Genomic DNA, 144179 nt, shown 5'->3' with positions numbered 1-144179 from the left:
TCACGCCTATGAACACAGATTTACAAGATTTTGTAATAATGAAAATTATGTAAATGAAAATACAAGGGACTCTTTGTCACGTCACGTTGTATTTAAAGTATTGTCTGATTTAGCTCACTCAGTTGCTGGTTGTGAACACGTTTTGCTTAATATGTTGAAAACATAATGAACAGTTTTAATTTTTTATTAACTTTTTGATGTGTTTACTTACAATGTGTCCAGTAAGAATGCTTAATCTTTCAATAACTAATTAATGAAGAGCACAAGTAGCTAAACTTGAAAAAACGAGATACGTGAAGTGTTTGCCATCACCAAATACTAAAGCAAAAAATGAAAATACAAGTTATATACAATAGCCTCGAAACCTGCCGCACTCCACATTCTGAACAGCAATTTATTGCAATACATATGGCATTGTGATATCTAGAAATTGCATACTTATTGATAGTCTCCATTATTTTTATCCTCCTCTCAGTTCTTCCTCCACAAAAATGAATATGCTGACTAATCAAATTAAATATTGTTTAGTTGAAGAGCCACTGTTGAATGGAATGAAATGATCGTCATATCTCTAACTCACTCCTTCACAACTGGTAAAAACAAATAGAGCTCAAATTCAAATCTCTAAGCAAGGGATGAGCCAAACTGCTCATCTGTAGAGTGTATGTTATTTACTCCCTATTCACATTTAAAACTACTAGGACTATTTGGTATTTTGAACACACTATATTCTTCAGAAATTGACTACACAGCTTTGGACTTATTAATCATTATTTTAAAAAAGATATCCTCGTGAGAAAATACACTTTAACTCATAGGTACTGTCTTGTGCAATATACTTATTAAAAACAGCACATCCCTGTAGCCCAGAGGGCTGACAGCTTCCTCCAAAGCTGTACTGCTGCTCTAAGCTAACCTCCAGGGGCTACTCCACAGTGATGCAGCCTTCATCCCCTCCTACAGAGCCTGAACATATCATACCTACAACAGTCTCAACCTCAGCTATACTAAGAAATGCTATTCCTAAGGTGGCTACTGAACTTCACTTCTGGTAGAGAGGCAGTTCGTCTGAGCAGAGAAGGAAAAAAAAAAAATCACCTATCATTTTCAAAAAAAATTCAAACAATTTTATGAAAGAACAAGAGCATGGATTCAGTGCAACTGAAGGCTTTTTTCCTCCTGCTCAGACACAGGTAACATTTGTTTCCATTATATCACTCATCCATGACTTTTTATCTCACATGATGAAAATATAACAAAGAAATAAAACTGCCAAACTCTGAGCCTTATGACTGAGACAGGGAATGCTTGCAGACAGCACTGAAGAACAAAAAAGCACTGAACAAATTCAGTTCAAAAAGACTGATCATATCCTGAGGTACAGCTAGGGCTTTTTTGTTGTTGTCTGTTAAAAGTGGCATAAAATCTTTAGAGATTTTTTTCTCCATAGATGATATTTCTCTAGTTTACTAGATACACTGTTTTACTTTGCATGAACACCCTCTTTGACATTAAGTTCAGCCTTCAGGCTAGCATCGCTTATCTCTGTTTCCAAAAATCCTCATATTTGATTGTCACGTTTATTAAGTCAGACTCTGAATCAACTTCCATCATTCTATAGCCCTTTCCTCTTTCTCTTCTTCCTCCAAAACTGAAGCAATCAAATAGTTTAAATGCTTGTAGGAAACTGGTGAAATTATAGACACCGTTTAACCATAAAGTATTGTACTCAATTCATTTTTCAAATAGTTGTCTGAATTTCAAATCTATAAATATTTGTAATTTCTAAAGGCCAAAAGACATGGACAAATGCTCCATTATTTAATAATTTACAACATACATCCCCCTGCCCTGATTTACTATTTGCTTAGTTTACCTTCAAAAACTTTAATTTCTTGCATTATAGATCCCTTAATACTGAGTAGAGGGAGAAAACAATACAGACCGAATCAAATTTCTGTCAACTTCATCTTACTTGTAGTTACCTATGCCTAAAGCTGAATTAACATGGAAACATTTTTAAACTGAAAAACAAATTTTAGTGAAAATCATACCATATCAAAAGACTTGGCAGCAAGGGAAACAATCTCGTAATTGCATATAAAATGTTGAATGAGATAATATATCACATGGTTGATATCAGCCAGTGGAAACAAGCATTTCAGTTACAGAATGTGGTCATCTTCGGACACTAATTACCAGAGGTTCTAGGACTCAAAAATGCATATGCTGGAACATTTTACCTTGAAGTAGCTTTAAAACAGTAATTATACAGTGCATTATTTGGAAAATACACCAAGGCAAGACTGACTTGCCCTTGGAGAAGCAGAGAAGTTTCATAAAATGAAATAAAAGAACAAGAAAGTAGGAAATAACTTCCACCCCAAATTTTTACTTGCAAGCTACTCTTAATCCTAACACTACTACCTGTAAGCTGTTCTCAATGCATTTTAAACAAGATCTGTGCAGCACTCTTCAGAATGATTTGCACTGGAGGCCCTCCCTGACATATGTCCCAGCTATACAGTGATGCCATATTCAGGTTTTCATAAATAACTCCTACACAAGGGTTAGAAGCGCCAGTATTCCTCACAACACTAGGACTGAGCACAAAGGTGTCTTAGAAAGCATTCAGTATTTGCACCTCTCTTTCTTATACGGTGGAAGTTTTTCAGCATTTGCAGAAAAAAACATGTTCACCAATGTATTCACACATACATGCAAGTACCTATAGCTCCCATTTCATTTACAATCAAACCATTCATGTGAAAAAACCCTGAGGAATATACTGAATTGCTGCTAGACACTCTAGCCTCCCACCCTTTCTAGCCAAAGCTGCCAACGTTAGCCCTTAGGTGCTATGCAGAAAAGATGTTGAAGGCACTATGTGCTGCTGCTCCCTTCAGATGAGCTTGTCAGTTTTGGGGTACACAGCCCAGGGAACAGCAAAAGGGGAGGTCACGAATTTAGAATATGTATGTTCTCTTCACTTGAGTATTTGCATCTGAAAATGTCTGTACCTGAGGATAAAAACCACACAAAGCCACAAAAAAACTACAGCATAGTCAGCACGTTCATGAAAGTGCCATTAATAGCAATTTAATATGAGGTTATGTGCATGGCTTAAGCCCCAAGAGATAGTGCTCTGGAAGGAAACACTGGCCAAAAGCTGAAAATGCAAAAGATTGCATTTACTACAAAAAGTGTTTCTACAAATACATTAACAACAAAAAGACAACCAAGGAGAATCTCCATCCTGTATTGGATGTGGAGGGGAACATTCTCACCAAGGGCGAGTAAAAGGCTGAGGTACTTCTTTGCCTCGGTCTTTAACAGTCAGAAAAGCAATCTGCAACCCTGAGCTGGAAGATGGGGACTGAGAGCAGAATAAATCCCCTGTAATTCAGGAGGAAGCAGCTAAAGAGCTGCTTTGCCACCTGGACATCCACAAGTCTACGGGGCTGGATGGGATCCACCTGAGAGTACTGAGGGAGCTGGCAGAGGAGCTGGCCAAACCACTCTCCATCATTTATCAGGAGTCCTGGTCAACATGGGAGGTCCCAGATGACTGGAGGCTTACCAACATGACGCCCATCTAGAAGAAGGGCCAGAAGGAGGATCCAGGGAACTACAGGACTGTCAGCCTGACCTTGGAGCCAGGGAAGGTTACGGAATCCTGAGGGCGCTCACATGGCATGTGCAGGACAACCAGGGACTCCAGCCCAGCCAGCATGGGTTCATGAAGGGCAGGTCCTGCTTGACCAACCTGATCTCCTTCTATAACAAGGTGACCTGCCTAGTTGATGAGGGGAAGGCTGTGGATATCATCTACCTGGACTTTACTAAAGCCTTTGACACAGTCTCCCATAGCATTCTCCTAAGAAAGCTGTTGGCTCATGGCCCAGACAGGTGCACACTAAGCTGGGTTAAAAACTGGCTGGATGGCCGAGCCCAGAGAGTGGTGGTGAATGGAGCTCAATCCAGCTGGTGGCTGGTCACAAGCGGTGTCCCCCAGACTCAGTATTGGGGCTGGTCTTGTTTAATATTTCTTATCAATGATCTGGATGAGGGGATTGAGTGCTCCTTCAGTAAGTTTGCAGATGATGCTAAATTGGGTGGGAGCGTTGATCTGCTTGAGGGTAGGAAGGCTCTGCAGAGGGACCTGGACAGGCTGGATCTATGGGCTGAGGCCAAAGCTATGAGGTTTAACAAGGCCAAGTGCTGGGTCCTGCACTTGGGTCACAACCACCCCATGCAGCGCTACAGGCTGGGGGATGAGGGGCTGGAAAGCTGCCCGGCAGAAAAGGACCTGGGGGTGCTGGCTGACAGCCGGCTGAACATGAGCCAGCAGTGTGCCCAGGTGGCCAAGAAGGCCAATGGCATCCTGGCCTGTATCAGCAATAGTGTGGCCAGCAGGAGCAGGGAGGTGATCGTGCCCCTGTACTCGGCATTGGTGAGGCTGCACCTTGAGTACGGTGTGCAGTTTTGGGCCCCTCACTGCAAGAAAGACATTGAGGTGCTGGAGCGTGTCCAGAGAAGGGCAACGAAGCTGGTGAAGGGTCTGGAGAACAGGTCTTACGAGGAGCGGCTGAGGCAGCTGGGGTTGTTTATAGTCTGGAGAAGAGGCTGGGGGGAGACCTTATTGCTCTCTACAGCTACCTGAAAGGAGGTTGTAGTGAGGTGAGGGTTGGTCTCTTCTCCCAAGTAACAAGCGATAGGACAAGAGGTAATGGCCTCAAGCTGCTCCAGGCGAGGTTTAGATTGGACGTTAGGAAAAATTTCTTTACTGAAAGAGTGGTCAAACATTGGAACAGGCTGCCCAGGGAAGTGGTGGAGTCACCGTCCCTGAAGGTATTTAAAAGATGTGTAGATGTGGCACTTTGGGACATGGTTTAGTGGCATGGTGGTATTAGGTCAATGATTGGACTTGATGATCTCGGAGGTCTATTCCAGCCTAATGATTCTATGATTCTAAATTTCTACTATTTGTAGTCCTGGCAGCCCAGAGCCTGATAATGGGAAGGCTGGAAAGTGTACAAGGGACACATGGTAATGCCTGTTCAAGCAGGATGAAAAGGCTGGTTTGTTATTCTAGCCAGGGAGAAGACAAATGGGCCATGGAAGGAGGGAAGAGTATAAATTGCAGCTGTGAACTTTGCTCCCAAGAGGCAAAAGTGGATTTGACTCTCATAGCCTTGCCTCACATTAAACCTGAATACAAAGCTGGTTCCAGGCTTTTCAACAACAGGCAAAAGTGAATATTGTTGCCCTAAGAATCTGTGGGATGATAAAATGCAGTATTTTAGCAGCCTTGAAATGGTTTCTGCAGAGGAGAAAAACAGGGATAAGAAGATAAGAAAGAACTGTAGAGCTTCCAGGGAGGAAAGGATGAGGTGGTGAACTGAAATAGGCAAGGAATATCTCTCTCTTCCTATCCTTAAGTCAAGAAGTACTTTGGAAAGCTATTTTATAAAAAATATCAACATCTTAAAGCTGATTTCACAGATGGGCAAACTGAGGCACAAAGAAATGAAACTATTTACCAGATGAGTGTTTATTTTCAAATAAAACAAATTTCTTTACTGACAGAAAATAATTTCTTTTTCTCTCTGCTAGGCCACAAGATCCTGTCACTGGCATTTCACAGCCTTATCTCCAGAATTACAGCACGTTGAGAAAGCTGCTGACTGTATTCTTTGACATGAACGAACAAATATATATAAAACCCACCCTCATCATAACGGCATTGAAACATGTGGCTACAATAGACATCACACAGTCCATTCCTCGAACTGTTATAAAGTTTTTCCCAGTGGCTAATAGAAGCATCCTTACAGTAATTACATTTTTCCGGCCCACTACTTTTAGTTCAATCTGTCACGGACAAAGAGAAAAGATAATTATTTCCCCCCTCCATCTTCAAATTCTACGTTCAAATCTGCTACTGTGTCTTCCCTGGGTCTCTTCTGTAGACACAGAAGCTCAAAATCTACCATTAAATTAATCTTTTCTTTTGGTCATGATTTTTAGCTCCTTTTCAACATTTCTGAACTTTCTCCAGCTTGTCTGTATACTTCATAAAGCATGATATCCAGAACCGCTATGATACTAAGTTGAGAGTTTATCAGTGTTGAGTAGAGCAGAAAGATTACTTCATGAGTCATCATTTTTCAACACTCTAGTAAAATGTTTGCAGTTTTTACAACAGCTTAACACTGTTGATTCAGGTTCAGATTGCGATCTACTACAAGTCTCGATTTTTATTTTCCTCTCTACAGAAATGGTACTTGCTCCCTGTTTGTAACTATGCACTTAATTATTCTTGATTATATATACTCTCACACACACATACGCACACACTAATGCTGAGAACATTACAACATGTGTTCCTCAATTTGTCAAGATCCTTTTGAATTGCAATACCATGAACCAGAATGTGTATGTTCCTTCCCTAGTTTGTGTAATCTGCAAATGTAATAAGCATACTCTCTATTCCAGTCTCCAGGTAAGGAAATATAATACAAGATACTACAGACTCAGATCCCTGTAGAAGCACACACTAAACAGCTTTCCATTTCTACCAATAGCCACTAATAGTTTTTGCTAGTCAGGGTTTTTTTTATAATCATTATTCACCCACCTGATAGTAAGTTCATGCAGTCTGTGCTTATAAATGTTGTGTAAAATACTACGTCAAAAGCTCCAGACAGAGTATATCATATATATTCTCCTTCTTTTAACATCTTTACCTGGAATTCCTGTTGCCTTGTTAATTATTTTGGCTTGACACAATTCGTTTTGGCAAATCCATTTTGGCTGTTGCACATTTCCTTGTTTTGTCCTAGGTATCTATTACACATCTGATTGTATGTTCTGGTATTTTTCCAAGACAGGATCTTAAGTTGATCTACCTGAAATTCTTTGGCAGCTCCTCCTTTTTTCCATTTCTAAAAACAGGCATCAGGTTTGTCTTTTTCCACTACTCTGGAACCTGACTTGACCTCCATGAGTTTTCAATGTTTCAGTTTGCTAATGACCTCAGGATTGTTCCAGCCAGGTTTTTTTTAAGTGTTGTAGGATGAAGTTTCTGAGGCCGATCTGATTTGAAGATCTAACTCCTCTAAGTACTCTCTAGCCTACTTTCTCCTGTTCTAGCATTGGATCTTGCTTTTTTGTGGCAGATATAAACTCCGTTTGCCACATGATCCCAGCTGACCTTTTCAGTGAAGATTAAAGCAAAAAAAGCATTAAAGCACATTGGCCTCCCCTAGGTCATCTATTAAGAGTTTCTCCCCTCCGTTGTATAGCAGACTAATACTCCCCTTGATCTTCCTCTGGCTAATAACGTACTAATAGTTTGTTATCCTTGATGTCCCTTGCTAACTGTACCTCTACCACAGTTACCCTTATTTTATACTTTATCAGAACATGAATCTTTTCTCCTCTGCTACATGTTCTACTTTCTACATCACACTTCATTCTGCGTGATTAAAAAAAATCAAATGCTGGTGTATTGGTACATAAAAGGAGATGTTCTTTTTGTCTGCACCAACATATGCACTTCTGCCTGAAAAATGTCATAAATGACATGAATTTTTCAGTATTAGCAGCAATAGAAGTGCTATATAAACAATGCTTTAACCATTTATTGATCGGTGCTTTAACAACATCTGACTCTGCTAAAATCACAACCAGATGACCAGAAATTCGTTGTTTTATTTAAACTTGATGCACCACTGCAAAAATCGGAGACTTGAGTTTGGGGATAAAAATTGGTGCTGACAAAGAAATTAAATGGAAAGAAAATAATATCAAAATTAGACATATATCAGTACTGGACTTTTGGCATATTTCTCAGTAAAGCTACTGAGAGGTGGGTATAACCGAAACAGTTCCCTCCAGGGCCTGGCAACAGTAAGGCCACCATCTGGGTTCTGTGGTCTCAGAAAGTGCAAGGAGAAGGGGAGGGAAAACTCAGGGAGGGGGATGAGAGGGAAATGCTATGAAGGAAGATGACTGCCATGGCAAGTGAGAATGAGAGAAAGGGAGAGGACAAATATTTTGCTACCTTCAGGGCCTGAAAGAGCTTCTGGCATCTCTGTCCTTCAAATGTGAAATTTATTACTTAAAGCCCAGAAATAATTTTTTTTCTTCTCCAAAATACATCTGAAATAAAACAGTAAGAGGAATGAAGCAAAAATAAAAGCTTGGCCTTTTGAAGCTTGTTTAAACCTTTCAACTGATTTCTAGAATAAGGGTCCGCTCCTGACTCTTACTGCAGTGAAACTATTCCTATGGGCAGGGACTACTCACATGAGTAAGAATCAGAAACGTATTTCCTAATACATTTAACCCAAAAAAACTGGATCCATTTTTCTGCATGTTTCATGGATGCAATATGAAACAATGAAAAAAAGGCTTCAAAAGTGATCTTATTTCTGTTTATCTCAAGTTGGAAAGAAAACAAATTAATAATTTGCAAACCAACAAGAATTCAACCTTGAAATGCCTCTGGTCATCAATTGTTGCAAGAAAGGAAAAACAAAATGCAAAAGAAAACTGAGGAATACATTTTAAAATTAAGAAAAGAACAGCTTCTATACAGAAGAAATGTTTGCTTTATACTCTGCACAGATGCTGTACAAGCAAAATTCTCAATATATTAATATAAACTGTCTGAAAAAATTCGACCCGATTTCATAAGACCAGCAAAAACAAAACAAAGGGAAGCATGACGTTTATGGGCTTTTTCTTCTAGCACAACCATGCAAGCTGAGCTGTGAAACTGTGATGGAAATATTAGAGCTGTTGTGCCTGAAAAAACGCAGTGATCATTTCATTCTTCCTGTCTTTTAATGCTCCAGGGTTTTGGAGACGAATAGGAGCAATAAGTTCACTTTGCAGAATTAATGCTGTAATTCTTTATCATAAGAGCGGAGCATTACCTCAATCTGATTTTTCTACAAAATGGTTCAAAGTCTATTTTTAATGATGGCCCTAATTTGTTAACACCTTTTAAATTATTAATCCCCTTTATATTCAAGTAGTTATTGCATGTCATAACAATGTATCTATGCAGTGAAATTTAATAGTATTTTCTGCATGTCAAGAAAAGGCTTGTTCTGCAAAATGCTATTAAAACTGATAATGAGCTAAATATTTGCCATAGCAAACACTGAAATTACTATATCAATCAACTTTGGGTTCTCTTATTCAATAAACAAAATTTAACCTATTAACTTTGCCTAATTTTAGGCAGGAAAATGCTTGTTTTCAGGCATATCTTGCCCTTCATATCTTTATCATCTGATAACTACATTTTCCTGGCCAATTAAGCCATTGTTTTGAATCAGATGTAGTAATACAAGCCTTTTATTCTGTCTTGAATGCAACTATATTCCTAGATCCTGAATGCGATTTTCTCTGAGCAAATTTAGACTACATTTTAAAGCACACACATATATCACAGGAAAATGATAAGCTATGATCCCGAAGACACCTTTCACATTAAAGAAAAAAAAAAAGGATTTATAAGGAAGTCAAAAGGTAAAATAAAACCTTATATTGCAAATCTTTTAACTCTTCAGATTTCAGTATCTCCACAGATTTGTCTATGTGGCAGGTTGTTTGTGTTAATATTTTAAGAAAATAACTCAAAAAATATAAAAACTGCATGCAAGCATCATCACTGACAGGCACATGAAGGAAAGCATCCTCTTTCATGAGCATCTAAAGCATAAATCTGAATGCTGACTGAATACCTAACACCCAATTCAGTGAAAAAAAGAGGCAGGTTCCATCTCTGAAGAGGGTACAGAAGCTGAAATGGTTTATTGCATAAGATGAGAGCCTTGCCTCAACAGTGTCTGCTGGTGTGTGATGTTGCTGTTGATGCAGAAGTGGCTCTATTCCCCCACTCACCTGCTTTTGTCACAGCAAATGGTTGTGTATTCAAGAGGGATCAAAGCGCACCCTCTAGAGGCTAAAAGCAATTCCTGGCACGCCAGCAAGCTACCCACTCGCCCCGGCCCCTTACCCCAGGGTTGTCTTTGGCCCTAGACCACCTCTTGCAAATCAAAAAACCTTAGATGGTCACAAGAGGGGCATTAAAAAAGTCAGTTTTGCATGGGTGACTTGAGGTAAAATGCGAGAAAGAAGCGTTCTTTTGCAAGTGCATCCTGCATAGCATTACTGTGCAGGATAGTATGGGTGCACAAAAAAATGAAGAATAAGATTTTCTTACCCCTGCTTGCAGTTAGGGCCACATTTTGCTCATGCTGGATTCCATCACAAAGCTCATAATAAGTCCAAAGCAACATAAGGGAAGCAAAGTGGAGTCAAAAGTCATGTTCCCCCAGTTTCAAGGAAAAGAGGTGTATATATTAGTTCAATAACCTATGGTTCTTACTCAAAGACAACTTCTTAATATAAAATATTTCCAATGAAATGATGCAGAGCCACTCCTGAATGGAAATTAACTGTGCTGTAAGTGCCATTTAGGTAAGACAAGGCTACCTGTAAAGGTCATGATAGTGGACCTTGTTCCTCATCTTGCCCTGAAATTATTTCTTCTTTTCTCATATTTCACATCCTGCTACACCTCACTACTGCTAAATAAAGCACCTGTGCAAAAGAATACCAATTTCATTTAATTAGGGGCAAGAACAGTACCAAGCTTTTTTTTTTTTTCTATTTAAATTACACGAGGAGTTGACATGAAAGTACCAAAATTCCTTTCAGAACAATACTGTCATGTGTTACATCCCTTACACTTTGCTCTCCAAGACAGTACTTAACAGTACTCTGTTCCTTAAGAAATAATTTCCTAATAAAGATCTTATTTTTCATAATGATTAATAAAAATGGTGATTTTCAAAAGGATACTGTGGATTTGTCATAAATACATGTAATGACTTAAACTGTTTCATAGTTTTCTCCGGTTATCAAGATAGACCGAATTTTCAGGTACAAGTTTGCAATCATTCATGTATAAAACTGCACTTGATATAATCAAGGCTGAGTTCATATCAGGAATTTGTGTGTAAAAACAGTTAAATGGTAACAGCAATTACCCCCCAGCAAGCACAATAAAGCCAGGAAATTCTGAATTACCTTAAGTTTAAATTTAAAAGAATCTCAAATTTACAGAAAGATTGCTGTTGAAGCTTCAGAAACATTCTCAGTTTCCTTGTAGTGACATGCAATACATAAAAAATTACCATTAGTGGCTGCAGTTTCAGTTAAAACTGATTTAAAAACACCCTTTGTAGTTTCAAGTATTTCTGCTTACAATACCGCTAATATGACAGGAAAGCGAGGAAGAAAGAGTGACTTTGCAACAGGGGAGTGTTGCTCACTTCTGTCTCATACTGTGCCAATACAGATAAGTACACCATTGGAGGTACACCATGCAGAGACATGTACCATCAGTCAGCTAAACCCAACCCTTCAAGGCAGCTGCTGAGACTGAGCCACTGTGGCTTAATCTGAGATTGTTCTAAGGGCCAATGTTTTTAGGTGATTGTATTTGCTAATAATGATTTGTTAATCTTACTTTTAGCTTACAGAAAGTTGGCTAAAATCTCAAACTAGAGAAATGAAATTGTGTATAACAAAACAAACATGAAAGAACCTGATGGGTCTTATGTAGGTACGAAAACCACAAAGATTGCCACATAGGCAATCGCCAGAAATGCTTATATTTTCATGTGTATATTTTGTACAGTCTGGAGGTACAGCCTTGAGAACTGCATCAAAATCAGCCAATGGAGACAACTTTGGAATAAGGCAAGAACTATGAAGAGTTAGGATTAATTCAAAAACCGAATTGAATTTCTTGGGGGGGGGGGGATATGAATAATGCAATTTTTAATCAAAACTGTCATATTAAACCAAACTCCAAAGTTTCAGCTAACTCTTGCAACAACCAAACACATACCAACTGCTAACACCTCAGGATCATAACTGAAACAACACTGATGGAGTTTGTTTTCATTTGTTTCCAGGAAGCTGTAGAGCACAATCCTTCAGTCTTCTAAGTAATTCTAAGTCTTCTAAGTTAATTCAGAAGCTCTTAAGCCCTTGTTTTATCCATGGAGACTGAGATTCTCAGGCACATAGGAAACCTCATTCTAGTCTAAATAAAATGCAACAGCCTCCTTAATATCTCTGCCACAAAGTTCTGTGTACATAGAAATTACAAGGCCAGGAAAAATCATTTTCCCCTTAACTAAACGTGACCGTTTATGTTGGACATTAGCAGGTCCCACACATGCATCCTTAGAGAGAAATACATGAAAATGTTTACAGCTAGAGAGGCACCGAAGACTTAATTATTATGAGAACTTGAACACAAAGCTCTAGTTTATGAAAATCAGTAATGGATAACTGACAATAGGCGATGTTCATAGAAAATGCCCTTCTTTCTTTCCATTCGGAACACCCTTCTCTCAAACACCCCCAAACACAGTGGCATCTCACAATATAAAAACCAAAACAGTATGTGTCTCTGCAGTGCTTGGTGTACATGTAAATAGGGGAAAGAGACATCCTTTTTCTCCAGAGGGGCTCCATCTATCAATCTGGAGCATTCACAGCAAAGTGAGATGACTGAAATTGGCAGAAGAAATTCAAACAGACCTCTATTTCACATGAAGTGAAAGAATGTATGGAAGACCAACCAACTGCCTGGCCATAACTGCTTCTACATGATATTCTTTCTGTTCAACTATGATGAAGTCGTTTTCCTGAAGCACCATCTCCTTGAGCAGAATGCTTGCTGGATGCAATTTGAGTGGGTTTTATTGATCATTTAGTTAGTACAGAATTTGACTTGAGAACCCAGAGCTAGGGAACTATTGCAGATAAGACTATAAGAAGGAGCTCCAAGATCAGAAAAAAAAGCACCTCAATTAAGTTGCCGCAGGAGGAAAAAACAGAATTGACAAAAAGGGAATAAAAGCATTTGATAAAGGCTCAAAAGATGAGCCATTTAGCTTGTAAATATTTTGATTTCTCTTCACAAGAGACTGGCAAAACAGGACTCAGTACAGCTTTATGAGAATTGAGTTGTGAAGGTACACAGCACTACTGTAATTTTATTTATTTGAGGATATGGATTCAATTACTGAACTCTGAACCTGGAGAGAAATCAGTCTGGTTTTTGAAGTATCAAAACATACAGTCTAGAATGGATAAACAGACTGTTCAGGTCTCACACTTGGGTTTCTAGAAGAAACATCCTTAATCATAAATAAGGATCTAAAGCGTTTCATTTGAGTTCAGTTGCATCTCTAGTAAGAGTTGAAGTATGAGCAGATTAACTCAATAAGATGAATTCCGAAATCGAGCTGCTTTCCTGCTTTAGAAACCTATGTAAGAAGAAGAGTCCTGAATTATGTAAGAGACTTTGAATAACATTTCCCAGCACTCAGAGAGACCATTTAAGAATAAGCAGCAACCCTTCCCTCTGCATTGCTCTATTTCTTGCTGGTGAAGCCCTTGTTCTTCCGGCTCTTTTGGAGTGGATACAAATCTACTGTGCTCGGCGGAGTGATGTGGACTAGTCCTACTGGACAATGTAACTGAAAAATAAATAAAAACAGGACCCTTGCATCTTCTTTCTACCTCCTTCCATCAGTCGTGCTCATAAAAAGGAACTACATTCTGTCATACCAAATTAATATTTAGACTAAGTAATCTTTATAACCATCCCTTTCAGAAATCACTATAAAATTTTCTTCTAAACCCCAGCATGTGTCAGATAATTCCTTTCTCTAAGGTTACTGCAAAGATGGAAGGAATGAATTTGAAGTCCTCACTGGATAGAATAGAAACAGAGTTTGAATTACAGACAACTTTAGACATAAAGGAAAAACTTTATAGATTTTTCCTTTTTCTGCATCATTTTACCCTTTAGTACAGATTGTTCATGGATGCCATGGAAGGTCCATTGCTGGATATTTTTAAGAACAGGCAAGACAAACTTTTCTTGGAAATGACATAAATACAGTTGTTCCTCCATTTGGGCTGGAGAAGATGACTTCTTAAAGTCCCTTCCGTTACTATTTTTCTATGATCCCATGTTTATTGTTCTGGCTCATTAAATTCCACAGTTCTGGAAAAGACTAGAAATGATGCTGCCAAGGTGATTTGGGTATCTTCAAATTAACCCCACAGGCTTTGGCACTGAGAAAGAGAAACACTGCCAACTGCTTCTCACATTTTCCCTAGCTTGCCTCTGATCCTTGTAACTGGCATCTAGTCAAAGTAAGACTGCACTAGTACACACCTCTGTGCTTAAACGAACAAAAGTCAAATAGTTTAAAGAAACAAATGTTAGAACCACATTTTTTTAAAAAGTAGATTGTACATATGTGGAATCTGAATGTAGTTTTTGTTGTCCTATCCAAGTAGCTCTAAGTAAATAAAATCTCTGTCTCCATGCCTTATCATATTCAACTTGTATGACCTGGGTACTTGCATCTTCACAAGTTGTGAAGATTGCAACTATCTCCATCAGAAGACGATTCTTTGCTCTTTACAGACTGTACTGAGGACAAATCTATTTCTAAGATTCTCATTGACATGTATCCAAAGAAACCGAGGGAGCATACACCAAGACAGTGGCTGAAAGGTGCTTTACAGTACTGGGAAACAAATTAAGTGAGTGAAAATTAATGATAATTATACTAATAAGCTTAAAATAGTATAATACAAGTGGAAAGAGGCAACAAAGTAGCAGTTTGTTGTTATTTGGCTTACAATTTCAAAAGATGCAAAACATTGCTACTGTGTCAGCCTTATCGACTATAGTCAACTTTAACTGTTCTTTCTCAGATACAGATAAGCTGTTAAATGGTGAGAGCACCCAGTAGCAGGTTCAGTTATTGCTCATACATGTCTAACTCAAGGGTTCAAGACTCAGCTAGGGAACTTAACAGCATGTTATACAGTTGCATATGTAAGAAGTACTTTAGCAAACAGCATCTGAAGAAACGCCATGCTGCAAATGCCACAATATTATTATGACAATGAATAGCACAAATGACAGTAGTCTTTTTCTGCAAGTATCAGATAGAATCATAGAATCATAGAATCATAGAATCACTAGGTTGGAATAGACCTCTGAGATCATCAAATCCAACTGTTGACCTAATACCACCATGCCCACTAAACCATGTCCTGAAAGTGCGACATCTACATGTTTTTTGAACATCTCCAGGGACAGTAACTCCACCACTTCCCTGGGCAGCCCGTTCCAATGTTTGACCATTCTTTCAGTAAAGAAATTTTTCCTCATGTCCAATCTCAACATCCCCTGGCACAACTTGAGGCATGTCACAGTACGCAATTTATCTGCACCAAAAAGATGGTTTCAAACTTGTACTGTAAGGAATCTAAGTTCCTGAATTGATCCTCAATTCATTTTGGAATTGAAAGGGATGGAGAGACATCATGTGCTGCATTGGAACCTCCCTTCAGCACTTCCAAAAGACTTACACTGAGATAATCTTCAGTCTAACCAAGGATGGCAAGTAATCATGTCCTGCTGTTTTGATTCTGTGGTGACAAAACTGGCATGAAGAAGGAATTATACTACAGTCTGCACAGTATTACTTTATGCTTCAGATTGTGCATAGTATTACCAACTCCAGATGGCTCAGAGAACAAGGGAATTAATTTGAAAAAAAAATGTTGCAAGAATCTAAATGTAGAACTTAAATGTGAGATCCTAATGATCAAAACGTAAGATCCTGGATCTGCTGCACAATGTACTATTGTGGACCAAATTGTACATTTTAAGGTAACCCCTGAAAATCATAGTAGGACTTTAAATGAAATTTAAAAATAGCCTGAGTATATGTAGCTTACAAAACTGTGGTGAAAAAAAAAACAACCAAGCATCTGTAAATGCTTTTAAAAGGTTAGGCCTACCTCAAAACCTTCCAGAAAACAGGGAAGCCTGTGAGATGTATTGATACAGAGATGTATTGTTGCATGTACATAATGATGTGCATATATATATTCTGCAGGTATAACTAAGAATCAGAATTCAAAATCCCTGGAAAATCTAAACATTTGGGTGCAAAAACCATAGATATCTTACTCAAATGGGAAAAAAAATCCTCTGAAAATAACACTTATTGTCTCTTCAATCAAAGGTTAAAAAGCATTCATTGCTGACTGTGTCCATTTACCAGTGGTTGACAGCTGTCAATATAGGGATTTGATTTCTTTATCCAAGCATCACAAACACTACATTAGTATCTTCAGAGAAAGATCTTGACTGTGAGCTGCAGTTTCACTGCCCCAACTCAATTACTGCATTCTTGAACTGCAATGTATTCATTTGTGGGCAGTGGGGCAGCCAGTGGGAGGGTATTGATTGGAGTATAATGTCATGTGTAGCAGCGAGAGTAAGATGAAAAGTGTTTTCTGCTTAATGGGTTGGTATTAAGTAGGTGGGAACGGCTTCTAATTAGCCAACAATTGCTGTTTCTCAGTTTCCCTCCTTTCCCTCCTCCTGTCGGTCACCAGCTGCCAATCTCTCTCTCCTTTTCCCTTTTTGTGTGGAGTTCATTGCTCACTGCAGTGAAAGCCTTTGTTTAAAAAAGAGGGCTCCCAGGGTCTCATCTGCCAGGGTACAGCTTGCTGCCTGCGATGAGTAGCAACTGTCAGTTTATTTTATCTCAACCTTTTCATCATTCTGCTGAAACTGGTCGAGTGAAACCACCTGAGAGACCTGAGGATTCAGTACCTACAAGTCATTAGCCAGGACTGCTCAGTCTCTCCCCACACAGCAAGTCAACTGAACACTGCTTAAAATATAGTCCACTTTAACCCCATATTTTCCTACGGATGTATTAGAAGTCTTCCTGCATCTTCCAGATTTTAGTTTCCTGATCATTCCTTAAACATACCACAACTATGATTAGTGAGTAATTTTTCCAGTGCTTCTCAACACAGATACTCAAGCAACACTCTTTAGAAATATGAAATATAATATACTAAAATCCATTTATTAGAATACCTTCAATTGCAGCCTCCCTCTTATGTAGGTTATGTTGCTCAGCGTGAGTATCATACCTAGAAATTCCCCCAGTTATTTTAACCTCTGCTTACCTAGAAGTTTTTGATAGTGCATCTCAGATAAAAAGGACAAATTCTGCTCATAGCTACATTTGTGCATTCCTTCCCCCCCCCCGCCCCAAATCAGCAGGATTTTATGGACATACCAAAAAGCAGTATTTGGTCCACAATTTTAAGCATATTTGCAACATGTTCCTTTCTTTGCCATACAGTTTCTCTCTCTGTATGTAAGTATATATACTATACATCCACATCCACCTTCCAAACAGCTAATATAATTGCAGTACAATCATCAAACACCTATCAAAGTATGTGAGAGAAAGAAATATTTAATTTTGAACTAAAACAAAATTAAATTTATCTAAATAAAGTTTCAAAGTGATTAGCTGGAACAATCTTTTTCTGGTAATCACAGCTAACTTGTTGCAGTCATTACTAACAGTTTTAATACAGCAACTGAAGTATTGCTTTCCCCTATATAAACAGTGAGGTATTTCAAGTTATTTATGAGATGACAAGAACACAAACCCAGCTATCCTCCAATATAATAGTTGATTTTCTAATGTTTAAAATTGTCAATATTTCATCTCAATTATTTTCTTACTGCAGCATAAGTGTGCATATTTGTATAAATATTGACAAAATAAAATATGATTTGCTTTAATATTATTCTCAAAACTGAGCTAAAGGTAGCAGTCACAATAAGCTCACTCTCAGGGAATTACACATCTCAAGATGATGTTCAGCAGATTGAAAGGTTCTGGAGTCAAAGGACTGGGCTCCACAGCACCCTGAAGTTACATTTTCCACCAGGAAAACAAAAGTGTAAGTAAATAGAGGGCTGCAAGTGCTGCACCCACGCTAAGAAGTCAATGGATAGCCCAGAACTACCAACACTGCGCAGCACGCATCCCCCTCCTCTCCTGGTTCTTACTAACTACAAGATTCTGATTTTCCTTGACATCAGCTACTGGGACATGATCTGGAGTTCCTATTCCTCATATTCCTTGGGTGCACAACATGATCTGAGCAAGACTACTTTATGGCATACTTATCCTCCTTTTTCAGGTTCAATTTTACATCATCAACAAGTTGAATGCACAGTACTATCACTTAGATGCCCAATCGAGATGCTTAGACACAGACACCTTGATGTCTATGTTCACATGATCTGTAAATATTAGACAGTATGAGATATACCTTTCACAAAAAAGACACAGTGTGAGTATTGGTTTCCACAGACATTATTAGCATATGAATAAGCATAAGGTTTAGATGCTGGGCACTTGCAGTTCCCATTTCAAAAACCGCTGCAGAATAATTCCCCACAGGAGCCGACACCAGCTACATTGTGTTTGACTAACATTTGTAGCAGCTTCGTCTCAAAGCAAAAAAAATATGCCAGAATTGTTAGGAAAAGGAATTGTATTAAAACACTGTAGTAACCATGGGAAAAATATGAAAAAAACTTTGATCCAGAACAATTTTGAATTGGCCTCCCTGATCAATTACTCTATCTGACACTTATTAACGTCAGTATTACAGGATGTAATACTACATATTCAAAATTATGTACTTGTATGACACACTATGGAAAATACTGTATAATTACTTGGCTCTGTGGCAAGACTTGTATGAGCCCTTAAATGGGAATACTCTGTATTACAGATAATACCGAATGCTTAACTGAGTGAGAGAAACAAGTGGATGAGCCTGGGGGCATGGTCATCTCCTTAAGCATGCATTTGGATCTTCAAGATAATTAATCACCTAGTTGTAAACTTAAACTTGGTCAATCCATTCACACAGGTGATTAAGATCTCTTTAAAGGCTATTTTCATACTTCACAATTTTCTATTAACCAGCTTACCAAGATACCCATTAGAATGTGTGATTCTTTCCAGTATATTCTCTGATCACAATGTAATAAAAACACAGAGCATGAAGAACAGTACCAAAACGGTAAGTATGAAAAAACTCAAACACCACTCTTAAAGAAAACCTATTGATTCTCCTACCAGCAAAAAAGATATACCTAAGAAGGAATAGATTGAGATGCTAGCTACTGGGTACAGAGATAACTGACTTACGCTCCTTAAACATTGACTGGAAACATACATAAAATTGGGATTTGGAACGAAGGTGTAGGGCCAAAAAGAGAGAGAATAATTTGCAATATAAAAGTGAAGAACAGGAGAGAAAACAAAAGAGAAGTAGGGCACAATACAGAAAGGGAAGGAGAAGAAACAAACCCAAAATAACTGTTTCAGAAACAGTTCAAAAGATCACAAAATATTCCTGATGACTACAGAAAAGAATAAAAAGAGAGGTGGATTTTTGAGGAAAAGAAATATGGTTTCATAAATACATTAACCTTGGAAGTATGACATTTAATTTTTTAAAATGGATTGGCTCATTCTAAATGTAAATCATTTAGATCTTGACTATCTTCAGACTGCAGAGTCTTAATAAAAACAGCAATTCGTTACTTTAATGTAAGAGGAACGTAAAAGGATATGTCTAGGCAAGGGAAGGCATCTCGGGAAAAAAACCCTCAAAGATGCAGAAAAGAAAGCTGGCTTGGGACACCAAGGAGAAGGAAGGTGTTTGATACACTGACTGTGACTCCTGAGATGACCTAAGGGTTTTCTTATGGAAAATATGCACTGAATACAGTTTCTTTGTCTTGGCTTTGATTTTCTGTGTCCAAAGATTGTTGGAGAGCTTTTGGTAAGGAAGGGTTTGCAGCAGAGAACTGTTTTCATGTTGGCCTGAGGTCAATCCCTCTCAATTGGCATGTTTGCAGACAGCACCAATAAAAGGTTCTTTATGAAGACTAAATGACAACAACCTACTCAATATTAAACAAAAACATAAAAGTCTGCTTTTCGGTTCTTTCTGAGGATCAATTTTCCCTTTTGAGAACAAGAACGTAAAGCCACCAGAGACATCTTTGCTCGTGTATGCAGCAAAAGAAAGGGCCTATAACGGGCACATGCGGAGAAGCCCTAGGGCCACTTCAAAGTATGCCAACTGGTTATTTCTCCTTTGGCCCTGCAATCATCAGGGGACTGCCAGAGCACAGCAGCTGCCAGCTGTTCTGCTTTATGACTCTTTATCAATGCATTTCTTCTGCTCTGGACTGCAGGCAAACCTAAAATTTCTGGGTGCCTCCAAATAAAAGATTTTTCCAGAAGTCACCTAATGTGGTTGGGCAAGAGCTTCAATTTTGTTTGCACCATTCAAATGTCCTACAGAATCAGAGCAGGACTGAGCTACTACCCCAAGAATTTTCACTTTTTAAACCAGTACGGAACTCCGCTTTTGGTAGAAGTACTGACAGTGCAGTGCAGTGCACAAAGTTATGCTAGTTCACTGCATAAAGCTACATTAAAGGGTCTGACAATATACTGTCATTTGAACACCACTTCCAACATTTTTTTTTCCACAAGAAAGAACAATTCACCTTATTTAGGGAACCATTTTCTGCTGATCTAGAAAGCTTGTCTGAGAAAACACAGCTGGATGCCAACAATGTTTAGCACAGGATGTGTCTAAAGCAAATGCATGGTGAGATTTAGACATTTCCATAGAAAATATCAGATGGAAGAAAAATCTAGATGAGATCCAAATTCTCCCCTGATTAAGCTGTTTTTATAGAACTGTAGATGACAAGAACACTCACGATCGCATTAGACAGGATGATAGTGAACTTTTTGAAGTTATAACACCACTTAGACATATATGAACTGCCAACTCTTGTCAAAGACTATGAAGAAACTTCTCCTAACACATTCCACGGTTAAACATTAAAATGTCTTATGAGCCCAGTACTGCCAACCCACAGGCTTGGCCTAGATCTGTTCCTGTCTAGCAATTCCCAACTATTTAAGGAAGTATTTAAAAAAAAGTCATAGGAAAAAAACCTGGACAGTGCATTTGTACAAAGCATGAGAACATTGAATATCAGCACTCCCCTGTCCTGGTTTTTTCAGACAAACTTCATCCATCAGCACAAAACAGAACAAGCCACTGCACTCATGGCAAAACTGACACAGATGTTTAAATGGTGTTCTCAGACTCTTCACTGAGAATCTGGTGCATCCAGCCACTGATCAGTGTGCCAAAAAACTGCCCTGTACCCTCAGTTATTCTCTTCACACTTGATTCTTTCTGTAGACCAAGCAATAATCACTCTCACTTTCTAAAAATATCAGAGTATATTGCTAAGCAGACTTAATCAAATACTTAAAAAACAAACCCCAATTTATAATAACTAACATAAGATATATGACCCGCATAAGCAATTTTCTGAAACACACCTGTTCCACGTCATCAACATCTATGTGTAAGCACATGTTTTTCAACATTTACTTAAGGTACTTTGCATTAATATCGAAGCTACAGCAGTACAAAAAATGACTGAGATTTTTTAAAATTAAAAGTGAGGTAAGCTAAGATTCAGCAACTGATGAGCCCAGGTGATGGGATAAGAAGAGCCATAAAAAATTAGAAAATTTTAAGGAAAAAGAAATAATGACAGAACCACCTCTAAACTTTTTTGTTTTGGTAATCACTTTCCTCAATGTACATATTTTGGCATTTCTAACTCCAGTACTTTTCCAGAAGTGAGCAAATTATTCTATTTGATAAACCTCACAAAAATGTGCAGAAGCTATCCTGTGAATTTTAGTAGGGGACACTAAAGCACTTGAGCTGCTTTTGAAACATGCTTATTAAGAAGTGAGCCTTTGTGCCTCTGGCACAGGGACAGTCTTGGAGTCTGTACTTGGTCACACACTACCTGTCCATAATTTAAAATCATATTTCTTATTAAACAGTGTGAACAAGTGTATAATTGCCTTATTTCATGTGCAGTTATATTTTCTGAGAAAAACACCAAAATCTGTCTCAAATCCTTTCTATTTCTCATTATTTTTGGCCATATTAACAATATATTCTGAAAAAATTAAATGAACACTCAGTTTGTATAACTCGCTATTGACATAAATCATAAGCATATAGACCTTGAAGCAGGGTCCATTTCAGGTCCTATCTCCAGACTCTTGCACAGTGAACAGACTGCTGAGAGGGAGGAGGGGCCCAGGAGGTCATTGGGAGGCATGGGCATGCTCTCCACCTCCAAAAACGAGGGTCTGAATCTTTCCCATCTTCTTTACAGCAATGACTGTGAAGAAAATCAGTTTGGCCTGTTCAAATTCAGTCTAGCTACTTTGTCACTGACAGCATTTACATTTAATTGTCTTTACTCAACAAGTTAGTTACAAAACCCACTAATATACTATCAAGAAGAAACATGTTAAAGTAAGTATTAAGACAGCATGCTAATTTCAGTCACCATACAAGCCTACATATTTGCCTTCTGCACGTGCTACTTGCAGAATAGAGCTTAATAAATAATAAATGAGCCAAACAATACAACAGACACGCAAACAGTGGCTTTGAGGGAGCACATGCACGTAAACAATTCGTGTAGTCCCACATCAGTATCATGATATGCCAAAATCTATGACAGAGCTTTAGATACGAAATATGCAGCTAACACAAGCCTCTACCTTTCCACTGACATCATATACAAACTATTTTATGGATGTATATCTGTGTAAGTTACAAAGACTTGCTATTTTTGTAGTTTTGATCAATGCATCATACCTTTTCTTTCTCTTAAGTGTTCTCAGATCAAAAAATCTGCTAACACTGATAACCACTTACTGGGCAAATACGAAGTATAATTTATGATCCACATTCCCGATGAAGATTGGTTTTGATTTGCTAAAGTACAGTCAAGCATTTTGTGTACAGTGCCATGGCATAACAGTTTTATTTAGCATGCGTGTGAGGTAACTAACATAATTTATTAATGGAGGAAAGACAAGATTTGTAATGTTAGAAGTTTCCTGGAACTAGTGTCCTTCAGAAAGAAAAGACAGTAAAAAAAGCATTTCATCACATTATGAAACAGACTGTTCTACTGTTGGACAGTAATACCAAAATGGCCCATAAATTACATAGCTGTGATAAATTACAGTAGAGAAATGTTAACAGAATTTGTTTAGTGTAATCTTTGATCTTGTATCTCACTTCTGACTTGGTCATTCACTAAGAAAAGGATTATTGCTAAAGAATGGTAGTCACGCATGAGCTCAATCTAAAATGCACCTGGTAAGATCTCTATTCTTCAAGACATTAACAATTTTGTGCTAGCCGCATCTTTTACAGAAAAATTACTATAAAACACCTCAAAGAGCTTTTAAAAATGTGAATTGGTAGGATGACAATTTAACTTTTTACACAACAAAAAGAACATGTTCACATTATGGAATGTACCATTCCATAGAGCTATGAGAGGGAGCTGGAGACAGAATATTGAGGGACTACATATTTCAGAGTAAGAGCAAAAGCTCGTTGAATTGTATTTTCCAAGCTAGTTTTAGCTGGTGCATGCATTTTAAATCAAACTGAAGACTGCTCAGGTGTGGAATGCCAGAAATAGTCCTGATCATGCTGAAGTTGATGGTACAAGACAATTCCATTGATCATAAGACTTCACAATTGATGATGTGGGTAAGACAATAATTTATGCAGTATTTGTAGCTATTATAAAAAAACCCAAACAACAAACAAAACAACAAAACAAACATAGAAAATCTATGGTAAAATGTGTCGATTTTGAGAAGTTCTCCAAAGTCAAGAAACGTGAACCTAAATTGTGGTCAAGACCACCTAACATTTCTCAAGAAAGTAACTGAAGACTTTTAGTATGAGGAAAACAATACATTTTAACTGTACTCTTAAAAGTGTTTAGATTTCAAGCATCTAAGGTGTCTTGCTGAGGCACAGCCCTGCCAGATGCAATGACCTCGACCGAGAGTTGCCAGACTCACAGAAAACACAATTCCTGGTCAGCATTTCATGTAATCAATATCCAAAATCTGATACAAAAATTTTCCTGCTTTCAGCATCTTTAATTATACTTCTCCCTCCTAGAAGGTGGCAAGTCAAGAGTTTATTTATTGAAAGATCTGTGAAATATTTTCTATCAGACAGTATTAGTCATGCTGTGGGTTCCTTTTTAAGCTTTAACATGGAGTCACAAGCCTTTTTGCCTACTGATTCTGCTGGTAATTTTTTTATATGTTTGACTAAACATAAAAAGATCAATAAAAACATATTTGTTCTTGCAGTAGCATCTCACAATGCCATAAATAACTCTTGTAAGTGAAGTCAGGTGACTGAATCAAATGCAGCAGACAGAAACACATCCTCTTTTGCATTTATAAACACTGCTTTCTGACAATCCCATCCCTTTTGTCCATGACAAATTTGGCCAAAACATCCATTTTATTAATAAATGTTGAGTTAAATTGAGTAATTAATGGTTCTTCCTGCCTGGTTATTGAAATGATTGATCTAGAAAATAAGCCTTGGTTGAAAGACATAAGGTATATGGCAGTACTTGAATTTAAATGTCATTGTTCCTCCACTAGCCTAAGTATTTCTTTTGCCTAAGAATACAGAAACTACTCATTATTTTTTTGTCACAGAAAAATTATTCAGTTAGAACAGTTAGAAATAAAAACTTACTACCTTCCTTCTTCCTGTCATTAAATTCCCCCGCGGATTAAAAACTACCATTTTATCTTGTCTTTAGCTGTTTTACTCTCAAAAAGACTGAGAAAAATCTAGTAGATTACCGATGTTGAGCTGTTTGAAAGAGCTAGAAATACTGTTCTATTATCACAGCAGGAATTTCCAAAGTGATGAGTTCATCATAGGATGCACAGGCATTCTCCTGGAAGGTAGGATAAAGGCTGTACCTGAAACTCAAAGCTGCTGAATCCCAATATTGAGTTGGTTCCAGGTCATGTTCTGCCAGACAAAGATATTAAAAATGTAATGCCAGCACTAACGAGAGATTTGGCACACAAAACACAAAGAATGCTACAGATTGTGCTGACAGCGTGACACTATGTTTCCCTGGATGTAGTCCGGGTATTATGAGAGTAAACTTGGAGCACTAATGAGAAGAATGATATTGAACTGGAAGAGCTGCTAACTATGTGGTAGCCACAGGGTTCCTGGAGTTAACTGGAACTAAAATTAAAACTATACTACTGAAAGTAACAGAGGGTAAACTAGGCAGAAATACAGAAAGAAGGGACTCTCAGCAGGAAAAACTTGTTTCTGGTACTATGCTTGCAGGATATAAAGGGCTTTCCTAATCATACTCTTTTTATCCCTGAACTACTGTTAAAGATGAGCATGAAGCTCGGGCTTAAAAGGGCACATATCATTTCAGGATATAAACGAGTTTCACAACTGGCTGGAGAAAGTGATGTATAAAAGTTGAACAGAAAACCCCTTTAGGTGCAAGAAGTAAAATATATGTTGAAGATACAAAGATCATCCTATTTCTTCGAGGGTCCTGGTTTTTTTGCTGTTGCCATTGTTGATTTTTGTTGGCCTCCTATTTACATCAGCTAATGATCCTCATATGAAATGCATATAAAATGCTTTGACATGGATTCTTCTTTGACCATCTCTGTTGGTATTCTTGGCAATCTGCACTACAGTTCTAGAAACTTACTGTCCCTTGCAGGAGATGTGCACCCACTTAACTCTGCCAGCCAACAAAGTCTGTGTGCTGGATATTCCCTTATTAAGGGAAAAATCATAAGTTTATCTAGTAATTGAAAAAGAAACACATTATTATCGAGAAAGAACTACCGTTACCATCACCAGAACTCTAAACAGAGTGCTATCTAATTTGTTGTCTCTTCAGCATGCCAATAAATGTCCTTGTTCCACAATTCTCAGTTGCTTCCAGTGTTGTCTCTGGTATTCTGGCTCCTGTTAAATCACTAACATCTTCAATTACCAGGTTATTAACCACTTATTTTTATATATAAAATTCACAACTGAAGTTATACTTAATTATTTCAACTCTATGAAAGTAAAAGATACACAAGAAAACATCAGACAAACATTCTTTGTCTTTGAGAGTACGACAACTGAGGGAATTTGGACACTGTAACTCTGATCCATATTGCGACCGTGCCCTAGCTGTCATTTATTTCTTCTGTACTCCAGATTCACAAACACAGAGAGGAAAGTTTTAAGGTGGAGTAGGCTTATCCCTTCTCCTTCTCCAGTACAATACAGTTTAATATTATCAATACTTGGAGATAATGCATAACTCAATGTGTCCTGTGTTAATATATAGTACAGGGAAAAAAAATACAGAAAATTTAACCCGTGAAGAAAGAGGTCTACTCTACACAAAGTCCTCCTCTACTCTTTATGTGAGACAAGGAAACACAGTGAAGAAATCATAGTTACTTTTTTTTTTTCTTCCCCCCTAATGTCAAGTGTAAGGATGCCAAAAATAAAGCAGCCTGTTCTCCTGAATTCAGAACTACGTCTACTATGTCAAGTAGAAATTACTTCGTACTTTTAGTAACAGGGAACTTATTTTTGGATGCACTTGAAAACTGACCGCAAATGAAGATTATTATTTCTTTTTCTTTAAAGACTGAAATAATGGTATTTGACTAGACTAATACCTCACTGTTTGCCCATAACTGTGATGTTTTCGATAACAGCATTGAAAAGTCACCATCAATAGCAACTACTACTATCTGTTTCTTCCTGCTATATTTTGTTTAAACCTATTTAATTCAGCCTTTGAAATAAGCACACAAAGGAGTAAATCCAACCTCCATTCGGTACACAGATTAAACCCAGGAAATAATTTAATAAAACTCTACAAGAAAAATGACTTAACTGTTGAGGACAATACAGCACTAATGTGTTTCATAACCAATGTCTTACCGACTGTAAGAGGGTCAGTGCACATGTCACTTCTGTTCTCCTTCCATGCTAGCAGGTACTTGAGGCTGACGGCATCTTCTGCTTCTATGTGGCTGTTAAATGCCACCATCAGCTTATGAGCCATTGCAATGCCACAATAAGTCTTTGTTTCATCCACTAAAGGCAAATTATTTAAAGTTTTTGCTGCCTCTAAAGCGTGACTGAAATATTCAAAAGCTTCATTATAGTTGCCCTAGTAAAGAAGAGAAAAAAAGAAAAGAACGTAAGAACTAATTGTAGTCACACATATTTTACCTTGACATTACAACCTGCTCCACTGGCACCTCAGAGATGTTGCAGCTGAGAGGCCAGCCCACAGAATGACTCATGGCATGGAATTAAGCAAATCACTTTCCCTTGCTGTTTCCTAACCTCTAAAATCCAGATAACACTGCTCATATCTTTCTCGGGAACAGAATTGTTTTTTTGTTGTCTGTGTAGTATTTTGAACATACAAATCTAAGCATACCAATGCTAAGTACTAATACTGATTCCAGCCAGGCCATTTAGAAATTATCACTATTGTTTCATTAAGTTTAACATCTCTCTGGGAGGAAAGGTCCTAATTTACTACTGTGATACTAAATGTTAGAAATCTTAAAGCTGGAAAGAAAAAAGGATAATGAAATGATGGACCTAAAGAACAGAAAAGGAATGAAATTAAAACCTACAGATTTATGGGGGAAGAAGGCACATACCAAAACCCAGGGATATTCCTAATCACAAAAAAAGAAACAGTAGGAGAAATATAAGCCAACTGTTGCTAGATAGAAAACCCAAACAATTTATTGCTTTGTCCTGCAGAATACAGAAATCCAACATTCAAGAATCCAGTAAAAGTGTATAAACTACAGCAGATAACACATTAAGAAGAATTTTAAAAAGTATAACAAGAACTATTTTTTATGTGAGATATAGAAAGAAAAGTCCTCAACTTCTTGACCAAAGAGGAATAAAGAGAAAATCAGGGAAAATCATGATAGGCTGAAGGATACTGCTGAAAACCTAAAACATTTCTTGGTATATTTCTTCATCTTTTGCATATTTCTTTTTTGCCATGAAGCTACTTTGAGTTACCATCAGAGATGGAGTCAAAAGAAGAGTTGCAGGAGCAAGCTTCTAATTTAAAGAGTGGTATACCACCAGACCTAAAGAAAGCATAAATAAAAGATTTGAAGAAATCTAAAGACAAAAACATTGAATTGCTGGGAAATAAATGACATCTCATTAAAACCAGGTAGTATAATCCAGGCTTGAAAGGTAGTATATTTTGTGTTGGTGTTATATGTGGCAGTGTGCAACAACTTTATGCTCTAGTATCAGTATTGTCTAGTGTTTAATTATTATAGAAAAAGAATCAGATGATAATTTTGCCAAGATTGTAGAAAAAAGGTAAAAAAGGAAGGTTTTTGCAAGGCTTTGAGGAATTTCAAAGGGACCTAATAATATTTCCTGAGTGGTTATGTGATAGCAAATGAAATTAATTCTTTAGAAAATGAGAGGTAATTCATACTGCCTGAACTATTTGCAACTTTTAGTGGGTTCTAATTAACTGAGGCTTGGGAAGGTGGCCTTGAAATAACAATGGCAGCTTTGCCATGGTTTCTCCTAAATGCAAAACAGCTCTACTATCTAGTAAGGTCAAGCAAAATATTACAATGCATCAAGAATGCAGTGGAGAAAGCTAGAGCAGATACAAACTATGTAAATAAACAGTAGATTAATAAAACTGGACAAAGTAAATATATGCCAAAGAGCAAACACAAACCAGGAATAGACTGAAAATTGCTACCAAATACAACGGAAGAATTAAGATGAATTGAATATAAATGAAGAGCAAGAGATTTAAAAATAATTACAGCAGCGCTCTCCTCTTAATGTATCATTTATGGTAACAATCTTGATCACAAGTCTGTGAAGAAGAAGAAAGATGGATAACCCTGTGTAAAAAAAAATATCAACAAACAAGACATGGCAAAAAAGGGTCTTCCTGGGAGCAAATCATTATGGAACTGTTCATCCTTTACGTTGTTCTGAAGGAATCAGTTCCTGCTCGCTGGAAGATACCTTCCATTTCTCCCATTGGTGTGGAATTCTGCTGCCCTGATGGCATAAACTTCCTGACTGAAAACGTTTTCAGAGCTGTCTTATCCTTTTGCTCTCAGCTTGATTTGTCAAGACTGAAATTCCTCTCCAGGAGGAGAGACTCTAGGTGACACCTGTTGAACTTGATACCACTTTTTGGGACCAAAATTTTTATAACTGTTAAAATGTGCCTGTAATTAAAAAAGGAGAGAAGTGTAATAGAAATTCAGGTAGTCTTTAGCCTTTGTATAATACAGCAGGGGAGCAAAATTAGGCCTGTGAGGACACAGCAACGAATAAAGAATGATAAGCATTGGCATAATAGGTAAAAAGCAGAAACATCTACCTACCACACTCATGAGAACTGTAACAGGTTAAGTGATGCAATTAGTGACAAGAATGCAGCAAATCAGACTAAGAAACTTGAGAAAAGTGGAATGAGAAATGACAGCATGTGTCATGCTAACTTCATCAGTTTGCATAATAAGTAAGCAACTTGCTTAACAAACTGGGAGAAATTAGACCTAATAGTTGTGCATTACACAAACTCAGGCATTTTAGGAAACAAGAAACATATGAGTAAAACAATCATGACTAGAAAGCAGGAACTGAGCATACAGCATCAAAGAAAGATGGCAATGGTGATGGAATAGCGACATGACAGAACTGTAAAGATACAGCAACAGCATGGACAGCAAAATTAATTTGGTCAAAGTCACTTTGGGAAGAATAGTAAAAGTTATACCCCCAGTTTACAAAAGGTCCCCAAGGATAGATCTGGATATAAATAGAGATATCTTTAATTCGATGAGAAGGACAGTACTGTTGCAAATTCTATCACTGGGGGAAGTACACAGTTGAATAAAAATATCCTAATAATGACTTAGAGAATACTGGTGATGACAGCTGACACCAAGCAGGCAGTGATCCAAGACAGGAAATGTTAATTTAGATTCAGTTTTGGTAAACATTGCTGACCTTGCAGAAAAAATGGTATCGAAAATAGGGAACTGTAAAACTTTGAGAAGGTTTTTTTTGTATGTTAAAATTACATATTTTATGTAAATTAATCAGATTAAGTCACTATATTTCTTCCCTTCTACACCACTACCCCAATTCAAGGCAGCAAATTCTGAACTGAGAAAGGTAATTAAGAGAATACTCAAGAAGAGGTTGATTCTTAAAATATCAGTTCTCATAGAACTGATTATTAGCAATGGCGGCAGAAGCAGTGAAATATAAATGTAGTTAAAGAGAATTAAGTTAATTATTTTTCCAATTAGGAGTAGAATAATTAAGGACAGTATTACTTCACCCTAACTTCTTCTAAGTTTCAGATCCATTTTAAAGTTACTTTAGCAAGTTCTCAAAGACTTTAAAACTTAGTTTTCAATGGGAAAATCAGCATTTATGCTAAGGACATATGTAAATAGAAAACTTTCAGGGTAATTTAGAGACTACAGAGTAATAAATTTTTCTGCTGTTTATGAAAGAAAAACAGGCTAGCAACTTTGGTAGTGGGAGTTCCCTGTAAGAGGAATCCAGAAAAAAAAAAACCTGTATTTTGGGTGTAGTGTAAGCGAAAAGAGGAAATAGCCTATTCAATATATTAATGTAGAAAAGAAATTATAGCAAAAAAACCCAGGCAACAGAAGTTAGAAAAGGTGATTTTGAAAGGGTATTTCTATTTTTATTTTGTTCATAGTGAAAGTGTTTTCTAATGTCCACATTTTCTAGTCTGTAGAATGCATTTTTTTATTAGTTACTGTATCTAACTAATTTCATGTAGCATTTCAGCTCTAAAATATGTGTTAAAAAGCTCAACACGAATCTTTCTCTTCTGCAGTAATGTTCTTAACCCTTCTGATTTCAAAAACCAAGTGCTACTGCCGTGCAAGTGCCACATCTCTAGATGCAGTAAGGGGCAGAGTAAGCATGGAAACTGCTACTCAGACAGGCAGCCAACAGAACTGCTGCCTTTGCAGGGAATACCCCAGAGGAACAATTCACAGACTGGCACATGGGTCAGAAAGAAGCACTTCAAAAGACCTTAGAAGCTACGATAAAGGGACTGAGTTACCTTTAGCTTAATATCGTCTGCCACTGCCTATCTATGATTTAAACAGGCCAAATCAAAGCCACCAGGCTGGATGAAGGCATACAGAAGAGAAAGGCCTTCTGCTGCCAACACAGGCCTTTGACAAACTATTCACTTCCAGTACTCATTTCATAAATTTGGCTGAGAGAATGTAGAGAAGAAACCAAGCTAACATTAAAAACTGCTTATTAGTATGCAATATAGTATACATTCATTTTAAAAAAGCAAGAATTTCAATGCATACTACAATAAAATTTCATTTGCTTTTACTGATGACTCTTTATGGGCATATGAGGCCCCAATGGTGATTTGGACGCAGATTTTTCACAACACTGAAAGTTTGTCATAATCTATATTTGGAGTTTTTATTCACCTATCCTAGAACAAAAACCAAATGTGTTAAATATGGTGTGAAATTTTCACCTTTCCCAAACACTTAAGGCACATTTTACTTAGTCACATCGTGTCTTCTCCTTTGGTAACACTTGCCAGGTACAATACCTGGATCAAATTCTTCTGGGTCATCTTGTATGCAAAACCAGATTTTTACCATGAATTAAACCCAACTGTTTGTTTGACATCATTACTACAACCAGTACTTACTCTTTCATTGTAAATATTCCCAAGTAATACACATGCGTCCACCAGGCTTTGGCTTAGATGAGCGTTCTCAGCAGCCTTCATAAAGTCTCCCAAGTACTTAATAGTTTCAGCCACTTTTCCCTGACTGCAGCAAAAGACAGGGACAAAATTAAACATTCACTCAGATGGCTTCTCCAAATGCTGAAGATCTATCCCCCGTTCTGAAGTAACTACGTTGTGATGACCCATCCATGACTGGACCTTGTTTCCAAAACGGTTGTCTAGGCACTACCATTACTGTGAGCAATGAGACTAGTCCACACAGAATCTTTGAGGGCAGAACCGGATCCTTTCAGTGAAATAAAACAAAATTCTTCTTCAGAATATTGTGCCATATTTTAAGGCCAAGAATGAAAATGCAGGTGATGATTTTACAGGGGTTTTGGAGTTTCCATTATTTTAATATTTTTTGTACTGAACAGCTGATAACATTTTCAATACAGCTGGACCTCACATCCTGACAAAATATGGGAAGGAGGTAAGAAGGTAGTTTTTCAGCAAGACTTTTTGTGATGCTATCATTCAGAGCTGCCATTTCTTGCTCTAGAACCCTGGTGGTGCTGCAGCAGCTCCATAACGGTGCTGTCTCTTAGTTCTGGGGATGATAGCCTTTCCCAAAGTGTAATACTGTGCTTTGGCTGAGTGGATCAAAGGTTGCTGGAGTCACACAGGCAAACCTATAAACTGTGGATTGCAGGTATGACCCCCAAATCCCCGTGAGATCAGAGCAACTTGAGGTCACAGCTGAATCTAAGTTGAAAATTGGCTGATGTACTTTGACAATAACATTTGCAGATTTCCTTTTTTTTAATAAAGCCAGTCGTATTAACAATGTAAGATCTCTGCAGTATGATTACAAGATATAAGATAGACATCTGGGTTTGCTTGTGAGTAAGGCACTGCATTCTTTTTTCCCTTTAAGGCTGAAGTGTTACTGCAGCTGACCTCAATATTAGCCATGAACTTGAGTCACTAATGTAGCAGTGTAGCATGTTAAATGTCAGGCCACCAAGCAAGACAGCAAATCCAGTCTTAATTAAGAAACTCTCAGAAACAGAAATTCCTGTAAGTGATAAAGAATTGTGATATATTTTCTCACCATTTAAAACACTTTCAAGTTACATTCCTGCAGCAAATGACTGACTGGGGTTTATTTACATGATGGGGTTTATTATGAACTATATTAGGGATATGTGCTTTCAAAATCTGGCAGACGTCTGCAATTCCCTGTCTTAGGCTATCAGAGTAATTATAACAGGGTAGAGCCTGCCACAGAACAGGAAACAGCAAAGCATGGCTGCAAATCTACAATATTGCACTGATTATCCGTATGTGCCTGAGATGAGCTAGATTGCTACGAAAGGATGCTAAAAGACTGCGAACTAACATGCTTGAAATGTTCAAGTATATGCTACTGTAAAGATCAGTTGTCAATAAGCAGAGTTGGATTTACTAAAGTTTTCTAATTTAAGTATTTTAATATAATGAGGATACTAAATACACTGTACTGTAAACATTCGTCAAATGTCAAAAGGCTTCTAAATTTTAGAATTAGAAACCTATTTTTTTAAACCTATTTTTTTTTCCTAAGAAGAGAAAATCAAATGTTTCCCCACAGAAATACAGCGTATGATTTATATAAGTTAAAGGACAAGGTTAAAGTGTTAGACAAATATTAATTCCAGTTTTTCTAGTTTTCTATATGCAGTGCACAGGTGCAACTTGAAGAGCATATTATATGGTATAATCATTAAATCCATTCAACCAGACCTTTGAGAGTTAAAAACATATATTCTGAGGAAAAGGACTCTTCGGTCCAAGGAATGAGAATGAAACAGTGCAGAATATTTGTGTATCAAGGTGATTCCAGTTTCCAATTGGGAAAACAGGACTGTTAACACCCACATCCCCTGACAACTGTCCAATTATGTATATCACACTTGGCCTACTGTTTGCAGTAGAAGTAATCAATAAAGGATGTGGTTGAGTGAACATAGATTTTGGTTGAACCAATGCATGAAAACTTAATCATTTACTCAGAGTGGAGAAATCAAATAGAGCAGAGATGAAACAGCCACTAAGGGGTTTGTTGATTGTGCCACCAAGTTTGTGGGCTAGAGGCTGAAAGTAATAAAGCAAATGGAATCAGTGACAGGAGAAAATGTAAAAAGGTTTTCTTAATTTCATGAATTAATAGAAATGTTTTGATGTATTTTTGGCCATTTTTTATATTTCATATAAAACCCTATGCTCCACATATAGAAAATATGAAAATTGCTAGGGCATATAACCTCTTTCAAGCAAACAGAAATCATTTGATACATATCAGAAAGATATTTCTCACTGTTAGAACTTCACTTCTGCCAACTAGCAATTGGGTGGTACAGTTTAACAATTTTTCAAAGGAAGTACTTTTAAAAGCATTATAGGTTGAGATATTTAAAGTATGCTGGAAGGATTACTGAAACACTTTATCCTGCACAAGATCCAATAACACGATAAACAGGTCTTTCCTACTCAAAGGGCTAATATTTTATAGTTCCTTCAAAAATCTACATGTTATTTTATACAGCCATATACTTTCTATCTGCTTAGACATCACCTTCCTAAATGCATAAAATGTAATTTCCTAAAGATATAGTCATTCATGATCCCACAGAACAGTTGTGATGACTTCAGCAGAAGAGATTACATATCTATAGCAACTCATTTTCCAGTTTCATGCTAAAATGCCCTATGAGATTTTTACCCCTATTAGACTTTTATGAAAATATGCACCTTTTATAGGATTGCTCATGTGATTGAATTGGATGTATAAATCATGTGTCCACAAGAAGTCATTACCATGGTGGACACTGGCAGAATAAGTCATGAACATGATGCTATTATGTCAGATTTTTCGCTGGAAAATGACATGCCTAAATGCACATGATAGAGATTTTCAGTTTCCTGTGGTCTGTGGGAACATCTGCAGCACAGATTTCACAAAATATTCCGAAGCTATAGACTAGTTCTGAGCGATTCAGGAGGGCTCAGCCACTTTTTCCAACTTGTCACAGGGCAATCAGTGCAAATTCTCACACACCTTACAGTTATAATGCATTATTTTAGGGAAAGAGTAAACTTTTCTTTGTAAAGACATTATCCATCAAATTTTAAATGATTTGAACAAGTCTAGTCTAGATCAGGTAAAAAAACAAGTAAAGAAAAAGTGATCAAGATGAGTATGGAGATTCTGTCACCAACATTAACTATTCATGCATTTATCTTAATATTTTCTGAACAGGCTGATAGAGTAAACATAGTTTATCAGCTTCTGTATGAAGACGTTATGAGAGACGGTGTCAGAAGCCTCGCTAAAATTGAGAGAAACAACATCCACTGCTTGCTTTTCATCCACCAAGCCAGTCATCTTATCCCAGAAGGCTATCAGGTTGGTGAAGCACAATTTCCTTGCCTTAAATCTAATCACCCTTGTCCTTAACATGTTTGGAAATTGCTTCCAGCATTATTTGCTCCATCACATTCTCGGGGACTGAGGCAAGGCTGACCAGCCTGAAGTTTCCTGGATCCTCTCTCTTGAAGACAGAAGCGACGTTTGCAACTTTTCAGTCCTCAGGAACCTCCCCTAGTTGCCACAAACTTCCAAAAATAATCAGAAACATCCTTGCTTTGGCCAGCTCCCTCACAATCCAATTCAAATGTTGCTTATGCTATTCTCTCATGTCAGAGACACTTTATGGTCTACTCAGCTATTTTTGCTGCTTATGATATAGTAAAACAAATAAAGGAATTTATCCATTTCTACATAAAACAATGAATAAATTGGTTTTATGGAATGGCATCTCCCCATCTGTGAGATCTCATTATAAAATTTCCCCCTGAAGACAATGGATGAAAACTTTACTAGTCTCTGACCCTCAGTCATAGAGTTCAAGCATTCGAGAAGACATAAGGCCCACATACACAGATTTATGTATCTTACCTGAGATTGCTTTAAAGTTTTGGAGCATAAATCCAGAACTGTGATCCTTTTGAATTTTTCATCAACTGAATGTCAGAATTCAGTTCTGACTCAACTCTAGTTGTCATCACTGAAACTTGGTGATCTCAATCCTGTGACTGGAGTGTGGCTATCGATGGCTACAGGCTGTTCAGAAGGGACAGGCAAGGGAGGAGGCGTGGAGGGGTTGCCCTCTACATCAAGAAATGGACAGAATGCGAAGGGTTGTCTCTGAAGAACAGCCACGAGCAGGCTGAAAGCTTATGGGTAAGAATTAGAGGCTGAGGCAAAAAAGGGAACCTTGTGGCTGGGGTCTGACTGCAGGCCACTCAATCAAGTGGAGCCTTTTGACAAAGGCTTCTTGCTCCAGCTACAGAAGGCTTCAGGCTTGCAGGCTCTCGTCCTGCTGTGGGTTTTCAACCACTCCAACATCTGCTGGAAAATTGTCACAGTGAGCTGTAGGCAACCCAGGAGACTCCTGGAACGCATTGAGGGTAACTTCTTAAGCCAGGTAATACACAACCCTACCAGAGGGGATGAGATACTGGACCTGTTGGTCACCAACGCAAGCAAGCTAATTAGGGATGTCAAGACTGGAGGCAACCTGGGCTGCAGTGATCATGCACTGGTGCAGTTCACAGTCTTGAGGGATATGGGTCAGGCAAAGAACAAAGTCAGGACCCTGAATTTTAGGAAAGTAAAATTCCAGCTCTTCAAGGAGTTAGTCAGTAAGACCCCCTGAGAAACTGCCCTCAGGGACAAGGGCACAGAACAGAGATGGCAGATCTTTAGGGACGCTTTCTATAGAGCACAAGAGCTCTCGATCCCCAAGTGTAAGAAATCAGGAAAGGAAGGCAAGAGACGGGCATGGCTGAGTTGAGACCTGCTGGTCAAACTAAAGGGCAAGAAGGAAATGCACAGGCAGTGGAAACAGGGACAGGTATCCTGGGAAGAGTATAGAGACGCTGCCCAGTTGTATGGGGATGGGGTCAGGAAGGCCAAGGAGCAGCTGGAGCTGTGGCAAGAGACACAAAGAATAATAAGAAGGGCTACTATAGCTATGTCAGACAGAAAAGGAAGGTCAAAGAAAGCATACCCTCCCAATGAACATGACTGGCAAACTGACAACAGATGAGGAGAAGGCTGAGTACTGAACAACTTTTTTGCCTCAGTCTTCACTGGCAACCTCTCTTCCCACACCTCTCGAGTGGATGTACCATGAGACAGAGACTAAGGGAGCAAAGTCCCTCCCGCTGTAAGAGAAGACCTTGTTCATGACCACCTGAGGAACCTGAACGTACATAAGTCTATGGGACCTGATGAGGTGCATCCCTGCATCCTGAAGGAATTGTTTGATACAGTTGCCAAGCCACTCTCCACGACATTTGAAAAGTCATGGCAGTCTGGTGAAGTCCCTCATAACTGAAAAAAGAGAAACATTACACCCATTTTTAAAAAAGGTAGAAAGGAGGGCACTAGGAACTACCAAACTGTCAGCCTCATCTCTGTGCCTGGGAAGATCATGGAACAGAATCTAGAAGCTAGGCTAAGGCACATGGAGGACAGGGAGGTCATTCGAGCCAGCATGGCTTCACCATGGGCAAGTCCTGCCTGACCAACCTCGTGGCCTTCTATGATGGAGTGACTACATCAGTGGACAAGGGAAGAGCTATCTATCTGAACTTCTGTAAAGCCTTTGACATGGTCAAAATGGAAGAGATATGGATTTGATACGTGGACTGTTCGGTGGATGAGGAATTGGTTGGATGGTCACATCCAGAGGGTAGTGGTCAATGGCTCAATGTCCAAATGGAGACCAGTGACAAGTGGTGTCCCTCAGGGGTCTGTGTTGGGACCAGTACTGTTTAATATCTTCATCAGTGACATAGACAGTGGGATTGAGTGCATCCTCAGCAAGTTTGCCGATGACACTAATCTGTGTGGTGCAGTTGATATGCTGGAGGGAAGGGAGGCCATTCAGAGGGACCTTGACAGGCTGGAGAGGTGGGCCTATGCAAACCTCACGAGGTTCAACAAGGCCAAGTGCAGAGTCCTGCACACGGGTCGGGGCAATCCCCAGTATCAGTGCAGGCTGGGGGATGAAGGGACTGAAAGCAGCCCTGCTGAGAAGGATTTGGGGGTACTGGTGGACGAAAACCTGGACATGAGCCAGCAATGTGGCTCACAGCCCAGAAAGCCAACCACATCCTGGGCTGCATCAAAAGAAGCATGGCCAGCAGGTCAAGGGCAGTGATTCTGGCCCTCTACTCTGCCCTTGTGAGACCCCACCTGGAGTGCTGCATCCAGCTCTGGAGCCCTCAACACAAGAAAGACATGATGCTGTTGGAATGAGTCCAGAGGAGGGCTACCAAGATGGTCAGAGTGTTGGAACACCTTTCCTACGAGGACAGGCTGAGAGAGTTGGGGTTGTTCAGCCTGGAAAAGAGAAGGCTCTGGGGAGACCTTATAGCGGCCTTCCAGTACTTAAAGGGGGCCTGCAGGAAAGATGGGGACAAACTTTTTAATAGAGCCTGTTGTGATAGGACAAGGAGTAATGGTTTTAAACTAAAAGAGTGTAGATTTAGACTAGATATAAGGAAGAAATTTTTCACAATAAGGGTGGTGAAACACTTGAACATGTTGCCCACAGAGGTGGTAGATGTCCCATTCCCAGAAATATTCAAGGCAAAGTTGTACTGGGCTCTGAGTAACCCGATCTAGCTAAAGATGTCCCTGCTCACTGCAGGGGGGTTGGACTAGATGAGCTTTAAAGGTCCCTTTTAACCCAAACTATTCTATGAGTCCATGATTCTATGATTCATAGGTACCCAGACTTTTCTACATAAAAGTTCCTTCAATGGCTGAAAGGTGCCGAGAATCATTATGATATTTTAGAGGGCCAAGCACTTTCTGCCTACCATGTATCTAAAGCTCTTCAAAGCATGCACATAGGTAAGATGTTTAATTTGGTTAATGCTCTCAGGGCATAACTACCATATGGGTTTTATAAAAAATACCACAGGAGCCATTTTCCAGAGCAGGGGTTTATGGTTGTGTCTACCTGTGCAATAGATTAGCAGTTAAATTCCTGATCCTAGACACGAGAGTGAGTTCCTCCTCTACTTGAATCAATCAGAATGTTCCTCTCCTAGAAGAATGACTTAAATACTAAACCGGGGAGTCTTAGTGCCCTTTGTTTTCCCTCTGTTTTTTTCTCTTTACCTACTGTTTTTCCTGTTTTTTTAAATTGCAACAACTGGAAAGCAGTGAGACTGTCCATTCCCAGAGAGATAACAGAATGCTCCTAGAAGGTGTGGAGTACAGATCTGATGCAGAAGAAAATCACTACCCACTCCTTCTTTAGCTCTGCTTTTAAGAAAAGAACTTGCACTGGTATGGTCTTTCAGATGAATTGTTTAGCAACCTGACTTCAAGAAAGATCTCCAAATCTGTAACTTCTGAGTACATAAATGTATGTGCTCTGATTCCAGAATGCCTAAATCACGTAGAGAGGAAATTAATATATGTGTTTTTCTACGAATGTCCTCTTGGCTATCTTAGGCCACTCTCTACCCAGACTGCTGCTTTTTATGAATACAAGGAACCCATGAATGCTACTGAGAGCTCAGACACCTCTGTACTCATTGCAAAGTCACTCATTGTAACAGCTGGTGTCCCAGCAACTAAATCTTTCTCAGTTAAGCTTAAGACAGTTTCAAAAATGGGACCTGGTATTCTAAGTCTGTTCTGTGGCTTTTTGAACATCTTATCCCATGTGTTTATTTAAGATGATCATAATATGAGTAGCCATAAGTACGTATCAGACAGCTGAAGAGAGCTGTGGTTGTGGCTGGTCCTTACATGCTCTGAAAGGCCAAGAGACAAGGGATCTAACTCAAACAGGAGAATTTGCTTCACACACTGAAAAAATCTGGTGACAAGTCCTCCTCCATAAACAGTATGCCAGCCTCTGTAATGCATCATATGCACTGAACTCCCCAAACATAGGATGAATCAAGGATAAACTGCAATCTTCACGTTAATATCTTTTTTTCCTACTTCATATGATAGTTGCATTAGATTATGTCAAAATTATTTGTGTGAAAAGTTGAAGTAGTTTCAAACTAATTCACCTGGAAGATTTTAATGCCAGATGCTGAAACAAACACATTGAAGACAAGCATCTTCTTTGCAACAAATTTATATTTAGTTGCACAATCAGAAACAACTCACAGAAGTAAGTGCAATAAAAGGAAACTTACAGTTTAGAAAAGAGTACACAGAGACATCTGCTGAAGCTTACCACATTCTTCAAGGTTTTCTGTCTTTTTTAACCTGGAAAATATGCCTGGATTTTTATTTTCCGGTAAGGTTCCTCCCAAACTTTTTCCCAAATGTGGGAAAAAAAGAACATATTACAGTTTACACGTAAAGAAATGCTTGGATCATACACTTTAAGAAATATGTACCAGTTTGAAATAACTTTCAATGAAAGGGTCACTTACTGCAAGAAGGGCACTGCTTAAAATTTAAGCAGTCAGTAATGGGAAGCGACAGACCTCTAACAATTTAAGTCTTTCACAGCTGAATGAATCTGCACTAACAGTCAGAAAAGGATGTGTTAACCTACCTTACCAGGATCTTGGCTATAGCTGCATATGCTCTGCCTAGGCCAGCAGAATCACAAAGTGCTGTGAAGATTTTTACAGAGGTGTTCAAAATCTGTGGAACAGGAAAATAAAACCCAATAAATACAACGCTAAGAATTTTCACTTTTTTTTTTTCAGTCTCTGTGTCCACATGAAATATAAAATTAAATTCCTACTTCAATATTTCTCATTTAATTAGCTGTAATGGGACTAGGTTTTTGATCATTATTTAAAGTTGTTTGAAACTACTCAATAATTACAAACTAAAAAGATATAACTTGCATTGAAATCCCTGTATTTTGGCACTTTGTGAAAACCAAAGAGGTGTTACCCAATTCACAACATAAATTTCCTTATCCATAATTTAAAAGGTTTTAAGAGGCTGTGCTTTTATGAATTTCTGATAATCAATACCAATCAACATGGTATCCTTTGCTTTCCTAGTGTTCTAGAATGATACGCTGAAATACAACAATATTATTTTTCTTTCTTTACGCTGTCACTGTTACAACTTTTCTTAGTGCAATTCAGATGCCCCAAAAGTGAATAAATTATAGGTCATATATTTAAATGATGTCAGTTTAAAATACTGTAGATAATATTGTTATTTTTATGACTAATTATTCACACACACAAGCAATTTGTTAACATTCATTTGGAATGTACTCTATTATCATGACCTCTCCCATAACCAAAGGCTTACAGCTGCTGCATAAAAGCATATGATCTTAATTCAATTTAACACTGACATCACCTGTATTGCATAATTTCTCTTTTCATCCACATTTTTTTTCCAATGGTGATGATGGGAGAGTGCATATAAAATTAAATCCTATTCTTTCCCCCCTACTCTTTGTTGCTTGACCCAACCTATTACACACATGAGAAAACAGGAAATCTCCAAAGACTATCTATGGAAATCCTTTTTGCACGTTTCTAAGAAAGGAGCAGTGAATGTCATTTACCAACTCTGAAGGGGGATGGGAGATGCCCAGGGACATATGACAGTGTCCTGCATGCCCCAAGATGCCTATTTATACTGAGGTAAAAGATAGGGCATTTTCTATTAGACTGCGGCCCCTGTCATTGGCAAATGAAGACAACCTGTGTGTGCTAATGCTATGGATGTCACCACTTCTATCATTGTTTCCACTACTCAGATTTCCTCATTCTTGAAAGAGTTTTACTACATGCAGGAGTATCCCTGGACAAGGCTCTTATTTTTTAGTTATATAAGCTCTGTGTGCATAAAAAATAGCATTTATTAATGTGCACTGCACTATTTATCATCCCCAAGTACTTTCTTATCAGTTATGTTCTCACGTACACCAGCATTGCATCCTATACTTGAAGGTCATTGTCAATTGAGTTATCAGTGCATAAGATATGACAAAAAGAGTATAAAGGCACCTCAGTTAGGATGTTGTCACATCAGTTCAGAACTCGCTCTAAACTGAATGCAGACTCTGAGTTGCCAAGGCCTGCAGTGCATCCTTCTAATAATCCACAATGGTAACAGAAACTCACACAAGTGTCCAAGAAACAGTTCTTGGCTTTGCATTTAACCAGAGAACCTACATAATTTGTTATGATAATCGTGCCCATATCAGAAAACCTGCCATAAGAGCGTCAGGAGTTCTCCAAAATCTTATGTATGGGACTAAAATCGCTCCCACTTTAAACTGGCCTCTGCAATATTAAACTAGGACACAGGGCTTCTAGTCGTTACTATCGAGCACAGAAAGGTTACTTAGGCACCTAAGGCTTAGGCTACTGTACTTTTTTTCTATCAAAGATACCACAAAGCCTAAAACCTACAGACAAAACCAAGGAAAAACCATAGACAGAGTAGCTAAAGCAAGAAGTCGGTTCACTGCGTCTCTGCAACAGCTGCTAGAAAGAAGCAAGCAAGCAAGCAAGTAAAGTCACTCATTCATATTGATGAAAAGTATTCATTCCAAGGTTATTACTACTCTACACAAATCAGATGTTTTATTCTAAATAATGATGAAATAACAATAATTAAATCACCTACATGAAAGGGAGGAAATCTTGACAAATTATAACAGAAAATATCCTCTTTATGTCTGTATTTCAGATAACTCCTGTAGTTTCAGATACTATGTAGGAACACAGAAAGGGACACATTCTTGGTGGAAAGGAGCTGTGTGGTCCCCCTGTATGCTACAATTGCCCAGTATCCATTTATGTGGAGGAAGTGGAGGAAGTGAAGAGGGACCTTCTCACGTACAGTGCATGCCTTACCTTCAATATTCAGGATAGAAAAAGAGGAGAAGGTAGGGCAGGAAAAAATGCTGGATTAACATGTAAGCATTACAGGATTTCACCTTGTGAATTGTCTCTGGCAATTACAGCACACTTTTAATTTTCATTTAAAATGAAAAATTATAAAGCTTACATGCTGGCAAATCAAGCAGAATTGACAAAGTGATGCCTGCCAGAATCTGTCAGCAGCCTGAAAACAACAAATAGACATGAAAACTTTCCTGTTTGTTTTCATGGGATATGAACAACCAGTCCATCTAACTGGGTTCCTGTGAATACCATATAAGAGAAGACATGCATGTGGCAAGGGAGTATTGAGTGGGCATGGCTGGGCCAGTCATCTACTAGCTCTCTGACAAGTGGATAAATATTTGGAACACATAACATTTGGATCTAATGGAATTTATAGGCTCCCGTGAAAGTTTTTCTACCTTCAGACAGAAGTATAGCCAGAAATGTCTTTTATATATATTTTGGCCAATCTGTGCAGAGGATAGTGACATCCAAGAGGTGGAACAGGTCAACAATTAATGCTGAAAACTCCTACATAAATATGAGTTTTGCTGCATTTGTGATCTTAGAGAATACAGCTGTCATTACACAAAAAAAATGGAAAAATTGTTTTAGATGACAGAACAAAAGTCGTCTTACTAAGATAATGTGCTTCAGCTTCAGTATTCTATGGTAAATATTGTGCGTTAAAATGTCGTCTTGGTAATTTTCTCCATGTTAAGGAAATGTAAATAAAAATATTTAACATTGTGTAAAAAGTTATTGAATGGGACTACATAAGAATCTATACTTGGTAATGTACATTAAAAAGAGTGGGTTTAGGTATTATATGAATCTCTGAATTTCCTTCTCAAAACTCAAAGATTTTGGAGATTTACTTACTGAAGGGGCAAAATGTCTTGGGTTTTTTTGTTGTTGCTGTTGTTGGGGTTTTTTTAATTAAACCTACTATGTACAAAATGTTCTGAAGAATGAAGCTGTTGCAATAGATTTATCCTGATCATGCCAGGGTCCATTATAAAATTTCCATACTGTTTCAGAGTTTGATCCTCTAGCAACTAATGGAAAAAGATCATTGTACCTTAAGTTAAACAGATTAGAAAAATGTACAGTTCTTTCTACTTCTAAAAAGAAATTATGAGGTAAGTTTAACAAAATAAAAATTATAAAAACTGCAGATTCTGGTCGCAAATTAGTTTTTGGCTCTATGTGACCAAACACAGTGACTGTCTTAAACTGCCTACTTCTGCGGGTCCACAGTGGAAATACTGGTTAAAAAAACCCAAATAAAATGAAAATCAAAGTCTAATACAGAAATAAACAGTGTTTCACTTCTTCCCTTCAATCGCTTGTTCTCATTTGTGCAGCATGAGGGAAGGTGGCAGGGTGAAGACTTCCACTTTGTTTTCCACATCACATACAGCTGTCCCACATGCTATCCACTATTATTTTGGTGGATGCAGCGGGAAAAAAAAAAAAAAGTAGCAGCTTTTATAGCTCCAAAATAGAAATAAAAAAAAAATCAGGATGCATTGTACAATTTCCCTTGTTTTCTTGCTTAGCACTAAAAGCTGGATGCAGGTGCACCTGGAAGGAGGATAGCTACTGTGGGAGCATCTATTTGCAAATCAGCTCTCTTCCTGGGTCTTTGTAAGTCTATAGTGGCTACAATTAGTTACAGCATAAAAAAATAAGTAACAAGCTCTGCCTAAATCCTCAAGCTAGAGTCTATTTATGGTATAGCTCTTGCACTAATTCTCTAGATAGTGGTGAATTTCATGTTCACCTGCTTTGCCAAGAAAAATACTAGTCAGAGCTTAGGCCTAGATTTGCTGCTCAGTTATCTCAGCATTATGCCAGTGTGACCCTCCTGGGATTACTCCAATAACAAAACAGATACACCAGCTCCTCTCATAAGAATCCCCCTCCCCAAAATCCCGCCCTTTTTTTCTGTTGTTGTTGTCACACCTGTACTTCTTTTATATGTACATAAAAACAGGCACACACCTCATTGGCACACACTGAGGACTCAGATGAAAGGACATAGGCTGTGCTAAACATTGATACATCTGGGGATAATGGACAAAAGAGTAAAAATCAAAGGTATGAATTTATGTTGAATAAAGAATGTCTCTTCAACTCAACACAAGACTAATGCTATTACCAGTATTTCATTATTTTGGTAAAATAAATTGCTCTTACAAAAATATAATGGGATAATATTGATTTATAATACTGTAACTTTAAAAAACACAAAACCCATAGTTCTGCTCTGAGCTTTGCACTTGATACTGTTGTCAAACTTAGTGGAAATATATTTATTTTGATTTCTGAAAATCTAGCTGTGTTTAGCCATTTCACAGCTAGTGAGCAGTAGAGATGCTTCTGCCTCATTTACAGATCTTGAACACGAATCAGACAATCAACTGGAACATTAGTCAAAGAGAGCACTAGCTAACGATTCCTGACAGGTGCTGCAGTAACAGGCTAAGGCCCAGCCGGCCTAGCAGCATCTGACTGCATTTTTCTGGAGCCAACAATAGGTGTTGGTAGACAGACAATGCAATTGAGTGAGACTACCAGCCTCATACCACTTAGTATCTCTTAAATACTTTCAGAAAAAACATACAGCTCTGACAGTCACCAAAGAATCACTTCCACACAGTCCAGTGGAAATAAAAGACAATAGACTGTATGCATAGGCATTCTGCAGTTCAGAGAACTCTCTCCCATAACTCCCCTCGAAATGCGTATTTAAAAATGCCTAAAAAATGCAGTCTTTATTACCATAATTTGAGCTGTTACATGCCTGTGGTCATCCTGAGTAAAGTCAAAGCAGATTTTCACAATACAAACCCAGATGTATTCTTATTTTGGCCAAAATACAGTGTGAGAGAGGTTGGACAGCAATAAGAATATGGTATTGTTCATGTAATGTATTGATTACAATGAGCAGAGCTTACAGATCTCAGGAAAATAATACACCAGTATCACCTGAATGGCAGCCTGCACCTTGTTAAATGCTAAATGTATTCAAGCATAGTGAGCATCCAGGGTAGAAGCAGTACAGGATTCTGTCTGCATGCTCACAATTAAGGGATACTGAAACTTGGTGCCATGCTGAGGAAGGAGGGCGTAGTCCCTGATTTCCCAGAACCTCTAGCTCTCCCTCTTTTCCCAACACTGAAATTTACCAACTCAAATTCTGCAAATGTAAATGCTAAGCCCTTGCCTTTAGCCACATCCAATTACACTGAACTGCACTGTTTTGATAAATAAACAAAAACTTAAACCAGAAATGTACAAACTTTGTCACTGTTTCTACAGAGGCAGAAAGAATTTTTCTGGAATTGGTCCATCTGGTCTATTCCAGAGACTTTAATGAGAGTATTTGGATAATGCATAACAGAGCACACATCCCGGAACAAGGGAATCGGGGACAGGGGTATGGGGAGGGATGTAGAAAAATCCACCCAGAAGTCTGGCCAAGTCAAACATCAAAGTGGAGCATCCTTGTTCCAGACCTTCTGCAGGCTTTTGCTAGGACACGGCTATCACTAAGGTGTTGCTTGGCTGACACTCTCCCTGAGGGGTAACTACTCCATTCAGTCCACAGTCTAACGCCCCTGTTATTCTTGGCTATTAAGTGCAATGTTTACCTTGATGGTCTATAAACTTGCATGGAAATACGTGCTTCATGTTACTCATGTTTGCATCTGTTTGAAGGATTAGAGAAGGAAAGACAAACATTTCACTCACTCCTTAACAGTCTATCAAGATAAGACCTAGGGTTCTTTCCCTGTACCAAGGGGATACACATGCTTTGCACAATATTCAGAGTATGTACATTTCACTTTGATTCTGAACGGATGATGTGCAAATATAAGTAACTAATTGAAAAAGTTACTTTCCCCAGAGTCATTTCAAACTTCTGTTGGCTTCTACAAGGTCAGGAGTTCACCTTGTATGCTTCATTTTGCTGCACAGGAAACTTAAGAGAGATGAAACGTACAGATCATTGAATAAATGTTAACTTTTGCTCCCATCCTTCTTATTTCTTCTGTATTAGCTTCTGTATAACTGTTCTTAATTCTGGTCTTCTATGCCACTAACAATTGTATTAATTCTGATTCTCTACACCTACAACTAGGAATGTAGTTATTTTATTATTTACTATACCTTATAAAAGGTTTTATTAAAATAAATAACAAATTTTTAAAAAAATCAGCCAGGTCCTTCAGAGCAAAAAGCTATATAAACGTCAAACCCAGGTATTTTAGTTTGTTATTATTGTACAATTTGAAACCTTCACGGCAAGGGACATTACTCTAGTCAAGGTTGTTGCAATCTTTATTTAGTACGGGAATGTAATGTTTTCCAAACCAGCCATTGTTGACATATTTCTTCAAAATAAAGCATGGCTTAACAGTCTGGAGTGAAGAAGCTTCATCTGTTACCCTTTAACAGCAATATAAGAGGAAGAAACAGTTTATGTATCTTTTCCATCCTGACAGATGTGACAATAGCTGGAAACACTGTGCCTGCCAAGAGCTTTTATCAAGTATGTTATAACAACTAGTAATAAGTGTAAATAATAAATGGCTACGAGCTTTTGGGAAACAGTGGCAATACTAAACAATTTTTGGTGCTTGCTGATGGGAATCTGCTAGTCTTGGAATTCCCTGGCTTCCCAGTAGAGTTTTGGCCTGACAATAAACAACAGTTTAATACTTTATCTAATCCCAGCCAGGAGGTAAGTTCAACAGCAAGCTTTTGCAGATGTTCACATCCAATAATCTATCCATAATTGATGAAACAGGGAGGTCAGATGTAATGGTTGCTACTATTCCAGCAACAAATAAATGGTTATTGACAAAACAAGGCAGTGTGGCGCTGAGTGCTGAGCAGTGACAAGCATGAAACAGTGCTGAGACAGAAGTAGTGATGTGAATACAGCCCTTCATCTTTAGAATTCCTCAACGTGATGTGTGGCACAAGGGCCACTCTGACACATAAGCAGATGGAGGTGACTTGTAAAGGAAAAATGAGATTCCGCAAGTACATAAAAGACAAAGGCAGAGATGGAGAAAGAAACAAGGAGAAAGGGGTGGACAAGACTGGAAATTTGGGTAAGTGCAATAATGTGAATTGTTCAGAAATGTTTTTGTATAGCAGCACTGTGATCCAGATGTCTGGACTCCTTTTATCACACTGTTGTGTCTACATAAATATACCTGGCTGTCATATAACTGTAGCTTCCTAAGACATTGGTATCACACTATATGCATGTGCATGCTTAAATGTGCATTACTTCCTAGACAAAGTGCCTATAAATATTCTGCTTCATAATTATTAATAACTTTAGTCCACCTATGAACAGATATTTTTCATTACATAGAGGTTTCCTAGCTAAAACCAAGCAAAAAACCAAACCCTTAAATTTGCATAACACAATGGAAAAAAACTGCAGAGATAAACTAGGAAGGTATCAAAAAAAAAATTAAGTCAGTTAAAACCCCATTATTTTTCTGTGTACCTATATGGAAGTTGAGGAAAAGTTCTCATTCAGCTGAAAACCTCATATTCTTTAAGTTTTAAGCCATGTAAGAAATGTAGTAAAAGGATTAATAGACTGTTTTTATTGACTGAATAAAACTTGAGTCATTTACATGCAAATAGACACTTGAAATCTTTTGCATCCATTTAAGTGCTAAAAGATAGTATTTTTACAATGTTTACTGTGTAATATTCTAATATGAAAAACAGCAGAATGAAATGGTGGCCATTATTGCTATATGTAGTCATAAAAAGATTTCAGACAGAAATATTTTAAATATTAATATTACCAAAATCACTTAAAGCACCAAGGAATGTTAAATCGATTTATTTAGAAGTACAATTTATTTCACACTTTGCTACCAATTCTTTTGATCAGCTCTGAAATAATACATAAGCTGAAAGCAAAACAGCAAAACAAATTGCTTCTAGCAATGAAGCAGCAAGCTTTAGGTTTTATACTGGCACACTTCGGTGTTTTAACTTCTCAGGTTATTTATCTATCAAAGGATAAATTTTAAATTCCTTAAGATCTGATGCCTGAATCAAGACCTCCTATTCTCCAATCTAGCCATCGATGGTTCTGATCAAGCAAAGCTGTTATGCACTTGCTTACACCTGAATATATGCGATGTCCCCTTGAAGCCAATGGGAATTGAAATTTAAACGTGTATTTAATAAGTAAATTGCTGTAGCTTGAACTATACCAATTTGAAAAACCAATCTAATTTTAAAAGCCTCACTTTATAGAATTTTTTTTTTTAAAGCCTGTTCATTTGAACTAAACTATACAAAAGAAACAAAACCTCCCAGATTATGAATATATTTGCATTTAAGTACTGAAATTCCGGAGTTTGTACAGTGTGGGTAGAAATGTTTCATTTCTCAAAACACATAAAAAGTCTGACTTCATAAGTATGTTATCTAACAGGATTAGAAACTTTCTTATACATTTTTTCAGCAATTTGCTACAGCCCTGGGTACAATATATGCAGTTTCACTAACAGACATACTACTGACAGTTCTTAAGAGCTCTCACTCTATTGTTTCTCAGATAAGATAAGCTACGAACTAAGACATTCTGTAACTATCTCTTTTCCTCAATTAGATACAGCATTTAGATTCCAAGGTTTAGCACACCTAAGCTAAAGATCCAATATAGTCTAAAGTCCATAAAGCAAATAACCTCTATAACATGCAGTTGAACTGCTTTGTGTTTTTTGTTCCTACCCTGTGGGAATGAAATGAATAGAAACTTGTATATCGGCAGTTATTCAAAACCAAAACAAACCAAAACAAAGGTATGTTTTACCAGCTACTCAAAAAAAAGTTTCAATACAGTCAATATAAAATGTCTGCCAAAATCACATCTTTTAACTGACAGAAGACAGTTATTTGAGTTTTAGAAACCTCAGTCAGGGCAAGCGGACTAATTGTAACGTTATATCCCATAAAACAGACCCTGTATAGCTGTGGTCACAATCTGGCTCTTCCCTTGCCTGGGAAAGCTTAAGGAAGAGCCATCTCCACTGGCCATACCTAGTAGGGAATACACAGAAAATAGAAGAAATTGTTCCATCTCATCAGGTATATCAAAAAGGTAGGACCAAAGCAAAGGCTTCATGATTGCCAACCGCTCTGCCCTCCATGCCTTGGTTAAAATAGATTCAAAGATGTTTCTATTCCTTTGTAGAGCAGTTTAAGGAGTTTTTATGTCTTTGTCCTCAATGTTTCAACACATTAGAGCTAAGCAAACATCCAGTAAGGGATAATTTGCTTTTTTTGAGTTCAAACATAACAGCTAGCAACAATTTCATGGAAAAGATTCAGTCATACAAAGAATTCTCTTGATCTTACAAAAAAATAGAGTTTGAAATTTGGGAAACCATATTTGATATGTTAAATGTGATGACTTTTAAATTCTGGATATTTAATATATATTTTAAGTAAGGCTACATAAATCTTATATATAAACCCAGCAACTTTCATACTGTTTGGGAATTAAAAAAAACCCATGCAAACAAAACAATGTCCTCCATGCACAGCCCCCAGAATAGGTGTTCCAAACTTTTTGTCACTAACTTGTATTCATATTCCTGAGAACACTGGTGGTCAGATAGTCCCAAAATTCTGAAAAAGTTTATCTAATGGAACTTGCAGTCTAACCTACAGCTCACTGCATTTGTCTTGCTCTTTTGGGGTGTATGAATGATTAAATTTAAAATTGTAACAGATGAGATGAAAATCCACCCATTTCTAGTGATTTGGTAGCCAGTCTTACGGAACATGAGTACTCCTAAAGAGTAAGGTTGATATCAACGAGTTACTAGTGCATTTATTTTTGTTGTTGCTATGGGAAAACATGGAAATTGGATAATTTGATTTGCTTGTCATCAAGTAATAGATTTTTTTATATAGTTATTAGTTTTTGTTTCTCATGCTCTATCATTTTTGTATAACTTGGCTACGGAAATTCTGCAGCAGCATTGCATTTAAGAGTGTTTTCTTACAAAGTATTCTTGTGGTAAATTTATCTTGACAAAAATCCAGTTTACTGAGGGAAGTTATTCTGATGCCATTAACCAAGCAAAATGCAATTTGAACCACAGACTCAATAGGAAAATGATACCAGTGTTCCAAGGCAACTGTAGTGGAAACCATACCACCAAGGTGCAAATTTGTGTGGCATACAGAAAAGTACTGAAGGAAAATAGCATTATTCTATCTCAGGGCTACACAGAACATTTTCCTTATTGTTTTTTTTTTTCAGGTTTTCAAGAAACTGGCTAAGATAGGAAAATTATTATCTAAGTTAAACCAATAGAAGAAATCCTTCCTTTGCTATGAGACTGTTAAATTTCATATCTAAATAAAAAGTTAGATCTTTCTTTCACTTTAAGAATTAAGTGTTGTTAACAACAAATTAATTGAATGATCAGACATCCAACTCTTTCCTGAAGTTTCAGGTCTTCTTTAAAATTCTCAACACAAATAATTTCTAATTTCTTAATTCCATCAGTATTTGAGTCGGTATATTTTGTCAGGGCAAAGTTCACTACCAGCATTAATTGTTCTCATACAATTTTGTTTGTACTATCTTCACCAATGCCTAGCAGCAGTAAGACCTTTCAGAAACATGTAATTTAATCAGTTTCAGAATCGGCCCACTAATTCTAGACATTCAGGAAGAAAACTGTTCGCTGTACATAATCCATTGTCAGTATAAAGACCAGTCAGAAGTGCCTACCTTCAAAGACGACTCAGAGTTTTGTCTGGTATTTTATTCCTCAGATATGAAAACTACAGAATTTCTATATGGGTACAGTTTTAAGAACAATTTAAAAACCGCTTCAATAAAAGGGAAGCCTCTAGGAATGATGAGACCTTTTCTTAAACTGGTATGCTAAAATGTTTTTTCAAGCATGTGATGCCATTTGCTTAGCTGAAAATATTACACTTCATTACTAATGGCTAAATATCACTTACAGATGTATAAAGGACAATCTGGCTGATTTAAAAGAAGAAAGTTTGATATAATTTCCATTGAACCGCATCTTTTGATATGTTTTGTGAGTCTCCATTTAAGTGTTTCTTTTTGTAGTAACAGCAGTGAAAGCTTAAACCTAAACTCAATGGTCTACTCAGACACCATTGACAGAAATGTGTGTTGAAGTTCAGCCTTCTAGCAAAGCGCTAGAATAGCAAGCAAATTTCAAAGGAATGATGCTCATTCTTCTCAAATACCTTTCACAATGCTTGGGAGAAAAGTTGATAACATTCAGTCTACCTTTTGGAGTTCTTTACTTGCCAAGATCCTCCTTGATTCACCAAATTCATACATACATATGGGCATAATCTATATAATTAGATATAATAGATGTAATTAGATAAAATATATCATGCATACTAACTTCAGAATATCTGCATCCCAGACACATTTACTTATACCCTCTCTAGCAGCATGAGTTTAGACAAAATTTTCAGTTGTTTTGACATAGACTTTTTCAAAATTTACCTTTATGGTCATAAATCACCTCTGATTACTTTAATAAGGTCATTTTGAATGTGAAGATGTCTTTGTAAGTTCATAAATTTTCTTGATCACTTTATGCCTGTGGCTTGTATATTGTAATTCTGACAATTCATGCACATAGCATTATGTCATAAATTACCACATTTATTTTGGCATGAGTCTCAGTATTCATGAACACTGCCTCTATTATTTAAAGATGTAACATATCTGAAACACAGGATTAGATATCCAAGATAAAGGAACACTTAGGAAAAACCCTAATGCTCAGACAAGGGATGAGGACTGGATTTTTCCTGATTATTTGGGAGGCAACTCTAATTGAAAGAGGAAACAACACTTGATGCCCAACTCTTTGAAGCATTCGTGAAAACCCAGTTTAAAAAAAATATCCCACATCGGGTATTAAATTACAATACCTTACGCAAGATTTCTAATGACACAGAAGTATCATTAGAAATACTTATCTTGTTATACAAGTCTGAAAAGAAACAACTAAAGTGAAAAGGTTACTGCAGTAACCTTTACTTTAAAATTAGCCTAGATGGAGAACTCTCCCTGACAAAATCGATAATTATTTAAGATGAAATCTATATAATGTGAACTATTAAAATTTTGTGTCATATTTTGTGGAAAAGGCAGCAGGCTTGATCATAAACCAGATTATATGAAAAATATTATGAACATACCACACTGCTATTGAATATAATTAGTTCTCAGGCTTTTAAACTTGCACACACTTAGGTTTTTACATCTGAATAGGTCCACTGAAATCAATCATATCTATCAAATAAAATTAAAACAATTTATACAGATTATACACCAAATCAAATTATGTTAGACTAAACACCAAGTGCCTAGCAAATAAAAAACCTCCTTCAACAAAACTAGCCCATGCGATACTAAGTGACTGCATATTTTTGATATAACAGGCTGCAGCTTAATCATTTCAACCTTTAATTACTGCATCAGATAATGAATATTTTGAACATATGCTTCTCCACTCTGCTAGAAGACATGAATGAAAGAGAAACAAGTTTATATGCATGCTACTGTGTGTGCACATTGGGGGAGGGAGTAGCACGCTAAACAGCAAAAGGAACCAAGTGGCAACAATTGGAGAAAATGGTATCTGGAACAGCTGCTCCTTTCAGATTCCCCTAGAAGGAGACTGCCTGAGGTGGACCGCAGCACAAAAGGATAAAGAAGATGAAAACTGATGCAAAGCAGGAAAATAACTGCCGAGACCCCTGAGTCTACACCCGAATAGTCCCAAGCTGTGTGGCAAGACCTCTTTAGCATGCTACAGAAGCTGGTGATGAACTACATATTACCATGAGGCAAACTGGCTCCTAGCAGTATTGTCTGCATGTTATGTGTAGTGATAACCAGCAGTCCTCTGGGAACAGGATGCAATGATTTCATCTCCGTAAGCATCTGAGCTCCCCTTGGATAGAGAGACCATTAAACTGAGAACAGAAGGGTAAATTTTAGGCAATGATTTCTAATTGGAGAGTGTAGACAACTTGTGCTTGACAGTACTGTCAACTACTGATATTTTACTACTGTCTATATCGATCACTGTTAAGGAGAAAAGGAACTCAAATTTTACTCTTTTTCCTTAGTCCCAAAACACACACTATATTTTCTGAATGAAAGTATTTCATCGGTTTCTTCTGCAATATTATTGGAAATGCCATTATATTAGCAAACACAGCTACATTATAATATTATATTATTTACACTGAAAAGTATTGGTATTTTCATTACTATTAAAATAACTTTTTATACTCTTAACATAATGTATCATATATGTTTTGTACTACAGAGATTTTCTTTCCCTGTTAACAAAAATGCACATTGCTTTCCTTATCTGTCAGGTGTTTTTGTAAGACTAAAAACAATAGGCACAACCTATTATGTATGTATTTTAAATTAGTGGTAGTATATTACAAAATTCAAGGTTTCAGAATCTTCTTTAAAAAAATAATAATTCTGCATGTGACAAAAAGAAATGGAACTTTCAAATGATTGCTGTAACTTCTTGGCAGGAGGCATGGGTGAGCAATGAAGGGAAAGAAGTAGCTATAAAATGTAAGCAAAATGGATCTGGAGGAAACAATACCAGGACAACTAATATTTTTGACACTTTCAAGGGTAGTTTGATCCTTTGTATATCATGGACATTGTGCAGTCTTGTTCATTAATTAATTTCTCCTGTGATGGAGAGATCAAATATGCATGTGGTCTTCTTTATTTGGCACATTTGTTTATCTTGCTGCTTTTCATCATTCACACAGTTTACTGTGACTCTCAGAAACTTAGCAGAAATGTTGATCAGGTAAGAATGCTGGCACACTTGTCAATCAAAAACCAATGCAGACAAAGTTCAATACAAAAAATTGTAGTCTAATCTGTCATACTGTATTCTTGGAAGAGATCAAATATTCTCTTCTCATTGCTGTTGCAACTATTAGATATAATTTTATAAAATTATATGTAGCTTTTTTAAAGTTTGAAATATTTTCATATTCAGTAGAGACTCTGACTACAACTAACATGAGAAGAGGCTCCCACTTTCCAGCATTCAGTGGATTTATATAGAAGATAACTCTTCAATGCTGATAGGCCTATGTATGAAGATGGTCAATAACTTCTGGAAAAATTGTATTACAAATCATTAAAACCATGTGAGAGGAAATTTTGAGGCAGAAATCTAGAACCCCTCCTACACTGCAGAACCCAAGCAAGCAATTTTGAAACCCATGCTGAATTCACTCTGTGACTTCTATGGGTGTATCTCTGAAAAAATAAACCACCACAACACAAAGTTGACCACAAAGAATGACCTCCACAAAATGTGTTTGTAATAAAGTACTGAGTCATTCCACAGCTAAAGGGACAAACAGAAATAGTAATTATCCAGCTGATTAATCACAGTAATCACTGACAAAATATTCAAACAAATTTATTTTCCATTCAACATTTTTAAGAGGATCATGGAGGACTGTGACTTCTCTGATGACTGGCACAGACAAATCAAGTTGCTGCTTATCTTTCCTCTCACACCTATGATGAACTAGGGTAACCCTCCTTCCAGACTAGAATTCCACAAGTAGAATTCTCATTGTCTTAGAATTATCACTTATGGGAGACTCAAGGGAATCATGAGAAGAGGAGCTTGACAAGTATCAACAGAAGGGATTGCATCAGCATTACAGCTTTTCACACAAAAAGCAATTTGCATATTTCTACATTCCTCATGTTCTGAAAAGTTCAACATACGAATTGATATATTTTTAACTGTTGCTCACAAATATGCTGTGTCAAACTAGTTTGCAAAACTGTTTTTTTACGCAAAAACCTAACTAAATAGAAGCTGTTTTATATGTGTATGAATACAGGAAAAGGAAAGCCAGTCACATATAACCTGAATTGTCAATTTATATTATATTTCTACAGATCCAAGCATGGAAACCTGGACTCCATCAGTTCTGGAATTTATTGGAACCATAATTGCTCAAGCTACATGGAACCCTGTCTACAGAACTACATAGAGTTATAAAAGGTCCATGAGCCAAGTCCCTCCAAGTCTTTTACACTCTTCAAAATGCCTAAGATGCAAGGAGGCAGAGAAAAGCATTGGGAAAGCTAAAGCAACTTTAAAAAAATCTTACTGATAACGCTGTCTGCTGTTCTCCAGCAAAATAATATGCTAAACTTAAGCAATACGCAGCTTCTCCTTCCATCTTCATATCACCTCCTAAAGAAAGGATTAAAGTTACAGTTACTAGAGTAATCTGAAAAAAATTAGTACAGACAGTTCTTGCAGGTTCTTCAGTAACATACAGATGTTTAAATATTGTAGTAAGTTTTTCCTTCTTACCCTTGCCATTTACCTCTTTCCAAAAATATACAGCGGTAATTAAAAGCATAGGCTATGGATTTAAACAGAGCTCAACAAAAAAGTTCAACAAAGTCAGAGAAAATATCTTCCAGTAAGTAATGAAGTATAATCAATTTAACACGCTGTAATGTTCTCTGTCATTAATTGTTTAATAATACTCACAATATCTTCACATTAAAAAATCATAGGAGCCTCTCTCTGTATATTCACATGTAAATAAAAGTAGCTACAAATATATAACACACCCTAATATATAAACACAAAATATGTTGACCCATGCACTTTGCTAATGTGAATACTAGTGAAGCATCACGAGAGAACTATCAGTAGACCGGATTCATATTTCTTATTCTCATGGCTATTTTGCAAGCTACTGTAGGCTAGAATAGCTAAAAAAAGTGGTAATTTATACTTGCAAGAAGTAGTCATAGAAAATTCTGCACAGGCAGTTGCTAATTGAGGTGCATCACACTTTTCCATGCCAGATTTTATTTCACTAGTCTAACAAACACTGCTTGCTGGTGTTTTTATGTTGTTCCCTCAATAGAAAATCATCCATTCAATACAATTAATTCTAGAAATGCTTACTGTATCACACTATATTAAAAAATTTCCCTCCAGAACATGAATATCCATTAAAAAACTGTACATGAAATTATACTAAAAATAGCCCAAAATCCAGTCTTCCTGTTGCTCAGTATCCATCTGCTCAAACACAATAAAGTTTCACAGAGGGGTAAGTGAAAAGTTGCTAGGGATATAAAAAATTTCCTTCCTCACTTAAGAACAGTCTGAGAGTCCAAAGTGGGTAATATCTAATCCTAATTCATAAAATACATAAACACAGATGATGGTCCAGAAGGACAGAATGGATATTACAGCCAGAGCCAGTATAGTTTTACCTATATTGTCAAATATGGGCTCCATAGACAGAGGTTATTTCTGGAATGTGGACTGGAGAACTTGTCTGAAAGGAGCTTCTAAAGCTTAAATTTAAAGAGAACAATGGCAAGTATACTTGTGCACAGTGATATTTACTGCATGTCTCAGGAAGCTATGAAAGTGATTGATTCAAAGTAAGGGCACTGGAACACCTGCCTGGTCAAAATAAGTTTTGGAAAGGCATCAGATCCCTTTTGACAATCTCTTCATTTCCATCAGTCTTCACTAGCAATAGGAAGAAGTTGATGGGAAACTTCATCAGCAGTCTTTCTAGTTACTACAGTAAATATTAGTAGCAGCAGTTTTACTGTAGTTGTGACTTACGCACGTATTATAGACAACAGCTGTAGAAAAAGCTAAAAGCTTGTATTTGATCAACAGATGCAGCTAGAAAAGGTGAAGGTTTTTTGTACCTGTCCTTCTTCAGCTGACTAATTGTATTGGCATTCTCAGTATTGAGAGTATTCTCCCAAGAGAAAAGTTCTAAACAGGCAACGCACAAAACAGATCTACTAATGTAAATTTCAGGTAAAACCAAAATAGGTTATTTAGTGGTTTAATTAGAAGCAAAAATTAGCCAAATAAAATCATATACACTCACAAATTAAACATTTGGAATGGAAAGAATGGAATTCTTGCCCCCGAAGTCCTGTTTGGTTTATTCCTCAAAAATTACCATATAAAAGCATTTAAATTTCAAATGCTGCTTTAAAATATTATTCTTCATGAGATAAGGCAAGATAAGAAATTTTGATTCTTTAGAATTAATATAATCAAAGACATTATATTAAAAAACCTGAAATAGAAATAATTTGCTGGCACTTCTAAAAATAATAAACAGCAAAGTTCACATGGGCTTAGATGCCTGAAAGCTTGTTCATTTTTTCCCAGAGTATCTGGGAGTCCAAGAAAGATATTTCTGTTTAGGAACTCGCCTTGGCTTCACTGAATACATTTCATACTTTTCTATAGATTGCTGTGTTATATTATCTACCTGTATAGTCATATATTTATTTGTGGCAAAACTTATTTTAAAATTTGGAAAATATTTTAAGGTTTTTTTGTCATTTTTGATAGTTTAATTCTATCTATCCTAACTACTACCCAAAGACTGGCTAACAGATTAATGTTGGGCACACATTATTAAATTTAAAAAACTATCTGGTGATAAATATTGAATTAATATTATAAATTAACTGTATGTGCAATTCATATGCAAAGTATGCCCCTTAAGGAATACCATGAAAGGCTCTTGAATTGCTGTGCATGGAAAAAGATGATTATTTGAGACCTATCTTACTTCTCAGAAGCACTCCAATAATCATCTAGGATAATCATCTAGGAAAAGTAAGTCTGTAGAAGTGGATGTTTAACAGCATCTTTTAAGAAACAAGGATTATTAAGATTTCTGAAATATCTGGAAAATTATGTGTATTTTCATGAAGTCAACTTGTAAGATTTGCCTCTTATTTTCTGTTCCCTCTCATGTGTAAGAAATGCTCCAGAGCATGGCATTTCTAGCTGATCAACATCTCACATTATATAAAACATTCAAATGCTATTCTGATTTCCCCCAATTTTAAACCTATCCACACTCAGACAAAGCTGCATACATCCATCTAGAACAAGGCAGCGATCAGTAATCGTCAGCAGGACTTAACACAGGGAATTCGTGCTTCATCAACCTGATAGCTTTCTATGATAAGACAACTGGCTTGGTGGATGAAGGGAATGGGGTGGATGTTGTTTCTCTCAATTTTAGCAAGGCTTCTGACACTGTCTCCCAAAACATCTTCCTACACAAGCTGGTAAAGTATGGCTTAGACAAATAGTGAGCTAGACTGAAAACTAGGTGAGTTGCTGGCCTCAAGGGTTGTAAACAGCAACATGAAGTCCAGTGGGAGGCCAGACACTAGTGGTGTACTAAGGGATAAATACTGGCACCAATACTGACTAATATCTTCATTAATGACCTGGATGGTGTGACCAAGCACACTCTCAGTGCGTTTGCAGGCAAAACAAAATTGGGAGGGAATGGTTGATCCACCAGGTAGGTGGTTGTGCTGTCATCCAGAGCAACCTTGTCAGGCTGGAGAACTGGGCTGATGGCAGTCTCATGAAGTTCAGAAGAGGGAAATGCAAAGTCCTGCACCTGGGGAGGGATAATCCCACACCCCAGCCCAAGCTGCAGGCCGACTGGATGGAAAGGAGCTTGGCAGAGAAGGGCCTGGGTTTCCTGGGTTTCTCAAGCTGCACATGAGACAGCAATGCATGTTCACGGCAAAGGCGACTGATGGGATCCCGGGCTGCATTAGCCAGAGCGTTGTGACCAGGTCGAGGGGGGTGATCCTTTGATTCTTTGCCTCTACCCAGCACTGGTGAGGTCACCCCAGGAGTGTTGTGTCCCCTTCTGGGCTCCCCAGTACAAGAGAGAGGGGGACATAATGGAGTAAGTCCAGCAAAGGGGAGCAGAGATGACTAAGTGACTGGGAGCATCTCTCCTAGGAGACGGGGCTGAAGGAGACCACAGAAGAGGAGGCTCAGGGGGGATTTCATGAATGTGTACAAATTCCTCATGGGAGGGTGTAAAGAAAATGGAATCAGGCTTTTCTCAGGCTTTGTCAGTGACAGGACAAGAGGCAAAATTGAAATTCCATCTGAACTCAACAAAATACTTTTTCATTGTGAGGGTGTTTGAACAGCGGAATTCTGTTTTACAGAATAGTTATGGAGTCTCCACCTGTGGAGATACTAAAAACTTGGCTGGATGTAGTCCTAGGCAGCCTGCTCTAGCTGACCCTGATGATCTCCAGACATGTCTTTTCCTACCTCAGCTATTCTGCAATTCTGTAATTTTTTACTTTAGGTTTCAAAGTATTTACATGTATTAAGATATACAGAAGAAATCTTATTTGCTTATGGTAGAAAACTAGTTTTTGCGAGTACTAAGTAACTATGTAGCGTGAAAAGGTAGTGTTCCAGCAGATAATATGGCTCAAAAATTGCAAAGTCAACAGTAGCTAGACAATCAGAATCAGTGAGCTGAGCTTCCATCAGTGACCTCACTTTCTGATTATGGGTTCAGTCTTTCATACCATTATTCCCACAAGGTTGGTTTTTCGGAGATAAAGCTTTTAGAAATCTAAAAGATTCTTTGTTGTCAGCAAGCAGACATTCCTGCTTTAGTGACATCTGGAAGTGTATTGATAGCATTTGTCTTTGAATTTCACAGGAAATAAACACCCAGTCAAAAACTTGGTAATTTCTACTCTACTTTTCGGAAAATCATGGCATGCACATCAAATAAAGGAATGTGAAAGTGTTCTTTTCCACTCACCTTCTTTTGCCATTTTTAAAGCTTTTATTAGCGTTTTGATGGCCTGTTGGTGTTCTTTATTTCCTAGCATTTTGTCTGCTATTAATGTATAAATTCTCCAGAGATGCTCACATGCCAGTGAATTATAAGTATGGCCTGTCTTATCCTTCCACATTGAACCCTCTGTTAGCTGATAAAATGCTTCATAATGCTCAGCAGCTTTCTTGACATGACCTGAAAAATGTCATTCAGAGTTACAATCAGTGTAATCCACAAAATTTTAAAAAGTTATTAGTCTATAATAATTTTCTCATTAGAAAATAAGTTGGAGTCAATAATTTCACAGATTTTTCAAGAATCTTTGATATATATCTTACAGATCACTGGAAAATACTGCCACATCTCAGAGTTACCAGTAATGTTGCAATTTAAACTTATCATATTTTAAATTAGCTTTTCTTTGTAGATTCACAATGTTGGGGATGTGTGCTCCCAAGGATGCAAAGTCAGAATTTTTCAGAAAATACATCTATTATGGATCCATGGATATAGCCTTTTGGATCTCATATTTCAAAATCACATCTATGCATAAATAATCACAATTCAAACTGTTCCTTAAGTTTCTTTTTCCACAATGAACACCTGTGCTGGCAGACTTGAAATGTGGAGAACAGAGGTATCAAAACTGTGGGGAAAACCCCCAACCTTTATTCAATCAAATTAACTGATGAAAACAATTATTATGCAAAGTCATTTATTCAACAGTTATTACTAGGCCAACTCTGGTGAGTTTATGTAGTAAATTTACTGTCAGAGTATTAACCAATAATAGATTAATTATTGAGCCTGAAGTCATGCATTCGAAAACCTTAAAGTTACTCAAACACCTTTAAGGTAAAAGAGTTTGAAGGTAAAGTTCAATTCATTTTAACATGAAAATAGTTCCTTCCTCTCCTCTGCCTTCAGCTAGATTTAGCTCCATGTATACAGACAATCTAGGAGATTTCCACACTTTCTGGACAACGGAAATTCAAAGCCCTTTGAAAGACTAGAAAAGTTTTTCCTTATACATAATGGGTACAGAAAAACTGCTGGGAAGCATGTAAGATGACCAAAAAAAAAAAAAAAAAAAAAGCTTTCTGGTCACAGTACCTTGTTTTACAAAGAATGTTCTACAGCAGGGAGAACTGTGAATGTGACCCTTCCTTCCTAAGTTTGTGTGTGTGTGATGGAGGAATCTTGTCCCATAGATCGTCAATATGTCAATTGCTATTTCTATTAAAAACTGAAACAAACCATAAACTAAATTTCCTTAGATGTGTTTGCAGTTTACACCTCTTCTGAAACATGATTTAGAAGGAATGATTACTCTTTGGCAGACTGTTTTTACAGTGCTGCATTCAAATTACAAAAAGAACCAGGAAGGAGAAACATTATTTCCCAGTTGCAGGAAAGGAAGGGAGAGAAGCTCGAGAAGGAGCTTCTTTAAACGTTCTGAGAGAAAATGAGGGTAGTTCCCCAGGCCTTCAGCCAACCTAGAGGCAGCAGAATACCTATGACAGATTCCTCTTATTAACTTAATTTAGATTTGTCTTTTGCATATGTTACCCTTTTATAACCATGCTTTCAACTTGCAATATAAAACATAACTCTTTATTAAAATTAAATTTATTTTCACATTAAGCTTCTCTAATGACTAAAATGAGTTAAACTCAAATTGACAAGCATAAGAAACTTTTCTTTCAAAGAAGCAACTAAATAAGTGAGTTTCATAGGCAAATAATTTTAAGGCTCTACAACCTATGATTCATGTAAGAGTCCCAGAGGACACAACAAAAAGTGCTAAAGAGTGACATGCCAGGTGAAAGGGGAGACAACAGGCTTTATTCAGTTCCACTCTAGCTAGGGACAAGTATTGAAGAGATGGCCCAAACCAGAAAAAAAAAATAATCTTATTGCTAGAGTAGCTATCAGACCGTTTAGACAGACAGGAAAAGATCTATACATTCTTTCAAAAATATCATGTAGTTGAGATCAGACTGAACAAACAGAAATGCAAAGCGAAAGTATCATGACCAGTACAAGGTGTTTAAGGATTGACTGACAGTACATTTAACAGGAAATAGAGATGTAGACTTGCTAAACTTGGATGAAAACTCTTGTTCATTCTACAGAGGCCTCCAGTTTGAATTTGGGTTTCTGCCTATCCAGTCCAGCTAATTTCTTAGGGCAAGCTCAACTCAGAAGTCAACTGAATTCAAGTTGTCCAAGTTGCTAAATGAAAATTTAAGATATTAATTGAATATACTGGTGTTGGCTTTGTGACAAATGATGGAAAGTTGAGTTGAAATTTAATGTTAATAGCTAGATCTAGCATTTTATCCACTTGCATACTCATAAACACGTACAGACTCCTCCTTGGAATTCTCCCCAAAGTTATTATTGTCCCTTTGAAAGGATATTGCCATACATTTAAGCGACCTAGTTTCACTACGTGTGTAATGGATTCGTTAGAATAATAGACTTTGATTCACATGTAACTCAGAAACTTCTAGTAAGAATGGGACGCAGCAAACAAATGAATGGTATCACCTGGATGCATAATTTGAAGCTGAACACAGTATCTGAGTTTCTCCTAAGACTCTAATATAATCTTTTAATGGGACACATCATTTAAGTAAAGAATATGTGCAACCTTCAGAACTATTGTTTAGATTGTTAGAACTATCAGGTATGGTAATTCTTACCCATGCTTCCTCACTCGCAGTATCCCCTTGAGAAAGTTTCTGTCAGACTAGAAATTGAACTCATATATTCCATGTACCCCATAGTTCTTAAGAGTTGACCTAGCCATAAGAGCTGAGACCTGACATCCTTTTTGCCAGATCTTAGTGAAATCTCTTTAGAAACAATCCATCTACCTCAAGCTTCAATATACAAAAACAATAATAGTTTTGGTAGTATTCAAATGGAACTAAATTACATTTGACTTCACTTAACTACCAAGAAATACTATGAAGTAAAAAGTAATAAAATCCACCCACAGAAATATCAAAACGAAGATGCTGAGCAAAAAAATAAAATACCTGCTAGTTTCCTAAACATGGGAGAGATGGAATTCTTGACCTGAAAGCCCTTACATGGCTGGGAATTTGCTTACTGAAGACTCTTTCAAGTAATACCAGCTATGTGGAGACCTTTCAGATTCATGGAAGGTAAAAGATTTTAGACTTTAGAATTCATTCCTCCATCAAACTAATCTGAAATCCCTTGTTCTCATTGGCAAATGACATAGCAACCTATTTCTTTAATATATAATGTTTACATGAACCTCATATGTTGTGGAAAAATAAGTTTTTCAGGGGTTGGTAAGTTTACCCACTGTCATGAGTTGTTCAGTTGGAACTGATCTGGCCAGTGCATTCTAATTTTTAACCACTGAACTAATGCAACTGTTAAGCGCATACATAGGTAGATGCTGTCTGAAAATCTTGAAAAACATTAAAAGAAAGTAATAAGCCAACTACAGAACATTTCTGAGAGTAAGAGTATTTTTATTTGTGACAAGGCAGAATTCTAAATTACTTTTACTATCAACTGAAAGAAGAAAAAAACAAACCCAAACCAAACCAGTGAGTAGGAAAATCACTCGGAATAGTTTGTAGAAATGTATCTTTTATATCTCTAGGAATTTAAATAGAAAATCGAAAAGGTGTTTCTAGGAAATCTATATCTGAAAAATCTATTTGCAAAATGTTACAAAAAGCTGTACAGCTATTTTCAGGTGGCAACATTAACAGCAATTGCATATTCTCTTCCCACTGCCACGCAGAAATTAGCTCAGTGTATCCTAAATGGAGTTTGAAAATCTCTGATACCTCTTCCCTGTTTATAAAAGGAATCAAAACCCAGAAATGTAACTCTTACAACCTACGTACTATCACTACTAAAATGTTATAGTTTAATGAAGCTCACGGCATAATAAAATAAACCCTATCAGCAATAATTTAATACTAAATATGGGAGGTAAACATTGTCACAATATAATTTTGGGAGTAAAGCATCAGTTTTAAACAATTATATGAACATAAGACATTGCTCTGCCACTAACAGTATCAAATTTTAGAAATTACTCTTATTTTCATAGCAACTACACATGTATGCAAAGATTTGTGCTAGTTTTCACCAGGTTGCTTAGAAGTAAAAAAAATAAATCTATGCATTCAAGCAAAAGAACACAATGTAATTTTGTAAATACTGAAGAGAAACGTTTTTACATTAACTAAAACTTTCTTTATAATTCCCCTTCCTAAAACTCACTCCAAAAGTATACATTTGTTACATCAAAATAGATATCAAACCAAAAGGAGTATATATGGAGACTACTATTTTGCCTTTTTTTTTTTTTTAAGTAGAAAGATTGACTAGATATTAACACAAATGGGTTTAAATGTGAAGCTGCCATAAAAGCAGGCACATAAATGTAATTCTCCCAGCCGCTATTTTGATGCACATTTTTGATTCCATGAATATTTTATGAAATGGCCCAAACTAAAGCCATATAACATTCCTGCATTACTGATGCTTGCGCCCGTAAGCTACAAACATTAGAGGCATGATTGAGTGCATTAAAATGAACTCATTCAGCAGTGCATTGATTACTTGAAGGAGAAAAAAAAAATAAAAAGAAGTTACTCCCACTTAAGAAAACAGCACACCAATCTGAAGTTTTCAATACAGAAATTAAAGATAGCAAATTTGAATAATGTGGTAATTAATAAATAAAGGCAGCGCAAAACTATCTCGAATTCTCTATATACAGTCCCGACATTAATTAGGTGAGATGTTAATTAGGTCCACAGATTGCTTCCAGTAGAGTACAGGTAATTTAAAATGTCACAATCTGCAAAATGCAGTGACTGACCTGTTCTAGCTCCATGCCTCAGCAATACTGAGAGCACCTAATGATTTCTTTTCCTATCAGCTTGTACATTTACCAATGAAAATAATGCCACAGAAACAACTGCACAAAAAAGTGACAGGTCTGCTAGCTACATTTCTTCAGCAGCACTAGTATAAGCAGAAAGCACATTTAATTCTAAATCGTAAACAGTTGTTGAGGACTTTAGAAAATACTCTTTAGCTTAGAAAAACAAGCTAAAGGAACAATAAAGCTTTATATATATTATAGCATGTTTTAATTTAGAACTAGGACATCTTTTTGAATCAGTTATTTCACTGTACAACTTGGACACAAAATCTGCTTGAAGCAACAGTTAATGGTAGCAAAAAAAGAAAAAATGTTACTACTATTTTAAAAGATAGAGATTTACATTTCAGTTTGACTACTTGAACCACTTGTATTATTTTTAGTTTCCTATGTTCTGTTATGATAATTATGGTAGCACTATTCATACTGAAATAGTTAAGAATCTCTTACAGTTTCCAATGTGAGCCACTATCTACAAAGGTTGTTACAAGTCTTTAAGTGAGGTGTAGGAGGAGTCTGTTGGGAGGTGGAACAAAAAGCTCACAAGAACCATAAAACAAGGCTTTCATTCATTAAATAGTTGAACAGCCCTGGAATCCTGAGGTAAAATTAATTGTATAGAAATCACTCAGATTGATCTCAGATGCAAGCACCTGAGCTTGTGTGCAAGACAAAAATTGTGTAAGAAATTTAAGAGAGAATTTTCCAGTTCCATAACTCTACAAGATTCCTCTAAAATACAACCAATCACCCCACAACAATCAAGGTGAATATTTTTAAGATAAAGGACAAAAGGTTATTTTCATTTACTATACAGGAGCTGATAACATTTTTCAGAAAGAATCCACAGGGAGTTTTAGCAAAATGACATAGACAGTTCATAAGAATATTGTAATGAACATGCTGGCTCATCATGGGGTATTCTGACAATTTCCCCTATTTGACAATAGACCAGTAGATCTCTCACTAGAGTCTAAGCTGCTCAAGGGCAACTGAAAGCATGCCTGAGAAGTAAAAGGCTTGAGGACATAAAGGAGAAGGAAGGAGGTAAAAGGAGAGTTGAGCATCACACAACCTGAGATATGGCATTGGTGGACTGAGACTGAGGTGCAAAAATGTGGTATTTTATGTTCCCTTGTCTGGGTCAAGAACTGTTAGGCTAATCCTTGGTATTGCAATTTAGTGAATGATAGACTATTTCTGCTGACATCAGTTAAGCAAGTATCTGTTGTCCAAAAAGAAAAACAACTATAGGAATACAGTGAACATTAGATCATATATAGTCCTGTCCTCTGAGAACCTAAATTATTTGCCTTAAAGCTCAAATACTCAAAATATACCTACACAAACCCAGAGTCCAGTGCACATTGCAGCACCCACAGTAGGACTGTTCGCAGTATGTTATATAGCATCATCAACACATTATGATATTAAAAATGCCCTAAAAAGATGTTTCTTAAAGGGTTCTTTAACACCTCACAAACTAGGGATAATACTAGTTTCTCTAGTTGCTTGCCTGTCTGCTTCTAATCCCTTCCCCTGCTGCTGCCAACACTACTGAACGGCAAAGAAGGAAGGGTTTCCCACAGGCAGCTGAAATGACAGCTGCTTTGGGGAAGGTTTACTGTGGACCAGCAAGAGAAAAAAACTGTAATTAACTGAAGAGCACATTACCAGAAGAGGAACTGCAGTGAAAAATCCTCTTGTTCTTACAAGAATGCATGAAGAGTAAGTACCGGAGGAACAGGCACTGTTGTAGGGGAGAATGGAACAAATACCGTCCTCTTGCCTTTCTTCCAGTTACAGCAGTGTACCCTCAAAACTCTGGGTTAGCTCCAGGACTTCTTAAGTTGCTTCTGGCTCTAAATAAAACCTCTCAGATTTTCTTTGAGAGACATACAGCTAGTCTTTAAACTGATTGCAACTACTCAGAGTAACTCTCGAAAGAAATCTGGTATTAATTACATGATTTCTCCCAAAACTGTATGCACACAGACCTCACATATACTTCACAACGAGTGGTACAAAATATAACATATAGACATACATGAAAGACAATAATACATCAAAGTGTGATTCATACCAAGTGTAACCCTTAACTCTGAAAAAGACATACCTGTAATTACTGCCTTGTTATTTGAACTACATTATATCACCAATTTTCCCCTTTGCTTTAGGCTTAACTGTGGAAAAAATGTTCACATTTTGGGCATTTTCACAGAAGTTTAGGTCTGAGGTGGAACCTAGAATCTCTGAAAGCTTTGCATCACCGTAATTGCACAAACTGGTTTAGCAGCATTTTGCCCACATGCAAACTAGAATACAAAAAAAATGTACTCTTCCAAGATAATGTCCAACTTCAGCAAAAAAACCTGACAACTGAACAGGTCCCATCTGAAAATTCCACTAACTTGTCTGTGCTACATTCATATTCAAATGAACCAACACAGAAAATTTTGGTTTACAATTAAAATTCCTTTATCTTTTAGGTTAACATATTTTAGGAAAGCAACATCTGTCAGATGCTGCCTTCTGATTTGTCTGATCACAGGTAAACAGCCACTTTTTGATATATGTCAATCTTAATCTAGAAGAGAACATTGCAAACAATGTTGAACACTAACTGAATGGCAACATACCCACTTTAAAGAGAATGGAATTCTTGCTTCACGATAACATTCAAACCTTCTTTCATGTTTGTAAAGCATCAAAGTGCTTTCTATATGCAAAGGCTACCTAAGATGCAAAATGCATTCAGGGAGCTCACAGTGTAAGGCTCCAGGGTCTGAATAAGAGCAGGCCCACACTCAGTGGGATGCTCACACTTCAGGTTTCACAAATATTTCAGTGTTTATAGGCAGATATCCAAATGCAGAGAGGGGAGGGAGGTGAAAATGCAGTGATGAATATTGAAGAATGGTACTCGCTTTGCAGTTCTGTTTTTCAGGGCTTGAGGGTTTTTTAGCTCAACAGAACCAAATGGAAACAAGTTATATTCCTATGTAATCTCAAAGAGTAATATGATTATTATCTTTTAAATACAGAAAGTGACACTGAAGCAGATTAGTTTCACTAAATTACTTTTTTTGCTAACTCATGTCAAATGCTTGCCTCAGTTCAAATAATCTTTTTTGATAGTGATTACATTTTATCTAGATTCTACCCTGTTCTCCTTACTTTTCACAGCTTCCAATAATAAATCTGATATCAGATGCAATACCCCAGCAATGGAGCTGTTCTGTTGTGCAGATAATCTACTTTAGAAGGATGCTTTGAGTAGCAGGTTGGACTAATGACCTGCCGAGGTCCCTTCCGACGTGAATTATCCTATGATCCTCTGAAGAGTAAGATATATTAACAGCTTCATAACGTTTGTTTTACCTGACTTCTACAGATTATTGATAATGGCTGAGGACACGCAACCCCATCAGCTCTCAGTTCCACTGAGAAGGCACCTCTGGCAAAGAGTACCTCCTTTATCAACTACTAAAAGGAAACACTGCCTCCAGGAAAGTTTATGACGACAACTGCCGGTTCAGCTGCAGTAGTCCAAGACGTCGTAAAGCTTTGAAGCAAAAAAACCTGTTAGTGAGTGGGCAGCTTTGAATGAAGCTTCATCTCAGTATTACTCTTTAAGCAGTAAATAATTAAAATACCCTGGAAAAGACAGGTAAAATACAAGCAGCAATGTCAGTAATAGACATGAAAGAAGAGAGGGGAAAAGAATTTAAAAAAGCAAAGAAATAATTCATTTGAAGTTTTAATAAAGTTTCACTTGCAGTCTTATTTAAAGATATATCAGACTTTAGGGATGTAACCTAATTACATTTTTATTCTAAGTTCTATTCAAAGACCTTGGACTTTGAATCTTTAACACAGATCAAACATAGTATAATTTACTCATGGCTATGAATACTTTAAAAAGATCTCTTCATTAAATGTCATAGTCTTATGAACACACACATAAAGCAAACAGAGCAACATTTGATACCAAAAACATTGAGAAAGAATATGATTCTTACAGAAGTGTGTATACAAACAATCCACTTGAGTGCTACACATTATATTCAAGTGTACATAAAATGTTTTTTCTAAAATATTTCTGATACAGTATCTTTCTTAGTTCAATGTAAACAAGAGCAATACTTCCTCAGTAATTTTATGACGTATTTGAAAATGAACTTTACAATCATAAAATACCTAAGAACAGAAACTAATTTAAGATTTATAGGAGGTTTTTTGTATATGCCAAAACTTTTAAAGAAAACACAAAGTTCAGAATTAGCACTTACGCACTGCTGTGAATATTTTGAAGAACTTCTTACTACAAAGTAAGAATACAGACCTGTCCCCGGGGGTTTATATAAGAACTGAAAGATTCTCCATTTGAAGAATTAGCCTAGAAAACTAGCAGTGACAGTCAAAGGATTAAGAAGGCTTTTGACAAACCTGCTTACTGTTTCCTAGTGTAAAGAATATTACCTCCCTGTGCTTAATAACAAGCCTTGATTTAAATCAACTGAAGGAAAAGCATGAAGAAAGTTTTTCATTTTCACAGTATTTATTTTCAGAAGTGAAAATAAGAACCCTACAGAATTTTCCCTGAGTTTTCTTATTCAAGACATCTTCACTGCCTACCACCTTTTAAAAAACAAGAATAAAATTAATTATATTAAGATATTTTTTATTAATTCAACAGGCCCTTTTTGCTTTCATACTGCACGTTCAGAAGCTTCTTTCAGAAGTCTTTTCAGACTTTCTTAAGAGTATACTAATTTGAACAGAAAACACACCTAATTCCTGTAACACCAATTCAATACAGTACCTGCTAGTTCAATACCAGTAACAACCCTGTAATAATTGTCATTTATGTCATTTATCTGGGAACTACATTCTGCACGTGCCTGAGGATGAGCTCAATTATTTAATAAACCTTTTAAAACTGTCCTCCCCAAGAATCCATCTGGATTTATGGCTGCTTCTGTCTGCCACTGACTGACAGAGAAAAGCATCATATCTGAAGACTTTATTTCCTAGCAATTTGCTGCTTAAACTTTTTAAATTATGCTCTACAATCAAGTTTTTCCCAGCTAACTTAGGTATTCCATTCTTAAGCAACCAGGAAAAAACAACATAACTGCTTTGTGAAAGAGTGTAAGCGCAGAAGAACAAGAAGAGTTAGTTTCTGCTGATACAATGAAAATCCATGATTGGAAGTGTTTTAAACGGTCAAACTGGACATGTAGAATTCCATGTCCCATTAAGGAAAGGCTTCTTTCTATCTCTAAAGTTCCCTGATGTGCAGATTCTTTTTAAATATACGCCCCTACATGACTTAAAGATAAAATTTAGCAACAGGTACATGTAGCCAAAGATACAAAGGATTTGGAGAAATGAGAGTAAGTTTTCAAGTCTGAACTATTCCCACACTCATTGTTCTGATTATTTATCACAACTAGGAATAAATCTTAAAAGTTAGTAACCTGGGGTATGCAGCCTGGGGCAAAGGGGGATATAATGATAAATCAGTAGTATTTGGTTACTACAGGATATGGTCTGTTATATAAAGAAAAATTAAAAGAATCAAACGGAACAGGCTATGTGTTTTCTCTAAACAATGAACAGTACAAAAATACATTTTTAGGTTAGACTCCAAAGGAAACAAGCATATGTGATCATCCTGTCTTCCAACTTGATTTGGAGTGAACTTCAACCAAATTTGTTAAGAAGTCTGTAGGACAATAATTCCCATCACTTTTTGAAAAATTAGTGGCTTGAGGACAGAGATTGATCCAAATTCCAAACACAAATACAGACAGGCAGAACTCTGCTGTATGTATTCCAGCACTTGGTCCTGTGGTCCAGTGGTTAGACCACTGCCGTATTTTGACTAGCACTCAGGCTTCCTATGAAAAAATTACATAGGCATTTATATCTTTAAATCCCTTTTCTCTTTTTGGTCCACACTATGAAAAATCCCATTATAAAAATAAAGGAAATTATAAGGCTAATGTTTTATCAAAAATCACAAACTTAGACCTGAGTATCATTTTAAACAAAACCGAAGTTGATTACAAAAAGGAATCTCTAACACAGACACAAGGACAGATGAAACCAGAAAGGCCTTGGGTAGCTATTCGCTGGTAATTTGTGTTGCTTTTGTTCCTGAAGGAAAGGATGGGATCCATTTTAGGTTGCCTTCTTCCAGTGTCAGACCTGCGCTTGTGAATATAACCGTATGGAGACATCTAGGTACTGGCTCTACAGCTTATGTTGGAAATACAAAAACATTAAATAGCCGTGTTGGATAGTTCAGATGCAGCAAGACTGTTGTCAGTAGGAGTTGTGCTCTCCACAGGTAGTATGGAAGAAATTTATCACTCTTTGCAAACATTGTCCCACTGGTTTGTTTTATTTATCAGCTGTTTCTAATTTTGCAATCAGATTGTAAAGCAGCACTTTTCATTTCTACATTATGCAGCACAATGAGGATTTGCTGTTTAAGTGGGCTTGGCAGACTTGTGATACAGATAACAATACAAAGTTCTATTAATGTAGAAGGTGTATGTGGGCATCCATCCCACAGGTGAATTTTATTCTGGCTATACTTAGGAATCCCCTAGCAAAAGATGCTCCATGTTTAAGTAATTGAAGTCACAAAACAAGCACACACAAAAGCATGAGAAATTTCATAAGCAATTTTAACTTTTGCCTTTTCAAACCTTTTTAGTACTTCATTTGGCAATATTAACATTCTCTTTTTTTTTTTTTTAATCTGAATATAAATTATTTCTGCCTGAAGGCAAACCAGTTGGGGAAATTCTGCTTAAACGTGCATATTTCCTCTGCATAGATACTCATGAATGTATGCTGAGTTTCTCTCAATTATTTATACATTACAGTTTTTAATTGAAAAACACTTGCCATAAACAATTCAAAACACAAACCGGACAATTTCTTAGCAATGGATTAAACAGGACCTGCTAAGAACAAGAAAACAATCAGTAGAATTTTTATGTTCCAAATCAAAAAAGTGATGTTATGAACTGTCTTTAAATTGTTGTTTACCAAATATATCTAGTAAATAACACTTAAGCTTCAGAAGCTTGAATCAAATGCCCATTAAACGCAATGGGAATCTTTCCACCAATGTCCGTAATGCCTTGATTAAAAACTTTAATTTCAACAGTATGATAAAACAACAGGTATAATCCTACTCCTTGGTCTTAATCCAGATTGTCAAAGTCTGTAAGAACGATGTGGGTTTTTTTCACAACAAATTAATTAAATTTATTTACAAGTCCCTTGTGCTCAGTAGGCCTTTTAACCAGAAAAGGCTATATCAAATTCTAACTCATGAAACAGGTATAATTATTCCATCTGTAATCATGGATAAAATAAAGTCTCATAAATTAGGTCCAATTTATTAATATTTTTGGGGTGGGTGTGGAGGGATCAGAAGTGATCAACTCTGGCATAACATTGCTCTGACTGGAAAGAAACAGGAGTTTAACATTGCTTATAATCAAGGTAGAACTGGATTAAGACTGAACACTTAAACCCACTTTATTGATTTGCAGAATATGGTAGATTTTTTTGAAATGTCTAAGCTTACTTTACAAAGGACTAAGGAGACCCCAATCAGGAATTCTTTAAGACTTGCAATCTAAAAAACACACAGACAAAATGAGGTTTATGGATTAGCTGTATGACATAGGAATCAGCACTGAGACAGCTAACATTGCTATTTGCTTTGCACTCTGTCCCTTTGTCTTACTGGTTCTGCCTGCCTTTAGTCTTTCTGGTCTGTAAGCATTTCAAGCACTTTTGTTGATCCTTATGTGCTAGCAGAATATATATCAGATGACTAATTCAATGTCACCAATGCATTGAGATTAACAGTATAATTTCCACAGCTCTCACACGAGGGGATGTTTCTGGCATGGCAGTGATTTACATTTGGAATTTGTTGTGAAAGTTTTATTTATTGGACTCTACTATGATACTTATATGCTTCCTCAAAACCAGGTATTTAAATTTATCCAAAATGTGTCCAAGCACTGCAACCTACAGGTACGGAAAGGTGTGTCTATCCTAATAAATGCTTATCCTTCAAAACAGTGTGGCTGCTTGCAAACTGCTTGCTAGGAAAAGGCCCTGCAACACTCCTAATTACCAAACTGTGCCCCTAAACAATTGCAGGGTAGGAAAGTCCAACTTAGCACAAGCTAAAAGCATGTGCAGGACTATTAACACCATTTTAGCACTAGGATGTATGCTAATGCTCATAGACAATGCTTAATTTACTCAGGCAGGAAAGCAGCCATGGCCTGTGAATGTCTACCTTTGCGGCTAACATCTAAAAGGTAAGTGTTAAGATCTTGCATCATTTGAGGGTGGGAGAATAGATATTTATGATAAAATCATAGTGATTACGTTTTTATTGCTTCCTCCAGAGTTCTCCTCCTGCTCCACTGTCCACAGACAATGTACCACTAACCTACCCTTTTTGTAAGGGTGTGCCTTAAGGAAATAACAGTTGTGCATCTGTATTAGAAAAACACCATCAGATATGTTAATTAGTCATCACTGAGCTTCTCTCAGAAATGCAGAATTGCTTGACATTAAGATTGAAATGTCGGTATCTGAAGTACCGGTTTAAAGCATCCTCTACATCTGAATGTGTGTGTACATATATACGTATACACATCTGTATATGCGTATGTATACATACATGCATTTATACAAACACCTGTATCACTTGCAATGGCCTTGATGGCTGCTCTTAGAACAAGTACACTTTCAGATATCAGTTTTTATTATGCTTTTGAATAATATAGAAATATATTATATCTAACCCTGTTATAACCTCTTTGAAGGAAATGGCTCATATAAGCAGAAATTCCTTGTTTCCTCCGGACTGCTTTTGTTGTTGATATAAGTTATCTGAAACTTTGGGATGCATATACTTAAGGTCTACATCATTTCATGCATGACAGATGTTAACCATCTAATACAAAACAGAAAGCACTCAAATATTGTAATGATGAGAGCTGGCAGTGTAAAAACTATACAAACTACCACTAGCGATTATGTTTATTAGTACACTCGGATTGTGTTTCTTCTGCAACATACAACAGTGTAAACCTGAAGTTCACAATTATCTTTAGCAGAATTTACACTAATATAATAGAACTATCAGACTATGATCATCTTCTTACTCTCTGATATGCAGACAGACACACACATTTATAATGACTGATACTGCTTCTAAAAACACATTCAAAACACAGAATAAATTTTTTTTTTTACTTCATTTTTCTTAACTGATATTCTGTCACGAAGCCTGTCCTTACTTGATGACAAGTAATGCTGAATTTATTTAACGTGAGAAAAAAAAATTAAAACATGGCATTGCTTTTTCAATGTATATAAAGTGATACTGGCATGTCTAATAGCTACATGAGAAAATTACTAGTAACCAAAACAATTTATTATCAACCCCTTGAGCAAAGACAAACTACGGGGTGAGTACAGCTAATTGAACAGGATCATAACCAGCACACTCCTATAGTAATCAATGAGTAGCATCTCATTTGGATAACTTGTAAACAGAGACCTTATTATACAAACACAGTTTTTAAAAGAAGAGGTTAAAGTCTCATTCTGCAAAGGACTGCCACTAAAATCATGTTTGCTCCAAGCAGAATGTTTCATTTGTGTCTGTAGCAGGCTACTCTATTATTATTGTTTTCTCTCCCTTAGGTACTGACAGCCACTGATCGCCTGCATCCAAATATCATGACTGAAGTCTACACTGCCGACACCTCAAATATTTAGCTTTGAAGATTAATGAACATCAGATTATATCCAGCCTTTAGGACAGGGACCAGGCTGAAAGTCAAAGAACTTTAAATTTGATTACACAAAAATTGCCCAGCAAACTTATTGATTTGCTTCCAAGGCAAACAACAATCTTTACAAGTACATGTTTAACTTTATACTCCCAAGCAATCAGTCCTAAGCATATATAAGACAGCTTCCATTCACAGGTAATAAAAAATACACTATTGGGTGAGAAAACTGAAAAGAACTGGTACAAGATATTTACATCTAAAAGGACGCACACGTCAAGGTCTGTAAGACTACCTTCTCATTCTTGTAAATTCTGTCTTCCTGGCTGCACTATTATTCAATGCAGTTAACATAGATATGATGATTTAAATCAGATTTAAGTGTCATGTAAATGTTAGGCATCATTCACATACCTACACACACATCCCTGTATTTATATAGGTACACATACATATTCCTATGCATATATATTAATGCACGCATACATGTCTATACATGAGTATCTATTCCTATATATATGTGTATATCCCCACAGGAAGCAGGCATCTGACTTATTCAGTTCACAAACAGATTACAGCATTATAGATAACTGAACAAAACCCAACCATTTAATTTATGAGCTATATCTATCTAATATAGAAAAATAGCATGTTTAGAATTTTACTTACAACTCCATTAACACTCATGCAATTTAATACAATGCCAATTCAATGTCTGCTCTTACACTTTTCCTTCAGTCAGAACTTGCGATTTAATTTTTCACCCACTGAAAATAAAAAGTGCATGGAATACATCTGCTGCCTTTTTCTCAGCAGTCCCTCAAAGCAAATCCTACGTTTACTCTCTCAGTTTCTTAATTTTTTCACCTCTCTCTATGGAAAGAAAATATTTGCAAAAGACAGACCCTACAGATTCAGTGGAGCTTTACCCTGAGCAGTGAAAGTGCACCTTGCTTTATCTCTCCTTACAAATGTTAATAAGAAGCCTCTCTTCTGGAAGTTTCTAATATTTTACAGCAGGAAAATGAAATTTCCCCTCCTCTGAGCATCTCTAAGTGTATTTCATAACTTATATGCTTTTGTAATGGGCTTAAAGATATTTAAGTGTTCAACAACTTTTGCTTAACACATCATAAAAGTAGGAGATGTTAATTTTTTTAGGTGGTGGTTGGATAACAGCAATGAGTCACGTTCAGTATGAGCCTTTGAAGTTACAAACAGCTAGGGATGTTTGCTTTTCTGCATCTTCTTATAATTTTATTTTATAGTAACTGAAGAACCAAGTGAAAAGGTTGCAAAAAATCCAGCAACTTCAATCATTTTATTCTACTGAGTGTCAGACAGATAATCTAATTACGCATTTTTCACTCAAAATGAAAATGACTTGGTTGTGACCGGCTGGGCTTTAAGCAAGGGCTATCTCATCTGCTGGGAAACTGTATTTCGCTTAACTTCAATTCCTAAACAATACTGGAACAAATAAATAGTCAAACAAATTATTCCTAAGCATTTAGAGAAAATACGAAAATATGACAGCCAACACCAATACATCAAGAGCAAATGTCATCAAACCAATCTTCTATTTAAGTTAGTAAATTCTTTCTCACTGTCATATAACTTTCTTGTAAAGCATTGGGGAAGCATAGTTCACCTTCAACTATTGTTAGGTGAGTGAAAATTGTTTAGGAGATCCTATATAGATGTTGGTTATTTGTCAGTATTTATTGGTTCACTATCAGTATGGAACACAGTACTCAGTGAGGTTCTACAGGTGCCTATCCTAGGTCTAGTTTACTACTTAGTATTTTCATTAAGGATCTGAATTACAGGATAGAAATGTTCAGGTGATACCAGTCTAGAAAGAAGAGAAAGCATGTTGAAGGACAACTTCAGAATTCAAAACAAATCTCGACAATTTCTAGAAACTGCCTACAAAACACAGGATGCTACTTAGTGCAAGAAGAAAGCAACATATTGCATTCAGGCAGAACTAACTGGTGATCCCAGAACAGGGAACAGAATAGCTAGTTACCAGTTCTTCAGAAAAAAATTTAGAGATTACTGAAGGTCATGAACTGAATACAAGTATGCCATATGCTGAAACAAAGAATGTAGATATCATACCTGAAAATGCAAATAAAAATATAACTTGTAAGAAAAATAATGCTTCCATTTTATTGACCATTGGTATGATCTCAAATTTTAAAACTGAATCGAACTTTGGGTGTTGCAGGCAAGAGAGATATGGCAACAGCCCAGAGGAAAACAGCGAGAGTGACCAGAAATCTAGAAAATATGAGGAAATATTAAAAAAGGAGTAATGTTTCAGCTTTAAGAGAACATGGGGAAAAACCAGGACAATAGCCTTTCAATTAGAAAAAAACAAAAGAGCTGCAAGTTTTACGTCCAGGTTTTTGCTGGGAAACTAGGCTGTCTTTCAAAACACACCCATTCTGTCAGACATTTACTGGAATTAGACTATTTCCACAAAACATTTCAATTTCTGTGAATCTTCTTATTTCTGAGAAAAGCCATTCTATTTGAGAACCACAAGCTGAGCTCAAAGTTGGAATGGTTTCAACCCACAAAGTTAAAATTAAATACAAAAATGTAATGCCTATACAATCATATATATTTTAAGCAATGGTTAGGCATCCAGTACACTTAGGAAACAGAGCTGGAAGATAGGTTTTATTCAGTTACTTGATGCTCACTCATTGCTTATCTCCAGATAACGTGAAAGAATTTTATACAAACATAGGAAAACACCTTTTTTATACGTAGACTCCTATACACACAAAGCCCTCTGCCATGAAAGGCAACGTATGTTTTTAAGTATAGAAACAAGGTTCATTTTGATATAAGAAAGTAATATTTTTTTACAGTGAGAACAGGTATTCACTGGAAGAGCCTCCCCAGGGATATGGCAGAGTGCCCATCACTGGAGGTTTCCAAGATGGAATTGGACAGGGTGCTAAAATAATCTCATCTAAGCTCCCTTTCCCATGAAAGCTTGGGTCAGATGATCTTTCAAGGTCCCCTCCAGCCTACACTGTTCTATGATTCTAGTTACGTCCATTAACATCTTTTCTAATTTCAGAGACACACAGTTTGAGGGTACAGATGTGTGAATGGAGAAATGGAGCTTGTGGTAAAGTATAAATCTGAAGCAAACACCAATGAGGCAGCCACGTACAAACAAATGGTGTCACTTTCAGTCAAGAGAAACAGAAGGTAGTTTTTAAAAAGAACACAAAAAGATAGGCTGTTTTATCCAAGTGTAAATTTGAGGCAGGATTAAACTGAATCACATGTTCATACCTTTTAAATCAACTCAGTTTGTGTAACTACAGATGCCATCCTACTCAAACACCTGTGGCCTGAGGCAGCATTACCAGTCTCTTGTCAAGAACAAGCAAAAGGAAATAAGGTCAAACCCAAAAAACCTTTGTGCTAAAGAAATGCTTCCTTTAAACTTGTGTTTTGTTTTTCATCTGATGGCATACTTTCAACTGTAGTTGGAATGTCAGAGAAAACAAGTCTGCGAATAGTTATAAACTTCTTTATCTTCCTATTCACTACTGCAAAAATTAAAATTGCAATAGTTTCAAAACTTCTTCTAAATTACGGTGGCAAACCAATTTTACATTGAAATACTGTGCCCTGTGATGAAACACAAATTGCCAAACATGACTATCTCAATGCTGACACAATGTAGATTTATGATCTCAGTGACTTACCTTGTTCCTCATTGATGAGGCCCATATTTGCATGTGCTTGTGCCTCTCTTTTCCCACCATCAATTTTTATTAGTTGAGCAGTGTTAAAGCATTGCTCATAAAAGTAATTACTTAACCATTTGTCCTCAGGATCATTGAAACAGTAGGCCAAGTTAAGCTGGTTATCGTACACCTCCTCGTAGTGCCCTTTAAAAACAAAAATTACAATAAAAATATTAGATTATCATCAGCTTTCAGAAATCTTACATGTTACAGTAACAACCGTATAATGAAAACTAAGAGATATTTATGTTTCCACCACTCAAATACCACCAAGTTCTCTTACGTTTCCACTCAAAGAAATATGATACAGGAAAAACGATAACCTTACAAATTAGAATCATAGAATCATTCATAGAATCATTAGGTTGGAATAGACCTCTGAGATCATTGAGTCCAACCACCGACCCAACACCACCACGCCCACTTAACTGTCCTGACGTGCCATATCTACATGCTTTTCGAACACCTGCAGGGATGGTGACTCCACCACCTCCCTGGGCAGCCCGTTCCAATGTCTAACCGCTCTTTCAGTAAAGAAATTTTTCCTAATGTCCAACCTAAACTTCCCCTGGCACAACTTGAGGCCATTTCCTCTTCTCCTATCACTTGTTGCTTGGGAGAAGAGACTGACCCCCATCTCACTACAACCTTGTTTCAGGTAGTTGTAGAGAGTGATAGGGTCTCCCCTCAGCCTCCTCTTCTCCAGACTAAACAACCCCAGCTCTCTCAGCCACTCCTCATAAGACCTGTTCTCCAGACCCTTCACCAGCTTCGTTGCCCTTCTCTGGACACGCTCCAGCACCTCAATGTCTTTCTTGTAGTGAGGGGCCCAAAACCGCACGCAGCATTCGAGGTGTGGCCTCACCAGTGCCAAGTACAGGGGCACGATCACCGCCCTGCTCCTGCTGGCCACACTATTGCTGATACAAGCCAGGATGCTGTTGGCCTTCTTGGCCACCTGGGCACACTGCTGGCTCATGTTGAGCTGGCTGTCAACCAACACCCTCAAGTCCTTTTCCACCAGGCAGCTTTCCAGCCACTCATCCCCCAGCCTGTAGCGCTGCATGGGGTGGTTGTGACTCAAGTGCAGGACCTGGCACTTGGCCTTGTTGAGCCTCATAGCTTTGGCCTGAAGGAGCACTCGATCCCGTCATCCAGATCATCGATAAAGACATTAAACAAGACTGGCCCAAATACTGAGCCCTGGGGGACACCGCTTGTGACCAGCCACCAGCTGGATTGAGCTCCGTTCACCACCACTCTCTGGGCTCGGCCATCCAGCCAGTTTTTAACTCAGCTTAGTGTGCACCTGTCTGGGCCATGAGCCACCAGCTTTCTTAGGAGAATGCTGTGGGAGATGGTGTCTAAGGCTTTACTAATGTCCAGGTAGATGATATCCACAGCCTTCCCCTCATCAACTAGGCGGGTCACCCGGTCATAGAAGGAGATCAGGTTGGTTAAGCAGGACCTGCCCTTCATGAACCCATGCTGGCTGGGCCTGAGTCCCTGGTTGTCTTGCACGTGCCATGTGAGCGCCCTCAAGATGAACCACTCCAAATTATTTTATTTTAGCAAAACCACAACAAATCTCTCTCATTTCTGCATGCAAAACCAAAAATCATTTCAATAAAGCATGCAAACACTGGATAAGACATTGGCTAATCAAAAGAGAGATGCTAGAATGAGCAAAAGAAGCACACAGTCACTGCTGGAGAAGCATTTTTCTAAGCCAGAGACTTGCAAACGCACTGAGAGCTTTCAAAACAGGTATAAGGCAGCAACTGTGGTGATGGTGATAAAGAACCAAACAGAACACTCTGCAAACACAATCCATTAATTCTTACCATTTTAAATGTTCAAAGTAAGGATAAGAAGAAAGGCTTTGAGTTTTCATGTATATTCCCATTTTTACCACTCTTAGAAATTGAGGACAAATTGAAATTTTACACCTTGTCCTGAAAAAGTTCACCGAAGTATTGCTTTGAGAACAGATGTGGAAAGCAGGGGAGACAAAGTCACAGATCATCTCCTTTATGATCTGAAGAAAAAACCCCACATTTAGTCCCACTCTTTATCTTCTCAGACAGCTAAATGAACACATACAATGCCCAAAATTTATAAAAAGACTGCAAGTCCCAAAATCTAAGTAGCATTACAAAATTATCAACAGATATATTATTAACAGTTTAAAATTACAGAATGAGAGCTTCTATGGAATTAGATATTTCTCTCAGAAAAACACCTTAAAAAAATTCCAAAGAACCCTCTTTGAATTATTTCAAAATTGTATTAATTTTGAGTAGAGATCTAAAACTTACCTGACAACTCTTATCATACTGCTTCTCCCTAAGGGGGATTTGAAATATATGTCCCCTACATGATGCTGAAAAATCTACCAGATAATGAAGTACAGCATGAATCTACATGTTTCACAGCTAAATTTACCACTGGCTAAACTAAATTAATTTTCTTTCCAAACTCTGCTCATGTCAAATGTGAATGGGAATAATTAGCTAAAATTCCATTGCAGTTTCGGTTGGCTACTTACTGTGTTTGTGGCTGTTAAATGAATATAGGCCAAACAGACAGTTCTTAAAAAAAAATTCAGATAGTTGGGTAAAGAAGGAGTTAAGAACCACAATTCTTGCAGCAGGTAGGAGACTGTTTGTTTAAGCTAGATGCGTGAACAGAACTGCTTTGCTTTCAGGAGTTCTGCAATTTGTAAGCTTTGCTTAAGAGAGAAAAGGGAGAAAAGAAAGGAAAAATCCTCTTACTCCTGGGTATGGAGCACCACACCGAAATCAACTGGGGAAAAAAAAAAGATTTTAATACAGGCAAGATCTCACTCAAAGTCCAGATCTTTTCTAAGTGTTTTAAAACTATGATACCATATCAAAACACTTCGATCAAAAGATGCAGTTAGATTCTCTTCTTTTCTTATCTGCAGGAAGAATTGGGGAAAATCCACCTTTCAAAATAGACTAATTTCTTGACTTTAAATTTTATCATCTATGTGAGTTACTTGCATTGTTTGGAACAAACAGCAGCAACTACTCAAAGTTTTCAAACACTACTTTGGGTGCATCACTAAACCACACAAGGGAGTGTTTCCTCAGTGTGTTCCATCTCAAAATTAAAAATGTCAAATTACACATGGTCTAAATCTAAGTCTCTCATTCTGTGTGTTGTCATTACTAAGTTCTTTGACTTCAGAACATCTTGATAAAGCTCTTCAGTGTGTTGCACAACACAGTAAGAACTTCATTCTGTCTTCTAAAAGAATCCTGTTACCACCTAATCACATCTGCCGTCTTCAAGAGTTTTATCTAGTATTTTTTTTCTCCTCCATTTTTACTTGTCTTGGCTATTTTGGAGAACATTGGTTGAATTCTCCCTGCTTAAAACTTTCTGAAATCAAGCTGAAATGTCTTTTCCCCATTTTTGAAAACTCTGGTTTTGTCTTTTGATTTACAAAGTCAATCCTCTTCTTCAATGGTAAACAATATTTTTTCATTGCTTTTGCTTTTTTAATTTATTATTTTACTTTCCTATTTATTTTCTCAGTTTTTCCTGCAGGAAGTGGTACCTCACATTTCTATCTTTTTAATAATTTCTATTAAAATACATAAAATCATGATTTTTGAACCAGTTTGTGTTAAATACTTTTCCATTTCTAGTATTTTAAATATCACCTCTTCTGAGAAATGAGAATGTTTCACAATCTCTTTAGAATCACCAAAACAGAAATATCCCAGAAATGAAATCTAGATTATCATCTCATCATTTGTAGCTAATGTTTGATACCAACACATCAGCTTAAGTTTAGAAATTTGGCTTTGAGAGGAATAATTATCAATATACATACTTCATGTATTCCTAATCAGAACATCCTTCATGGCTGTGAGTTTTCATGCTTTTTGTTCCCCCTCAAGGCTGAAAAAGTACATCTTAGGTACCTCTTCTTCAGAATATCCAGGAGTGTACATCATATGAATAGTTTTCATAGAAATGAATACTATTTTGGTATTGGAAGTAACAGAACTGGTTTGGGCTTAATATACGTATACTCATCTATCGGTGTGTGCACATATATATTTGCACGTATACATGCATATATTTATGTAAGCACATCTATACATACGTATAGATAAAAAACTCAAGACATAGTTGGGATTCATCCAAACTGACCAATTTAGATATAGACATGGGTTACTCAGGGTCCCTTTAGTCTCCACGAAGAAAAGCAGATACTTCTTGACTGTGATTTATCCCATCCCAACTTAAACACCTATTGCAGCACAAGGGAGCACTTTTAAAGATTACCTCAAAAGTAAAAGGCAGAGGTTCCCATGACGATTACAAGTACATAAACAATTAAGCACATGAACATAGAAATACAAAAACTGATTACAGCCACTAACATAGAGATAACAACACACATCATATATAGATTACAGGTGAGTGAAAACGAACTTAGAAAATACCAGAGGATACATACAAATAGTTACAATAACATAGTAAGGGGAAAGATAATTGCATTGTCATTGGGGTAGAACACTAGATACAGATTTGTTGCCTTTGGAATCTTTGCTACGAAGTATCAAGGCACTAATGCTACATAAAATTACGCAAATAACTTCAGGTAGTGCCCTACAAATCTCAAGAGATGGAACTGACCTGAGGCGGACTATTGCTACTGCCACAGCTTTGATTGAATGAACTTTAATGTGACCCTCTGATGACTATCCTGCTGGTGAATAACAATGAGAAGTGCACAAAGACAATCATTTCTCTGTAATTGTCTTGGACAGTGGCTGACCAGATATGCTGGTCATAAAATAAACCCCAAAAGATAGATTTTAAAAGCTGTATTGTCTTCTGGATTCGAAGTCTGATTTACAAATCAAGAAATTCATTGAGATTATTCTGACAGTGGTAAAGCCATTATGTCAGACTTAGTAAAAGTGAACTTTTACCTCCCTAGGAGAAGAAAAATATTAGAATAGAAAATACTCTCTTCCATAAAACCTCCCATAGGCAGTTCAGTCGTTAAATCTTTGATGTCTCTGATTTTGTATAGTAAGTTCTCTACAACTGATAATAGAATATATGTAGACATGTCATCTTTATATGTCTGTTGACACACACACACACACAAATTACCTGCATCACTTATCAGAGAGAGAACGATGGTACTGGAATGTGATACTGAATGAACAGAACGAGACGTGTGAATCATGCAAACAATTGTAAAATGGTTTCTGCAAGACAAATTCCTATTTTTAAATAAGAAACAATTAAGAAAGCATACAGATAAATATTCAAAGGCTGATTCCATTAATCTTTCAAAAATTATATTAATTTCACAAAACATTGGAAGCTAAATTCAAGTCTTACAGAACATTTGAGTCACAGGATTGTGAGAACCCTGTAAGGATGAACATCTACCCAAAATGGCAGCTACACAGAACAAATAGAACGTAATGGAGCAGATGGTGAGGCCTGATAGTTCGCCGTTTTGGACTTAACTGAAGATCTGAAGCAGGGCTAAGAACACATCTTATGGGCAATTATCCAACAGAACATTTTTCAATGCCAAATTATCAAATTGAAGACAGTAATATTTCACAAAAACTAAGCAGAAAACAAATTAAAAGTCATGCTACGTTGTAGTATGTTTTATAATATTTTTGTATTTTTAGGTTTTGTCACAGAGTATAAATTTCAGAAAATGGACTTCTTTCATTTTGTTTGATCTGAACTTTTAAAAATATTTTACTTTCATTGTCCTTTGAGATGGAAAACAACTTTGAAATTGGATGCACAAAATTGCATTGAATTGGATGTCTATGCACAAAAGGAAAGTATCCCTATCAAACCTTGCTGAGATCCTTCTGTTAAACAGATTTAAAAATATCTCTTTGACTTCAGCTTGAACATAACACCCCATATTTAAAACAGATATAGTATTTCCTGCTCTGCATCAGGATCTCTTCAGGTGCATCTCAACCGTCAAGCAGGATCTCTCCTTGTTATGCCCAAGCCATAGTCCCTGAGTGGCCACCGAACATTATCTCTGTTCCTGGGCTCTTCTCTTGTTCCCTTGGCAAGCAAAGGTGTTCATGGAACAGGGGATCATTCAAATCCATGGTGTGCGTGTTTGTGGCGTTCAGTTAGACAACTACTAAGTAGTGCAATGCACAGGAACAGTGAGGTGAAGTTTGAGTATGACAATCCCAACAGAGCTAAGATGAGGGAAAAGAAGATCTGCAAGCCATACTAGTGTGATTTCAGTACATTTGCTGCCACATCTGTGTGATCCTTGTGAAAGGATGTACTGGAAGGGAGGAAAAGAAGTACAGAAACGTTCTCTAGAGAACAGATGAAAACAACGTCATGAAGAGATCCTGGCTTGGTATTTTCCTTGAAGAAGAAAAGAAAGAGGCTGTTGTTCTTGTTAACAGAAAATAGAGCTTGTACTTATTTTTAAAATACAGGTATCAAAAATAACTTTTTCAACATCCATTTATGGCTCTTTTCCACTTAAAAACCCACCAGTCAGTCATTCACGCTAGATGAAGACCATATGGAAACTTTTCAACAGCTGGTAACATTCATCTTCCTGTCTGGTTAGTTGTTTTTAGCGAGCACGAATTGATTATAACTGACCACTCACTCTCGAAAACATAGAAAGGAGTGGCCCAATACCAATTAAATCACCAGGAGTAATTTTTGATGTCAGAATGAGACACCATTAATACTTGAAGTTTCATCTTTGTTTTGCCAGAGAGATCAATACTAGTGACTTAGTAGCAAGACAGTTGATGCTGTGAAGAATTCGCACAGAGGAAGTTCCAGGATGGAGGCTGTTGGGACAAAAAGAAGCACGAACTGTAATAGAATCTGGTGCTGCAATCAGTTTATTTCCACCTGGATGCATACCTGGCAGAGAATCAGTCCCATCTGCTTGTTCAGGATAATCATGCCTCTACACTTACAGGTAGAAGACCAGCCAATCATTCCTTTTTCCAGAAAGTTTATGCAATAAGCTAAACTCACACAGCTGATGAAAGGTTGCTGCGGGGTAGCATGCTGACACTGTCAAGTTTCAGGCAGAGCCTCTGTTTCCCAGATATCACGAGGTAGAGTGTACACAGAGCACACCTCTCCCAACACTGCTAAGTACGTAAGGGGAATATATTCAATGAAAGTGCAATCTATACAAAGATGCTAAGGAAACAGTCAGGATATAATTTTGCCAAGTAAAGATAAAGCTATCTAATGATAGTGATATAAAGCAATTAACTGGTAATCTGGGACTCCAAGCCATTGCAATGAAAACACAGTACTGGAATTTTCTAAGAAATGCTGCTTCTGTTGAAGTCATTGGTAGTTCTACAATCAGCTATATTTTGAGAAGCCTTGGCCTCTTGCCTGGGCATAATCACTTCACTTTGTGTCAAATAATTACAAAACCCAATAAACTCCTCCATTGGTCTCTAGCAACCACTGTGTTTTTTCCTGTGATACCATGATAAGTAGAGAATGACAAATCTGCTTAGAAAGTAAAACAGTGTTCCTTTCCCCCCAAAACCAAGCAAAACTATATCTCCTCTAAGCAAATATTAAAAGAGGTTTTGGTATGTTTATCCTTTTTCTTTTTTAATGCATAACCTCTTTCCATTTTTTTTCCAAAATAGCATGGGTGATGTGGTTATCATGATGTTTCTAGCCCAGCCAAAGGCATAAGTGTGAAATCTCACAGAAAAGCTTCACACTGTAAAATGCTAAGCTTTGTTTTCAACCTTAAGTACCTCAGACAAAGAATTATTTTCCAGTGCAAACTCATCAAATTCTTATGCTTTCTTCATATACTTTATGAAAGTCATCTTTCACAACAAAACAAATGATAACTCATACTGTCAAAAGTTTTCTCTACACTGAAGTGAGGAAAAGAGAGCCAAGTCAGCATTTCCTTCTAATTCTGTGTGTCTCATATTCTTGAGAACAAGGGTCAGCAGCCTGTAGCACATGCACCAATTCAGCATTTAGCATACAGCATATCACAAAGGTTGCATGGGGTCAGGAACTAGGAGCAGATGGAATGAGAGAAAGGCAAGAGCTTCCAGGTCTTAACTCCTACTCCACCAGCTGCCCCAACAATCAACTAACAAGCAGTGTCTTGCCCCTTTGGAGCCATGTTCATACCTGAGTATAAGTTTCATTCATTGGCTTTGGCACACTGAACACAGTCATCTGCCACGATACTGCTGACTGCTCAATACACATTGCAGCCACTGAACTGTGGCATATTCCCTGGTTTTGCTCCCCTGCTCGGGCAAAGTAGAACCAATGGCCGAGACAGCTCTTCCTTTAATTGTTCCTGAGCTGTAACTTGCCTTGTGCTCCCTTCAACTTGTACAACACAAGTGAACCACCTCGCCCTAGCAAGTACTGATCATACCAGCTCTTCAAGACCTCTGCTAGTTCTAGGATTCAGTTAGGGTTCAAGCCTACATTTAATATGTAATTCAGATGTAATCTGACAAGTAACACTTTCTAAGCCCTTCTGAAATAATACTGGGACAGGTGACCTCTAATTTGACAAAAACCAAATTTGGCCCACTATCACTGAGAGGCTGACTTCAGTCTAAAACACATGATTGATGCTTTACAGTATAATCTGCATACTATCAGCCATTCTTCTGGTAGGCTCAGTGCTAACTAACTAAATAAAAGTAGCTACACAATACTTTGATGAGATGATTCAAAGAAGTGGCTTAGCCTAATGAGCGTACAGACCCAACGAGTAAATTAGCAATGCATTTTAAAACAATAAGACAGACCGTAGCAGCCAAGTGGCGATTGAGAGTCAGTTACATTCGTGTAGTAAAATCTGTGCAAATATCAGCTTAAAGGTTTTAATTTCACTTTTAAGTATTTTTATCTGAGGCACAGCAACATTGTCATTATAATGAACTGTTCTCCCAGGCACACATCACACACAGGGTGCTGTTCAAAAGTTCTGAAACACAAGTAAAAGACTTCTTAGTTGGGTTTCCTTTGTTCCTACTTCTTCCCCATGACCCACCCAAACACAGAGAGATATAGAGTCGAATTTTAACTGAGTCTTAGACAAAAAGCATTCTATTTAGTTGGTGGCGCACCTCTGTAGGGTATGGTCATCATGTGTTCACAGGGTGTCAGCAGCCAAAGGATATTTAGTTAGCAACCCTCAATGTCAGACAAGGATGGACTGCAGCTTCAAACTCTCCCTCCTGCTAACTTGCAGAACAGTACTGAGTAGTGGCTAGGAAGTGATGGCTTTTCTAAGGGATAGCAGCCACAACTTGCCTGCACTGTATTATACCTTTCAAGGACGATTATACCTTTAAGTGAAATTACTGTGAGCAGTACAATCAAGCAGGCAAGCAAGCAATCTGGCAAGCCATTCCACAGCCTCAAAATATAATTTTCTTTTTGAAAGAAACCTCAATATTTTCACGCACATGCCAAGAAATAACTGTATACTTCAAATGCTGAGCTATGTAGATACAATGCTTTAGCATTTATCCTGCATTCTTCTGTTAAAAAACCCTACAACTATACATATTTAAACAGCTAAACTATCTCCTTTTTTATTTTTTTTAAGCTACTGAGACTAGAAACAGTAAAAAGAGAGGTTAGTCCATGATAATGAAGGAAGATCAAGGAATAATTAGAAACAACTCAATTTTGAAGTCAGAAACATTTACATTGTTTCAATCAAAAAGACCGAAGAGGAATGCAGTCTTGCCAATATTTCTGGCCAGTGTTTTTGTGATAATGCTGTACCTAGGGGAAACTATGTCAGCTATTTTTTCTGAGAAGCTGCAAGGATTAATGCTAGCTCTCTATTTTTAAATACTTGGGAGGTATTCAAATACAACGACAATGAGATTAATTCAGACAGAAAAAAAGATACTTTCTTTACACACAGTATAATGGTAATAGTCAATCTAAAAAGAAAAAAAAAAAAGACAACTCCCATATGATTTGAAGTTCAATCAGAATGTTCCACTAAATATGAAAAAGGAGAGAGCATTCACTGATGTATGTAAAGGTAAACGGTCTGTACAATGTAACACTGGTAAACAAAATGTCACTATTTTCAAACCCAGTAGTAAAGAAAATTGGTCTTTGATATCAGCCTCCACATCATGATGGATGGCACTGATTCTATTCAAGCAAAGAATTTGTGTCAAGCATTAGTGTCCTATAACTACAAACGATCAAAAAATTTAAAGATTAATATATTCCACCAATAAAAAGAGAAAGTGAATAAATACCTAGGTTTCTCTGTGTACTCTGGTAACAACCATAAACTCTAAACTTAGGAGCAGCAGTTCTAAGTTATATTCACAGTTAAGACAGCAACACTCTGATACAAAAATATCAGATGAGAAAAACTAAATAAATAAGAAAATTATTTACTGACACAGTAAGTGAAGTTTTGTTTTCCACTTACCACTTCATTTCAAGAACAACCCCTTCATGAAGTTTATATTAATCAAAGAACGTACAAGTCATGAAGACTTTTTTTTTTTTTTCCATAATTTATACCTGCTCTCCTCTTCAACACAACTGTTACCTCAGGACAGCATACCTGACACAGGTAAACTTTCAGCTAGCTTATTAGTGGCATCAGTCACTACCACATTTTTCAGCCCCAAATATTACTTTCAGCCTTTTAAGCTTGAGCTGTGGCAGCTGAAGAGCAAAGGCAGGCCAGCTGCTGTTTGACGGCTGCATCATGGTAAGTTCCAGACGAGGTGAACTGCTGAACACTTCTTAAATGGTGTCAACTAGAGTTGTGAGGAGATCATAAGCCAGAGCCCCAAGCAATTCGATTAGAATCAGAGACTAACTGGATTAGTGGAACTACTGAATTAGTATTTGATGAGCTGTTTAATTCATGTGTTATCTTCACAGCACTACTAGCTCTAACACCTGCAGCATGAATTAGCATCCACCCCTTTGTGTGCCAGGTGACTCAAGCCTCAATACAAACAAGAGATTGGTGCATTGAAACTAGTGAAAAAATCAAACCCAACTATACCTTGATCTAGCAATTCAGTAAAGATGCTTGTCGACTCCATTGGCACGTTCTTATTATTTTCTCTTCTTTCATTTTAACCAACTTTAACAAGCAAAGTTGGGAGATATTGTCTCCTATAGGCAAGATACAACCAGTCAGACAAATGTTGGTATCTTGTCTCTGTGAGAGCTGAAAGACTTACAGGGCCCAGCACACAATGAATGCTGGGTTCAGTGAGAGAAAGGACCCCTGCCTCTCATAGGGGCAGAAACTGTACAGTCAGCAGTGCCTTGCCTCTCTGGGAGCGTGTTTTCCAAACATATTGTCACATATCAGTTTGTAACACTGAAAAATATCATACACTGAAGGAAGGCAAAACGCTCTCCTCAAGCAGCTGCAGGAAGCAGGCCCATCAATATAAGCCATATCTCCTACTTTTTGAACATCGAAGTGTTGGCAGTATGCTTCTGTCAGGGCAGTCTGAGTGCAAAACTCTCTTGTACTCCTGCAAGCTACAGGGATACCTATTCAGGTTTTAGTCATACTCCGGACAAATCTGAAGATTTCTTCCAGTCATGGGCTCTCTAGACTTCCTGCCTAGAATTACTGCGAATTAAATAAAGAAACACAACTTCTGGCTTTCATAGCAAACATAAAATAAACATTTTAAATGAACATTTTTTTAAGCGCTCAAAGGGTTTTTTGCTATTCTTTTTTAAAAATGAAGTGGTTTGTTTCCAAATTTCAGTCAATAAGCTTAGGTTCCAAACTCACAATCTTTATTGTAGATTTTCATATTTGTAAAGATCAAAATGCAGCTTGAAACAGGCCAATAATAGCAAAATCAGTTTAGCCACGAAACAGGATTGCAGTTAGAGCTTTATCTGCCTCCATCTCTACAATTACTCCAAAGGAGAAAGACACAGTAAGTTACGGTATTATTTACAGTAAAAGGAAATGATAAATATGGGCGCTTAGTAAATAGTAGGCAATAGAGAAAATACAGTAATTTGGAGTTATGTCTTCCCTAATATCTAGTAATTCACAGGTGGCATGTTACATCTGTGTGCTGTATTTTATTTGACATGTTCACAATCCTTTTTAAGTCAGTCACAAATCCAAACACAGTTAGCAGACAGGGTATTTAATAAAATCAGATTTATAAAACTATTACTGTGTGAAACAGCATTTCACCTATTAAATTTTCCTAATACAAAACCAGCCACTCGAATCAATAGAGAAAAGCAGTGAATAATGAAAGTATGAGAAAATAATTGAGATGTTATCAAAGCTAGAAATACATCAAACACTTCTGATGGTATCATCATAAGGCACTCTACATGTTTTTCCCTTTTTTTTCCTTCACAAAACCTCTCTCGATATCTGCAGTTCCTAATAATTTATTCTATAAATACAGCTTAGTTGACTAAGGCTGAAATGCGCTAAGATGCAGTAACGTTTCAAATTCATACATGAAACAATTTGGAAGCTTCCCCCAGGCATTCGTGGCTGCAGCTCCTGCTGCTCTGCTACCCACAATCCCCCCATTTACCTGCTCGCTGGGCCCCCTCAGCCCTGGTCAGGAAGTGGTAAAGCTGATCCAGCTTATCAGGCTGCTCCTCCAGGGACTTCTGCTGCCATATGGCTGACCCAGGCCCTGCAGCCTCCCTCAAGGCATTCCACTTCTGTATCAGAGTGAAGAGCTCGGAGAAGGACTCGTGATAACCCTGTCGCAGCATGTCTATGCAGATGTTCTTCTTGTATGAATTCCTGTTACTGGGAATAAGGAAGATAGATTTTAAGCCTTTAAACCTGTATTCTGTTCTCCACCTTAACAAATAATACAGATAACTAAAACAGCTTTCAAGAAGAGACCTCTGCAGTTCAGCAGCGGGGAAGGGGTACTTTTTCCCCTGCTCAAAAAGCGTTCTGCTAAAATACGATTATGAATGTCATACCCTAGGGAAGTAAATATGGTGATAATGAATAAATACCAATATATATATTGAGAACATGTTAAAAATATACTGGTATTCTTTAACTGGTATTGGTAAGAAAGGCTGACTGATGTGAAAAACACCCATGTTTACATTAGTTCATGAAAACACAATGAACTCTTAGTTTGCTTTAAAACAGTGCACAGGGAAAAATGAGGCACATTCCACATGTCAAAACAATGTATATGTTAAACAGTTTTGCTGTAGGATACGATGGCTTGGTTTAAAACGTCAAACAAATGCTATGCCAGAAACATAATCATTAGATATTATTTCGCTTCTGTTTAGCATATAACTTCAGCTGGGACTGGTTTACTGATGCAAAAGTTTGATAATTTCTCTCTAATTGTAAAATCAAATAGTGCAATGATGAATTTACATTGAAGTTATCTCATTCATAAATGCTGATAAGATATACATACCAAAAAGTTGTGTAATCAAATGTTCTCAAGAGGTAACATATCTTTCAAAGTATTATTTATGGAAATAATCAAAATATTTCTTTTATGTGGCATGAAACAATCATTGTGTCCTATCTTGGAGAAAACAATGAGTCCAATGGGACTGCCTACAACACTAAAGAACAGACGTAAAGGTTTGCAGGTGTAGGTATCTAGTGTGAAAAACCAAACCTTTATCCCAGTAAAATGGCAAGGACCCAGATGTGTTAATTTTATTTTGTATATTCCATTAAGTTTCCAAACTGTTTCCAAGACTGTATTTTTATTAGGTTAAAATCCATTTAACTTGAAATTCTCAGCAGCTTTAAAATAAACATGGAATTCTGAAAACTGAGATTCATAGTGTATGTAATAAATTCAGATGACCTCACGCTAAACAATAGCTAATAGACTAATACTTCTAGCCTAAAAAGAGCTACTGCAGTTCTTTAACAACACTAATAAGATGGAAGTGATATAAAAAACTTCTTAGCTAGATGTCAGTGAAATAAACAATAATGTGAAATGTAAGTAGTAAATAATCTGCATTATTTCATATTTAATATGATTACAATAAAATCTATTAACTACTACACAGACGCACATTAATCCTTCATATGTATTTTTTACATTTCAGCGGCAGAACTGAACACAAAAATAACACAAAATACTGATAGGATTTACACTAGACAGTACTGATTTTATGTTTAATATAAATAGGTGTTTTTTGAGATTGAAAAGCACACATTATTCACACAGACAAGGGAAAATGTATGACTATTCTGTACCAGAAAATATTTGCAATATTTATCTTAGAAAAGTAAATGAGACATATCTTTAAACATTTAAATTTTAGTTTGCCAGAATATGCTATAATTGTCATATACCAGATGCACAGTATATAGCTTAAAAAGACTGTAAAGATATTATGGCAATACAGTACAATGTATTCTCTACTCTGTATATGGAATGCTTTCTTTTTTATGTTTTAAAATTCTAACTAAAAAAAAATATTTGAAAAATATAGGTGAAAATTCCTACCAACTTCCAAAGGCCTAGGACTGAAACCTACAATAATATAACTCAGAGCACTGGAATAACAATCTGTATAGCAGACACACATACATGCATATGTATTCATATAACGTGATCTATACATGTGTATATGTGTGCATGCATTAGATCATCGGATGTATTGGAAGTGAACAATAAGGTACGGCAAAAAGATCTTAACAGTGACTAAACAAAACATCATTCAGGTTGTTTTTAACACTCACTGAATACTTACTGAGCACAGTACCAATATTCATATAAATAGAGAAACTGTGTTCATGTGACATGTTATTTCCTGTAGACTGATGCATTTTACTTGAAGTCAAAGCACATTTTCCCCCTCAAGACAGCATTATTAGAAAACCAATATAGGAAAATGAAACATGCAGTAAAATAGGTCACTTTTAAAAATCAGTGTCAATATTCTTTTAGTAAATCCCATCCCAATTAATAAAGAAATTAAAATAATGCTGAAGTAATCCACATGGTACAGAGCACATTTTTTTCTTAGGCAAAGATAACTGATTTTACCTCACAAGCAATGAAGCTATCTACTATATAACCATTTAGATTTTAGGGGCATATAGAAAAATGTTATCTCAGTTATACTTAAAAACTGAAAATACGCAAAGTGCAAAAGAATAATACTATTGTTTCCTTAAGTTTCTGCAATATATAAGGCACAAGTGACTGATCACATGCAAACAATAAAATAGGGCTAGAAATATTATGGGGATGAATGGCATTCATGACATCTAAGAGAGCTTGGCACTGCAACAAATTCTGAAATTGTTTCAGTTATCAGAGTGGTTCCAGATGAAAACACCAGTATCCTTTTCCCCCCAACAAACAGTGCTTTCGAACAGAGGGGTAGCTTAGGTGACAGAAGTAAACTTTTCATGATATCTTTAGATAAACTATGAATCCTCAACTCCCCAAACCCTTTTCATACTGTTCTTTATGATGCCATGCAGCCCGTAAAATGAGAGGTTAAACAGAACAGCTCATGTTTTACAGAACTGAGCATTACTTTATTTCTAACAGAAATATAACAAACTGATACCTAATTAAATGTACATGACATATAAAATCCAACTGGTATGTTTCTACTACATTAATAAACTAGTTTACACTAAACTTTTTGAACCTTACTACCTAATAAACGATGAGCTATTATTAAGCACGTAAGTTTGTTTTTCTGCATTGCGTCCCCGCCGATTTTAGGTTTCCTTTGAACAATTACGTTACTTCAAGAAGCAGAATGACAAAAGCCCGGCCTTTCATTTCGTTAAAGACATTCCAGAGGTTTAATGGTCTCTGGGGGCATCTACTGGAAATCTGGGAAACTGCAGCCGGGCCGTGCGGACCCCGCAGCTGTCGGTGCAGCAAGAACAAAGGGCGGAACCGGCCCGGGCGAAGCGCGGGGCGCGCAGCGAACAGCCGGGCTGCGCCTCCTGCGCGGCCGCCGGCGGTGCCCGGCCGTGCTGGGCGCCACAGGGGCGCAGCGCCCGCAGCCGCGCCTGCCCGGGAGCCTGCCCGGGTGCCTGCCCCGGTGCCTGCCCCGGTGCCTGCCCGGGAGCCTGCCCGGGAGCCTGCCCCGGTGCCTGCCCGGGTGCCTGCCCCGGTGCCTGCCCGGGAGCCTGCCCGGGAGCCTGCCCCGGTGCCTGCCCGGGTGCCTGCCCGGGAGCCTGCCCCGGTGCCTGCCCGGGTGCCTGCCCCGGTGCCTGCCCGGGAGCCTGCCCGGGAGCCTGCCCCGGTGCCTGCCCGGGTGCCTGCCCGGGAGCCTGCCCCGGTGCCTGCCCGGGAGCCTGCCCGGGTGCCTGCCCCGGTGCCTGGCCCGGTGCCTGCCCGGGAGCCTGCCCGGGAGCCTGCCCGGGAGCCTGCCCCGGTGCCTGCCCGGGTGCCTGCCCGGGAGCCTGCCCCGGTGCCTGCCCGGGAGCCTGCCCGGGTGCCTGCCCCGGTGCCTGGCCCGGTGCCTGCCCGGGAGCCTGCCCGGGAGCCTGCCCGGGTGCCTGCCCCGGTGCCTGCCCCGGTGCCTGCCCGGGAGCCTGCCCGGGTGCCTGCCCCGGTGCCTGCCCGGGAGCCTGCCCGCCATCCAACTAGTCGCGTTGGGGCGAGCGGGTAGCTGTGGTCAGTTTTAAAACTGCGCTGTGGTTCGAAGGCAAACCTGAAGTCCTTATTCCCCTTTGAATGATCATACGGGCATGCTAGGAGAAAAGATTGCAGGTGGATTTTTAAAAACCAATTTTTAAAAAAAATGAAATCTGGAGCATATCTATGTATTTCTGGTTAAAACTGACCAATTAATCTGTTTTTAATTTAAAGCAGACTTGGTTTGGGGCTTTTTTATTCCATGAAACTGGGCAGATGAAAACCATAATACTCAACACGAGACGATGATATGAATTTACTGTTTCTCTGACTGTACACTCACCTCTGTCCTTACTGAAACCCTGTTGATGTTGCTACAAGTTTATTTACACAGGTTGGGTAAAACAGTGAAATGAGGTCCACTTAGTGGATCTGGCTGGGTATCATGCATTTGTGCTACGTCCGCAGTTACCGCGATGCAGTATCTTATGCATGAAGTGCTGAAAAATACTCTGTGTGCTTCTGTGTGCGTGTCACAGGGGGAGGGTGAGTGTCAGAAGAATTTTTAGCACCAAGCAAATAACCACCAAAAGTTAAAGTTGCCATTTTAGTGGTAGCATGTTATAGATGACGATTCCATGCAGTATGATATTACATGGGTAAAGCAGCTATTTATTGAATGCGGATCTGTGAGCTTGGAAAAGGCACTGCTATTGTTAACACTGGGCTTTAAGCGTACCTGGGTATTGCTACAGGCATTCTACTTTTCTTAAACTACACAGCTACATATATAACTATCTTAGACGGATTTCTTTCATTATTATCATTGCTATTCTAAGAATGTAAAGTTATCTTGAGGGATCACAGAAACCTGACTCTAATCTGCTTCACCAGTGCAAAAATCGTAAAAACCTTCAGTGAGGCTAACGAAATTACACTGTTGTTGCAATCTCAAGGACCTTCTTGTGTTACAGTATTGTACTTTTACAAGACTGTTAAGCAATGCTGGGAGATCAGGACAGTGCCATACTACATTCCCTTTAACTTCAAATCTTGCACAAGGCTACCTGCATCTACCCTTTACACTGAAAGCGGGAAGAGAAAAAAGAAATTAAGAGGCCAAGAGGCAGGTACTGGTGCTAGAAACAATCAAAACAGTCAGTATAGCATAACAAAATTATTTATCATGAGCTTAATTCTCCTGCCTGGTGTGGTTAATTACAGACATGCAAAATAAGTGCAAAACTCTACTATTTTCAGGTGACAGGTTTTTTTTTTTTTTAATATTAGAGTTTATATCTTTAGATTTTGTAGGATTTAGTTAGTACTAAATAGTTAGTACTGTAGGTTAATGCCAGCTGCTGATTACAATACAAGTGTAGTGTAGCAATCCCAGCTTGTAAAGCACAAAATGGCATGGATTAAACAACGATAGCATATAAAATATTGAAGTGTACTTCCGGTGTAAAATAATTACTCTACCAATTATTATGGTGTTTAAAAACTGTATTCAAATAGCTTTCATCCACTTGGGATTTCCTTCTGCAGTTGGCAAGTCAATGACTGATATAAATGCCTTAGATAAGGATCACAAAATTATGAAAAAAAAAATAAAATCAAGAACTTTTTGTGTAAGTTTATTCGAACAAATACATTTTACTTCCCCCCATTTTCTGTCTATAAATCTACAAGAAAATTAAAATTACATCAAGTACATGAATACTTCGCTACCTTGTTTTTAACTTATATGCAAACAAAAACAGGATGAACAAGGAGACAGCAGAATTTCCTCACTCAAATTTAAAAAATATATGCATTATGTAAACCCAAATATACTCTATAAACCACTAAAAAGCCAAGCATTCTGTAAGAGTTTGTAACTTCAGACTGCTCTGGCTAAGAATCAGAAGAGGAATTACATTCAGTTATATCTGGACAGCCAAGAAACATAACAGTTTTGCAACACCATTAGTGACCCACATCTAAAATACAGCTAAAACTTCTGCAGGGCATTGCTGAACACAAAAAGCACTTATGCAAATACTCGGTAAGTACGGAAGCTGAAGACTTGACTATCGCATTCAGCGATGCCACAATCCGGGTTACAGTGGTATAAACCACGTACGCACACTGTTGAAATCTACTTTGTCATGTGTCTGGGTTGCAATCCACTGAAGTTAGGAACATAGCTAACTTGAAAATGTATCCGAGTCTGAGTGTGAAAATTTATATACGTAATATATGGATTATGTACAGTGTGAGAATTTATATACATAAGTGCTTTGGTGAGGCAAGCCCTCAGTTAGCAGAGGTACTCAGAGCATTTTCACCAAATACTGCTACTGATACAAAGCTATTTAGCTGAATCAGGGCACAGCCCTCTTTAATCCTGGTTTAAAGACTGTCTGTTTAAATACTTTTCTTTTAATTAAATATTTACTGCATGGTAATATGTTAAATTGTAGACTATAGTAATCTCATTAAAGAAAGATATGAAAGTACAGTAAATGCCATTAAGTAGTAATAGATGGTTAGCTTACACATCAGAATTCTTGACTAATAAGGCTGAGAATTCAATTATATTGGGGTGGGGTGTGTGTTTTTTAATTCCAAATTATAAAGCAGAAATAGTTAATGTCCTAATACAAAAAGCATAAAATCCGTCAACCCCTCAAATGTTATAAAAAGAATTCCCTACCTCTAAAAAGTAAAAAAAAAAAATAATTGCACAACAACTTGTACATATCACAAGAGGGAAGAACATCTACTTGGAACTGACTTTTGTAACAATTGAAATGTTTTTAAATAAAAGCTTAATGAAACTTTCTTTGTATTCAGAATGATTAATAGAAAGATGAAAATAAAGTAGATCAGAAAATAAATATATAGGTACTTTATACCATATATATAGGTACAATAACTTCCAGTTAAGTGACATGTAAGTAATGCAGTATTTTTCATCTACTGCCTCACAGCCTCTGACTGTTGTCAAACCACACTTTAACCTAAATGATGCAAAGGTGGATGCATAACCTGTCAGTAGGATCCCGCAAAGAACACATATATTGAACTCGCTTCCTTTTCTTCAAAGAGACACTGCCACTTTAATACTACATAAAATGAAAAATTAATCAATTATAAACATCAAAGGATGACACAGAAAAAGTATTTTAAAATTAATGTAAGTACTGTAATAATTAAGAATCCTCATTAACCAGAAAATGGAAATATAAATTTAGCAATGAAGTTTTGGAATACTCTGTCCCAAAACTTAAGTGCAAAGAAAGCACTAAAAATAAAGGTACTACCTTTATAAAAATGTTCTTCATAAAAGGGCACACACACTTGTGATTATTTCAAGCATAACCAGAGAAAAGCATTGTCTTCATTAATCTTTCTGCTTTTCTTTCTAAATTAATTATGTTCATTAACAAAAAGTAATTCCAACCATATTTTATGGACTATTATTTATCAAAATGAAGTATTTCTCAACTTTCCTCTTTTATTTCAGAGCTGACCTAATGGACTGAGAGCTAGAAACATCTGAATTGGGAACCCTTTCCATTTGACTTGCATGATATCAGAGAAGTCATTAAATTTCCCTGCAAGTTTCTTTCACGGTGTGCAAAATTATCTTTAGAAAAACACAATCACAATTATTTACTTTCTGTATCTTCTCAAACTAATGCTGTGAATGATCACAAACCCCTACACAAGGCTGTGCATTTATTGTACTACCGCTATGAACAATTCCCACAGTATTTTTGCTTTTGTTTACAATATCTCATTCAAGTCCTCAACGGAACTTACCCAGTAATCTAAGGACAAATAGACCACACAGAGATTAAGAGGAACAGAAAAGAGAAGATTTTGCACAATTCAGAAGGATTCACTGTGAGAAGTATTAAGAAGTCTTGATTGTACCAAGGCAAATTAGACTGTCTTTCTTTATTTCAGACTCTCTTTGTATAGAGATGCTTCACCTTTATGGAGTGTTTTAAAAATAGCAGTCAGTTGTGTATTGCTTGTACATTATCTTCAGTACTAAATATTGTTGAACTATTGAGAAATGAAAGCGCTAGACAACCGTAAGACCAAACTTAGTAAAAACAACAAGTTACATAAAAAAAGAAAAACTTCAGCTCACTGTGTTCTTCTTTATTAAAGTATGTCATGTATTTTATCTTTGCAAGAGTTTGATGAGTTTTTGCAAGTAAAATTCTGTTTCCTCTATACTTGCTAATAGTCATGAGAATCTGTAGTTTGCACCTTCCCATTAAAAATGTATTGTATTTTTTGAAATTATTCACCCCGCCTTTTATCCAGATCATGTCTTTGAAAGGAGGAAGTAGATAATAAATGGAATAATTCATGATTTCCCATTAAATATGAAACTTTCTTTTGCAGAGTTTAGAAAATGAAGTTCTACATAATGTACAGAAGTTGATTAGAACTTTTTTTAACCTTTTCAAGAAAAACCTTTCACATTACACAAATGCACAGCGAAGTTTCTTTAGGAAAGGCAAACCATTCACTTCCCACACAGTTCTGTTCTTTAGATCACTGCCTAATTACATTAAATAATATGTTTATCAGGCCTGAAATTCACAGAGATCATTCATTTGACCAAAAAGAATGTGTGCCTCTAAGTGCTGAAATCTCTTTTTGAAAGTTGTTTAATAAACATTGAATCCTGGTCATGGCAAGCAAGATTGTTAGGAATTATTCAGACAGGAAAAAAAACCCATATTTAAATAATATTGTGAAAGAAATTTAAAATTTATCATCTAGCTCAATAAGTGACTTGTGCCATCTCCCTTTCCACAATCAGCAGGGAGTTTCGGATAGAGTGCCTTAATTTAAAATTTCTTTTACTATGAAAGGATACATTTCTTTGGTTCTGATTTACCCTTTTCCATAGTTTCTAGTATTTAAAAGTGAAGAAATATCCTCATAAAATGTAAACGAGTAGACACAACATTCCACCAGTTTTCAACCAGAGTAATGTGAACAAAGAGGGTCATAGGGTGCTCACAAGTTATATCCAAAGATTGACATCAGCAAGAACAGCAAAACCTTACTAGGACCTGAACATGAAAAGGAAAGAACAGTTTATTTCTTTCTCCTTTTGCTACTATGTCCTTTTTTAGCTGCCTTGAGCTCTCTTCTCTCCCCTCCCTTTGCCTTCATAGAGTTATACACATAAGAAATGGAAGCAGCTCAAATCAGTGCATCAGTAGAACCAAGTACTGTGCAATCAAGGACTGAAATACAAGGGAAAAGCAGAATCTGCACCTACACATTATCCGTCTGTGTCTGAAACTGCCTTTTGCAAGCTTTCAGTAATAGCAGCTGCCCCTCCTCCTTCCTTGCTTTAACCCCAGACCAACAAGATACTTTTCCTAACCCTTATTCTTAGCAGTGCCCCTCCCCTGTCCCTTGAAAGCCTCACTCCACAATACAGAAATGGTCAAATCCACCTTACGACACAAAATTCCCAATCCTAAATTATGCATGTCCAAACTGGGAAGCCCCAGTAAAGATTTTGGGTGGTGAAAAAGAAAATAAGGCAATATGATAAGCTGTTAATGAAAAAGGTCCCAATCTATTTGTTGAGTAAAAGATTTCATAGGTCACCTATGAAGTCACCTTACTAATTTATTTGGTAGAGGTGACAGCTACTAAAAAGTCTGGATTAATCAAAACCCCAATCAGCTATTTGTGTTCATCTTCCTCAAAGAACTAGTCCATCAATGCAAAAGATTAGAATAAGGACAAATAGAAAAGAAAATAAACCTAAAACTGAGTACCAAAACTCTCATGATCTAAACAACTTATAGAGGACAAGATCAGAAGAAGCCCAGTCTAATAGCAGGGCTTACTAGTCCATCATGGCTGCGATTAAAATGAAGAATAAAACACCCTTCAAGCTAGGTCTTCTCCTCTCTGTCAGCCCACAAACCCCATTCTTCTCCCTCACTGGACTCTCTGGATCTCTTGGCCTCTAATCAGGTGAGGAAGTTTCTTCCTCTCCAGTCTTGGAGGAAAGACGGTATTGAATATTCACAGACCAACTGGCAGAAGAAACAAGGATGTAGGAAAGAGAGCTTTTATTTACACGAACTTATCTTAAGCACTAACTCTTAAGCCCTCATTAGTTTTCTGACATCTGTTTTCTTTAACTCTACTGAACTGATACTGACACTGAAAAAAGCAGAAACTTGGTGGGGGGGAGGATAGTAAATAATTTGTCCCTTTTAATTCTCTCACTGAAGAATGGAAAAATAATCTTCTATCAGATGGCACTAACAGAAGATTTAAAATGGATGCCATGACACTTTTGTTCTGGACTTGCTATCTTCTTGTAGAAATGCTGCCTTAGGAATTAGCGAATGCAACTCTCTAAGACTTCTACCTGATCCTTTTCACAGCTTTTGAAATTCAATAGTTCTCCAGTGTGGGATTCAGCAGTAACTGTACATGTCTACATCTGAGCTGGTCGCCCTAAGCTCTCTACATAAGCAATGGAAAGAAAGAGGTGCTTCAAAAGTATAATTCAGCATATTCTAAAGCAGTCATATGAATCCTAAAAGATGGGGCTCAACTAATCTAGTTACTTGTTCTTAATTATTTCCATTGATTATATGGGGTGATTAACCTAGCCCTCTGGATTAGCTAAACTCAGGTGAAAACCCCTTTGCTTTTTATTTGCAGAAAAGGACAAAGTTGTACGGAAGCAAAGGATTGCTACTATATTTGCCAGTCCTAGAGCAAAAATATTATATTCCAGTTTCCAGTACCCAATCTGCAAAGTAGTTTAATGGTTGAATTGTCCCAGTATTAGCTGAGAAGGCTGCAATTGCTCTGGGAGCCACGGCCCACCTGAGAATGAAAGCCTTTGCCTTTTTATGTTCCAGATAATCTTGAAGTGGACCAGCCTTCCGGTGAATTCTACACTGAACAACCCACTGTATCTCAAAAGACATCTATTGAATGCATATAAGATAATCTTGTCTCCTGCCTGAAAAAGTTATATCAGAGCATGTCTTTACTGACACAAATTTAGCAAGGCAAGCTTCCCATAACACACTGATCCACCACTCAAAGATAGAAAACATAAATACAAATTTTCTGCATATCTAGGTCAGCTCGTACCGTCTCTGTACAATAATTTAGATGTCATCTGACTACCAATGAGTCTTGAGTGGGGACGCTAGAATTCCATCATCCAATTCACAGAAATATATCCAGTAAAATCGCTAATGTAATATCTTTTTGTTACTATGAAACAAAGCTGTTCCTCTCATCAAAAAGATTTCAAAGTCTCTCTGTCTCGTCTTTAACTCTTTTTTGATGATATGGTTGTCTTTGAACAATTTTCATTTGTATGAAGAGGAGAGAACTGTTACTTGATCTTTCTGGCCCTGACAAAAAGATCAGGAAACAGGAATGACAATATCAAATTCTGGTCCATTCTAGGCTCCAAACTCATTTGAAGTTTCAACCCTGGAATTAGTCTCTTGATGGAAAATGCCTTACTTCACAGTTCATTATGAACTTTTTGACTTTTAGATCAGTCATAATGACAATTTTTAATTTTTACTGCAACCTGATTTTGAGCCATTAATGATTTGGTGAGTCAAGACCAAGAACAGAACGTATCAGGGAAAGCACACTGAAGGCCAGTGGAGTCAGCCAACCTCCTCATAACCTTTCGAAAGCCTAACTCTGCGGCAATAAAGCAGTCATATTCTGCATTAATGGAAACCTTTACTTTTTTTTTCCATTTCCAGCTTCTTACATCATATTCACTTATTTCAAGTTAAAAGTCTGAGAGAAGGAAACAAAACAAAATCAATGAAAAAAACAAAGCAATATGCTGTTTCAATATAATTAAAGTACTATCTTTCTTAAGCACTGTTTTTTCTTCCTCTTCTATCATATCACCCTGGGACAAAAAATTATTACTAAGAAAAAAAAATTAAAAACTTCTCCACATTTTTCCACAGAAAAATTAGATTATAACATAAGCACACTTAACGGAATTCTCATTTGCTGAAGTTTGGAACAGAGTACAATACTGTATGATGGAAGGATAACTGAAACCTTTTTTTTCTTTCAACTATAGAGAAACTAGCTTATTTTAATTTTAAATAATGTTGCGAAGGATACAATTTTAGGTAGTAGCTTTAAAGAATATTGTTTTTTTTACACAAATGTGATACTACCCATACATTCCTTCATTTAGGAGGTAATAAATTAGTTATCTGCCTAACATGCACCAAAAAAAAAAAAAAGGTGTTTAATATTAAGCAGGACTGTGGCTACAAGAATTTATCTTGACAAAATAATCTCTGACTTAAGTTAACCTCCATATTAAACAAAAGTACAGATATTTAGATGGCAAAGAAAGATATCCTGTCCTTTTATAAAGTGCAATAATCTACTTCTGGATTGGAAACAATATTAAAAAAACTACCCAGCATATTATAAGCCATTTATCACACTTTTTTAAAATAAAAACCTCTGTCATCATCTAAGACATACAAAGCATAACCTTGATTTCAGTAAGATTATTTACAGGTATGGCATCGCCTTACTTTATCAATTGGTTTAAAACTACAGTTGATGCATTTAGTTTTTTATAACTAGATTAGCCTAATACTAATACAGCTGTGTAGCTGCTAGTTTGTTACCATTTGTTTGCTCTCAAATGATTGCATCAGGTTTATGGAACAGCATTAGTAAATTGCATGCTATAGAAATTTTGTAACTGCTGAGCTATTATCAAAAGCTAAAATTCTGAGAATAATGAAATACTGAGATCATGAATGTAGTCTTTTAAAAGATATACTTAAAAAAATCTCCATAGAAATTAACCAGAATACATATGATATTTCAGCTTAATCGTCTAAGAGGCTTTGATAACTTTGAAAAACAGCACGTTTCAAAACCTCACTCTGTGTAGGTATCGCAGAACACATGATAAAAATTCTCACTTCATTGTGCATTTCCTTGCTGGTTTCCTTTTCCACAACCTCCAGACTCAGGGTTTGGATATAAAAAGAAAAATTGTATAGGAGGGGTGTTGGTGGTGTTTTGTTTTGTTTGTGGGGTTTTTTTAATAGCAGTAAAAGGCTGACCTGATCAAATCAGAGCTGCAAAATGCACTTTGAAACCCCAAGGCTTTCCTAAAATAGCAGTGACTTCCTGTGTAATCACAGAGAGAACACTTCTGTCCCTAGCATGGTGTGTGCACTGTGGAAATCCACTGGGGCAAAAGACTAAAACAGCTCACTGGGAAGGCAAGTCAGTCTGCAACGATTGTTGTAGCATAATCACTACAGCAGCACTGCATAGCTGGTACGGAAATAGGGTGACAATAAGTGAATGTACTTATTTCTGTGCCTGCTCCCTGATGTCTGATACTTCTTCCCCCCTTACTACACACTTCCTCACCAACCACGCTACCCTTAATTCGGGGACAGGACCTCTGTCAACCACAGCATTTGCTCGAGAAGGATCTGTTCCTTATGTTGGTCCAGCTCACGCAGAACAAGACTGAGTCACAGACCAATCTTAGCTTCCTTCTCTTTAAGCAGGGAATATTTAAACCAGCTATGACACCTAGCACGATTAGTGTGACAGCATGATCAAAGGTAACTGTCCCATATGAACCACTTGTACTCACAGAGCAGTAACATGGCACTTCCCACTGCCTCACCTAACTCACTTTCCTATCACTGTCAGGCTGCTCTCTGCCACAGACTGTGGCCATAACAGTCTTTCCTACAGAAACAAAGGAGCAAATTGAACTTTGCAAACCCTGGGATGACATGTTTAGGTCCTGCCCAATCCCATCATTGAACTAATCTTTAGTCCATTATCTTTGAATCTAGTCTTAATTCAAATAAAAGAAGTGGGGTATGAGTTTGCTTTAAACAGATTGTTCTCCTAGATCATCAGACCAGATGCATTACTATCTTTGTACTGACAGTCAAAACACTGATTAGCTTTATCATGTTACCATTGTAAAAATAAAGGCAAATCAGACATGTATCGCAGGGAAGGAAAGTGTGTCTTCCAAGTATTATATGGTATGGTTTTAAGACACTGCTAAAGTTATTATCCCTCAACTCAAATATGGTAATTTTCTAGATTTTCATTTGAAAGCTTTTAGGGTAGGTTCACAAGTAGATTCTTAAGCTAGGAAGGAGGAAAGAAGCATGTTATTTAAGAAACTAGCTGGTCATATTACTGTCTGACTGATAGAATGTTTTTAAGTTGTAAGGGTGATCTTGCAATATTAATTGTTAAGGTGCTTAGAGCCCTTGTATATGCGACTTTTTATTATTTAAATATTGAAATAAATAAATCATCTCACTTAAGCAACCAGCAATTCAGATTTGCTCTGAATTGTTTCATTAATTTTGATGGTGCCGAACCCCAGATCTGTTAAAAGACTCGAGAAGAAAAAGTCAGTCATACTCTCTTGTAACTTCTAAATGTAAATACCTCAGCTGTAAGAAATCAAAAGTTATCTAGATTTCTTTCATTCATTGGGTTTTTAAATAACTAATGGTGTACTAAATGCTTCACCGCAGGAGCCAGCACTTGGGCTTGGCTAAATAATAATTAAAAATTACAAGAACATGTATGTCGGTATACTAAGCTTCCACCCCAGAGGAGATCTTTCACAGAGGCTCAGAAAAATAAATAAATAAATAAATAATAAAAAAGGAGGCACAATACGTATTTCAAATATAATTACTGACACAATCTTAAGAATAATGTTACAAATGCGATAAAGTACTTTGGTAAATATACAAATCAGTAAAACCAAAGAGTTAAATGCTTTGATATATTTAAGATCAGGAGAAATGAACCATCATTATTTAATATCAACTTCAATTTTTAAATGCCAAGTTCCACTAAAAAGGGTAGGGCCTAGGGAACTTTAAATTTAAATGATTATGATGACTAGAAACAAAGGAAACAATAAACTTATGGATGTAAAAATGCCTCAAAAAAGCCAACTTACGCAGCAGCTTCTTGTTTTGACAACCCTTTGATATTCTTCGCCAAATAATCATCTATGCCATCTTTGTCTTTGATCAAATGAATCCTAAATTTAAATGAAAAAAATTAAAAGAAACACTGTGAGGTGCTAACATAAGACTTCTGCAGCATGTATAATATATTAGCATTGCCAAGTAGAGCTAAATGCTGAAATATTGACAAAGTCATATATCAGACATTCTATAAACACATACAAATATCTTTTTAATTTATTGGTCTGTAGCTATTTCAAATCTTTGTTTCTGAAAGAAAACAGAGTTTGTATTAGCTTTCAAGGACCTGGTTATCTGATATTTCTGTCTAAACTAGAAGAAATTGTGTATTAGCTAAATCAATAATAATTGATTAAGCTATCCATATTTAAACTATTTCCTAAACCAGAGCCATTATATTTTTGCATTATCAGTATGCACCAGAGTGGTGCAATCTCTTTTGTATTTAACTTTTTCAAAATGAAAAAAAATAAAATCAACAACAACAAAAAAATCCCAAACTCAACTTAAAATGTTTTCCTTAGTGCAATGCAGACTTTTAACACTGCTCTCAGCTTTGCACAGTTTGAGCAGTATATTGCAAAAGGTGGTCCACTAAGGGGGTAATCTAAAGGGCGTTAAGATAAACAGCAAATTTCAGGATGCATGGATCTAATTTTCAAATTTGAACTGTACATCTTTTCGTCTTTCACTTGAGCTGCCATTTCCTCGTATCTCCACTCTGAGACACAAAAGATGCCTTGAATTTTTAAGGATAATATGCATTTACTGACCATAAACTGTATTTAAATAGATTCTGATATCCCAACTGCAGAGGATATTATCTTTATAAAAGTAATGCGAATTTATTTTTATTCTTCTTTAAAAGAGCATAAACATTGCCTGGTTAATCACTCAAAGATAAAAGAAATTCAACATTAGTGTTCCACATAAATCTATTACTTTCCTCTTTCGCTGTCTGTATTTCACTGCTGTCTTTCACCACAGGGATGAGAGTAAATTCTTTTCATAATGTTAGCTAATATAAGCGTCATGCTCCTTATTGCGCTGAGAATACCAAAGACACTTGATGAAGTTCATTTAAATGAAAACAAAATAGCTAAGCAATGTAGAGATATTTTGACATGTCTGTATTTAAAACAATGTAATAGTGAAAACTTCCGGCATAAATAGGGCATTTAAATTTGTTCCAGAATTTACTACCACTGAGCTGCACCAACAGAGGCTTATGCTTTCAAGTTGCACGCACACAATCCATAGGAGTGGCTGCTGACCACATAAAATGTATATCCTATGGATATTTCCATAAAAATTCAGTTATAATCAATACCAAAATTCAATCAATATAAAAATTTTCACACCAAAACAGTCACAATTTAGCAAGATACATAATGTCATTAGGGTAATGAAGGTAAGTTAATTATTGTATATTTTAAACTGATGTAAAACATATTTCAAGATACAATAAGTTTACATGAGGTAATAGAAAAACTGAAAAATAGTGTCTCTGAATAATTAAATATGAAGTATTCAGTAAACAACACAAAAACCCCTGGCTGTACTTTAAGACTGCAAAAATTAGTTTTGTGCAGATCAGCAGCACATAGAGAACACACCAGATATGGGGGGGGGGGGGGGGGGTGGAGTCCAAACCCCCAAACTGATACCATAAAGAATATAAATTACTAAAAGTAAGAAATACTTATCTCTTCCTGGTTGTTACTATCAATAATGTTAATGACACAACAACACAGAAAAGACAGGCAGATGATACACAGGAAAAAATACACAGTAGAACATTCCATCAGCTTAAAAAATCATTATTTAAAATGGCTTGTTATATGCAATGAGTATTAAAACCAATAAAAGTAATGAATGTGAAGAACTGAAACTGTGACTGGGAATGGACACTTGTTTCTTAATAGAGGAATGAGGTGAGGATGGCACTGGCAAAGAAGCATTGTTTCTTTTCTTCCAGAAGTTGTCACTTTCTTTTTCCAAACTGTTGTTTCCATGATGACTCACTACACTTCATTAATAGTTTATTAAAAAAGTCTACTCCACCTGTAAATTGGCTCATATTTAATTTTAAATCACTTACTTATTAAAGACTCATATTTTAATCCAGTGGACAGCTATCCCAGAGTTAGCATTTTATACCATGTGTTCGTATAACTATTTCTGTTACCAGTCTGCACAGCAAAAAAATAGCTACTGATTTTTTTTCTAGAAATAAACATCATTATAAATAACACGTAGATTTTTAATCAAAGGACAGAACAAAGTCGCATAAAGGGCAAACTGTTTCCCACCTAACCTCCTATCCCCACTGCCTATTCTGTTAATTCAGACACCAGCTTTCTCAAAAATTCCTGTCAAAGAAAATGGCAGAGCTTGTCTTGCTCTAATCACTAGGCATCTACAGCATGGTCTAGACCATTAGAGAAGAACACATTTTTTTTCTCCAAATAGGCACAATTTCTCCAGAAACGTAGTCGCTGGAAAAAGCGATGGCTGCAGCCATAACATGTATTTTTTTAAAAATAAAAATTGTAAGACATCACTGTCCTTATTCTATTCATGTGTGAGAGGGCACCTATCAGTACGAGCCCCTCAGAAGACTGGGCCCCAGGACACTATGTTTCTAGATCCTTACTGCTTTCAGACATGGGCATGCAACTGCTGAACTCCGAGATGCCCCAGACCTTCCAGCCAAAGGCTAAGGGCAATGCTAAGATGGGGGGCGGGGGGGGGGGGGGAGGGGGGGAAGTTAAAAAAAAAAAAAAAAAAAGGAGGAAGAAGAAAATAACCACAATACCACAATTCTTTCTGAAATAGAGGCAATTCCAGGAAAAAAAGCACAGTGGGGCTGAGCAGTAATTGAGAGACCAGTGCTCACTGAGGAACACAGAGATGTACGGATACAAGCAACTAAGAGGAGAAATGAGTGCAATGGAACGGGAAGCAATGTAGGCATGTGAAAGAAGAAGAAGATGGCTTGAAGGTATTATGGCACTGTTAACTCTCTGAGTTATTAAGTACAAGATAATATTTTTCAAGTCAGTTTTATTCATTATATTTTGAGAGACATGAAACTGTTTTATGCCTGGATGAAAACCAAAACAATATCTTGTTTTTTCATCCATTTCAATGACCTACATTTGTATCAATGCTAAATGGAAATAATTTCCTATGGCTCTTAAAGGGGTTTTGAAAAATCAGGATGAAATATCTGCCTTAAACAGAACACATTTCCTCTTTTGTTTTTTTTCCCTTTTAATCATGAAACTTTCCTAAGAGATAATTTCCTTGCCTTTGATTTTTTCAGTTTTAAATATCCCAAAAAAGCAAACATAATTTGTCACTTCGGGATAGGCGATTGAGGCTATTCACAGTAAAAATGATACTCTGAAAGAAAAGAGGCACATACCTTGCAAAGTCTAATGAGGGGCAAACAGTCTGCTCTATGAACCTGGGATGCTCCCCTGGGCTTTGTAGAATTGCTTGAGGCAACACATTCATTTTAACTAAAACAAACAAACAAAACCAATGTTACTTGGAACAGTGTCTTCACAGTGATGCAGTTTCTTATCCTTGTGCTGCTTCCTAGTCGACTCTCTCTTACTTCCAATGCATTATATGCAAAACTGGACTCCAGTTCCACTCAAATCTTTTCAGGCCACAGTATTACTTCAGTAGGACATAACGCACAGGAATGGTCATGAGCTTACTTTCAATGGTTTTCTCTCTTTCATTGGCGTGCTTTTGATTCACAGAGGGACAACTCATTCAGAAACATTACTTGCATATGATTCCCTATGCTTTCCCAACCTATCTAGGTCCAAGTATTTTAAGTTAAGACATAAGGTGGAGAAATGATTGAACATGCAGTGCGCACTGCAACAACAGGCACTGTATTAACATTCAAAATAATACGTAATCATAATAGTACCAATCCTTTGAATACAAAATGTAAGTAATGCTGTATTTACAACATAGGGTTTTACTTAAAACAAAGGCCGAAAGCCCCACAGTTATGTAAAATCATCTAGGTTGTCATTTTGAAGTACATAAACGCTAATAGGACTTTTTTCTCATATAGAGCTACTGTGTTTTTTCCCCAAGTATTCAGTCTACACTTCCTACCATTAAAGTTTCAGCTGCCAGTTCCTTCATTTTGCATGTCTGTGATCTGAGGACGTTAGCAGCAGGAGCACCCTTACTTTTAAATTTGGTTTAATGTAGGTATTGCATGCCCTGCTGGTAGGCCTCAAGGCACAAACTTTTAATAGGGATAGGAAAACAGAGTATAATGGGGGGTGGGTGTGTGTGTGGAATTTAACTATTTGCTATATCTAGTGAAAGGAAATTTATTTTATGGGATATAAATGTTAGATATGAATCAACTTGATACTGAATGATCAGCATCAGACTAGCAGATATTTTATATATTAGCCTTTCTGGGATCAAAAGCCATTTCACTGATGTAATATTTTGCTACAGTCAGAGTGAAGTAATTTTTTTAATTGTGGTACTTAAATAGAATAACAAAGACAATTATAGGTTGAAAAGATGACAGGATACAATGTTTCCGCTAAGTAATTCCTTTAGGGCTTAGTACTACTGATAACATTTGTTAAAGAAAAAAAATATTTATAAATAAACTAACCTACAGTCAGAGGTAGCAACATTTTACACAAGTGTGTCATGGAAAAAAAAAAATCAATAGAATAAAAACATATGGGTAATTCATCACTATAAAAGATTATACTTCTTACAGAGAATGACAGGTTTGTGTCCAGAAGCAATATGGACAGGGAAATCTCTTTTTAGGAAGATGCTATTCAGTAAGAAATAGTAATTAAACTTTGGGACGACAATATCGAAGCTCACAGAAGATACAAAGCTTTCTACAAGACTCTTCTGAGATACTAGGTGAGAAAAAGCAAACAGACCATGTCTTAACGGCAGCTGGTGAATTTGACAAGGCAGAGAGCTGACCATCTGCAGCTATGGGGCAGAAAAGGCAGGGACAAGCAGCTGAAAGAAGACCCTGAAAGCAGAGCCACTGCAACCACGAAAAGCTATCGATGGGCAGGTGTACTTTGTGGCATATTGCAGGTCTCGGGCTTCAGGTTGCACCCACATGGGACCTGGTGGGAGCATACAACAGCTCCTCGACAGCCCACACCCTCCAGTTTCCCACCCCACAGAAACCAAGTATATGATAAGACTAGCTGGCATGCACACAGGTCTCACATTAACATGAGCACATACGCAGACATTTTCTGAGTCCATTACTGCCTCACAAGGACTAAAACTATCCTCACGACTCCTATTTCAAACTCAAAGCTTGGAAACAACAACAAAAAAACTCCTGCTTTGTAATAATGTCAATTTAATTTTTATTTTAGAGGCGGGAGTTGCTTTTACAGTGAAATGGATGGTGTTTTTCCTTCATTTCCAAGGTTACTGTAATCTTTACAGGTAAATTACAACCAGAGGCACATGACAGAAGGTATTAGCAATACATTTTTTCTGAAACACATGGTATTACATTCACATAAATTTCATTGCTGATCACTTAAAGACCACTAACCCCTTTACATCTTACTCATTTACTATAAGGCCCAAGCCACATCTCATTTACTTAATCAAACACCCACAGAATCCAGCAAAAGACAAGGCCATGCAGTTTGTTTCTAAAGAAGTGCTATATTTAATCACATGATCAAGGGAATCTCCCCACAGGCTGGAATCGCTCCAATGTGCATTGAAGCTAAAGGTAAAGCATCAACTGCTTGTAACGGCCTTTCCCGGGCGGCACATTTGAGGAAACCTGTTTGTTTGAGGAAACCCATTGGCTGCCACCAGGCTCTTCCCAGGCATGCATCAGTCTAGCTGGAGGCTGAGGATTTCCCAGAAAGGGAAGCAGCCTGGGAAGTAAGCATGGCTGTATCCAGCTGCCTTTGCAGGCATATTTGCTGCTACCTGGCACCTCATGAAATAAAAGGACGTCAGAGCCCGACAGGACAGACTTACAGCCACGTCACATTATTGCACTGAAAGTGCTGATAAGATCGACTAAAATAAACCAATAATTTTTAAAATCTATAGCCAGCAGGACAGATGTAACTTGTTCCAGGTAACCTGGATGAGGTCGCGGCCCCAGCACTTGGTTTTGCAGCACTGACCCGCACTCTGAGGCTCCCGGGGCCTGTGGCTACCCAGCCCTGGCTGCAGGAAGACGGCCGCCCTTCCCTGTTGCTGGCCCTTCACCTACCACCCACCACGTACGCTACAGACACTCAACCCTTGGCTCTAGGACTCTCAGCCTCTTTTTTAAAAAAAAAAAAAAAAAAAAAAAAAAAAAAAATTAGTTGAGCTTTCCAGGGGAACAGACCTCTGCTCATGGCGGGGCTGCAGGAGGAGGTCTTCACCGCCCGGCCCGTAACGGCTCCCTCACGCCGCCGCCACCCAAGGCGGGGAGCAGAAGGGGGGCGGCGGTGGTCGTGGCCCGACTCCCCGCGCCCGCTCGGCCCCGGCGCCGCCGCCTGCAACCGGGCCGCTTCCGCGGGACGCCCGCGGCCTCGCCATGGCGACGGGGCGGGGGGGCGGGCGGCGCTGAGGGCAGGCCTTCCGCCCCGCCACCTTCTCCCGAGCCCGGCGTCGTCGGGCCCCGCCGCCCCCTTGAGGCAGCCCCGCGGTGCGGCAGCGCTGCGCTCGGTCCCTGTGAGGCGGCCGGTCGCTGAGGCGTGAGGAACGAGGCCAGCGGTCCCCTTCCGGGAGAGGCCCGCAGGCCGGGTGAGCAGCAAAGGCCGGTTTAGAGCCCGAACAACGTGGAAGCTGTGAGAAATGAGCGCAACTCGAGGTGTTCTGCATTAACGGGTCCTCCAGCTAATGGAAGGTGTTCGTGTGCCTTCTTGGAGCTCAAATGAGCGCCAAATGAGCTTATCTCAACCTGGAGCCTCTCTCAAAGCTAAGTAAGTTTCTGAAGTTGGCAAGCAAGGCGTCAGTGACAATATCAGATCAATACTTAAAGGCAGGTTTGTGGGCAGTCTCTTAGATTATAGATGAACACTTGCAGTGAGCAGGCTTTTTTCTTTCAGGACCTCTGATCTTCTCCGACATCCTTCACGACTTTTGAGCAATGGAAAACAGCAAGTAGACAAGACTAAGCTTAATCTCTAAGTAAGCGACACAACATGAAGGCTTTTGGTTTGTGGAGAATTTCGTTACTGTCTGTTGATGAGAGCCTGCTCCTTAATTTACTGTAACAAAGGAGTGGCTCTTCTAAGGGACTGATCAGCTGGGGAGTCTGGGAGCTTGTAAGAGATGGAAGTAATGAGAAGGAACCAATGAGCTTTTGGTAAGTGCAAATGAAAGGAATAAAAGAAACCATAATCAGGATGCTAAAGAATACAAAGAGCAGAGATTTTTCAGCAGCCTCTTTTTTTACTGTTGGAAACTTGACACCAGCAGAAGAGGTCATTTTTTAAGCACAGATTTGACCTAGTTTTTATTGCTAAAACTTGTTGGAAAACTGGAATGTCAAAATCAATCGTTATAATCTATTTTGGAAAGATCAAGTGGACAGAAAGCACTTCAGAAGTGGCATTACCTGTTTCTGAGTTGATGGCAATCAGAAGCAAATGATCTTGAATGTTTATGGGTCAATGTTCTAATGGATAAGTCAGAAGTTGACAGGGTACTTAGCTGATATCAAATCACACTAGAGAACGGCATGACCTATGCCTTACCTATCTGCAACATATAGGGAAAACACTGCTCCACTGCAGTTAAATTCAGTCTGAGTGACATATGCTGGAGGTCTTGTGCTGCCAGTGTTAAAATGTACTTGGAATTTCAAAATATTTCAAATGCCAATTTCCTAACTCAAAAAAAGTGTTGCATCCAACACGGGCATTCTATATGAGACCTCATCTTGTTGGATGAAAAGGAATTGATCGCCGAACTAAAAATTATCCATAGCTTAGGTGTAACTGGTAGTGATTTGATCACATTGGTTGGTTATGTGCAAACAAATAATATGTATACTTAATGTTTGGAAAGGACTAATTTTATAAAGGTGATCACGATTATAAAGTAAATCTGTTGGGAGAAAGAATTTAATCTGAAATGGGAGGATGATAATTGGAAACCGTTTAAGGATGTTAGCCCAGATACCCACAAACCCATAATCCCACCAATAAGGAATACATTTGCTGAAAAGCCAGGGTGATTTACAAGGAAACATCTAAGAAATAGAAGAAGGAATGCGGTATCATACATGTACACTGGAAACTAGCAATTGTAGAAAGTTACTGTGGGAAGTACAAGCTTACAAGGCAACTATACATACAGTCAACAGAGTTAAAATTAAAGTTTTTTTCAAGTATAGAATATAGAAAATGATCTGAATAGTGAGGAGACCCAATTAAGGGATGAAGATGTCAGCTTTAACCCTAATTAGTGACAAACTTGAAATGTTGAAACATGCACATATTTCTGTGCGTTTGGGAAGATGGCTGTTGCTGTAGTTATGTTTTATGGTATTGCAGAGTTGTGTTCTATTCAAATGCTAACGCAGGAGGAGGGTTCAACCTCAGTGACTAAAAGAAAACTGGCATTAGAGAGTCCAGACAAGGGACACAAAGGTGATCAAAGGACTGGGAAATCTGCCACATGAGGAAAGGCTGAGAGAACTGGGTTAGTTCAGCCTTGAGAAAAGAAGGCTTAGGGGAGACCTTATCACCATGTTCCAGTAGTTAAAGGGTGGCTACAAAGAAGATGGAGACTCCCTTTTCTTTACTGAAGGAGCAGTTAGACATTGGAACGGGCTGCCCAGGGAGGTGGTGGAGTCGCCATCCCTGGAGGTGTTCAAAAGACGCATAGATGTGGTGCTTAGGGGCATGGTTTAGTGGTGGGCTTGGCAGTGTTAGGATAACGGTTGGACCTGGTGATCTTAAAGGTCTTTTCCAACCAAAACGATTCCGAGATTCTATGATTTTTACAAGGAGTCACATGGAAAAGACGAGAGGTAATGGGTACAAGTTACTCCTGGGAAGATTCCAATTGGACACAAGAGGAAAGTTTGGCACAAAGAGAACAGTCAGTCATTGGAATCACCTCCTCAGGGAAGCAGTAGATTCCCCAACATTGGACACTTTCAAGATTCAGCTGGACACGGTGCTGGGCCATCTTGTCTAGACTGTGCTTTTGCCAAGAAAGGTTGGACAAGGTGATCCTGGAGGTCCCTTCCAACCTGGTATTCTATGATTCTTTTATGGTCCTTTTCATTTCAGAGGCAGTTGGAATACACCACTAAATTGGAGGATTTGCCTTTGATTTTTTCTTTATGGCAAATACATATTTAGATCTGAATAAGTAGTATCATACTTACTAAAGACTTCCATTTTCCTAATGTGGTACTTGCATCCTGTTTAACCAACCTCAGCAGTGTCTCTACATCATGTAGCTACTCTTTTCTGTTTGAGTGATGAGATGGAGACAGCAGTGCTGATGAAGATGAAACAAACTTACAGTGTAAAAATTACTCTAAAGGTCTCTAGTCTTGCTATTCATTATATACATGTTACACATCGATATACTAGATCATTGTCAAGTTCCATTGCAAGTCTCCAAAATCTTTCCTTCACAGTTCTTGGCATGTTTCATCTTACTGTAGCTTGCAGCTGGTATTTAGATGGAAGTGTTCCACAGCAGCATTAGAGCAAAAGGATTAGACACCATAAGCTTTTATTTTATGAGGATTTCCATTTCTCTTAGCTTATGTCAGTTCAGACACTGTGATGGGAAACTAAGCAAATAGGACTGCATTAACACTGCTCTAATGTGCTAGTGAGCATGTATTTATCTAAGTTGTTCCATTCACTTCAAATGGAACCACTTACCTGAGTAAAAGCTTGCTAACATTAGTAGCAACCTTCCCAGTCTAAACAAGTAGGTCTAGGGGCTGTTATAGTTTAAAGGAGGATAAATATAATTATGGTTTACTAAGCCAAGCTATGGTTATTTCAGTAACAATCTAGTCTGAGTGTTTATGAAAGTATGGAAGGTGCCTTGGTAGAAATAGGTACTAGGGGAGAGGATATGCTATTAAAAAATGAGAAAAGATACTTAATTTTTTAATTTTTTAAACAAAAATAGCATTTCCTTAGCCATTGAAATAAGGGCTACAATGGGCAAAAAATTCTCCTTTTCAGGTCTTACTGTTCTACATGCCTAGATATTTGAGTTTTGCGTTGTTAAAAAGAGGGTGGAAACATTCATTTGTAGTCCTGGAAGGTCCAGAGATACTGTACTTCAATTTTATGGCTATTACGAATGATAACTGGATTCATGGTAACCTGACACATCTCAGAACAGTCTAAATCAGTATGCCTTTAACCTGAGAGACATGTATAGGATAAAGAAAGGTGGCATTGGACAAAGGTTTTATTAGCATTTGCATGAGATCACCTAATAAACTTATTCATGAATGATGGAGTCACAAGTAATACTGCTTTCCAAAGCTCATGCTGTTAGGTCTTTTACATCATGCCATTTTAGGCCCTGTATTCTACATGCATGACAGAGAAAACTGCCCCAGCATGCACCTTAGATGTTTACTCCTGCCCCTTTCCCACTCCCTCTCTTTTCAATAAACTGAAATTTATCCCATTAATGTCTCCTATTGGTACTCATCATTTTATAGGTGTGCATCAGATAGATTTTCACCTACTGAAACATTTGTAACATTATGAACTTACTTGTCTTGCTTCTTTTGAAAGCTGTCTAGAAAGATTTATATAAAAAGTTAATCAAACTATATCACTGACTTGGCTCATCAGCACAACTTTTTTATCACTATAACGATATCTATGTGACATCTAGCTTATCATCATGAATTATGGGGGAAAGGATAAACAACCCATTAAGAAATTAAAGGCCCACAAAGGTGCAGTTTGATAAAGGATAAAAAAACCCCCATGGAGTACGTATAATAAGATCTCTCTCCCCTGAAGAGTGATTGTTATCTTTCTTTCATGAGCGTCAAAGACCTGGAGCTTCTCAGTGCCTCAGGCAAGTGAGTTTGAAGGCCTCCTTCATGATTGAATGGAAAATAGTAATCAGAATTAGGTTAAGATTGTTTATCCTATAGAGCATTTTTTTAAAAAAAGTATTTTATCCGTAGAACTGGTATTAGTAACCAATAGAAACAGCCACCGGATCACATTTAGAAAACTTTACTGTGCTTTGTGTATTCAGTGTGTCATTGTCTGTTTATTCTGGTATATGTTGGGACAAGCTTGCTTTCATGGAGAACTGAGCTACATAGCTCCAATACCTTAATTTGTATAGTCTTCATTCTGTAATAGAGCCTGCGTAAAAGAACAGTCACTTACAGATAAAGATGTCTTTACAACCCCAAGAGAAATAAGTTATTCTTAAGTAAGTTTTCATTTCCTGAAACAAAATATACAGCCAATATCCTTACTGCACTGTAATTAATTATGCCTTTCTTTATACTTATAGAAGACAGTAGTATTTACAGTCTTTCAGGTTCTTCTGAATGAATTTCATTATTCTGTACATGGTATGACTTGTGGCTGAATGAGAATCTAACTAAATCAAAGGAGTTGCGATTAAAATTAATTACTTAAGTGATGACAATAGAATTATTCTCTACAGTTCCCTTCCTTGTCTGATAGATTATGCTTAAATTGGTGAAAAAATAATTTGAGATAATCAGAAAGACTGCCAGCAAAAGGTGCTCATATTAAGTTCTGCTGAAGGATAATTTTTTTCCCCAGTAAGTTGAAACTCTGAAGTTTTGCACTTTGTCTCTGAAGATTATTTATTCTTAATTTCTATTAAACTCTTCTTCCATTATTGTTTTCTAGTTCTGGTCACATCCATTGATTGCCTCTCCTCTTAAACACTGATACAGACATGTAACATAACATTTCATGATGGAGCCTAGCCCTCAGACCTCTGTGCACTACTGCAGTGTAAATGATAAATAACAATATGTTAACTGCATAGAACAGATGTCTTTTAAGGTCAGGAGATCTGAAATGCTCTTTCTAGCTGACTTCTGGAACACTGTCAGTGACAGCCTGCATTGCCTTTGGCCTGTTCTCTGTTGGCCTGCGATTTATATAACGTATTCAGGTGGGAGAGTACCCAGCAGAGACCCACCTACATTTTAAATGCTTACCTATTGAGGTTTATAACTTAAAGGAAGAGTGAAAAAGACTTGAAAAGGCCATGTCTGGGAAAATAATGGGTTGTCATTACATAGTCCTAAGACAACATTTAGTGTATCATGCCAGAGATAGTTCAAATCCTTTCTTTGGTTCAGTACATCTGGCGATTAATGGATGTTTTTGCTCCACTGTGTAAACTCTTTTGTATCCATAAAGCTAAAAAGTCTTGCTCTTTTTAGGTATAGTAGGTGTTTAAATTGAACTTTGGAAACTGGGGCTGAAAAGCACTTTGTAGGCACACACTTTCATGTTAAGTACTTCTTACTTCCAAACTGGACATAAAATTATGCATTGTGATAAAACCACTGCATTACATGAATGTAATTTTATCTTAGTGTCGTTACCAAATAATTTTGTGGAAGTTTTTGATACCTGGGATTGTTGTTATCAACCAGCCACAAAAGTGATACTGAAATTCTAATGGAGGCCATTTTAACATTCCCTATCAGTGACATGAATATAGGCTTCATTTATTAATTGTAGCTGATTAGCCACAAGGCAAACATTTAATTAAACCTTGAGAGACAATAACATTGCACATAAATTATCCATTTAAGAGCACATAGGTCTTTATATTTCATTAAAAATTGTTTAACCAATAACCACACATCTTAAGCTCAATCTGTATTTGCAAGATTTGAAGTCAGAAAATCCCCTAGTGCATTGCTGTTTTTTTCAGACATTTATTTCTTGATGCATTTTGATTTGTATTTACTTGCCACTTGTTCATGCTGCTTTCCTGATTAGTGAAACTGCCACTCAAATAGTGGATTAACAATTGATTAAAAAAAGTCCTACAAAATTATTTACTTTTAAAATTATTTCAAAATAGTCTAAAAGGTACATTAGGTGCTCATGGGATTCAGAAGAGCAAAACTCAAAACAAATACAATGTTATATTGCTATATATTGAAGGCTTCTGCTTTGAATTATTTTTGTCCCTATGCAGCTGTTTTCTGTTCTTCTAGTGCTGAGATCTTTTTTTCCTGCAAGAATACATGCTTATTGTTTTATATGTTTTGGTTTTGTTTTTTTTTTTCTATATACTGGGGTTATATTAAATGCATGTTTTGACTATGAAATTCAGATGCAGGCAGCAAGGTGACTGCTTAAGAAAATGCTATATGAGTCTTAATACCCAATTTTCCCTAAAAGCCCCCATACTTTCCATGAGTTTGAACAGATCATTACCTGCTCTGCAAAGGAACTTTAAGAAAAGTAGGAATACCCCTTAGATCACCTGTGGTCCCCCATAAGGTTTGTGGGCAGGTAATTTTTCTTCAGTCTGTGTTTTCTACCCACTACATTTTCTGAATGATGTAGACTGAGGCAAAGACATCTGACAAGTAAGTGAGGAAAAAAAAATTACCTGATAAAAAGAAAGATGGTTTTGATAATGTACAGCAGAGATTCTTATTTCATATGATTTTAAGACTTACAGCCCAACCTCAAAGTTTTTGATACTAAATTCTATTTCACTATCCTGTGATACTGTATAAGGAGCATAGGGAAGCATTATGTGAGGTATACTTGATTTTCCTTTGGTGTATTTATATTTACATTAAAAAATTACACACATATCAAACACATTTATGTGTGTCAGATGTTGCAAATATTTTCTGAAAATAAGTCAAAGAAGATTAATATAAATGTCAGTGCCAGTCCATATGCCTGCTGCCTTCTTTACCTGGCTTTTGTCTGTGTATGCGATAACCTTAGAACAGAGTTCTTGTCTCTCTGTGTCTTATTTTTAGTACTGGGAAAACAGCTTCTATTTAATTGTGAAATGAAAGCACTTCTGATAATCAGTCTTGTGGGGTCCTACCGAAGCTTTGCAAACAATTACTGCTACTACTGAGGCATTAAAACTAGACAAGCTACTCTTTCTTTTAATAGTAATTTTAAAAAGGAATTGCTGAGCTTAAGTACATGAACTCCAGCAAGGGACGCAGTATGACTAAACCTTTTAGGTCAGATGGGCCCTCTAATATCCCATGCTAGCCTCTTTTCCTTCAGATTAGGGATATGCTCTGTGAATTCTTTCCTAACCTTTTTTTTCCCCCCTTTCCTGTTTTATTTTCATTTTGGAAAGCAGGGGAAAAACCAGCTAGAAATCAATCATCAAATAAAAGCAAGCAGACAAAAAAACCCCAAACCCAAAAAACAACCAAAACCCCAAACCAAACCCAAAAGCTGAGATTCAGTAGATTTGCACAACTGCCTGTGTAGTTAAATGTAGGTTACTCCATTCATGTACAAAGATATTTAGATGGCAAATGGAAACTAGCTGCTGTGAAACACATCACATTCATATATAATTGAAGCACCCAAGTGTAAAATACTGAGGCACAATAGGTGACAACTGATAAAAACAAGAGAAGAAATATAAAACAGGATACAAAACTCTCGGGAGTATAGAGAATATCTAACACAGGCTGAAGAACCTACAATAACTGTATCTAAATTACCAGATAATACAAAAATAATAACTGAACCGATGAAGCCAGAGAATTCAGTGAAATACTGCCAAGGCACAGAGATTCTGTTGGAATGATACATTACTGGAATCAGTAACATTTGTCGGATTTTCTTCACTACCATGAAAAGAGAAGGAACATTTTTAACTTGTTGAAGACGTCCAGAACGGGGAAGCAGGAGTTCCCCAGTGTAAGCCACTGTCCCTGTGTCCCTGGAAGAAGCTTCACTCATTCTTTATGGATCTGCTTCAAAACAAAGTGTTTGGAGATGAAGGTGACATTTATTGTCCCTCAGTCTGCAGGGGTGTCTAGGTGTAACTAGGGTACTACTGTCCAGTCTAGCCTTACCCCTTTTCTGCTTGCTTATCTAGTCAAAGTAACATCTTTTGGAGAGTGAAATTGAAGACAGAGGCTGTCTGGCAGTGACAGTTTGGGACCGTGAATCCTGAAAAAGACATATTGCTATGATAATAGCTGAACTTGGATCTATGTGCAGTTGCAGTAGGCTTTGACGTAAATGCCTTTGTCTTGTGGTGGCCACATGGCCAAAACTGTGGAGTCACATTCTTTTCTAAATGTGAAACAGAAGTTTGTATCAGACAGTTTCTTATGAATTAGGCTTTGGGAGAGCACACTGTTTATTGAAAATGGAAGTTCTTGGCATTGACTCTTCTGTGGACAAACTGCATACTATTGTAACTGTAATGCACATATGTGCAGCATTTTTACATCACAATTTCCTCAGATGCAGAGAATTCAGGCATATTGTCTACCTTGCTCTATCCTGACCATCATTCTTCCACAAATATACAGGCTTTCTGAATTTTAGATCTCTCAACCCCAGAAAGAAGAGAGGATGATGCTAAGGGCTTCTTTTCTTGGCACTTGCCTGTGAATTCAAAATCTTTATAATGATTTATTACATTTATGTCATAACAACATCAGTCTTTAGCTTTGTATTAAATGTTGCGAGATATATGTTCTTACAGGGTGATTAATGATAATTTGTTTGAACAATGTTATTTAAACAGTTTCAGCTAAGCACATAGTATCTTTGTCTTGAAATAAACTGAACTGAAATTGTAGTTTAGTAACATGGTTCACCTGGGAGATGGATTACAGCAGTATTCAAGGTAATAATTTGAGTTTAATGCAAGAAAGACTAGAAGCTAACATCTGTAATGAAATTCAACATTATCTCCTGCTGGATGATACACTGTAATGTCAGCACCCATCTGCCTCTCATCTGGGATTTGTTGAGAGGAATTTCTGGTCTCTGGAACCCAGTATGGAGGATTCAGCCAGGATGTGCCTGTGCCTCTGCTCGTTGGAGGTTGGTAGTAGCTGGTAAAGCCATAGGACAAAATCCCCAAAAGTGGAGGTTCTTGTTGCTGGGGACAGAATGGAAAGAACTAGCTAGAGCTGCTCAGTCTTATGGGGGAAATGGTTCAGATCCATATTTGGAACTGGCAGCAGCGTGACTGCATTGCCAAACCAAAACTAACCAAAGAGGAAGAGAAAAATGGTAGAATTGGCTTGGGACAGTGGTGTTGTGTAACGTGTTTGAAAATCAACAAAATTCCTCCCATATGCTTTGCAGAACCAGCTTTTCTGCTGTTAACACCTTAGAAAGGTGAGGGTTAAGAATCTTGCATAATGTAGGTTTATGATCACTTACACTGTAATTTTGTAATCACCTAATTTTGTAATTTTAACAGCTTCCTTCATGTCTACCCTGCAGACTTTGCATCTGAATTCTCACTAAGGCCTCATAGTGAATCTTTTCCCTTTTTAACCTGAGCAGAGTTTAGGCATTGCCTTCGGTCTCTGTACACAGTCTTAGCATGCAGTTTCCCTGTCTTGCACACTCCTCTGTGAGCTGGTCCCTGCTATCCAACCAGGGAGGAGTTATTATTACAAAGACAAGTTCTTCAAGAGTTTTCAGGAATTTAGTATTTCTTTTCTTAGTTGCAAATTAATTGGCATAGGTTCTTAAAGTACCGTAGCAGAGAAATGTGATGACTGAAGTGTATGAAATACAGGCATTGCAGAGATTATACACTTGATTGGTTTTCATTTTAACAATATACAGAGCTGGACAAAAATGTGTGACACACAGATAGTTATCTGGCTTGTTTTCAAGCAGATTTTTTAAACAGATAATGATTCTCCTTCCTTGCACCTAGTGTTTTCCTTCAAGTACTGGTGTTTCTTTCTCTCATTTACAGTAATTCTTGATTCTTCCTTGAACTCATAGCAAAATGGGCCTTATTCCTGTAAGGGCAGTCCCTTGTTTTTGCTATCTTTATCTTAGGAAATTTTTCTCAGTATGTTTACACCACCTCTTGAAGAGGGACAAAATTCTTTATCCGTACAAATAGCGAGTAGGCAAGCAGGACTGCAAGCACACACAGAAACACTGGAAACTCAATACACAGCCAGGCACACCCAGAAAAGCAGATCATCCTGCTTATGGCACAGTCCTATCCATGTGGAACTTAAGTAAGAGTTATGTGTTTCATTCTTCCCAGGAAAGGTTTAGTCAAGGTCCGTTCAGCTCAGATAACTTATTTGTGTACATGAAAACACATAAAGGCACCACTTCCAGTGTCTAGTACAGGTAGTGGCAAAGGTAAGACATCAACATAAAATTGCGGATGGCTTATAAAATGAAGCTAAATTCATTAAATAATTAATGAAATAAAATGAAAATCATATATATGTTCTTATATAGCCACTAATTTTTTAATGGAACAATTTTGATTTAAAGTTTTTAAGCCTTTACAGAGTATCTGCTTCATTTGTAAGTGAAGAAGCTCTAATCAAACCTGCCATTCAGTCTTAAAAATTCCATTCAGTTAGATAGTTTCTTATCCAAAAACCTTGTATTTATTTTAAAAGGTGGAATAATCTCTCTTTATTATAAGGCCAGTAAGTGGCAGGTTAGAAAAGCAGTGAACAAAGTCTTTAGAAAAATTCATGTTCTGTTTATACTGGTGCTGTCACCTGTATTTTCACTAATTGATAATAATGTATCAAAGAATAAATAGAAGTGTTATACTTTTCTAAGTCTGCGTAGTTGAAGCAGAGGATAAATACAGCTGATAATTGCATGTATGACTTGGAAGTTAAATTGACTACATATTGTTAATTTTCCTGTGCATTAAAACAGTTTTAGGAATGTATATGATATTTACCTGTACAATCAAGTGTTTCTCCTCCTTTTTAAAATCTTTCCACAGGATTTCTGTAGCCATGATTTAAGACACTGCAAGTAACAGCAGCGGTACTGCAGTTTGCAGTAATTACTGTAGAATACTGTATTTTATAAAGGTGACATTTCATGTTGTATTTCACCCAGTAAAACTCAGTTTTCCATGTTTTAAAATTAATGTGCTAAAAAGTGAACATGTAAATATTCAAGTGCACAGTTACAATTATGCAGACAGAGAAACATGTGTGAAAACCTAGACTTTCATGTGTATGTTTATATGTAACATATAATTTGCATACAGTTGCAATCCAGCATGATGTTATTATAAAAGGGTGAGAAACTCAATTTTTTCTGGACATGCACCTTATTACTAAGGCAGAGAGTGGTGGCTAATACTGAGAAATAGAAATATATACCAATAAGAATATGTAGATATAAGCTGCTATATACAAAACACCAGGTAGAGTATTACAGAGTGGTTTTATTCTCTGACAGCCATCTGAGTTATAGTCTGTAATTAGTAATTATCAATCCAATTGCTTTTCCTCGGCTCACAAACGCACTAGCATGCACAGCTTTCGATGCTTCCCCTGTTATTTTTATTTGCTATTGAACTATTATTGCAGTATTAGTTGTGTTGGTAGCGGCCAAGTTACTTCATATGGGGATACATTTTTCAAATGCCATTCTGGGAATAAAATACTGACCCCACTGCAGGGTTTTCCTCCCAGGATTAGCTGGTGTTTGTTCAAATTCAAATCCAAAATGAGAACTACATATTCTGGTTGTGAGTTGGTCATAGTCTTTACAGGCGATAAAGCACTTGGCTGCTTTAATGTTTTTTGATTGTTTCACCTGATTGTTTGCATCTTCAGATTAAATCAGGTAGTAAAAACTGCAGCCATGATTCACTTTTGAGTGCATGTGACATGATTTAATCTATCATACCATCATAGTGAAGGTTGTGGACTAAGTTAATCTAAAACAGCGTCCTAGATGCCTTTATATCTCAGAGCTTTGTATGCTGATGAGAGAATTCTTGAACACACATTGCTTGCTTTTCCATACAATTTTTTGTACTTTAAATAATTCTGCATCTTTCCTGCACATATATCTGTGGTATTTTAGACCTCATTTACTTTTCAGGCATTAGCATCATAAGTGGAATAAAAAGCCTATGTCAGGTGTCTGTTTGCATATCCTTTTTTGATTCCAGTCTTGTGCTCTGATCCAGGCATTCCCACTGCTTATTCCAGTTACATCCTTTGAACTTCCTGTTGCCATACAGATAATTGGATATCTTACACAGTCTTTTTCTATACAGAGTAAACGTGCCACTTCTGGGTTGTAAGTACAATCTACGGTCAGTTCTTATGCAGTATTTATGCATATCTTTCCAGAAAGATTATTTTGATGCTAATTTAGGCCACTGAAGAGCAGTAAACCATCACTAGTAAATTAAAACTTGTAGACAAATCAGATGTTATTTCATATTTTTCAAAACAATGACAACAACTAAATGATGTGTGACTAAGACATCTATCTCCCTGCCCTGCCCCCCCCCCCCCCCAACTCTTCTCAAATCCTGTCAGTGACATAGAAGTTTGCAATTTTTATGTTTTCATTTCTGTGAACTTTCCCAGGGTTCTCCTATTTATGAAGTGGCAGGTATTTCTGGAAAGTAGGGGTTGATGTGATATGTAAGAGTATGAGAAAAGATCTTAGGACACGCAACTTTTTCCACTTTGTTTGCCAGAAATTTGCAGTCACAGCTGGTAGAAAATCTGAAACATTATTGATTAAATATATTACTTGGCATAGATCACTGTGTATAAAATTTCAAAACTGCTTCAGCGTTATGGACCAAAATATAATTTCAAATCATCCCAGTGGAATAATCAGAGATTGTACATTATACTATTACAGCAGCACTTGTAAAAGGAAGCAAACTGTGGCCATGTAATAGAACTTTAAAGTTCTGTGTTGCTTTGTTTTCTGAGGACATCATTGATACAATAATGCAAATAACTCCGGTAATATGGCCGTGCAAACCTCTCAATTTGTTTTACTTCTATTATAATTATGTATTATTCATGTTGCATTAATATATGCACTGTTTATTTCCCTAATTGTAACAAGCACTTAATTAATTACACTATGACCTCTTGAATCTATAGGCCAACTGTTGCGTCTTTAGTTAATATTTTAAAGTCTCATCTTTTTCCATTTTTCCTCATGTCTTTGATGTTTTGTTTCTTACCCTTCTTGTTTGGGTTCTCTGTGGAATAGTCTCAGAATAATCCTGCAGTTCTCTTTTATGACTGAAACTTTGCATTTTAACAGTTGTCTGGAGATAGTTTCTTCCTTGTGAAATATCAGTTTTAATAACAAGAAAAGAAAAATGCCATAAATCTGCACTAACCACATAAAGCTGAAGTCTCTGAGAGACTGATTAACATTGAGACTCTACACAGGTTTTTCAATAATTAGAGGATGTGCTTGCATGGAGCCATGACTGCTCTGGCCTTGATGCCATTTCCCAGGGCAGACAGCAATTATCACAGCCCACAGTAAATTTCCTACATTCTCTGCCTCCAGCCACTGAAGATCTTTTTGGAGTAAAGGTCTCTTAATTTTCTACACTCTTGTCATCAGCTTGGATTAGCAACATGTTCTACTTGTTTTCTTCACTTGGTTTAGAAACAATTGACAGCTGCTCTTCCGCTGTAGTATTTTCTTTGCACCTGAGGTTGAAGCGATCATGATCATAGTTTTGATTATATTAAATTAAAGTAGCAGATAACAGTCTTGATATTTTCAGCAGGGCAACTACAACCAAACTGCTTCTGCTAGCTTTGAGCTCAGATGCATAAACCTCACTCAGTACTCCCAAGCTTTATGCTGTAGATTATATTTATTTATTGTTCTCAGAATTTTATCACCTCCATGGTTCACAAATGAATTATTCATTGAGGTAGAGGGCTCTTTCTTCTATGGTACAGTGTCTTCACCTTGTATATATGTTCTGTGGTTATTTTGAATAGAATTTTATTGTATTATAAAAACACAAACTATAAAAATGACTCACCTAATTTAACATTAAAAACCAAAAAATATACTCATGGGTAGTAAATTAAATGTTAAGTGCTTAAATTTAAGGTGGTTATAGTGCTCTTTAATTATACAGGTTAGATCCTGCTAGTTGTTAGTAGGGAGAAAATGACCAGATTGCTTTGTGTAACATAACATTGGACTGGGCTGTGTAAGATATGGAGCTATTGCTGTATCCTGCAGAGCTCAGAGCTGACCAGAATGGGCAGAGTCACATAGTATGCCTTTATGGTTAAGCAGTTTCACTCATCATCTGACGCACTCGATTTACCTCTACATCTTATGTTGTCAGTTCACGCTAAGCTTCTCCAAGATGTTACAGTTAAATATAGTAAAGGAACTTTTTAAACAAGAAGGAACTTGAAATGCACAAGAACCACTGTAACAGACTGCACTTTTAGTGCAAATTTGTATACAGTCATCAGTGTTCTGAGCTGACCTGAAACTTATAATGAGGTAGACCAGCAGATGTGGATAGTGAGAGTCCTTAGTATCTCCTAGTTGTTTTTCATTCCCAGCCGAGCCACAGCATGTAAACGTACATAAACATTGTATAAAACAGAGCCCTAGCTCTCCCAGAGCACTCCAGTGCAACTGCAGAGCCCTGGCTCCTTTACACCTGTTAGACTTCTTTAGCAAATATTAAGATGTTTTATGTGTGGATGCAAGGAGCGTTAGGGTTCTTATTGCTGCTTGGATAGCATATTAACATATGGGCGTAGGTTTGCCCTAAGCGACTTAAAGCTGCCACAGATCTCTAGCTGGGTCACTCAGTGCAAGCTGGGTGTAATGCAGACAGGTAGTAAGAAGAAATGAACAATGAAGAATAATCTCCAGCAAGAAGAAAGGAATATGACTTTATGGATTAGCTAACTGATTAGAAATCCTTTGGAAAATGAAGTATGTGGAAACTGAGAATGACTTTTCAGAAAAAGATAAAGAATGAAATAAAGATTGACATTGAGATAAAGTTTGGAAGAGGAGGAGAGGAAGAATAAACTTCTAACATGAAACAGGTAATTCAAAGAGGTACATATGGTTACTGAAGAAAGATCAGGAAGTGTGGAGGAGGATGAAAGATTTAAAGATAGTAGTTAGAATGTGAAGAAAAGAAGGCATAACTAATATTAGTGGAAGGAGGTGAGTTATTAAAGACTGGAGAGAAAATAGAGGGAAAACAGTCAGGCTAGATATTGGCTGAGGAAAAAGAAAGTGAAAATACAGCTAAATACAACTGGAAATCCAGTGGACTGATATCAGTGTTGCCAAGTAAGTGTTTATCAGTTTTGAGGAAAAGGTGAGATGTCCAAGGCAGATTTTAACACTTAAAAGACTTTTAATTCTCAGCTGGTTTCAGTAGGATAGGTTTGAGTTATGAGGTGGGAATATCCTGATGAACGGAGTACCTTCTTATTGCTCTTATCTGTTCCACATGTTAACAAGGTCTTCAGTCAGGCACCATTTACACAGAGTAACAATTTTATCTGGCATTTCTCTTAAGGGAGTGGAACATAAAGTATCCTTTTAGCATATCATCTCAGCTGCAAAAAAACATTAATTGTGGTGGCTTTGATTTATATCTTTGGGTACCAGGGAAATTGTACTGTTTTAGAAGAAGCTGCTGGTGTTTATGCTTCATTCTTTCCTGAATAAAAATGGAGGAAAGAAGCAGACTCTGATGAAATGGAGGAATACTCTTCAGAATCCACTTCAGAAAGAAAAGAAACTAGCATTGTTGCATCCAACAGAGATGAGAAGAGATATCCGGTACTAGGTACAGAGAAGGCCACGAAGCAGTGTTGCTTGGAGCTGACCCTTTCTATACAGCATTGCAAGAGCTGAGATAAAGGAGTGACTGATGCTGGAAGAAGGAATTCTATCTGAGAAGGAAATTCCAGCAGAGCAGGAAGACAAAGGGGAAGAGAGGATTTCTGTTTAAGAATGCCCATGTAAGATTTTGGTGTGACAAATGTTTTCATAAAAAACTTCATACCCCTGTGTGTTTCTAATAGGTTATTTACTACAGAATATGATCAGTTATGGCTGGTAAAGGAATTAAGCAGAAAATTTAAAGTTATGACATTGATAAAGAACATTCCAACAAGCGCTCAAACCCAGCAGTCAGATTTGTAGCTCCAAAGCAGTGGCTGCTCAGCCCAGTTCTTCAAGCCTGTTTTGCCAAGGATAAAGATAAGTGCAAGCAAGCCCTACAGATCTCATGTCTTAGCATGCTATTAGCTGCCGGAGCATCAGAGGAAATCTGACAAGCTAGCAAATGCAGAGGTAGCCTGTTTCTTCCTGCCAGACATGGGATTAACTGAGCTGAAGGTGACTTAGAAAGTGCAAATAATGTGACACTTCCATTTAGTCCAAGATCTTGAATGAGATTCCAGTCAGAACCCTGTTCCAAGTGAAGGAACTTGTGCTCCTGCACCACATAGCCTGGACTTGATGCCTCCAAAGTTGTCAATAAAAGGTGTCATTCCCACGTACTGCAACTTCTTTCTCCAGGATTTAGATACTCACATAATAACAATTCTGAAAATTGAGCCCACTCAGGAGTTTAATACTGTCTTGCAGAAACATTCTCCACATTTCGTCCCTAAATACATTGTGTTGTATTCTATTCTTTTAAATTTAATACCACTGAGATCAGTCCAGCCTTCAGAGTAATTTTGTTCTGTGGATATTGGTATTCTTGTCTGTGTTTAAAACTTCATCTTAGCTTTGACTCATTTATTCCTAATTGCCAAGACTATTTTTAAATGTATTACATGTGATTTAGCCCCTCACTACTACTTTATGAATCCTATGTATAGCCTTGTTTTAGCTTGGCTATTTCGCCTTCAACACTGTACATCACCGTCTCCTCTTCAGTGAATTCCCTACATACTCTCTTGTTTAAATTCCACTGTAAAAAGTTACTCCCCTGTAGCATTGTATTAGGCTCCATTCTAAAGTGCAGGTAGGAAATCTTTTGCATTTCTTTTGTCTAGAAGGAACATCAATTATCTTAGAAAAGACTAATATTGGGTATTAATCTGACATTAATTTCTGTAATTATAGGCAGTGTGCTTCACAGCTTTCTGTGTATATTCCAAATTCCATTAGCTCATACTCTTTAAATTAAAAATATGTTTTAAAACAGCAAATAGTAATGTTTAGAAACATGAGGCTAGATTCTTAGCTAGCATAAAGCATTTCTTGGTTAGCAATGCCATTTTTGCCAGCTAAGAACATGGCCTATGACCTCCTTTCACTTATTTTATCATGGGATGGAAATAGAAACAAATGAAATTAATGAGATTTTCAGATTTAGTCTCTAAATAAATGAAGTCAGGAAAAGAGATGTTTCAGAGTTTATGCCTGTTAAAGAATATTTTTAGGAAATACAGTATTTTTACTTTCAGAATGGTTCACAGTGTATTGCTTTTTAGTTGTTTTGTAGTTATTGAGGTAGTAATTAATAATACATTTCCTAAATAAAGAGTGTTCTAAATGGATTAGCATATATAAATATATATGTGTTTTTATATGCACATAGTAAGTCTAGCAGCCCATCGCTGTAATGTGTTCCAGATTTTAACAGAATTTTAAAAGGGAATAAACATTTTTATTTAGGGAACTACAAACAGTAAATTAAAAAAATTGGCTTAGTATTCAACCATAGACCTCTATCTGGCTTTGAAAACAGATAGAGACTTCATTTAACTGTTTCACAGCATAAACCAGGAGTAAGTGGAAGCATTAGAAGGAAACGTACTAATGGAGAAAATTGTGTCAGAACTGTGCACTGAGATGTCTTATGCTTTTTTAATAGGTCAGAGACATTATCGCAAACAGATGACATCTGTTCCTGCCTGATTTGGCAGGTATTATGTTATGCTTTTATAAGGATAAATAAGTGATATTACATAAAAAGTGCAGAAAATGTTTTAGTAAAAAATTAAAATACTGCAATGTAGTATTTTGGGATAAAAATAATTATTAACAAAGTATTTGACCATACTCACAATTCCTGCTTTTGTTTCAGGATAGTGGGTGGGATCCGCAGGGGCAGAGACTGTGCATGTATTAAATACAATTAGGAAGAAAGATGTTTTCAGACGAGAATACTGAATAAGGCCCTCAATTTTATGAGGTCAGATCAAGGGCTGTGCTGGCCTTCCAGAACCAAAGTACAATGTTTCTGAGGATCCTGGGAAAAGGATCTTGTGGACTTCTGCCTTGCAAAGCTCATGCTGCACCCTTCTTTGTGGGCTATTGTTTCTAGTGATAGCTGGGTTTAGCTAACCAGGGATGCTGGCACATAATAAAGTTCTATCTTTATTTTACTGGGTAGACAGCTGCTCTGAAGTTGGGATGTTATGGGATTCCAGAAAGTTTATTTTTTTTAAGGCAAAACAGGTAATGATAGAGTTTGATGTTAAAATTGATGAAACAGACTATCTAAATAGGCTTGCTCAGAAATATGGGCAGGAAAGAAAACAATACACCGGGGTAAAGCAGCACTCAAGGCAGATTGATCCGAGGGAGCAGAAAAAGGTATAATTAAAACTGAAGACTGAATAAATTCTCAAGCTGTTTAGTACTATTCTGGTAAAGTATGGCTGGCTGTGACAAGAGTGTTCTGAAGACTTAACAGAAGAAGGGGTGATCAAGGTCACATTTGAGACACTAGAAAAACATTACATTGAAAACAGTTGAGTTTTTGTCAAAAGGAGTAGCAAATAAAAAAAAAAGGGGTGGGTGGGAAGTTACTATATCATAGAAACAGGCTAATTATATTTTTCAAATTTGAATTAAATTTTGAATTTACCCCAAATATACTCAGACAATTTAAAAATTATAAATAAAACTTAATGGAAAACTGTTATATTTCTTCTACACTAAGACATGCACTCTCTCAAAAATTTAATGTCTAAAAGTATAGTTTCTATAGATGTTTTGTCTTTAACTTCCATACTGTGTTTGCTCAGTTTAACAGCCAAACTAAGGTTTTGATATTTTCAACAGTGTAGAACCTAATAGATGCAAAACTATTTTCTTTTGGTTTCAGGAATAATTTTCAACAATAGAAAACAAAATTCAGATCAAAGAATGTTTTTTTTTTGGGGGGGGGGGGGGGGTTGGCTTTTTTTTTTTAGTGATGCTGCCAAAAGCAGAAAGAATGCAGTCAGCCCCTTGAAAGCAAAGTAACTCCCAGGGCACTGCTCATCAACGCTTTTCATAGCGTTCTCTTCTGTGGATGTTCAGACACGTAGGACTGGCTCTCCGTTATTGACAGTGCTGCCATTGCTCTGGAGCAGAGGAACTACTGGGAGTGTGCATCACACACACTTGGACCTTTGCTAACCCCATGTAAGTAACTAGCAGTGTCTTCTGCTTTCCTTGTTTTTATGAGCAGAGTTACCCTCACACTTGCAACCAGCACTTTTGGTGCTGTTCTCAGCAGAGACAACTCTTTTTGTCACACTCTCATAGTCTTTGTAGAGCATAGACTTTTGAAGCACTTTTCTGAGCTGTCTAAAAAGGCCTGGGCATATTGCTCATGATTTGGTGCATGACGGGTTCTCATTCCTAGGAATGCCAATTTTCTGTTTTGAAAAAAAAATGTCATTTTATAAATACCTGTAAATAATTTCCAGTATTCTTTCAATATGTCAACAAAATAATGAATTAAGAAGAAACAAATTACAATTTAATACAACTTCTAAAATGATTTCTCTAAAGTCCTTCATGTTAGGCAAGAATAAAAATACTCTTAGGATGGTGAGGAGCAACAGGATGTAAAGAAATGGGTTGAAAATATAATCCCACTTCTTTAAAAGAAATATATCCTTACTTAGAATGCTATAGTCAGATCTGACAAGCAAATCTGAGGAGGATACACAAGATAAAGAGAGACCCTTTGGAAGGCAGAAAAAATTATGTCTTATTACTTGATTGTTCATCTAAACCCCTTCAAATTCTTTAAAAGTAAGACTATGATCATCTGTAGCATGTTAGAGAAACAGCTTGTTTTTTCTTCCTTAGATATGCTTTGTGTTTCTAATTCTGTTGCTAATTCCCATAATTGTATTGAGTCTCATTTACATTTACTTGATAAATACACTAAGGATTAAATATAAAATGATGTGAAGTTCAAATTTTATTAATTTTATTAACTTAAAAATAATTTTATTTTAAAATGCTTAGCTATGTGAAAGGTTTTCTCCTTTCTTGGAGTTTTCTGACTGTTTGAGCTTTGCAACTTTACTTAGGGGAGGGTCTCCAACTTCATACTTTCCAAAAAAAAATCACCCTTGAAAATTTTGTTGGTAGCTTGCTAAAGAAACAAAAAGTCAAACAGCAAGAGGCTGTAATGAGATGTACGTATATAATTAGCGTTTTAACTAAATATTTCTCTACTGCTTAGATTTATGATATTGTATTTACGCTAGAGACTTTTTCTAAAGGAGTGCTCCAACAGACAGTAGAGAGAATAATTTTACTGAATCCAGTGAGATTGCTCATGACATTAATTTCATAACATATCTGTGTACATGTGGTGGGGAATCAACCCTTTCTTTTGATTAAGAGCTCCATAATTTTAAGGGTAGCAGTTATTGGCAAGATTATTGTCCTAGGAAGAAGGAGATTTTCCTTAGTAGCTATAGCCATTCACATGAAGCTGAGTTCCACTTCAGGATTTGGCAGCCTCCACTATTTAGATAAATGCCACTTGGCCATGTGCAGGCATGTTCTGATTTATTTGAAATGATTTACACTAAGTTTCTTAATAATGTCCTGTCTATAACTGCTGTGCCATTGTTTTCTTTATAGTTTGGAAACTAGAAACTCTTACCTCCAGCTGGCCACCCAGGACACACATCTTTTTGTTCCCTGAGTGGATGAGTATAATCTCTTGAATGGACTATCTTTGATTCTGTTCTCTGCTCTAAGCTTAAATTAGATTGTTTTTAAGATAGTTAAAAGAATGTTTCTTCTTGCCCTAGACTCTTTTTTGATTTGGTATCAGGAACATTCTGAACCCTGAAGAAAAATCTCTTTAATAGATTACAGTAATTTGCCTTGCTAAAGAAAATTGCACAGAGTCTTTATAATGTGTGATACTGTGCTTTAGTTTCTGGACCAGCAGATTTGTGAAACTTCACAGTTTTATGTTCCTAAGAGCAGGATGGACTGGACAGACATCCTGGGCATTCGTCATTTTTCAGGGGACTAGTACTGTGTTTATAGTCCTCCTCTTCTCTGTGACATTCCCCCTGGAAGTCTGTCCTTGGGTCTGTGCATAAGCATCTAGACAATTGAGGGTAGGGAGTAGTTTCTGTAAAAGAAAGGCTTACATAAACTAGAAAGAGTTGACTAAAAGAAGAATAGCTGGAGGCCTGTATAATCATTACTAGTATGAAGAAAGTGGTCAAGGAATGATTGCTTATTGTCTCTTTCAGAAGAAAAATTTGGGAAAGAAGAATTTCTTGCAAACATTAGATGTAATCTACTCTGCTAAAAAAATAAGAAATCACACTCATTCATCTTAAAAAACCTCATAAATTTGAGGATGTTTTTTGAACTTTCCTTTTTGGCTCTACTGCAGTTCCCATACAGAAATTTATTTTGAAAGGATCCATAAAGATGACCCCTGACAGATTCCATTGTGCTTATCACTGCATGTTGTTCCGTAGCACAGTATCACCTTAATTTCTTTTTTTTTTCCCCCGATGATTTGAGTGATAAGAATATAAAGTGTGCATAAAATCAGTACCCCATCTTTCTTAAGGGAATCATATATACATAAATATTGTGTGTAATTTTTCTCTGCTATTTCTGGAGCCCCCCAACTTTATATGAGCTTAATTGCATTATTTTATTATTTGCATTCTATTTTGTTATTTAGTAAGCTCCTAGTTGGCATGAGAAATAATGAGAAGGCTTTCAGAATGTACATTAATGCAGCAGTTTTTTTTCTCTGGCTGACATTTCCTATAGACCTACTGTACAAGTGTCATCTGGGAAAATAATATTTGTCACAAATGTATTAGCATGTGGAGTAAAGTAGAAAAATATTTTAAACAAACCAAGTTGTTGTGTGTTTCTCTGTTTTGTTTTGTTTTGTTTTGTTTTGTTTTGTTTTTTAGATGGAAGAGCTATATTTCTCACACCATTGATAACATTGCAGAAATCATGGTAGAGATCACTTCTTTACTGTCCACTTGGGCAGTATGCAGCCAAAGCTTTGACAGAACAGTCAGTGCAAAAGGTCACATAATACTATGCAATTCTGTTTGAGCCTGGAGATTTGAAAGGAGGATCAGCCATGAAATAGGACGTCTTTTCCCATGCTCCATCATCTCACTGAGGTTTAAATAAAACATTGGGAAGTGAAACAAGTTGAGAGTTCTTTGGAGAAGGTAAGGAACAAACGGAGTAAGCAAAGAATCACTGCTTTGGCACCAGCAGGGCACTTGTCTGCCAGTCTTCCTGAGCAAACATCTTCCTGCAAAACAACTGGTAGTCTATACATTGATCCTTATGGCAAAATACTCTTAAGTAACTTTAAAACGTTTATTTTTTTTTTATCTGAAAGTTTGTATATCTCTGTAAATTGACAGAACACAGTTAAACACAAAATCCACCAGCTACAATCTATTCGAATTCCCACCTCAGTCATCACTTGCTTTATCATCAGTAGAAGAAAATTGTCAAGAAATCAAGTCAATATTGGCAGTCCAGCTCTTTCTACAGAGGCTACCAGAGGTAGGAACTCTTCCTACGTCAGATGTCTTTTGTGATGACTCTGACAGAAATTGTCAGTTTAGTGTGAAACAAATACTGCTGCATCCAAAGTCATAGCAGAATCAGGATTTTACAACAATTAAGATTTCTACAGCCGAAAGAGAAATGCCCCAGCTTCCAGGTATCTTTCTATTCAAAATGAACATAAATTTTTTATTTTGAGCAGAGATGATCCAAATTGCACACAAGTAATACTGCTTTCAAAATATCCAAATTGGACACCACTGAGCCAGCGCTGTTGCCAAGAAACTACCTTTCTTCTCTCTCATCTCATTCTCTTGCTTTTAGTCCACTCTCTTTTCCTTCCTTTGCTCAGCTTCTATCCGAGAAGTCCCTCAGCTCAAAGGAACTACCTTCAGTTTGATGTTTTGAAATCTTGCCTGGACTCAGACAAGTGGGTGTAACAGCTCAGTCCCTTGTAGAGGTTAGAGATGAAACAATGTCCAGTGGAGCCCAGATTTCCTCCAATCCCCTTCTATCCAAACTGAGCGCTTAACCTATACAGTCACCTGAATGACGAGGCCCTTTATGTTTAGCACCTTCTCTGAATAGTTTAATATGAAGTAATTCTATTAATGTTTCATACTCTTGTTTCATTAATTTTTTGAAGGAAGAATGTATTATTAAATGTTCAGTCCCTTCTCTCTTATCAGTTCAATTAAGGTACAGGAGGTACATCCACAAAGATGTCCTCCAGCAAAACCAGAATTACCGTCTTATATTTTGAGGATTAAGAAGGCTGGGAAACCACAAAAAACCAAAAGGTTTTCAAGCTCCTCTTATATATAGCACACAAAGAAAAAAAAAGGCAGTTACGATTCTCTTATTAAAGAAAAATGTTTCTGCTTGTTGTAATTGTAAATTTTAAATGTGACATAAAATCCCCTCTTTAAAATAAGTGTCTTGATTAGGGCCTTCCCAAGGGTATTCAGCCTTTGCTTCCCATGAAAACCTTTGTGTCTGCTCTCAAACCATAAGCCCTTCTCTTCACTTGCTAGTTTTTCTTGGCTGCTTCACATTTCCACCTAACTATATTAACATTCCAGTGCTGCTACCTAATTGTTCTATTTCAGTAATTTTTAATGCTGCTTATTACCACTATTTATTCACTTAAGACATCCTATGACTGACTTAACTGCTTGAATGGTATTTTTCCAACAAACACCATGCCTGTTTATTTCTACATTTTTGTGTGCGATATAGTTCATTCTAGTCACCATCATTCAGTTGACTCTATAGTTAGGTGACACGGAATGAACAGCTCACCTCAACATGAGAATGAAGTTTTAAAACATTGATAGTTCCATAAAATGATAGTCTATTGCACATGGTATTTATGGTAGATCCAAGATTGCCAGGAATAGCATTCTCCTTATGGTGGGTGGTAGAGAGACTTGAACTAGGACCTGACCACAAAAAGTGCTCCAATAGCATTTTAATAAAAGCAAGGTTGATGAAAAAAACAGTTTCACTAAGTCTTACTGCATATGATGTAGCTGGGTAGTGGTACCAACTGCTTGAGAGTCTCAGGCAGGCTGTGCACGAACAGAATAATTCTGTCCCAACAAACCCTCACATCAGTCTCCTGCACAGAAGTAACTTCCTTCATGATTGTGCCATCTACAACCTTTCACCAAAGCTTTAAGGCAGGTTGCCAGAGTTTCCCAGAATTGATTCCTTCTGTTCATGCCGGGACTCCAGAATCCTCAAATTCTCTCCAGTCACCCCCACTTCCCTATACATTATGTGTGGTTCTTCTCTCTATCATTCCTTCATCCTGTGTAGTGGAAGCAAAGATGTAGAGTATTTTGGTTTTGTTTTTTTTTTTTTTTTTTTTAATATGCTGTGCCAAATGAGAGCCTATATTCCTGTGTGTATGTTACAGTGTTCTGTGTAATGCCAATCATTCCTTTGACTTTATTGCCATACTTGGGGAAAAGTTTCTGATTAATGAGTCTTTTTACCCATGCAAGTAAAACCAGAAGATATACCATTTAAACCCAGTGAGTTGTGGAGGCAGACAGAGGAATCAGCATAGTGTTGTTTATGTGTTTGACCTACAGCTTGTTACACAACTAGAATAGCAAAGGAATATTCTTGCTTTACCTTTTTACAGAGCACTGTGCTGTACAATATTTTTATCTACTGAAAATTATTTTTATTAAGTATGGCTAAAGCATGTATACTTAAAAAAAAAATCCCACTTGTATAAGCCTGTACATCAATGACATAGTTGGAAGCACTTTATGAAACAATGTATTAACTCAGTAAGATACAAATGAAAACTGTATATTAATTGTGTTATATGCCCTCCTGTACTCATGTTTTATTAACTTTTTAATATTACCATGTATCACACTAGCATGTGATACTCTTCCAAATAAGGTGCTATTTTTACCTGGTGTATGAAAATAAATGAGCATTTCAGATTAGCATTTTGATTTTGCATGAAAGCACGTAATGTTTTTTCTTGTATTCCCTGATTGTTTCAAGGGCATTGTTTCACATCATAAAGTTGAAGACTCTTTCATCTTTCTTCAGATAAAGTTGCTAATTACTTTTAATTTTACATGATATTTAAAGACTTTAAAATTTATTATTACTATCGGTACCAAATCCTAACATCATTCAGAGCAGTAAGACACTCAATAACTTTTTTTTTTTAATGTTTCTGTTACAAAGTACAGTGATGACATACTCCACCGCTGCCTCATTCCCTTCCCTGACTAGAATTTTATCAGAGTACAAATGTCAGGAAGCTCAATGAAAATACAGTTTAATGCAGCCAGTTAAATTGCCTGAGAGGAAACAGTGAATACAGCTTTTTTAAAGCCTTTCCCCTCAGGCCATTAACTAAGAAACTGGTCACTAACTGCTGGTAACAAACCATTTTGGAGGGATTATTGCTATTACCAGTATTCAGTGGTTTATGGCTACATTTTGTTAAAGGCATTAGGAACTGTAACATGGATGGGCCCACAGTATTGGAAAAATCGTTCTTTTCCCTTGTGATTAACTACAGTTTTTCTTCCAGTCTAGATGTCTTGAATAGTGGGTTCATTACTTGTCATATCTCTCAATGCTGTAAAAAAGGCTTTTCATTATGGCCAGGATTCAAATGGAAAGAGTGAAACTATAATACCGAGTTCTGGGAAAGTATGACTCATGTAGAAACCACCACACGTAGACTAGATTTCAACTATTTCCAAGAATTTTAGCTGACACTGAGAACTGGCTGACAGACTAATATACAGTAGCTTTTCCTTCCTGTGATCAGCTGTTTCTTGGTGAAGGCATCAGCACTGCTGAAGAAATAAACAAGGTTATATATTCATTTTATATAACGATGTAGTGTAAGTTTGGGTGTAAGAAAGAAGTTTGATCAGTATGTTTCTAGCACTCTACAGTTAGTTCTGTTTCCTAATTATTACAATTTACATAATCTATGGTATTAGCAAAGATGGGTCAGCCTTAGTTGTAATGGAAAGTGTGGAATTGTAGGAAGTTCAGTGCTTAATTAGGAAAAGTTCTGTGGATCTCCAAAAATCTTTCTTTTATTCTTTTTTTAAGGAACTCCATCTAAGAAGATATTTTGACAGCTTAGTTGTATAAATGATATTGTTGAGTTAGGATACAGATTACAAACACATTATTTGCATGGGAAATGTGTTTTTCACTCTATTCTATCCCCCTCCATCTTTTAATTTTTTTAAAAAAGCACAGATCAGAACATATCATTAGCTATGCTTCTTAGCGAACCTGACTTTCCTCAAGAAATTTACATCTTTCTCTCATTTTCTGTTAAGGTTTCTTACTCTGTTTTCTCACCTAAAGAATTATAATGAGGTAGAGTGAATGAGATCTGTGGGGAAAGCAGTGGACCTAGAGACTAAAGGTAAAAGGATGATTGATGGTATGAAATTACCATAAAAGTACAATCAGGATCAGATTTTAAAATGAATTTTTAAGCAGCCTAAGAGATACTCTTTGATTTGTAGTCTGGTGGAATGGATAATGTCTCATTCAGTGGATAAAGTTTCTCACTGTGTGACTTGAGCTTTTTCTGATCTTTCTGACTGGGAGTAAAATGGAACCAAAGCATAAAGTGGTTTTTAATGCTGAAAATATCAAACACAATATTCTTAATGTCAAAACCTAGATGTAGCAGGTGAGAAAAGAAAAATAAATATAAGAAAATTATAGTGCTGGTATTATTGTATTAGATAAAGACAGTATCTTCTTAAGGACCCTCTTGATCTATAAAAATATTTTAAACATAAGTAAGGAAAGGGTCAGATCTTTATGTTGATACGAAGAAACCCCGAATCTTTAAACAGCCTAAGATTTAAGTATTTGTGACTTTATTAAAAAAAAATCAGTAAAGCCTACCAAAATATTCAAATACAACACAAATGCTATAATTTATGTCTATTTGAGCAACACATGATGTAAGTCTTATGATCTCTATATAACTAACAACAATTTACACTGCATTCAATTGATCAATTAAAACAGAGCTCAGTGGGTATTTGACTATAAACTATTCTGTGAAATTATTCCTCTGTAATTGCATCAAATATTAAAATACATTTAGGAAATTTGAAAGTTGAAATTAGGATATTTTTTATCTTTCTAATTTTGTACATTCACATGAATAAACTAATTGAGTCTGTAGCATTGATGTTGGAAATGATTATGTTGTCAACACACTTTTTCTTTTAACAAAATTCTTGCAACTGTGAATTCTTGTTGTGTCGTCCGTGTCCCCTCCACCCCACTCCCCACTCTCTAGGGTTTTTTAATTTAATTTAGGGGATTTAAATATGATGGTAACATTTTAAAATAGGTATTCTTTTTTGTAAGCTAATTCATGCTTCTTTCACGTAAAAGCAAATTTATGATTAATTTCCTTTTTACTATATACATAATAAAGAAGGATGTGTATAGCATTTATGGTATAACTTCAAAGGATTTATTTCATTATATGGACCCTTATTATATGGCTGGATGTTGTGATATTAAAATTTACAGACAATATTTTAAAATAGTTTAGCATTTAAAAAAAATCCTAAGATTTCCAACAGTTGCTTCTTATGACAGTTTCCATTTTTTTCCCTCCTACTGACAGTTCCCATAATGACTTTAATCATATAGTCTGGAAATGGAGCAGGTTACTGAACAGCAACAAACTCACTGGTCAATGTCGGTGTCAGTTTTCTGGGAGCAGGACTTTTTGAGCATCAAGGAACTAATTTTAACAGCCTGCTGGAAAAGTGTTAAGTGCATTAACTCCCTGTCAATCACATTTTTAGCATGCTGGCCAAATTATTATTATTTGGCTCGAGACATTGTATTGAAACTTATTGGTATGGTATTCTTGTCTGTGTACCTTATGTGACTAATGATGATTGTTTATGGAGAGGTGCCTGTCCAATTATTTTTGAAGGAACACAAGAATGCAGAATGACTGGAAGCATCAGGTTTTTGCCAGAAAATGCCTCAGGTAAGAGGAGAATGGCTAGAGGCTATAAGGAATCACAAGAGACAAGTCAGAGTCGTAAATTGGGAAACTGACATATCTCATCTAATATACTTGCTAACTAGGCCTTTAAAAACCTTGACATTTAACTAAGTTTGTGGAAAAGTTATAGATTTTGTCCTTTTCTATTGGCTATAACTCATTAATATGATGAACTGAGGTGTTTATAATCATTACCAGCATTAGCAGACTAGCATATGGGATCATTTAGAGATCCAGTTAAGCACCTAACAACTGCTCAGTTGTTTATGTAGGTTGTGCCTTTTTCAAAGTCAAGTCAGTCAAAAATGATATTGCAAGTTATTTACCCTTTTGGTACTTCAGTGTGTGAAATGGGATGAAAGAATGCTGGTATTCAGCTGAGGCATTTGAATAATGCTTTGGAAGTCCTGGCCTGCTTAGAACAGACTGCAATCTTTACCGTAAAACAGAAATTTCTGATGATTTCAAGAAAATAAATGTAGTATAAAAACAAACTTTGCAATGAATGCTGCCTGTTTACTCAAATCGATTTAAATACATTATGGACTTAACTTTTTTTTTTTTTTTAAAGTAAACTTTGTCTTTACTCATTAACATTTCAAGGATAAGACATACTGTGTAATTAAATACATACCCTGCCCTGATTCTGATCCTGTGTATATAGATCTTTATATGGGTTAAAAACCTAATTTCTGTGAAAAAATTAAACCAACAAAACCTCAAGCTGTAGAATTCTGTGAAATGAACATCAAAAGGAACTCATTGCAGCATAAAAAGTGGAGATGATCACAAAAAAAGCAGGAGGAGGCACTATAGCACAATAACTAGAAAACACTACGTTTTAATTTCTGAATCTCCTGTCTGAAGAATTATTTTAAAACAATACACTTTGCAAGCAAGCATTTTTATGCTTAGGAATTGCCATAATTATTGCATAAAGCAAGGAAAATGTGAAGGGAGCTAGTCAATGGGGGCTGGGAGAAGCTATTAGGGATTGTTTTCCCAGGGCAGGAAACTGAAATTCAGTAGGAAATGGCATTTTGACAAGCATTTTGTATTTCCAACCAGAATGGAATCTTGCTCATTTAGTACAACTGGAAAAGAGTTAATTGAGGCAAAACCCCCACCTTAATCTTACATGTGAGAAACTGTATTGACTTTTGTAGGATCTGAGTTAACTCTTCCAGCACTAAGTATTCATTACTTTTACCTAATGTACTTTGGAACATGAATAAATTATACTGTAACGTATTACAGTAGGAGAGAAAATGACTACGACTCTTCAGGTTGTGTGACGTTTTCCATGCTACCCCCATTTTTAGCAGCTCCTAACTTTCTGAAAACTTCTGGCTGCTGAGTGAAATCTTCATACTTTAGGTCTCTGTTGGATGAAAATTATTTTTTGAAAGTCTGAGGGACGCATTCCATTATTTCTGGATATGCGTGACTAAAAACATATAGCCCATCAGGCAAACATTCTTGTTTCTTCTGCACTACCCTGTTGTCCAAATGGAGAGTTAAAAAGGGATTCTTTCATGTGAATTTGTGGACTGCGAATGAATAATTGTACCTCTGCATTTGAGTAGCCTAATTACTTCTGAAAATAATGAAAATCTTAGAGGAATTTCCATTTTTGCCCAGTGTGCTGCTGAATTCCCTAAGCTCTTTGTCCTCAGTACATTTTTCATGTGATAATCACAGAAACTTGTTAAATATGTGTTCTGTAACTGTTCACAACCAACAGTTACTTGGCAGTATTTTGACTGGTCTGAGATTGCTGAAGACTGTATGTTGGGTTATACTCAAGTAAGACTTCAGATGTAGTGAAATGAAATCGCAATGTTCTGGTAGGTATAGGCCCCTTGAAATGCTATATTGCTTCATGAATCTAATCTTTCAGAGGAACACATTCAGATGGCTT

General features: G+C 37.1%; 1 protein-coding gene across 1 annotated transcript; it reads right to left on the bottom strand.

Annotated features, from left to right (window-relative positions):
- Positions 1-24829: 24829 nt before the first annotated feature.
- On the bottom strand, positions 24830-110386 carry TTC29 (tetratricopeptide repeat domain 29). The gene is made up of 10 exons (XM_086464785.1): positions 110295-110386; positions 106834-106917; positions 91764-91987; positions 79093-79278; positions 60530-60742; positions 56021-56106; positions 40441-40532; positions 31769-31892; positions 26944-27175; positions 24830-24981 (listed from the first exon to the last, which is right to left on the bottom strand). The coding sequence occupies exons 1-10, from the start codon at positions 110384-110386 to the stop codon at positions 24830-24832; spliced, it is 1485 nt and encodes a 494-aa protein (XP_086320911.1).
- Positions 110387-144179: the final 33793 nt, after the last annotated feature.

The sequence above is a fragment of the Leptosomus discolor genome, chromosome 4 (genome assembly GCF_034619465.1).
Source record: "Leptosomus discolor isolate bLepDis1 chromosome 4, bLepDis1.hap2, whole genome shotgun sequence".
Taxonomy (NCBI): Eukaryota; Metazoa; Chordata; class Aves; order Leptosomiformes; family Leptosomidae; genus Leptosomus; species Leptosomus discolor.
The sequence above is the reverse complement of the archived record's forward strand: the minus strand, read 5'-3'. Positions and strand labels throughout refer to the sequence as shown.

Coding starts and splice junctions, on each gene's coding strand:
- TTC29 (XM_086464785.1), bottom strand. CDS start 110,386: ATGAATGTGTTGCCTCAAGCAATTCTACAAAGCCCAGGGGAGCATCCC. Junction 60,743..79,092: donor CCTCATCAATGAGGAACAAG/GTAAGTCACTGA, acceptor GACATTTTTCAG/GTCATGTCAAGAAAGCTGCT. Junction 56,107..60,529: donor TTTAAAAATGGCAAAAGAAG/GTGAGTGGAAAA, acceptor TCCTTTCTTTAG/GAGGTGATATGAAGATGGAA.